The sequence below is a fragment of the Dipteris shenzhenensis genome, chromosome 5 (genome assembly GCF_047967505.1).
Source record: "Dipteris shenzhenensis isolate YYH24624 ecotype China chromosome 5, Dip_SZ_1.0, whole genome shotgun sequence".
In the NCBI taxonomy this organism is placed as follows: Eukaryota; Viridiplantae; Streptophyta; class Polypodiopsida; order Gleicheniales; family Dipteridaceae; genus Dipteris; species Dipteris shenzhenensis.
In genome coordinates this window covers 17,966,789-18,110,967 of record NC_141600.1, presented here as the reverse complement: position 1 = coordinate 18,110,967, position 144,179 = coordinate 17,966,789, and the positions used below count along the sequence as shown (strand labels likewise).

Genomic DNA, 144,179 nt, shown 5'->3' with positions numbered 1-144,179 from the left:
TCAATCCTGTGGTAGAAGTTTGGGTTGTATGTGGAGGATGTTAGCTTTATTGATCGGGTGTTGGCATTGGCTAGTGAGGATTGGCCTACCAAGCACAAAGATGAGCTAGTGGACTCTTAGGAATGGTACTAATGAGACCAAGGTTACTGTATGTGTGTGTGCAACTTAGTATATTGTCTTTGTACCTATGTTAAATGCCAAGCAAGGTTTGAGAAGATGTCCTTGGTGGAAGGAGCAATCTAAAGTTTTATGGAGGGGCTACTAATTTGGGAAGCTACATTCTTTCCTTGGGAAGGTTCTACTTTGTTGTCTCTTTATCAAGGGTCAACTAGCTTGATGGAGGATGGTGGATAGTAATTGGACACTAAGGTTTCTAAACATGAATTTATGCACCTCTTTTAGGCATGTCCAATGGTAATTCTTTAGGTTTGATACATGTTGTTAGCTTTAGAAGGTGCTAAAGACAAGTTATGCTGGGGTCAATCAAGGGGTTCTCATGGCTTGGCCATGTATTAGAGTTTGTGGACTCCATGTCATATGATTTTAGCCATTAGCCAAACACCATTATAGCAATTGTGCAAGATCAATGGAGGGATAAAGTAGCTCAATTCTAAGGCAACTTTGGTAAGGAAATGAGGGTAATTTTGTGCACACTAAGTCTTTCCCTTTAGGAATCGCTTATCTTTACTACCTCAAGCATGTCTAGTAGTAGTTGGGTCACAACATCATTGAGCACTTTGCATGTCTAGTAGTTGGGTCACAACATCATAGTGATAGGATAACTACCCCTATTAATAAAGTTTTTGGGGGTGTTGCCCCTCTTTCTTTCCCTTTAAAAAAAAAAACCTTACCTTACTACGTTATTAGCACTATTGTCCAAGTAGTGGCATTGCAATCTAATGGACCATTTGGAGTGGACGAGTTCACAAGTTTGTAATTTCGAATCTTTTGCCACATGTTAAATGCTTATTGGATGATTTCTTTTCTATTTCATTTGGAATATTTTTTTGGTTGATTCCCTTGAAAACATAAGTGTAGCCTACTAGGCATTGATATCCCCTTTTCATTCGAGGTAGTGGTATTGCACAATGAGTGAATGGCCCAATCAATTTTGGGCATGTTTAACCATTTACAAAATATGGACTCTAGTTGAGTGCTAATCCCAATGGTTCACAATTATTACTTTCAAAATCAGGCCTTTTCATTGCTTTTTCCATGCTTTCATTGCTCTTTCATTGTCTAATCCAAGGAGTTCCATATTTATTTCTTCCCTTTCCACTTGCTAGTCTCCAAGTCAATCTCTATTTGCTTTATCATGTTAATCGATTGATGGCAAATTACTACCAAGTTGGCTTGGAGCACCATTAGAGAAAATTGCCCCCATGTTCGCTTGTAGCAACATTAGATAAAACTAGCCTCTCCGTTTTTAGTAAGGATGTGTAAAACTCTTTCATGATCTACCTTGCGATCACTTCTCAAGTGCCTAAAAAAGGATTACTATGTTCAAAAAGCACACATCTCTATCTATTTAGCTTCTATGACCTAAAACAAGGCTCTAGCTTTTGTTTCAATGGCTACCATATGAACTTTTCTTGATCCTTTTCCAAGTAATGCGACTCGCACTACTTCCATAAATTTACTTGGCTACCAAGATATTGCCTTTTGTTGTTGTTTTGCAAGACTGTGTCATGGCTAGTCTGGCACAATTTCATCATAGTATTCTTATAATTGAACTTTTTATCAACTTTAAGAATGTAAGAAAACAATACAACGTCTGTGCTCAACAAATAACAGGATCTTGTATGCAAGAGAGAAAAGTAGATAGTATGGAGAATCAAAAATTCGATTACTGTAAAACTGATACAACAGATGGCACTGCCTCCCAGCCGTGCGCTCCTGTGAGAGAAGCTTCGATGGCATGCTGGAACCAGTAGAGGATGGGGGCTGGATGCTAAGGAATCAGGGTTGCTGTAGCCAGTGATAAAATGGCCTTCACGGGCTTGCTCTTATATAACCACCACTCGTAGTCAGTTAAACCTAATTGGGTGACCGACCCAGTCCACCCAAAACGACCGACTGGGGGTCGATCCCGAAATAGGCCACCGACCACATGATAGAACCGTGGCGCAATATAGAGCAACTAACCTACGGCATCCATTCGGCCCAGAACCATCCAAGATCATCTGGGGCTCTAAACGGGCCCCGCAACCCGAGAGTGGGCTGCCTCAGGAAATGCTTTGTCTACCCTCACTGTGATCAGTCATGGGATGCCTTCCCGCACTTGCATGTAGCCTAGTTGGCAGTGTGCTAACTCTATTTGAAGCCGTTCAGCCATCAGGCCACACTTGGCCCCTGTCTGGTGTCCAAACCAGGACCTACCAGATAATCGAGCTACTCAAATGCCTTCTCCTCATATGGGGGGCTTACAAGTAGAGTTAGCCGGTTCTCGCGTAGTTACACGAGAGTGGAGCATTGATATCTAACAAAGAATAGCTCATTTTCAGTTACACTCAATGATTGAGTATTTATGTCTCTAAATGAACATTGGTTTTTTATTTTATAGGCTATTCTTTGCCACTTTTGCAAAGATGCAAGTGTTCACCTATAGTGTCTAGCGAGGGCATTAAGCTTGACTTATGATTAGATGATGTGTAGTCTTTTCTTTGCCATTTTTGCAAATGTGCAAATGTTCACCATGTAGTGTCTGGTGAGGACATTAATCTTGACTCATAATTAGATGATTGGTCCAACAAAGCATTTGTTATAGAGCTTACAAACAATTGGGTTATAAATGTAACAAGTATTGTCGGTTCAATGCATCGGCTAATGTTTGTGTCTTTTTTATTTTGTTAAATTTGAAATCATGACTAGGAAATGAAGTAGTTTACTACTCTCTTTACCCATTTCTCAAGGTCATCTATAGAATGTCAATACTCTAAAGATATGCAAATTTTGTCATAATATCACAAGTTTGTGATAGAACCTTTAGCTATCTTGTGATTCATTCCCATGTGTATAGTCAAACTACTTTGGGTATACACTAGAGTGAAACTCAAAGATTGTGTTATTATTTAAAATTCCAAGTCCATTACAAGTCCTCTCTTTAGACTTGACCATGATCCACTTTTGCTACTTTTCTAGAAGGGAATCAAAAAGAGTTGACAAATAGAACATCCCAATTTACCACATTAAAATTGTTGTCTCCTAGTGTAAGGTCAACATAGCCATATACGTTCACCTTGCAACGAAAAGGATCATGTTCAATGCCACATTGCAAACCATTACCACAATCTAGTTTTCCTTGATTTAATCAATTACGTGATCATTTAACCTATTGAAGACAAACGGGAGATTGCCAAGGATCTCTTGAACCAAGCCATTAATTTTTCATCCTCACCTTGTACTCTTTTGAGCCCCTTCTAGCCCAACCTACCCACAGACATTTATAAACTTAACACTTAACATTCAAGGATAAGATGTTAAGTATAGTAGACAAGATCATCATGAGACATGCAATGGTGATAAACAGTTGTTTGACAAAGAAAAACAAGATATGGCACAATAAGAGGGGGTAAATGAGCTTGTAAGAGGCAATGCCAAGGTGACATGCAATTGGTGGTAATCGTAAAGTGAAAATGGGACAACTTGGGAGAGCATCTTCGTGATGCATTCATGCTTGGAGCCACTCATGAAGTTTTAGGATCCAAAACATAGGGTGATAATGCCCCTAAAACATAGGGATGCAGTGTGTCCCTAACCTTTAAAATCAGAACGGGAATGTTTCTAGTTCTATTATCCTAGCTTGAAGTTCTAGGGATTTAAAGAAATAGGATGTTTTTTTAGGTGTGCGTGTCCCAAGTTTTGGGAATCAAAATTATTCGAGCTATGTCATGTTGGCTTGAAGTTGGAGGCATCTCTAAAATAAGGTGCTAGAGGTCCTAGAAAATAGGGATGTGGTAAATCCCTATTTATATCCTCTAAATTTAAGATATGCAATTGACTAAGTTATCTTGAGAAGCGCAAAGCAAGGCACAAGCTACCTTGGAAAAAAAAAAAGACATGACACATCTGTATCTTTAGTGAAAAGTGGCAACCTTATTTCACCCATGCACTTGGTATTGATCATATTTTGAGTTATGTATTAATATGTATATCAAGGATAATGACACTAAGAAAAAAAAGGAAAGTTATGCCCCTATATTTTATGGCCTTTACTTGTAAACACTTACTATTGCATGCGGTGGGATTTCTTAGATAAAATATTACTTCTTTTATTTGATCTATATGAATATAAGTAGTAATTTTTTCTCATTAGCATATGTGATGTGTGTATATGCTCTTTCCTTTTGGGTTACCAAAGTGATCTTTGTCCTTGAAGACTCAAACTTTATTTGAGTCTTCAAAAAATGGTCAAGGACTAGCTTGAGGCTACAATATGCCTTTTGGATCCAATAGGAACAGGCTACAGTCAGGTAAAGCTTACTTTTTAAGCATAAGGTCAAATCAAAAGAGGAATCACCCTATGCAATATGCATCATTATGATAGAATCCATAGTCAAGGGAGAGTCAAGGAAGGAGAAAATGGTGGAGAAAAAGATTTCATCACATTGGAGGAACCGTTCATTCAACAATGCACACATCTAGAAGCCGACCCTTTGAGCATAATGAATTTATTCTCAAATTTCCAAATAGGTTATTGTTTCTAGAATTGTTCTCTAGCACAAATTTTCTTTAGAGAAAAGATTGAGAGCCTAGTCTCAACTTATTTCTTAGTATTTACAAATTTTCATATTTTTTAGCTTTGATGTAGGCTCTTCATCTAATACTTTGCATCAAAGAGAACACAAAGGATTTGTAACAGCATCCTTAAATCCTTTTGAGCAGAAGAGGTGGATCATCTCGAAGGGTGGGTTGTTTCTCCTACAAGGGCAAACCCTAGTGGGATGAGCATCATCATACATGCCAGGTCATAATGGGAAGAGTCTCAAGGTCCAGTCAACTTCCTACTTAAGGGAAAATATAAATGATTAAAGAAACAGGTGGAGGAAGTCTTGGGTCATCTTTTGCGAACAAGCACTGTGTAATCCTTCCTTGATTGCATCATGAAGAAATTCAACTCCTGAAGAGACAAAGGCTATAAGAAATATTTTGCAAATAAAGAGGCCTCGTTGAAAGATCTTCTTTAGCATATGTGAGGTTACATTGCCAATAAGTGCATGTTTGCCCTTACAATCAAGCAAAGAGTGGAGTTTTGGAGCTCAATTTATGACTCATGAATGAGAAGTTTAGAGTAGTGCTTGTGAAGGATGCACAATGGGGCCACTTAGTGGAAATAGTTTGGAAATTTTTTTAACATCAAGGTGATTGGAGGATGGTATTTTGGATAGGATTTGAATTGGGTTTGGAGGACTTGGGTTCCTCTTTAATAGGTGATACCTATGTGTATTTTATGGAGCACATAAAAGCCTTTCCATTTCTAAGTTTGATAGTCAATATGATACATTGATGTGTTGCTCTTTTCTTGTGTGGTATCCTCCTCCTTATCCTCTCCTTCTTTGTCTATTGATCACTTGTCTCTTAGTTTCTAATAGATAGAGAACTACATGTGCTCCATGGCAACGATTGCTTGCAATCCTTCATAGAATGCATAAACAATGATAAGAGAAGAAAGACTTGTGAGATTGCATGTTCTAGATTGCAACTATATACCATCAGTTGTAACATCTCTAATTGGGAGTTGTTAATCATAGACATCAACACAACACACACATGGTGGTTGATTGTTACATGATTTGTTGGTAGATATGCTGAGGATGTTAGGCCAACTCTATTTGATCATAGTCCTCGATAAATTTTTTGGATGTTGTTGAGCTTAGATTCTATCCAACAAAGTGTGAACCAATAAATAAGAGTAAAACTCTATTTGCTAATATGCTACATTCCACAAATTTCTTAGAGATTAATGTGTTGAATTTCATCCAACAATATGTGAACCAATAACCCAAATTAAAAATTGAGAAACCATGAAGAGTTTTTTATGGCCTTTCTATCATGTTGCAAAGTTTGTGCATTTTGGCAATGCACATTGAAATATGTTGAGACATAATGGAAATGCTATTTTTGTGTCTTAAAACCTTCTTAAACAGAAAGATAAGATAATCTTTATCAAATGTTTGTCTAGCTACCCAATCTTTGAAATCTAGCTTCGATAATTTTTTTTTTGTTCGATCTTTCTTCTCTTACACTTGTGAAAATGTTTAAAAACCTTGTGTGCCAATCTTTGTACCATGCCCTATAATAAGTCTATTCATCATGAAGATAAGTCTTCCAAAAGGGGAAACCATACACGTAAGGATATACTCTTGTGCCTGAGTACTAAGGGACCAAGCTTGGTGACAAAGTAGTGAAATGTCCTTTTGTGGGTCACAGTTCAGAAGTAAAATTTGAAACCCTAACATTAAAAAATCAATTGGATTTTATTAATGATTCATTAAAAACTCTAGTTGAATCAATCAAATTATGGACCTGTAACTCATGTTGGAAATTTCCCAACTCCTCCATGTCAAATTATAGAATCTACCTCTCAAAACCTCAATTATCTTGAAAGACTTGAAACCACCAATTTAGGAAAAAGAGAGAAATAAGGATGTTATAAATACATTCTTATAAAAATGGTGAGATTTAGATAGAGCTACAAATAAAAATCAAGTCATGAAAGCCAGTCTTTCCCTGGCCAATAAACCATATAACTAGTGCATGAGCCTTGAAGAGACTCATAAGATCCACCGGAAGTATTGGTCTGAGTTTGAAACAAGTATTTCTAAGCGTAAAAATGATCTTAAAAGGCATGGGAAGCTTGGGATAGTTGTAGTATGGGTAAAAATTCTCTAGTCCAATATATATCTTATTGTAGAGAAACAATCCTCAAATTAAAAGGCATTGATGAGTTTCAAAATTTAAGAGGTTTCATAAGGGGCTAAGAAAAAAATTATAAGGTAGAGGTGAGAAGAAATTATCCCAAAATTTGTAGGGCTATGGTTAGGGTCCTTACTAGAGTGAATAAGGGAGGTTGGTAGGACAATCACCAGCTACTATTTTGCATGGTTATGCATGGAGGCTTTTGGAAGCTAGAAATGTTGGCTTGTTCATGTGGGTGGTTGGTGATTTACGTCCCACAACTTGTAATGGGCTTTATCCTGTCTCATTGATAAACCTCATCACTGTGATTTTGTGCACGATTACATCAACTACTACTCGCCTCTACCTAGTCATATTCATGGCTCAGCTTTCTTTTGTTAATTACTATGACTTTTGTGCATGATTACATCAACTACTACTTGCTTATGTCTGATTAAATTCATGGCTTGGTATTGTGGTATGTAGAGCACTTAGTCTTAAACAATGTAACTCTAACAAGCCTTGTAGCCTTAAACAATGGAATGAGCCTTGTAGTGTTAAACAATGTAACTCTAACAAGCCTTGTAGGAATGAGGAGAGCAGTTAGTCTTAAACAATGTAACTCTAACAAGCCTTGTAGGAATGAGGAGAATTCACTCTGATTTTGTGAATTTGTTTCATGCAATATAGTCCAGTTTCCTTATGGATTCTTTCTACGTTTATGCTCCTAGTTCTCTTGATGATCTTCTATTGTTCCATGTGACTAGCATACAAATTTATCGCAACATATGGTATCAAACCTACTCTAATGGATCTATCCGAGCACAAAGGTGCAAATAAGCTTATCAAATTCATTGGTTGAATTTCCCTTCTTGGCAACTGGCTACCCATGTACCTAATGAAGAAGGGCCTATGCTTACTAACACGAAAAAGAAGCCATCGAACAAAGACTCCAAGGACTCACCAAATAAGCACTTCGGTGGAAGGCAAAAAACAAAAATGCCCTCAAGATCATAGGTAGCGCTCCTGGTGGAAAGTTTAGTCATTACCTCAATTCGACCAAGTCTACTTTAAAGAATTGGGTGACCATCGAAATGCTATTATGATCTTGTTTAAAGAACTCTAAGGCAATCTTGAAGTACTCATTTTTTGGTTTAAAATGGCAGCAAATGTCACATTATGAGAACATCGAAATCAGCTCCAAGCATTAAGCAATTATCTGACATTGATGTGAGAGTGGATAAAGATGACATGAAGGCTATGCTGTTTTCAAGTCTCTTGCCTACATGTGGAGAGATTGCAAAGATTTTGCATGTAAACAGCAAAGCTATCTTCAATGAAATGATTGCTACACTTCTAGATGAAGAACATCGTTAGCCTACCTTGAACTTGTCTACGTCAGCAAAATTTTGACAAGCAAAAAAAAATTTCTCAAGAAGATAACCCAAATCTTCTTAGTGTGGTTACTATGGCAAGGTAGGCCCCAAAGAAGAATATTGTTACGAGAAACATGAAGACATAGAGAGGGTGTTTGCAAGAACAGAAGGGTGCAAACACTATTTCTAATGAACATGCAGGATTATGCATGGCTGGGCCAAGCATGGATCATGACTACCCATTCTAAGGGAAGATTTGTGTTTAGTAGTTTAGGTTTGATTTTCACCAATAAAATAATGCTCTGGGTTAGCTCTCAAGTTATGGCTTGTGGTTAAGCTACATCCTTCTTTGTGTGGATTCCTTCTTTTGTCTTTGTGAAGCTAATCATTTCGAGGCTTATGCTTGTTTTGTGACAGACTATTCCAACTTTGAAAGGTGTAACTCTTTACTGAGAGCTCACCATTTTTGGGTACCCAAAGGCAAAAAATGACCCACAAGTTAAGAGGGGGAATCCACGATATGTATAGGATCGTAAGTTGTACTCATTGTACATGCTTCCACTAGGTAGTCACTGTGCTTACATACGCACATACTACTCTGATTTCTTTTCAATTTTCTTTTCAATTTTGGATGCTATCATATGCACCAAATGAAATCCACAAATAGATCTTGTACATGCACCCTCTACTTACCCAGTGCAATTTAAGAGGGGGTGTTAAAGATAGTGTAAATCGCACTATCCACATAGGGCATAAGGCCAAACCCTAACCCTAACCCTAACCCTAAGGGGCTCACATGTATATCTTCGTGTTCATTGTCAATACACTTAGTGTACAGGTAGCTATATCTCCCTCTCTCACTTAGTGTGCACTCCTCTCTCTCTCCCTCTCTCATTTTCGCTTTGAGGAGTCCATGCACTCGCTCGTCCTCAATTTGAGGGGGGTGTTGAAGAGAGCAAAGTTTGTAAGGGCTATGGTTAGGGTCCTTAGTAAGGTCAATAAGGGAGGTTGATACAACAATCAACATGTTGCTATTTCGCATCATTATGCATGGAGTTGGAGATATCAGGATCACTTGGGTGGTTGGTGATTTTCATTCCACAATTTGTGGCAAAACCTATCGAACTTTCTCCTACTGATTATCATAATTTTGTGTGTGATTACATCAACTGCTATCGCCTCTCCCTAGTTATATTTATGGCTCAATCTCTTGGTATGTAGAGACTTGTAATGTAACTCCAACAAACCTTGTAGGAAGAGGAGAGATCACTCTGTTTTTTTTGTATTTCTTTCATGCAATATAGTCCACTTTCCTGTCATCTCTTTCTATGCTTTTTCTCCTAGTACTCTTAACAATTTTCTATCATATCATGTGACTAGCATACAAATTTACTGAAACAAAACATTTGTTCCTAGATTCAATAAAGTTTCCGATCTAAAAAGAAAGGAGCAATTCAAAGAGGAGGTTTCCCTAGCATTGCCCAATAAAATGCTTCGAATTTTCTTCAACAAATTAAACTAGTTTTGTGACTAGCATACGAATTTACTCCAGCAAAACAAACTAGTTTTGTTCCTAGATTCAATGAATTTCGCAATTTAAAAAGAAAGCAAAAATTCAAGAAGAGGATTTTCCAATTATTGCCCAAGAAAATGCTATCCACTTTTGAAGAAACAAGATAATGAAAAAGCTAAGCAAGAAAATTTTCTTTGAATATCCACAGAAAGATAATTCTACTTGGAATTGCCCAAAGAATCAAAGATGGAGGCTAAAGCCCTAAGTAAATCTCGACAAAGACAAGCACATGCACATGTGGTGCGCGTGCTATCACTTAAAGACATTGCAAAGTACACCAAAGTAAAGGTTTACATGTTGCATATGATCGACAATGTGATAGTCTACTTTTGGCCTTCATGATTTGACGAGGATGCATGGATAAATCAAGGGACCAAAGTTCAAAATAATTGACAATGATTGTGACACACTAAACTACCCATTAGTTAAGAAATCGAAGTCAATGCCCACAAGTATGGAGTCTCTTGCAAAGGGTACTGATAAAAGCATTTGGGACACAACCATATATGGTGAAGAGATAGACATTCAAGACTATCAAGATGCTTTGGATTTCCAATTATATATCTCGATAGAACAAGTGTTATCCCAAGTTGAGAATGGTTTCATAGTCTTGGGCATAGCTTGCAATGGAGTTATTTAAATAATTCAATCATACTTGAAAAGCATGGTAGCAAGAATGCAAGGTATATATTTGTGATTTTAGTTTTCTTCATAATTTTGTTGAAAAGCATATAGCTTCTTTCAATGTATTAATGGTAACTTAAAGATGGTTTCCATATGACTTGCATAATGCTTTATCCCTTGAGAGAGTAGATAATACTATACTTCTTTGATTTACCCGTACTTATAAACCCCTTCTAGACTTAGTCGAATGGAATAACCTAGGATAAAGCTAGCGACACACATCTTAGAATATATCAATTTGACCAAGTCACTCACGTTGCTCTTCACCAATTTCACTTGTAAAGAAAAAGGAAGATGCTATGCATTTACACATATATTATCAAGCTTTAAATAAAATCCAAATAAAAAATGAATATCCTATGCTTAGCTCTTTAATGGGGCTTGAAATTGATTTGAAATCTAGATATCACCAAGTACGAATAACTTTCTAAAATCAACTCTTGCTCTATGGAGTATTGGGTTGTAGCCAAAGAAGTAAAAACCAAGTCTCTATAGATCTAGTTGATGGGCAAAATGGTTATATCCTTGATGGTCACCTAGCTGAGTGCTACGTAATAAACTCACGTCCTAATGACCTTTATTCACCTTTATTAACTTCTCCATCTTCCAAAAATCAGATATCTCAATCTCCATATTCTTTTCAAGCCGGAGGAATCGTAAAGGAGAGCTATTTTTGTGAAAAAACTTCCAGGTTGGAGGTGTGGGAGAGAGCTCTGGGTGGGAGGAGGTGTGAGAGCTTGGGTGGGAGGTTTCAATCAGTCGCCTCATTCTCCCCGGACTCCCCCTCTCCCTCCCTTCCATCCCTCCAGCTCACTCTTTCTTGTCTCCCCCTCATATACTACGTTAGGGTGGTGCGAAGCTTCTAGATATCACATGGCATGAAGTTTCTGGATTCCCTTCGGCCCTTGCATTAATTTTCTCCTCAGCCCGGGTACTAATACGAAAATCCTCTCATAGTGCACCTATTGTCCTTCAACAACTTCAAGAATCCTTTGTAGACGGGGGGCGGGGGGGGCGAGTAGGGGCTTCCTTGCACACCCGTGATGCTTTTGCTTGTGCGCATGGCCATCAAAAGCCACACTACCTTGAGCTCCGTGTATGACTAGGCGAAGCCATCAATAAACTCTCAATAAACTTATTTGTAAGCCTTGGCCTCCTTGCTGCCAGTTGCCTTTTCACGTCACTTGGCTTGGGTTTCTCATCAGTGCTAAGTCTAAGGTACCAAACACTGGCCCCTCACACCTTCGAGTGATCCTCTTACTCCTATGCTTCAAGAACTACGCTTCAAGAACATGTGATAAAAAATGTCACTTGGCTTGGGTTTCTCATCAGTGCTAAGTCTAACGTACCAAACACTGGCCCCTCACACCTTGGAGTGATCCTCTTACTCCTATGCTTCAAGAACGTGTAATAAAAATCAACATTCGTTCCATTGTCGAACTCACTACCGAAACCCGACCAAAAGCCCCACAATATTGCATCAAAATAATACAGTATCAGCTACTGTGGTACAGAACCCAAAAGCCTCAAAATATTGCCCCCCAAAATAACACAGTTTCGGCTGCTAGTACAAAACCCTAACAGCCTCAAAATATTGCATCAGTAATGTCCTTGTGCAAGGCAAAGATTAGATACTTCTCCACAACCACAAGGGGAGGGCAGAACATTATATAAGCAAATCTTCACACGTGTAAAGCATACAGGTGTCTTCAATATAAACACATCTGCAGAAAATTGGTTAGATTTCACCCATTGATTAAATTGCTAAAAGAAGTCCTCTGCATTGAGGCATGCACCCATGTAAAGATCTGTGCTTTATATTTGAAACTTGAAAAGACGTCACAGCAACACTCTCCCACATCTCCCATGAATATGCATCATTCTCAGTGAGCACACTCTTGCTCCTAATGTTTAGCAGCTTGGAAATAGCAAACGAGATGAAGCACATTACCTAGATATGTACAACAGCCTTTTGAGGTTCCCACTCTATATAGATGTTCAAAATGCTTCCAATTCAAGTAATGAAACAGAATTCGATGTCCATCCAATACATCACCAAAACACCCCCAATCCAGCATGCACCACAAAGTACGAGCAGTTACATGGAGCACCTAGTACAAACTGGAGATGTGTACATGCTTCTGTTCTATACGTTGTCCAACAGAGTACCAGTCTTACGTAAACTATTTCAAATGTCTGAATCCGCAGAGATGCTTTGACAATAAAAAGAGGGGTCATCTGTCTAAAAAGTATATCAAATCACTGCATACCCGAAGAAATCACATGCAAAACCTTGGCAGAAAGTAACACCAGCACCTCAATAACATCAATACAAGATTTATAACTTGAGAGTACATGGATGGAGATGAACTCCGAAACAACTATTCCACTTTGAAATTGGAGCCAAAAACTATTAGCTTTGACTCCATTGGCACTTACTCTGTATGCTTCTGTAGTTATGCAACCAGGTTGCTTGCAGAGGAAAGCTGATACAAAAAGGTTATTCCCTGAAGCTACGCTCTACAACAGAGAGACCTTTCTTGAGCTTTGATTAGCAATCGATGAAACTGCTTCCCATGTATGTTCCAAGGATAAACCACCCAACCAAGAGAGCGTTAAAGACTGCCCATCCCACCAGGAAAGGCCAGCCGGCAACAAATAAGCCTAGACAAAAGACTATGACCAGGGGAGTAGATGACCTAGCTACAGCCCATTTGCTAACCCATTGGCCCTTTAACATTATCAATATAACAACTCTAATAACATTCCACCTGATGAAGCCTTGGTAAGCAATCCTGTTGAGAAAACTAGCAACAAATGAATGGCAGTTACAGGTAAACAGGTTATAAGACTTATGTTGAAACTGCTGCATAGAACTATGGAGTCCATCATCCCAGGAAAGTGCTGTGCCAAGCTGAGCATGCCCAAACCCAGATTTGCAGGTATGGCTTGACAAATGCGGAGGAAAACAGCACTGCAAAAAAACAAATTAAGTGGAATATTAAGTTGCTGTAATTGCATTTTGATAAATAATAACGGCTTTTCTTTTTCTTTTTTAGACTCAAAACGCTAAAATATTGCAAAAGATAAGGACATTATAAGACCATGTCACTCATTCAACTGCCCCGCGCTTTGCATGTTTTTAATTCCTTCCCTTTTCATGATTTCCTTGAATTTGAAACCACCTCTCCCCAATATTTAGATGAAAGAGGAATGGGTTACCAAAAATTGTTATCTACCTGCTCTCCATCAAGATGCACGTATCTTGCAGTAGAGCCAAATGCAAAATTGTCGACATTCACAAAATAAGGACCTGCAAAATCCAAAATGGTACCATCCTCACGGCAGACACCCACGTGACCAAAAAATGGAGCCAGCCAAGATACTATGGGCAAGGGAGTCCAGACAATACACTGGGGAAAACGAGCAGTGGAGGGATCTACTAGTGATGGTATCATCGATGAGGTTTCAGGTGAATGACTCGAGGCCTCTTCGTCATCATGAGACAACTCCATTATTTTATCTGATACTCAAGCGCTGCAAAATCCAGCCTTCCAAAATCCTTCGATCGATTGCTTGGCAAATCTGCAATCAATGACAACACATTTTTAAAAAAATCCAAAACATGGAAACTTTGCAGCATATAACAAAAACCCACATCTCAGACCAAAAGACCTGCCAGTAGATTTCCCAATCAACATTTACAATGGGTCAGTCATGGGCTGTTTCAACGGTTGGAGAGTACAGCTATGTCTATCTGGGGTCTGGACACCCTTGATAGATGATGGTCGGGTATCAGTGGGAGAACATGGGATTCAATCTCTCAAGGATTCATTTTCCAGATTGATTCTAGAACCGTAAATCATGCTTCAACATGTGCACACAATTAAGTCTAAACACACACCGGTCTGGAAAAACATGCAGCCAAGCAGACAGCCAGAATGGTGTACATATGATGCTCCAAACAAAAATGTAGCATTGCTGCTCCTAGCACTGCTGCAGATCTCATCCTGCCGCCTGACCAATTGTGGGGCTTCAGTGGCTACTGGGAAGCCTGCAAGTTGATGCATCTATAGTAGCTCAATGGCCCTTTCATAGAGGTGGATGAGAACCAGCCTGCCCGACTCAGTACGTGAACTGGCCAACCATCAGGCCCTGGCTACCTCACATCAGGTCACATTCAGACCCAACCAAGGCCCATCTGGTGTGCCTCTATAAGGCCACACCTGGCCATCCAATCTAGCCCCTTTGCCAGCTCTTGCACTGCCCTCCAATGGGCTCACTTGCTGACAAAGAATCATCTGATGATCTAAGTGCACTTTTCTGTGCTACATTACTTGTCGATGCCAAAAGGGTGACAATGTGTGTCTAGATGCCTATAGGATGAGTCCCCACTGACAGACGCAGCTGCCCCACATGTACGATCGAGATGCGAGAAAAAATGACATCAAATGATAAACAAGTACAAATATGTCCTATCACATGCACCTAGAACCTCTTGCTGGGACCGCCCCATCCCATCTGTCATCTTGTCAGGAACTGTACCAGCCCACAGGGACCTGCTGTACCAGTTGACCAAGCTTTTGCAGTCAAATGTTCCTGCTACTGCCGATCATGGCAATGGATGCAACTGTCAGTCCCCTACCTTGGAACTGATCAATCCAGGCTCCATCTGCAGCCCTACACAAGGGCCGGGTCTGCCAACAGCCTTCCATGAGCATGTGGCAACGTTCTCCTCTCTCTCAAATCTGCCCCCGTCTCAGCTTTCTCATCTGCCCATGTGGCTTCCCACAGAGCCCAACCATTCTGTTGGTATACCTCCCCCATGTCCTCCACATTTTGAAGCGCATAGGAGGGGAGGTGACCCAATAATCCCAACAACTCCTCTCACCGACCCAACGTGTGCCAACACCCGATTGTCAATGCAGGTGCTCCAACTCCAACAGAGAAGCTCTCAGGAACAAGTCAGAGCCCACAGCTCCAATTCCTCCTCCACTCCACCAAGGTAAGCCCACAGGTACAATCCATGTAGCACAAACATCCAAGGTATTACCGTCCTTGATCATGAGCACGCCGGCATACGCACACCCAACTATCCCCCTCAGAATCCGAGAGCATATACCTTAGACTAGAATATATCCAATCGTACAAATTCAGATTTCTGTTGTTCTAAAATCTAAATTTCTACAAGAATCCAAGAACAGCCTCCCTACCAAGCACCATATTCTCGAGGCCTGTTTCAACCTATCACATCTTTGGCGCCATCCACAACCAATGAATGCGCCTAAGTCCAATGAGATCCTTGTGGCTGATCCACATAGATCCCCATAGCCTCTACAACAAGACTTCCCCCCCTGTTGCCAGAAAAAATCTCATCCTTGATTTCCTCAGCACCTAAGAAACACAAGGGAAACACTTTGCTCAAAACAAAGTCTGGACTCTGAATGCATGCACAAAGAATACACATACATTCGATCTGCTTATTTGACTGCTTGCTTTGAAAACAAGCTGAGTACCTCCAGTAGGCATCAATAGTATCCACACTAACTTTAAACTGCCAACTTCAGTGCCCTGACTCCTCTGGCCATGATCCCGGAAGTCTCTCCAAAGACATCTCCTTCGTGCAAGTGGTGTAAGCCTTCTTCTCAAAATACAATCTGAGCAACCAATGATGTCCTCAAGACTTTTTATCCCTCAGGTTCATTAGACCATCTCTCAATGCCAGACATTAGAACAATTCCACCTAAATTTGCATACATCATCTCAACACACTTGAACTCATCACGAAGACTTTTTGTCCCTCAGGTTCATCAGACCATCTCTCAATGTCAGACGTTAGAACGATTCCACCTAGACCCCTCTAATCCACCTATCTGAGAAGCCTAATCTCTACACCCTGCCCTCCAAGAAGGACCACTCTACCCGATCATGGGCCTTCTCAAAATCCAGCGGCAGGATTGCAAGGGACTACGCCTCCTCGTTGGCCCAATCCAACGCCTCCCAAAAGGTGAAGATGTTGTCGAGGATGCTACAATAAAACATGTCTGCGTGTCGTGCATGATGTCGACTAGATGGGATCGTAGCCGCAAACTCAAGACCTTGGCTAAGATCTTGTATGCGGTGTCTAGCAGAGTGATCGGTCTCCACTGTCGAATGGCCGAGCGGTCCCCTCCCTTCGAGATCAAACAAATCTCATGAGGGTCCGAAACCACCCTGCCGCTTTTGTCTCTCAGTCTCTACAATTGGGCACCTGCCGAACTAGGCCCCGTGGCATGAAAGAACTGGCAGCTCATCCTATCCCCCTGCTGTACCCAGCCAGTACGAGCGGAATGGTAAGAATACTCAGCCTCCTCAACTCCGTGTCCTGAAGCTCCAGACGTGCACACTCATATCTGTCAGCAAGCCACCGGGACTCCGTGTCCTGCTCCCTGAGATGCTCAATGGAGACTAAGTCACGCCTCAGAGCTCTCTCTCTCTCCTGAAGGAAAAAATAACAGCGAAGAGCTTGGGTGCGGAGCTCCTCACTGCTCCTCTGAATCGCCTCAGCTATCCAAGATGCCCAGCCATCCTCCAGAGTGTCCTTTGGCTACTGCCAAACCTTCGATATGACCTGCTACACCTCCTCCTTCTACATCAACGCCTCTGGGATGCAAACCCCCCTCTGTGGGAGCCCTCAACGGGGTTGCTCCAAATGAAGCACAATCGGCGAGTGGTCTAAGAGGGTAGTCCCTGCAAGAATGCCCGTGGAACCACCTCTATGCATGGCCAAATCTCCAATGTAGAACCTATCCAACCTCTCAAGCAATCCATCATGCTGACGCTGGCCAAAGGAGAAACTAATACTGCCAGGGGTCCTGGAGAACTCAGTCTCCCTCCAGGGGTCCCTACCGCAGACCGAAAAGATAAACTGCTCCCAAGTACTCTTCTCCGTCGCGAGCATCTCGAAGAAAGAAGCACCCCCTTGTTTGTCTCTCCGAACTCCAGATTGTTGTAGTTCCCCCCCAACAATCCACGAGTCTACATCCGAGAGACAATCGGTCAAGCGCCTCCAGAAGGCCGGGCACTGCTGTCTACAAGCTGGGGCATACACGTTCACGATCCCAATCCTGGAATCTCCCATCCGTGATCCCATCCAGACTGCTCTACTTGTAATGAGCTCCCCCTGGTCATACACCTCTGATGCAACCACTTGAGACTGAAATGCAAACCCCTCGACTCCTTCCCACTGCAGGAGACCAAATCTCCGGGCCTCTCCCAAAAAGGAGTTAGTGTCTACGTCTAATGTTCGAGGCAAAAAACATATGCTCCTGTACCAAAAGGAAATCCGCTGCCCTGCCAACCACTGCTCTCTGTAACTCCTAGTGAAGTAACAAGTGCTGGGATTGCTGACATGCCCGATCGTGGAGTCCATGCACATTCCAACTCACCATGATCCAACTCATAGGGAGGCAAAGGGTGGAAAACAAGGCTCTTCTGTGCGAAGGAGCCTGACTTTGTCGATGGTTTGGAGGTAGAGTAGTCCAAATCCACTTGGCACCGAACTAGTGGCATAACTGGCTCGATGCCTACCTTGATGGCCCACTGCATCAAGAAGGAGACCTTGACTCCAAGCCTATCCGTGCACTATTGTAGTGTCCAGTCTGATGCCTGCTTAAGCTGAACCTCATGACCTAGGCGAAGCACACAAATAGCTGCTCCCAAGTCTCGTCTATCTGCAAAAAAACCCAACTGAAAAGTGGCGCTCTTCCCATGGGAGACCCACAATTTCCTCCCTTGCGGGCCTAGCCACTCCTCCATCATGCTGAACATCTGCTGCCCCATCATCAGATCAAACAACGTGGGGGTCCACTGCTCCTCCCCACTAGTTGAGAAGTGAAATCCCCAAAAGGGACAAGTGCGAGAGCCATACACTCCTATGGAACCCCCCTTTTTGAGGCTGTAAAATCAAGATTGACACCTCCAAAGCAAGCGGGTATCTGTCCCGAATCTCTAGGTAGTTCCACGGTCCTAGCCTCCAAAACATAGTAGGCAAGGAGTTTCGAAATGCCAAGTTTCGAAACGGGTTTCAAGGTTTCGAAAACATTTCGAGGCAAGCCCGAAACATCTCTTTCAATCTCTTTTTCTCTCTTTTTCTTTTATGCTTAAGCTTTCTCTATTTTTATTTTATGCTTAAGCTTTCTCCCCCTCCTCCCCCTCTTTCGATCATAAGCATATGTATTTGCCTATGCCTATGCCTATGTTTGTTTTTTGTTTTTTGTTTTCCTATTTGTGTCTACATTAGACCTGGGATCACGTCGCACGTCCGACGAGTATAGACAGCCTCGTAGGAGGAGACATCACGATCTCTATGCTCCAGAGGACTTTGATTCCTCTCAGGTGACACCTAAGGGGCCTACCCCTATGACTACCCCTGGCCCAACTCCTCTCGGACGTAGAACTGCGACTACTCCTAGATCAGAGAATTAACAGCACATCATTGTAGATTCAAACATCAATGGTCGTATTTCAAATTTGAAAAAGATACATGGAATCATGAATCATGATTTGCTGCCCCTGGATGGTCTAAAGTAAAATGTACGGGCTGAAGGTCGATTTCAGTATACGATGTGGAAGGGAGAGTGTGAGAGAGCACACACACACACACAAGCAGAACAAGCAACAAGAAGTGTGGGGATAAAAGGTATGTATGTACCTCCCCTAGCACACAATGAAGCTTTTATATGAAAGGATAAGGTTACAACACTAAGTACGGTGTACTTAGTGTACTTAACAGTGGAAGGGAGAGTGTGAGAGAGCACACACACACACACAAGCAGAACAAGCAACAAGAAGTGTGGGGATAAAAGGTATGTATGTACCTCCCCTAGCACACAATGAAGCTTTTATATGAAAGGATAAGGTTACAACACTAAGTACGGTGTACTTAGTGTACTTAACAAATAAAGTACTAAGTGTACTTAACTGTACTTGGGTGGCCATAGAGCCTTTACCCCAACAACCTCCCACTTAAAGGCAATATGCCCTCAAGTAAAAATAAATGAGGCTCAACCTATACCCATCAACTGTCGGCAATGTGCAAACCGCTCTGCAGGCAAGCCTTTTGTCAACAGATTTGCTGGATTATCATCTGTGTGAATCTTGACAAGCTGAATCAGCTTATCATCTATCACTTCCCTGATGAAGTGATACTTCACATCAATGTGCTTTGTCTTTGCATGAAAGACAGGATTGTGTGCCAACTGAATAGCACTCTGACTGTCACAATGCAACAATGGAATATCACCTGTAATGCCCAAATCTCCCACTAGCCGAGATAACCATAAGGCCTCTTTGCATGCCTCTGTGGCTGCAATATATTCAGCTTCCGTAGTAGACAAGGCTATGCACTGTTGCATCCTTGACATCCATGACACTGCACCTCCAGTGAATGTATAAACATAACCGGTAGTAGATTTCCGGTTATCGGGATGACCAGCAAAATCTGAATCCACATAACCATGCACCTTTGCATCTCTCTTACCAAAGCATATGCACAACTCCTGTGTGCCCTTCAGGTATCTCATGATACCTTTCACTGCATTCCAATGCTTCTTGCCTGGATTTGCCATATATCTGCTAACCACTCCCACTGCAAACGCAATATCAGGTCTGGTAGCAACCATGGCATACATGACACTGCCACAAGCTGAAGCATACGGAATCTTGGACATTTCAGCTTTATCAGCATCTGAGTGTGGGCTGTCCATTGCACTGAGTTTCACATACGGAGGCAATGGAGAACTAAGGGTCTTCCCCCCCTCCATATGAAACCTGTGCAATACTTTGCCAATATATTCGGTCTGAGACAAATACAACAAACGCTGTCCCCTGTCTCTCCGTATCCGCATTCCCAGTATGTGATTTGCATCACCAAGGTCCTTCATATCAAAGGCCTCATGCAATCCTTTTTTAAGGTCATCAAGCTCCTTACGAGCTTTACTAGCAATAAGCATGTCATCTTCATATAAAATGAGAATGATTAAGCTGCCATTTGCAGCCCTTTTGGTATATAAGCAGTGATCGTCATCACTTCTCCTGAAACCTTGGGACTTCATGAAAGTATCAAATTTCTTATACCATTCCCTTGGTGCCTGTTTCAGCCCGTAAAGGCTCTTTTTAAGCTTGCATACAAGTGACTCCTTGCCCTTGACTGCAAATCCTTCTGGCTGTTGCATGTAGATCTCCTCATGAAGATCACCGTGAAGAAAGGCTGTTTTCACATCCATTTGGCATAATTCCAAATTCTCACATGCAACCAAAGCAAGTACAATCCTGAGTGTGGTCATCTTAACCACTGGAGAAAAGATCTCATCAAAATCAACACCATACTCCTGCTTAAAGCCCTTGGCAACCAACCTGGCTTTATACCTTGGCTTAGCTCCAAGTGTGACTTTCAATCTATACACCCACTTGCATGGCAGTACCTTCATGCCTTTAGGCAACTGCACCAATTCCCAAGTACCATTTTTATGGAGACTGTCCATTTCAGACTTCATGGCTAGTTCCCATAGCCTTTTATCATGCATTTGCACTGCTTCCTTGTAACAGGAGGGTTCTCCACAATCTGTAAGCATAATAAAATCTGCTCCTGGTACAAATCTGTCTGGCGGTTTCATTTGTCTAGTGGACCTTCTGACCCATTGGTCTTGCTGTCCAACTTGCTGCTCATCTAGAACAGGTTGCTGTTCTAGGAGATCAGGCTGCAGAATTAGGCGTGGAAGGTCTTCCAAAGGTGGCATGTCCCGTAGTACATCTTCCGCCACTGCGGGCTGTCCATTTGGACCTGCTGCAGCATCATGTTGTGGCTGATTTGCAGCCTGCCTGAACTGTACAGGATGTCCCGAGTCATAAGTGTCAACCTCTGAAGCATCAGAAGGCTTATCTGCTGCCTTAAACATACATGACTCATCAAATAAGACATCATTACTGCGTATTAGCTTCTTATTCACAGGATCCCATAGGCGGTAACCCATCTCACCACTGTCACCATATCCAAGAAAAATGCATTTAAGAGACTTAGGATCAAGCTTGCTGCGATTTTCTCTGCGTATGTGCACGTACGCAGTGCAGCCAAAGACCCTCAAGTGCTTGTAGGAAGGAGGTTTTCCTGTCCAAAGCTCCTCTGGCACTCTGCCATCTAGTCTTTTATTTGGTGACCTATTGATGAGGTGTACTGCTGTTTTTACAGCTTCAGCCCAAAATCCATGAGGTAAAGCAGCATGTGACATCATAGAGCGAGACTTTTCCTGTATGGTTCTATTCATACGCTCTGCAGTGCCATTTTGCACTGGATTGTAGGGGGCAGTGAGTTCTCTTTTAATACCTCTAGCATCACAAAATGCATTGAATGCATTAGACATATACTCCCCACCATTATCTGACCGCAAAGCCTTTAGTTTTCTACCTGTTTGGTTCTCAACCATAGCAAGCCATTTCTGAAACACTGGAAAGACATCACTCTTCAATCGAAGAGGATACAACCACACCTTCCTTGTGGAATCATCTATAAATGTGACAAAGTACCGTGCACCTCCAAGTGAAAGACTAGGCATCTCACACACATCTGTATGCACAAGCTCAAGTTGAGCATCTTTATGTCCTAATCTCCTTTTATGAGGACACTGTAACTGTCTACCATATATGCAGTGCTCACAAAACTTTAAATCAGAAAATTTAAGAGACGGTAAGTAGCCAAGGCGAGCCAATTGCTCCATTCCACTTATGCTCATATGTCCCATCCGGCTATGCCACATAGAAATATTCGGCAGCTCGGTGGCATGAATATCAGCATGATTACATACTTTAGCATGAAGAGTATACATTGTGTCAACCTTAGAGCCTCTGGCAACAACCAGGGCACCTTTGGTAACCTTCCAGAAACCATGACCAAAGCTGGTCACGAAACCTTCATCATCCAACATGCCAGTAGAAATCAGATTTTTCTTGACTTCGGGTACATGCCTAACATTTTGAAGCATAAGCTGAGTACCATCAGCAAATACAAGCCTGACATCTCCAATACCAACAATACTGCATGCATGATTATCCCCTAGAAAAACGACTCCATTACTGCCTGCCGCATATCTTACAAACAATTCTTTGTAAGGTGTAACATGGAATGAGGCACCTGAGTCAATGATCCAAGAGTGCATGTCTGCAAGATTTCCTGCATGGAGAGAATGAGCATCCAAAGTAGAGAGAAATAGAACCTCTCCCTCACTGTCATAACCGTGTGTAGAATGAAGCTCTTCAATCTTCACACTGCTCTTACCATTGCTTATTGGTACAATTGCTTTTGCATCTGACGCATCAGTATTTTTGGCTTTGTCTCTCTTATCATTTTTCAGTTTAAAGCACTGCTTTTTAGTATGTCCCTTTTTACCACAGTAGTAGCACTCAACATCTTTGTTGGAGCGGGACTTGCTCCTCCCTTTTCCCCTTTCCTGAGATTTGCCTCTTTGCTGACTTCTCCCCCTTGCATTTAAGGCATTGTTAGGCTTTACTGCATCTTGAGCTTTCAGCTTCTGCTCTTCTTGCAAAATCAGCCCTGTGATATCTGAAAAACTTATGAAAGTGTTTGCATTTGTTACAGCTGTGGTGAATGTATCCCAACTTTCAGGAAGAGAAATCAAGAGTGCCATACCCTTGGTTTCCTCATCCACCACATATTTTTGATTTGCAAGTTGAGTGACAATTGAATTAAACTCATTGAGATGTGCATCCATGGAGGTCCCTTCTTTCATCTTCAGATTGAAGAACTTGCGCAGCCAATATATCTTTGTAGCTACACTCTGCTGCTCATATGTGTCCTGTAGCTTTTTCCACACACCCCAGGCTGTTTTCTCACCATCCACATTCCAAACAACACTCTCATGGAGTGACAATTCAATTATGGACTTTGCTGACAGATCAGCTAGTGCCCAAGCATCATCAGATGTGCCAGTGGGCTTCACACCTTTGTGTATAATAGGAGCATGAAACTGCCTGAGAATTAGAACATTCAGGCTCTATGTTGTTGGGGTAAAGGCTCTATGGCCACCCAAGTACAGTTAAGTACACTTAGTACTTTATTTGTTAAGTACACTAAGTACACCGTACTTAGTGTTGTAACCTTATCCTTTCATATAAAAGCATCATCAGATGTGCCAGTGGGCTTCACACCTTTGTGTATAATAGGAGCATGAAACTGCCTGAGAATTAGAACATTCAGGACCATCTTTTTCCACATTGGGTAGTTAGCAGCACCCTGTAACTTTTTAATATTGAGAAGAGAAGATTCCGAGGATGAAGCCATTATAATCAGCAAGAAATATAACCCACACTTAGGTGCCTGACTTCCTGCAAACCAAGTACACACTTGCACTTGAACTGTGCTCAAAGATCCAATTCCTGCAGCGGAACAAACAGGAACTGCGCTTGCACTGTATCTCCCACTTAAACAGAGATTTATCACTGTTTACTGCTTGCTGCAGTTTCTGAACAGCAACTCTGTTTGCATCATTTAATGCACCATTGTACAAACAGTAAGATTCTGAATTTACAGAAGCATCTGCCCTGCATACACAGTGAAAAACAGCAGTGTACTTTGTACTCTGTACCTCTGTACCGTGACTGAATTCATTCAAAGCTGTTGACACAGGACAGTCCCCGACTGTACCAGAAAGTACAGAGTCAGTATTTGACTGTTTGACTGTTCAAAAAAGTCAATTTCAAGCTTCCAGACACTTCTAAAACTGTATACAACAGTTTAGAACAGAAATTGGGCAAAAGCCCCTTGACTAGAAGCCAATTTTGAAGATTTTAGTGCATACACAGCTTTCCCAAAGCTCCACTGATCACATAAAGCATCCAGGTGTTTCCCCCAACACTGATATGCATAACAATGTCAAAAGCCCCAATTCATATGCATCTGCCACTGTCCCATAAGTCATAAAATGCATCAAATCCTTGCACAAATCAACTCCAATGAGGAGGATATATGCAAATAAGTGCATGTAGAAGCCAATGCTTGGCTGTGGCTGCAAAAGCCCTTTGATTCCACAGTTCAGAAATGAGAATTTCTCTCACATTGGAGGGGGTAGATCTGCAGATCTACCTCACTGACAACACAAGGAACCAGAAAAGGACAACCTGTCCCCGAGCTCTCCAGCTCTCCAGCGATAACGTGAACCTGTGGCCACGTATGGCTCTAACGTCGGAGGTTGCTGGTGAGTCGATGGCGTCACTGTCTGGTGCCGTTGATTGCTGGCATCGGTGGCCTGCTGGCCCTGGCTGGCGTTGCGATATGAAAGGGCTGCTAGCGCAGCGCTAGCAGCTGAGATGCCGTTGGCTGGTGGCTGACGGCGTCGGAACTGAGCCTAGCGTTGGCTGGGCCTGACGATGGCTGATCGACAAGGCTGAAAGGAGGCAAGTTTTGCTGGATGTCGATGCTGCCTAGCAATGGCTGGCGGTGCCCCTTGGCTGTTGGTAAGTCCCACTTTTGGGCACACCCACGTTTGGGCTCTGATACCAGTTGTGGAAGGGAGAGTGTGAGAGAGCACACACACACACACAAGCAGAACAAGCAACAAGAAGTGTGGGGATAAAAGGTATGTATGTACCTCCCCTAGCACACAATGAAGCTTTTATATGAAAGGATAAGGTTACAACACTAAGTACGGTGTACTTAGTGTACTTAACAAATAAAGTACTAAGTGTACTTAACTGTACTTGGGTGGCCATAGAGCCTTTACCCCAACATACGAGCGGCAATTTGAGACATATGGGTGGAAAAAATGCAACCAACACCAGATTTCCAAAAATTAGAACAAATTGGGATTTTTTGACCATTGTGGGTTTTTTGGGGGTCCCAAAACGCGAGTTCCAGAACTGAAACGTTTCGTACGTTTCGGAAACACGTTTCGGGCCTACTATGCTCCAAAACTCTCTGGGCAGAGGATGACCAGGGCGGGGCTTAGGACCTGGAAGCTGAGAAAAGGGCCCCGATGACCCTGACTGTGAGGAGATAGAGCCAATCGCGTCGAAGAGTGCTCAAGCACCCCCTTGCCCATAGGCCGAGACAAGAAAGGGCGGGAGGCAGGTGGGAGGGGAGAAGGCTGCTGTAAGGGGGTGGGAGGGGCGAGAAGGAGAGTCAGGGGGGGTGGGAGGTAAGAGTAACAGCACCTGGGGGGAGGGGGGGAGGGGCGGGATAGGGGGTGGCGGGGGGGCGACCTCGGGAGGAGGGGACAAGGGGAGGGACCTCTGGAGCCGACTCTGCTCAAGCTCCAGACTCCCCTGAACAAGAACCTGGGTACTCTGCTCTGCTTTCACCTGTAGGTCTGAGGGGAGATAAAAAAAGGTCTCCTCCTCCTCCATCTGTGTCCGGTACGGGGACTCCGCTAGCACCTTCCCCTTCCCCTTCCCTGTGTCCTGGGAAGAAGAAGCCTGCGCCTTCTTGCGCACTTTAAGTCTCACTCTCCTTCTTGTTCGGGTAAAGGCACTGGCCACCCTATGTAAATAGTACTTTATGTTGTACTTTAATGTAGGACACTTAAGTACACTAAGTACACATTTGTACTTAGATGTACTTAAGGGTTACTACCTTATCCATAATATATATGCGTGTACTTGGGGAGGTACCTCTTACTCATTGTGATTATCCCCACTATTGTGTGTGTGCAGTGAGTCTCTCTACTCCCTACTCTATCTCCCTCACACTCTATCAACTGGTATCAGAGCCAACGGGCTCTCTCCCTCCACTTCCACTCCCTCCTCTCCCTATCCTACCCCTTCCGTACGGACCGATCCGTACGGCCGTACGGACGGATCGCGAAGGGCGGCTGCAAGCGCGGGTTGTACGTACGAATCGCGAAGAGGCAGGCAACGAGCGTGAACGGCTGCTGCAACGGCGACTGCAAGCGCGCAGGGCGCGGCAGCCAGGGCGCAGGGCGCGGCTGCACGTCGCTGGCGATAGCTGCAAGGCGTGGCTGCAAGGCGCAACGTCGCAGGCCAGGGCTGAAAGATTGTTGCAGGAGAGGTCAAGCTGCTCTAACTGGAGGGAGGTCACGAAGTCGCTAGGAATGCTCCCTTGGAACATATCGACGAGACTGGTGTAGCGGTCGAAAACATCAGGAAGTTCCCCGTGAAACCGATTTGCAGTTAGACGCAGATATTGCAATGCTGTAAGGTTGGATATAACCTTGAGAACACTGTCAAGCGTGCCGGCGAGTTCGTTGACACCGAGATCGAGCGTTTGCAAAGACGTGCAGTTTGCCAGAGTCGTCGGTACACCACCCGTCAATATATTTCTCGCAACAGAAAGCTTTTCCAACCCACGAGCTTATTTCTGTCGAGCTCAAGCTCTCTTAAAGCGGACCAGTTTCTCAAGCTCACTGGGATATTGCCTGTCAAGGTATTTCTCGAGAAGGAAACATCCTTCACTCTACTGAGCATGCTGAGCTCAGGTGGGATGCCTCCTGAGAGCTGCAAGGCGCAGGCCAGGGCTGAAAGGTCGCAGGCGGCATACGCGTAGCTACGCGAATCGAGAGCGGGTCAGCGAGCTGCAAGGACGATAGTCGTCGGCCAGGCCGTCGCCTCCTTCAGCCATACGCCTTCCACCTTCTCTCGTCCTTGTTTTGTGTATTCCAACATTTGGCCAGTGAAGGGTGACACTGTGTATGCATTGTCACTTGCAATGTGTATGCTTGATACTTGGACAGAAACACATGCTTTTGTCAGGAATGTGACCCACACATGCAGTTGATGCCATTTACTGTGTCAATGCACGGAATGTGCTGCAAATTCAAGGGGCTTTTGATGCTATTATGCTTGTGACAAATGCTTTATCTTGTTGCTGAAAGTCCAATCACATTTGGTACAGATTTGGTCGATTTTGACCAAGCTTGACTTTAGTCAAATTTGGGGCTTTTGTAGCCTGACCGGCAATTTGTCAAGTGGGAGCACTCTACATGCATCAGGCTATCTTGTGGAGCACTATTATGCTTTGAAAGTGCAAATTTGACTTACACTGTTTGATCAAAGGTCAATCTCTCAAATTGGAGGTCACATTCCTGATTTTCTTCATGCATTCAAAGGGCTTTTGAGCCACCTTACTTCCAAACTGCAAATTCAGTTGGGGGGGAAGTATCTGAAGCATATGGAGGTCTAAAATCAAAGATTTTCATCAAAAATCAGAGATTTACAGTTACTGTTTTTTGACAGTCCGGGACTGTCAAACAGCAGGTTTGACCATATTTGACTATCAGAAAAGTCAAAAAGTACTGCTTTTTTTTTATTATATCGGTTCTGGATTTTTCTGGAGCGATTTGACGAAGCTGTACCGCACTTTCGCCAGCGAAAAAAGACAGGAACAGCTTGCTGTACTGTTTCTGCAGCAAGTGGGAGAAAAATATTCAGTTGGTTTTGGTTTTGTGCCACTGCAACAGTACCAAGTTCACTTTTGATCGTACTTCCGCTGCGGGGGAATTTTCTTGGAGTGACTAGTGCTTAATTGCACGACTACAGGGAGTCAAACTCTATTTTCTTTACCATGAGTTCCGGCAGCGATGTGTCGTCCTTGTTTCAGATAAAGAAGCTCGAAGGAGCTAAAAATTACGACATATGGAGGACACAATGCTACAATGTGCTGATGCAGAAGGACCAGTACAAGCCTATAAAGGAGAAGGGTGTTAAGCCCTCCAACGTTACTGATGAGCAGTGGGAGAAGATGGACGGCTTGGCCAGGTCGACCATTATGCTTACAGTTGTTGATTCACTGGTTGTAGGCATCAGGGATGAACCTACTGCGTGGGAGATGTGGCAACGTCTTGAGGATACTTATGCCAAGAAAAGTGCCACGGGAAAAGCTTACTGGCTAAAAAAGCTTGTTGGTCTTCAAATGAAGGAGGGGACAGCAATGTCCACTCATATTATTGAGTTTAACAGCATATTCAGCCAGGTGATCAACCAGGGGTTGAAGCTCGATGATGAGCTGAAAGCTACACTCATCCTATGTTCTCTACCTGAGTCATGGGACACATTCAGGACTTCTACCAGCAACTCAAAAGCCATTCTGTTATTTGCAGATGTGGAGAGTGCTCTTCTACAGGAAGAGATGAACAGAAAGAACAATGCTATTGGGAAGTCAAATGCTTTGAATGCACGCAGCAGGTCCAAAACACGTGGAAAAGACAAAGAAAGAGAGAGGAGCAAGTCCCGCTCTAAGAGTGATCTTGTATGCAACTATTGTGGCAAGAAGGGACATATTGAGAAAAAGTGTTTTCAAAAGAAGAATGACCAGAGAGCCAAAGAAGGCAAGGCTCAAGGCAAGTCTAAGGGCAAAGAAAAAGAGGAGCTGAATGTTACTTATGTTAGTGACAGTGACAGTGGACATGAGATATGTTTCACCTCTTCACTGGAGGCTCATACACTTCATGCTGGTGATGGATCAGATATGTTTTCCTGGATTATAGATTCAGGTGCTTCCTTTCATGTGACATCCTACAGAAATCTGTTTGTTAGATATGCAGGAGGGCAAAAGGGAGTGGTCTTTCTTGGTGATAACCATGCATGTTCTATCATTGGCATAGGTGATGTCAGGCTTGTGCTTGAAAATGGCCAGCAGTTAATGCTCAAAGGGGTCAGGCATGTTCCTGAGGTGAAGAAAAACTTGATTTCCACAGGGTTGTTGGATGACGATGGTTATCATACCACCTTTGGCAGTCAGAAATGGAAAATCAGCAAAGGGGCAATGGCTATTGCCAGGGGTCCTAAGGTTGATACTTTGTACTCACTTCATGCTGGACATTGTCCGCATTCTGATGTAAATGCCACCGAGCTGCCAAAGATTTCATTGTGGCATAGCCGGCTTGGCCATATGAGTATTAAGGGAATGGAGCAATTGGCTCATTTTGGTTACTTGCCGAGTCTAAAATATTCAGATTTACAGAAATGTGAATTTTGTCTCTACGGTCGTCAAGTACAAATACCTCATAAGAGAAGGTCAGATCAGAAATTACAGCTCTTGGAGCTAGTACATACAGATGTGTGTGAGATGCCTACACTCTCTTTAGGAGGTTCAAAGTACATCCTGTCATTCATAGATGACGCCACACGCAAAGTGTGGGTTTACACTCTCAGAAAGAAGAGTGATACGTTCAAGGCTTTCACTAAGTTTGTTGCACTGGTCGAAAATGAGACAGGCAAAAAACTGAAAGCCTTACGATCTGACAATGGTGGAGAGTATTTGTCCAAAGAATTTCAAGAATTCTGTGAGGCAAAGGGTATTCAAAGGGTGTTGTCTGCACCATATGATCCTCCACAGAACGGTACAGCTGAAAAAATGTTCAGGACCATTCAAGAGAAAGTCAGATCCATGTTGTCACATGCTGCATTGCCCCACACATTTTGGGCTGAAGCTGTAAAGACAGCTGTGCACCTTATTAACAGGTCACCAAACAAGAGACTATGTGGTGGTGTGCCTGAACAGGCATGGACGGGCAAGCCTCCGTCTTACAAACACCTACGGGTCTTTGGTTGTGTCGCGTATGTGCATGTACGCAGGGAGGACAGAACTAAACTGGATCCAAAGTCTCTTAAATGCATATTCCTAGGTTACGGTGACAAAGGTGAGATGGGCTACAGGATTTGGGATCCCAAGAACAGAAAACTTATACGCAGCAATGATGTCGTCTTTGATGAAACCATCATGTTCAAGGAACCTGTTGTACAGCAGGGACCTTTAAAAGTAACTATTGATGATAACAGGCATCATGGGCAACACGAACAGGCTGTAAATCAGCCACAACAGCAGCATAACCAGCCATTAAATGATGCTGCAGCAGGTCCTAATGGACAGCCAGGTATAACAGAAGACATCCCAATGGATGAAGCACAGTTAGGTGATCTTCCTGACATGCAAATGCAGCCAGGAGACATGGAACAGCCACCTTATCAGGGTGATGAACAGGCTGGACAGCCAGCTCAAGACGATGGTCATTGGGTTAGAAGGTCATCTAGACCAACGCGGCAGCCAGAAAGATTTGTTCCAGGCATTGATTATTTGATGCTCACTGATTGTGGAGAGCCTTCATGCTACAGAGAGGCTAGGCAGAGGGCAGACAAGGTTCAATGGGATCTTGCTATGAAGGCTGAAATGGACAGCCTTCACAAGAATGGCACTTGGGAATTGGTATCCTTGCCTACTGGTAAGAAGGTACTGCCATGCAAATGGGTTTATCGACTTAAGGTCACACCTGGTGAAAAGCCAAGGCATAAAGCCAGACTGGTTGCCAAGGGGTTCAAGCAGGAATATGGTGTTGACTTTGACGAGATATTCTCTCCTGTTGTTAAGATGACAACACTCAGAACTGTATTAGCATTGGTTGCACATGCAGATATGGACTTGGTCCAAATGGATGTCAAGACAGCATTTCTTCATGGTGATTTACATGAGGAAATTTTTATGCAGCAGCCAGAGGGTTTTACAGTGAAGGGCAAAGAGAAGCTTGTATGCAAACTAAAGAAAAGTCTTTATGGTCTAAAGCAGGCACCCAGGGAATGGTATCATAAGTTTGATACATTCATGCGAACCCAGGGTTACAGGAGAAGTGACATTGATCACTGCTTGTATACCAAGAAAGCTTCAGATGGCAGTTTACTTATCCTCATTTTGTATGTGGATGACATGTTAATTGCTGGAAAATCTCATAATGAGATGAATGCCTTGAAAAAGAGATTGCATCAGACCTTTGATATGAAAGATCTTGGTGATGCCAACCATATATTGGGTATGCGGATACTTCGGGATCGGGAAAAGCGGTTGCTATACTTGTCTCAAAAGGAATATATTGGCAAGGTCTTGCAGAGATTTCACATGGAGGGGGGGAAGAGTATTGGTACTCCATTGCCTCCTTATGTGAAAATCAGTGCTTTGGACAGCCCTCAGACAGATGCTGAAAAAGCTGAGATGTCAAAGATTCCGTATGCATCAGCATGTGGCAGTCTCATGTATGCTATGGTTGCAACCAGGCCCGATATTGCGTTTGCAGTGGGAGTGGTTAGCAGATACATGGCTAAACCTGGCAAAAAGCATTGGAATGCAGTAAAAGGTGTCATGAGATACCTGAAGGGTACACAGGACTTGTGTATATGTTTCGGCAATCAAGATGCAAAAGTGCAAGGTTATACAGACTCTGATTATGCCGGTCACCCTGATACCCGGAAGTCTACTACGGGATACGTTTTCACTTTCACTGGAGGTGCAGTGTCGTGGGTATCTAGAATGCAGCAATGCGTTGCATTGTCTACCACAGAAGCAGAATACATTGCAGCCACTGAGGCATGCAAGGAGGCTATATGGCTATCTCGGTTAGTGGCAGATTTGGGTTATCCATTGGAGATTCCATTGTTGCATTGTGACAGTCAGAGTGCCATACAGTTGGCACGTAATCCTGTCTTTCATGCAAAGACGAAGCACATAGATGTGAAATTTCACTTTATCAGGGAGGTGCTTGAAAACAAGCAAATTAAGCTTGTTAAGGTGCATACAGATGACAATCCGGCAGATCTGTTAACCAAAGGGTTAGCTGCAGAGAGGTTTGCACACTGCAGATCTCTTATGGGTATTGGTTGAGGCCAATATTCTTTCTCTCCTTGAGGGCACACTGCCTTTAAGTGGGAGGTTGTTGGGGTAAAGGCACTGGCCACCCTATGTAAATAGTACTTTATGTTGTACTTTAGTGTAGGACACTTAAGTACACTAAGTACACATTTGTACTTAGATGTACTTAAGGGTTACTACCTTATCCATAATATATATGTGTGTACTTGGGGAGGTACCTCTTACTCATTGTGATTATCCCCACTATTGTGTGTGCAGTGAGTCTCTCTACTCCCTACTCTATCTCCCTCACACTCTATCACTTCTTTTGTTTTTTCGAGCTGATTTGGAGGGCTTCTTTTTCTCCACCTTGGTCCAACCCAAGGTGTCTGAGTCTACTGCTGCCTTGCATACTGCTGCTGGGGCCTGGCTTGAGTCTGCTGCTGCCTTGCCTACTGCTGGGGCCTGGCCGACGAATAGCGCTGAGCCTCCCTATGCTCATGTCTCTGGTGAGGGGCCCTGTCCACCAACTAGTCCCGTGCCAGGTGACCCATCTGTCTGCACCGAAGACATTGCCCGAGCAAGCCAGAGATCTCCACACGCTGTCTTAACTCGCCTCCATCTAAGGGTCTCCAAGAGGATCTCCTCTAGAAGGGACTCTGGATGCTCTGTAATAACCCGGAGGTAGGGGACCCAGTCATCTGTCACTACTAAAGCCGATGTTTGTGGCGGAGATGCTAGAACTATGCCAAAACAATTCCCTATGGAAGGAAGAATAGATTTGTACTCCTTCGGAAGCCCCGAGAAGCGAAGCGTCACTGGGAATCGTGGCACGTGATGAGTCGAATCAATGTCCTCGACTGTGAAGCCATGGTACCAAGGAAGGAGGTAGACAACATGAGGGCCTAGTAGGATAGGGCTTTGATCGACAAGGGGGGCCGTGGTGTCAGGGGAGTTTAGTTGCACGAGGAAGACTCCTCTCCCATAGATCGTGACCTCCTGGATGTGGTCAACCACTAGGGCTAAGCTCGGCCTGAAGCCAATCCCTAACCTGTTTCCTTGACGGAGTGAGCCCAACAATGCGACCCACCAAGGCCTTGTCCTGCAAAGCCTCTACTTCACACTTGACCTGCTGCTTGTCTTTCGGAGAGAGCATAATCTTAACCACAATGGAGGTCGAAGGTGCTGCCATGTGAGCCCTTCTTGCCGGACCAAGAGTCGCTGTCAAGGTCAGTTCTCCCGAGAAACAAAGACGAAGAGCTCGTTGCTTGAAAAGGAAGAAAGGCTCGGATCATGAAGGTGCTGTCTGAATCTCTCCAGAACTCAATTCCAAGACAATAGTGCATAAGTCCAAGTGCATAAGTCCAAGATATTTTATGTCAAACTCTGCAGATAAGTCTTGTTTTAGCTTTTTGATGAAGCTATCCTTACTTTCTGTCACAATCAGATCATCTACGTACAAAAGTGCAATAGTAATGTCTTCCCCTTGAACTTTGTAGTAGAAAGTATGATCTGCATTGGATTTTATGTATCCCAGATCAGCAAAATACTTATCGATTCTGCTGTACCAACTTCTGGGTGCTTGCTTTAAGCCATAGAGTCTTTTCTTAAGATGGCAACCTTATTCTTCTTTCCTGGTTTAACATAACCTACTGGTTGTTGCATGTAGACTTCCTCATCTAGATAAGCATTCATGTACCGTAATTGGAGTTTTCTAGCTTAGTAGATGCCTCCAAATTGAGTTTGCTAGTCATAGACATGGTGCAAGGAATGTACTCAAAGTGTCATGAAAATCACTATCTGAATCAACTGCAAAACACTAACTGTAGCAAGTAAAATCGGAACTGTCGGTGAAGGTAGAACTGCAATATATATAATCCGATCTGAATTACAAGGCTTGTGGCAAATGATGCTGGGAATAGCCAAGAGACTTTACAAGGCTGAAATGATGTGCACAATGCTATGAAATAGCCAAGTAGGTTTTATAATGATGGCATGTGTGTGCTGGAGCTGTGAAGCAGAAGCTGCACCAAGGTCTCCGTTGGGCTCCAAACAAAGGGCTTCCCTAGAAAAGAGCTATTGGAGAGGCCACACAAACAGCTAAGACTAAGCTGCCAGGCCAAGGAGCAGCTCAACGAAACCCATCACCTCTGCTTGGAACTCAAAACTGAAAAGGTGCCCTACAGATGCGTATTGAAGGGGAGCGAGCAGCTCAGACACCAGCGTGAGAGCCTAAGTGCTCACTTGTGACCACTACAAGAAGGAGCAATGTGGCCTTCTTGAACAAATCTAGTGACTTGAACAATGGATGCAACATATTTGCTAGTTCATGGATAGGCCTTTGCATCCATGCCCATCTAATCTCAACAAAGTCCCTCTTGCAAACGACATTTCACAATGTCAAAATTGTGTAAGATTCAAGAACTCTCAATTACAAACTAGAGGTACAAAATTGTAATGTGTTTACAGTTAGAATAAAGTTTAAACTATAAACATATTACAATTTAGTACCTCTAGTTCATAACACAAGGCAAAGTCATGAAAGGCTTACCTTAGACATGTGAGAGCTTCACATGCTTCTAGGGAGGCTCACAACTACTACAAAAAGTGAGTAGCAAGACTAATGCCAAGAAGAGAGAATGAAAGGCTTTCGAAATGGCATGCATATCAATGGAAAATGCATGATCCAAGAATATCCTCTAGGCCACCATGTTCTTTGCCGAGGAGAGTCATTTCAATCAACCACATCTGTGACACAACTATCTATCAGAGAGCTGCATGTATGGCAAGAAGACGTTGTGCATGTAGCTGAAGCGTGTCTTCAACGACCGACTGATATGAAGAGCACTATGCTCTCTAAAAATAGCCAATGCCATTGACTTCTTCTTAAAGGCGGCAATGATACTAGCATCCCACATGACAATAGTAATCCATAAAATCTTGTCAATGTCCTCCATGAAAATGTATAAGCAACGTGAAGCACAAGGTGTCCACATAATCGATGGAAACTCCTACTCAACAAGCTCTCCTGTCCTCACACAGATGCGCCTTATAGGTGATAACCGGACCACATTCTCAAGACCCACCTCAATAATAACCTCACGGATGTGCTTAACGATAACCTCTACTGTAACACTAACACTACACCTACATGTGTCTACAACCCTCAAGAAGTATGTGCCAAGGCATGAGGAGACTTACATATTGATAATGCCTCTTTTCCAAACATCACTCCAACCAGTAGAGAGATTGCTACAACCAGTTTTTTTCCTCCTTGATGGAATCAAGACCTCTGTTGATCCCATCTATCTTATCGTCAATCATAATGGTGTGCATCGCCTTGTAGGGACCCCTGGGCCCTGTCCAAATATGGAGTTTGTAAAACATTGAAAGCAAAATTGGATCCGTCCTTCAGACGTAAAAGACGATTTCCATAAGCCATTCTCAACTCCAAGCTCCAGGTGTTGGAATACTGAAAGGAAAGAGTAGAGTGGACACAAAATCAGAATACTTGCTTGTGGAATGAAGAAGAGTGAGGTCCTTAAGTAGGCACCTCATACAAGCTCACTGACATCACTGATGACTTCAGAGCTCCACAATCATCTCCTCAATCTGCTCCTAGATTCTCTCAATCATCCTATGTGGCTTTCCACCACCTAACTGTGCTTGTGGGCACCTAACTGTGCCTCTAGCACTCACACATAGAAACATAAGGTGTGCCTGAGGCATACACCTTGAGATATCCCAACAAACCCCCCCTCAAGGGAATGCCTCAGGCTATGTCAAGGATACATCTAGTCTCATAGTTTCTCATGCCATCTCGTGGTGGTCAAGGATAAATCTATGGCTAGGTTCTCATGCTAGCAAGGGTTCCCATGGGTGTAAGGTAAACAAAAGGGATACAAAAAGACCTTCCAATGGTTATCTCCCCTGCATGTACATGCACACAATGTCTGCAGGAGGTACCATGGAACAAAACATACACATGGCCTACATCATAAGGTGACCAGAGGTGTTTACAAAACACACAAAACACAATAGTTTATTTTCATTCATTTTGGAGGACTATCCAGGCTGAGTACCTTGACATAAAAAGAGAGATCTGGAGCATACATAGAGATGTGTTTAAAATGCATAATCTTCAAAGGATGCCTCATCTTGTGGAGGCTCATTAACTGTAAGTAGATTTGCATTTTCTATCTTTGCTTTAGCTCTACAAAACTTCTCATGATGGTTGTTCTTGCCACAGTGCTTGCATGGATTAACTTTGAAGCAGTCCTTTGAAAGGTAATTTGTCTTTCCACAGTGATTGCAAGGAGTATACTTGCCCTTCTTGACTTTTACAGCATAAGCAGTGTCATTGCCTTTCCTTAGCTCCATATGCCTTTCTTCTTCTTGGAGAGCAGAGATAATGCCTTCAAGGTTAGGATTGGGAAGATTCTTCAAAGTGCTAACAATGTGATCAAAACTTTCAGGCATACTATTAAGTAACACTGCCATAGCATCATCAGGGGTGATAGGAGAGTTGATAGAAGCTAATTGAGTCATAAGACTCCGCATATAGTTGACATGAGCAGCTAAAGTAGTATCACTTGCCATCTTTAATTCAAAGAAAGAGATTTTAAGTGATAGTTTAGAGATGTGAGAGCTTGCACCAAAAATCATGTCTAGCTTCTGCCAAGCTTCCGAAGGAGACTCCAAGTCAGAAATATGGTGTATATAATCATCACCCAAAGCAAGAGCAATGATACCATATGCCTTTTCTTCTCTTGCTGGATCCCTTGCTGGTCGTGTCGGTGTTGAGGATTCTCCAGCATTGGAGGCTGTAGAAGAAGCGGTAGGAGTGGGTTTGACAAGTCCCCATAAGTTCTCCCGCATCAATGCAAATTTCACCTTCATTTGCCATGTATGGAAGCCCTTTCCATTGAACTTCTCAAGATTAAATATGGTAGCCATGAGAGGGTCTAACCCAGATATTGGGCAGTGTCTATCTCTCTTACAAGGCAAAAATAACTGAAAGACTTCCAAAATATGAGCACTTAATGTAGCAAATAGTAGTGACTAGATTTCAAACAATGATGCTTCTTCTTACATGCTTCATAGAAGTGGATGAAATAAACACTTTCCAATCAAAACCAGGTCTAGCAAGTCAAAACAAAACTGAAGCAACACTTGTAGTGAAGTTATTGAAAACTTCAAAAGACCAAAAATGCTAGAGTAGCATTTTATATAGGATCATTTTCAAAAGCTTTTCAAAACTGTCAAAACTAGAGAGCTGAACTTGGAGGGCTTGTAGCTCACTCTTCAAAGCAAGGAAAAGAGGGCTTTCTGAAGCAAAAGAAAGCTCATATACCAGAGAGGGTCCAGCACAGAGGTTGGATGAAATGGTGCGCACTTTTGCCCGGGAAAGTTGCTACAGGCTGAAACTGAGTTTTGACGATTTCTCCCTCGTTACTGAACCAAATGACCTGAAAAATGGCTCAAAATCTTCGTCTTGAGGTCGCCCATCTACTCCTAAGAGGGCTCAGGCAATGGCGGAGCAGGCAGGGAGTATTGAGCAACAGAAGAAATTCGCTGTTTGGAGAATGGCAGCCACCACAGACGTTTTTTCTTCAATTGCTTGCAGGTGGAAGTTCGCCCATACTAGAGGAGTTTCCAGCTCAGAGGGTTTGGGCAATGGTCGTTTGTAGGTGGAGAACCAAGCTCTCAAAGATTTTGGGAAGAAAGAGGAAAATGGAGAAGAAGAAGATGAAGAAGAAGAAGATGATGTGGCAGAAATGGGCTCAAGGGGGATCAAAGGGCTCTGATACCATGTTGGAATACTGAAAGGAAAGAGTAGAGTGGACACAAAATCAGAATACTTGCTTGTGGAATGAAGAAGAGTGAGGTCCTTAAGTAGGCACCTCATACAAGCTCACTGACATCACTGATGACTTCAAAGCTCCACAATCATCTCCTCAATCTGCTCCTAGATTCTCTCAATCATCCTATGTGGCTTTCCACCACCTAACTGTGCTTGTGGGCACCTAACTGTGCCTCTAGCACTCACACATAGAAACATAAGGTGTGCCTGAGGCATACACCTTGAGATATCTCAACACCAGGTACGTGTTAATCTTCCGCAGGCCTCTAATACCATATTAGAAGATAGAAACGAAGGTTGCATGCTGTAGCCCACACTCCCGCACAGCAGAAGAATGTAGACCGAGAAGCATATAGTGCTAAAACCAAATCTGGCTTCTTTCCATCATACACACAAATCTAAATACACACATAGGTGACATACTTTGAACAATGCTTTGCATAATAGAGAAATAAGACATGTAATGTAGATTGCTCCAAAGATGCAAAAAACCTGATAAAAAGGTGTGTTTAGCATGCCACGATCTAGCAGATAGGGTACTGCATAGATGTGGACCCCTGGCAGGTCACAACTGTCTTCTGCCTGCTCCTGCACCTTCAAAACGTCTGTCAGCCTGTGTTCTCCCAAGTGTGAGGCACAAGTGAGCTTGATTCCTGGCCTCCTGGAGAGTGGCCGACCAGTCTGTCAGCCAAACTTAGACTGGGCCGACCCATTCTGTCCTCTGATCGGCCGACCTGTTCATGGGCCTATTTACTGTCCTGCTAAGGCACCTGGGACCTGTCCCAGCCCATCTGCAGTCTTCTCAGGCCCTGTACCAGCCCATGTGAACCCTACTGTACCAGTCAACCAAGCTTCTACAGTCAACTCTTCCTGCTACCCCAACCATGCCACATGGATGTGACAGTCAGTCCATACTGGCTGATCCTTCCGACTGCCGACACCAGTCCTACCTTTGAACTGCCCAACTACTTTGGGTCTGCCAAAAGCCTTCCATGAGCCTTCAGATGTTGCTGCATGCATACTCCTCTCTCTCAGATCTGCCCCCATGGCAGCTTTCTCATCTGCCGATGTGGCTTTCCTCAGATCCCAACTATGCCCTGCTGGTCTACATCGCCCATGCCCTCCTCATTTGGGGGCTAACAGGTGGGGAGGTAACCCTAATAATCCCATCACAAGTATTGTCACTAACAGATTAGTCCTCTCCATCTGCATAGATTACGAGTAATCAGCTCCTCAGCTTAACTTTCATCGAGCTCCAAATACCCCACATCTCAACTTGTCTAAAATGCATTCTGAGCTTGAGTACCTTCACCCTGGAAACACCAGGAGAATAGACATGCAACTCCTGTATCAGCCTCGAAGCTCCACCTTAAGCCTATAAGTCACATACCACTGCAAACCTATGGCTTTCCTGTATTAGACAACCGTCTGGCCGACACTTGACAACCGTATCTTCACGCATATGCCAGGTCTACTTTCCACCTCTGATAACCTCAACTCCAGGCTATAATTACCAACCCAGGCCACCTTTAACTGCTACTACCAGTTGGGCCACATCTAAGTGAGTCACAAGGTAATATTTGTACAAATCATGATGATGGATGGATGCCTTGCCCGCAGTAGACAAATTCTTGGCCACAATTGGCCCCCGTAACCCCATGAGCATGCATACCAGGCTCACTTTCCACCTCTGAGCTCCAGGCCATACTTTAAAATATAAGGCCTATTTAGCACACTCGGCAAGTCCCTTGCAATTATGTTGACACATTTCTCAGCCAAGGACACCAGGATGTAGGTAGAATATGCATACTAGGCCCTTTGCATATGCAACCAATTTAAGGTGAATTCCATAGCCATGAAGGGAGATATGTTCTTCCCTCCTCCAAGCATGTATGCTTTTGTAATATAATCTCTGGTTGGGTTTACACTGTTTGCTCTGGCTTATGCAAAGATTGTAGAACCAAGGGCCCTGGCTGGATTTTTGGCTAACTACTTAATAGAGAAGAATCTTTTTGGCAGAAAGAATTCCTACATAAGCAAGAATACTTTCACAGAATTGTACAGGATTCTTTTTTTTGTGTACCACAAGCAGTAGATTAGATGCAGCACTTTTTTGTATTAAGCTAACTGCCTTAAATTTAAATTCCCCGATCGTATTTGATGCTGAAGACCGTTTTGAATCCTGCCTTGATTTGAGCTTCTCGGACTTAACATTCTTCATGCATTTGGAAGCATAACCACTCCAATGAAAATCAAAATTGAGGATTATATGTTCTTAATTTTCACTTTCCTGTAACTGCACTGTGTCCTGAGCCTCACAGAGCACTCCCTACGATGTTTCAACTCAAAATATACACTTTTACTGAACTGTACATGATTTGGTTTTTTGTACCCCACAAGCAGTAGATTAGATGCAGCACTTTTTGTATATAAAGCTACTGCATCAACAACTGCCTTAACTCGAATTCCCTGTCGTACTTGATGCTGAAGACCATTTTGAATCACGCCTTGATTTGAGCTTCTCGGACTTAACATTCTTCATGCCTTTAAAAGCACTAAGCACTTCAATGAATAGCCCCCTAACCTCAAAAGCTTCTATTTTTTCATCCGGTCAAGATTTAGTAAATCACAACGTGTTGAAAGGAATAACTCTAAAGTCGTCAAAGATTTCATGAAGGTCACCCGCAAAGGAAGGAGCACTTACAGACGACTTACAAAGCAGTAGAAGCTTATACCAAGACAAAAAGCATGCTTCAATATCAAATTTTGGGGAGAGCCTAACTGTCACGGTTCAGGCACAAAATAAAAACAGGAGAGCTGTACTTGCATAGTGCAAAAAGTTGCAAACAAATGAACGGGTCCCACAGCAAGCGTCAAGGCACGGGTATCTGTTTCACGGATCCTGCAAAACGAGAAGTGGCCAGACGAAGACCAGAAATGACTCTGTTTCCAGATGACAAGAAAACGCTGTTAAAGCGCCTAGGAACACGCTGGGAACGAGATCAAGCGAAAGGACTGGCACCGTGCAAATACTTTTTCGAAGCTGCTGTTAGGACTCCGGGGCCAAAGCGGTAAAAAGTATCTAAGATTCGAAATTCTGAATCTCTTCATTTTATAGAAGATCTGGATCAAGTAAAAAATCGCAGCATTTGTCAAGCAAACTTTGTTGAAGAAACGATCCATAGGAATGGCGTAGTTTTGAGGAAAGGTTTCTTACGATCTCGCAGTCCTATACGGTCCGGCGATCCAAGACGCACGACTGCCCACCAAAACAGCTGCAGCTAGAGTTGGGTCCGTGGCAAGCGGATGGAAGTGCTTGATCTTGCAATTGGGCAAAGAGTGAAACAGCTAAGTGCTGCAGCGCTGAGGTTCGGAAATGTGGGAAGGTGTCGCCCAACAACAGGGAAAGAGGACTGCATCCAGAGGCAGGGAGGCAGCCGGGGCATCATCACCACAGGGAAGGACCCAACAAGGGACAGTTGGAATTGGGATGAGAGGAGATGGCAAGAACTGGTAGGGTCCTTGGAGAGCGGAGGGATCATGATGGGAGGAGGGCAGGGGGGGTGAACATGGGAGAAAGGAGAGATTGTGGGAATTGTTTAAGGTGGGTCGACCGAGTCAAGGGGGTGCTTCAAGGAGGAAAGGAACGAGGTGCATGAACGGGGAGAGGGATGATGGTAGAAGAGGGTGCTGGATGATGAGCTCCGGTTGCTGCTGGCATCGATAATTGTGCATAGATGGTGCGTTGATGGTGGTGTTTTGGTCCGTGTGTGACAGACAGAGTGTGAGAGAGATTCTTTCTCAGATATTGAAAGGCTCTCTGAGCATGTCCCAAATCCCTCAACGCCAAGAAATGTTCCCGATGCCATCGATGAATGCATTTGTTACTCCGATCCGTTCCGACTCTTCTGAATTTTTCATTCCAAAAACCTGGCTCTCCGGAAAAGAGAGAGAGAGAACAGAGAGCCATTCTCGCTCAAAACCAAGAGTTGTTCCCGATGCCATCGATGAATGAATGAATGAATTCTTCCTCCGAAACCACTGAGAGTTATGACTCTAATCTTCGACATCGAATTGCTCTCATCCTTTGGCTTTCCGAGAGAGAGAGAGAGAGAGAGAGAGAGAGGCCTTGTTCCCAATGCCATAGATGAATGAATTCCTCCAAAAACCAGTCTGAAATCTGAATTGCTTTTATCCAAAAACCTGAACACAGAGAGTTGTTCCATCGATGAATGAATGAATTCCTCCTTTTCCCCGTTCCGAAGAGATGATGATCCAAAAATCCGCTTTTGAACCAATGAATTCTTCAGACGGCCACACGGTTCTATGCATTTCTTCACCCAAAAACTGGCTTTTCCCGAAGACAGCCAAAAGCCCAGCAACAGACGTGACTGTATCTTCTTCCAAACACCGCTTTTCCCAAACAGAAAAAGAAGAGTGACGGGACTTTGCATCTTTTTCAAAAGCCGGCTCTTTTGCACAGAAAGAGAGCTTGAATCCTGATCCCAAGAGAGAGAAAGGTCTAGCCAAATGCATGACAAAACCCACTGGGTTTAAGCCCACCCCAAGATAGAGAAAACTAGTCATGTTGCCTATCGGATGCTATTGGAGTTACGGTCACATGGTTGCCGGAAGTTGGCTGAACCTTATCGGATTCACGGCACATGATCCGATATGACACCGGCAAGTAAGCACATGTTTGCCGGATCCCACCGGGATATCTTATCGGATTTACGTGCACATGTCCGGGTAGAACCTTATGCAATGCAAGCTCTTAGTGTTCCCTTCACACACACCTAGAACTCTTTAGCCATAGGAGAAAAATAATGTTTCAATTGATACAAAACCATAAACCATAATCTACATGAAAGGAAACAAAACCTTATAGTATATAGTACAAACACACTTACAATTTGAATAGCTCCACTTATACAACAAATCTAATGACCTTTGGGGAATTGAACCTTAACACAAGGATGTCTACCATGAGGGCCTTGCCTACCTAAGCTACAAAACAAGCAAACAAGCAGATATGCTAACCACATGCAAAACACTCCTTAGGTAGGCCACACACACAACAAAGGACCACACACATGACCATGCAAATTTCTTTTTAAAAAAGTAAGAAAACATACCACAAGTGAATGCAACAAAAAAAATGCACAAGTAGACAACATAGGCAATTGACATGTAAAGCAGACAACTACTAACCTCGATCAATCGAAGGCATCATCACAACTCCAACCTATATGAAGATGATAAATACATTTTCAAATCAATTAACTTTAGTAATCATCAGTCATACTACCACCCCTGAAGCCCTAGAGATGAAACCTCTAAATAGAGCTCCTCGCATTCGAGTTCCTACATCCATACACATTCCACGTACCTCTCATGCACCCTCCCTATCATTTGGATGTGGACCTTCACAATTCATTGGATCAACCTCCCCACGCTTGGTTACAAAGTTATGTAACACACAACAAGCTACTGCGATGCGAGGTGCTAAACAAATGTGGGCGTTAACCTCCCTAAGAATACGGCACCTATTTTTCAACATGCCGAATGCATTCTCTATGACAACTCTACCCTTGCTAACATGTCAATCAAACAATATCTTCTCCTCATGGTACAACCCACCTCTCGTCCTAAAAGCCTTTAGCACAAATGCTTCTGCCTTGTAGGCTGAATCTGCTTCGATGTAAGGTTGAATAATTTCACCCTATATTTGGAGCATTGGCTCTTGCAGCACCTCTTTTCTAAAGCCAACTTATTGTAACAAAGTGGAGATAGGCTGTGAACACAAGTGAGCAAGAGTGCACACACAAGAAAGCTCCAATAGAAATGTTGAAATGAAACAATACAAGTACTTGGTATATATAGTACCCAAGTACTACTGGTCAATCATAGGGTTGACTTTATGCCTACAACACCATATCTTTGTAATCTCTTACGAATTCCCCCTCAAAGATATGGCTGAAAGTACCCTGGAAACATCTCAGGTGTACCCTGCAGTACCTAAAGTACCATGGTTGCACAAATTCATCCAGATGGATATGCAACCTATGGGAGTACATGAAAACAATGTCATCATGAATCACTTCACAACCCCCCTTGACATTGTGAGAATGTCTCTGATCCCCAAGCCATGTCGATGTTGTAAGAAAAGATCTATTGACAGGGCTTTGGTGAAGATATCCACCACATTGTCCTCAAATGGACAATAGATGAGATCAGTGAAGCCATCAGAAATACAATCCCGTACATAATGATAATGATTTTCAATGTGTTTCATGCGAGCATGAAAGACAGGATCGTTGGCTATGGCAATGCAACTCTGGCTGTCACAGAAGATAGAGTTTGCTTCACCATCCTGTGTATGATGCAAGTCATGCAAAAGCTTCCTTAACCACATTAACTCCGTAGTGGCTGAATTTGCAGCTTTGTACTCTGCTTCACTGGAGAAAAGAGAGACTCGCTCTTGCTTCTTACTGATCCATGACATATAGGCTGAACCCAATGAGAAGCAATAGCCAGTAGTGGACCATCTGTTGTCAATGTTCCCTGACCAATCTGAGTCGGTGAAACCACTTAGCTTTAGATCACAAACTGAAGCATAGTGCAAGCCAAGAGAGAGAGTGCCATGGACATATCTGAGAACCCTCTTTGCTGCATTCCAATGTGTGATTGTGGGACAATGCATGAGCTGGCTCAAAAGCCCTGTGGCGTAGGCAATATCAGGCCATGTGGAGCATAGATACATCAAATTGCCAACCAACTGCCTGTACAAAGTGCCATCAAACTTTTCAGCAGTATCATTCTTACTCAGCTTGAGTCCCTTTTCCAATGGAGTAGCCATAGGCTTACAGTTCTCCATTTTAAACTTCTGCAACAACCCCTTCGAATACTTTGTCTGTGACATAGAAATCCCATCATGGGTCTGCCAAAATTCAATGCCAAGACAATAGTGCAATAGGCTCAAATCTATCACGTCAAAGTTGTGACATAAAGCGGACTGCATTGCTGTAATTTGCTGCAAATCACTGCCAATGAGTATGATGTCATCCACATATAGTACCAACATGACCAATTCTGATTTTTGCTGCAGAACATACAGATTTGGCTCTATATGAGTGTTGACGAAGCCTTAGGACAACAAAAACTAATGTATCTTCTGATACCATGCACGAGGTGCTTGCTTCAGCCCATATAGAGCCTTCCTGAGCTTGCATACCTTGTGCTCTTGTCCCTTCACCTCAAAACCTTGGGGCTGATGTACATAGACCTCCTCTTTAAGATCTCCATTGAGGAACGCAGTCTTGACATCCATCTAGTACACTGACCAACCATAAAACGTAGCAAGAGAGATGACAGAATGAATGGTGGTCATCTTGGCCACTGGAGCAAATGTCTCCTCATAATCTATCCCCTCCTCTTGTGCATATCCCTTGGCAACCAAATGGGCTTTGTATTTCTCAATTGTGCCATCTGAATGGTATTTCACCTTATAAATCCATTTCGTGCCAACCACATTTTTCCCAATGGGCGCATCAACCAAGTCCCATGTGGCATTCTTCTCAATGGATTTAATCTTAGCTTCCATACCTTTCTTCCATGTTGGATTATGATGAGCATCCTTGAAGCTCTGAGGCTCATTTGCAGCTTCCATCACTGAGGTCATCAAAGCAAAATTGACCTTTTTCTGATTTTTTTCAGTGCTGGCCCTGGTTTTCCCCAAAGTAGGCTGATCCTTAGCATCTTGAATGGTCAACCTTGCCCAACGTGGAATAGATTTCTCTGCTGTACCACTCGGAGCTCCATCAACATCTTTAGTGGTCTCACAACATTGATAATGCCTCCAAACATGAGGCTATGTATTCCCATTAATTGGCTGCAAATCTGAAACATTTGAGGGAGAGCCATCCTCAACATGTGGCAAGCCATCTGAACTATGAGAAGTATAAGGGGAAGCATCAGGAGACTCCGCCTCATCATCCTCAAACTGGATGATGTCCAAAGGGGTGTCATCGTATGGTGGCAAGCCTGCACTAGCGGGCTGCATGCACTCATTCTCAACAAAGAGAACATCTTTGTTGATTAATACCTTCCTGGTAGCGGGATTATAAAGCCTAAATCCCTTGCTTTTAGTGCTATACCCCACAAAAATGCATTCGTCACTTCATTGACCATTGTTCTCAGGGCAGCCCCACTCTCATTCGATGAGTTAGTTGGGCTTTTGTTGCAGGAAGAGGAGAGATGCTCAAATTTTGCCAAAGCCTCTCGTCAAGGTGAGCAAGTGCTTGCCATGGGTGGAAAGGGCAAATTTCAGAAAAAGTTTGAGCCAAAACACAACCATACAACTCAGCCCAAGGAGGGGAATGCAAGCAGTTTAAGCAAAAATCAGAAAAAGGGCAAATGCAATTATTGCAAAAAGCTAGGGCATTACATCGCAGAGTATCAAAAAAGGATTGCCAATGAAAAGAAGAGGCAAAGGGACAGCTCTAGCAGTAATTTTGTTGCCCCCACTGAAACTCGTGCTTCAGATGCAGATGGTGAAGCTCATCTTGCCCAAGGTGATAGAGATTTTGTGTTTGCTACATTTAATGAGAAGACAGGTTTGGACATGTCCATCACAGGGCATTGTCCTACTTGTACAACAATAATATGACTCAGGGAATGCCAAAATTATAGCAACCAGCAAATGAAGTGTGTGAGGGGTGTGCACTTGGCAAATTGGATCGCTTGCCATTCAGTAAACAAGGCAAGAATTGGATCAAGGCAACTAGAGTGTTGTAGATAGTGCACAGTGATGTATGTGGCCTATTCCCACGCATAGAGGAGCAAGGTACTTTATGACCTTTATAGATGACTTCTCCAGGTTCACAGGCTTTTTCTCATGAAGGAAAAATCTAAGGTGTTCTATTGGTTTCAAGAGTTCAAAGCTATGGCTGAGAACCAAACCAATTCTAGAATTGGAACACTCAACTCAGATAGAGGGGGAGAGTACATGTCACATGCATTCGAAGGATTTTTGAAGCAGCATGGGATTAAACATCACTTGACATGCCCTTACACACCACAATCGAATCCACTCCCTAAGAGGAAGAATCGTACTCTCATGGAAATGACGAGATGCATGCGAAAATTCAAGAGAGTCTCAAAGGCTTTTTGGGGAGAAGCAGTTGTGATAGCCACTTATATTCAGAACATATGCCCTACCAAAGCTTTGGTTAATGTGACTCCATTTGAGGCTTTGTATGGTTTTAAGCTAAGTTAGTGATTTCAGAATTTTTGGCTCAGTGGCATATGCTTTGGTTCCAGATGCACATCGGACAAAGCTTGATGACAAGCTGGAGACACATGGAGCTGTTGGAACACACCCGAGAGAGACTGGAGCTAAAAAAGGTCAAGATCTGAGTAGAAACGCCCAAAAACAATCAAAAACTGCTCGAATCGCCATCTAACAAGTCGTACAGGCTCAAAATCAAGTTTCGACAAGTCGTATGGACTCGCAGCACTGTCGCGCAATTGTACGAATAGATCCGTACGAACTATATGGACAAAAAAATAGAATTTTTTTCCCCCGCCTGAAATGGTGTGGGACAAGCTTGTTTGTATGCGGGCAGCTCTGAAATTTCAAAAAATGTCAAAATCGGACCTCAAAAGGTCAAAAAACAATCGTTGGACTGTTGCTACCTCAAGCAAAAGCTAGAGAGCTAAATGTGAGAACCAGAAATGCACACTGGAGCACCAAGCTTGCGGGAGTTTAGAAGCAAGCACGGGAATGGGCTTTAGAGATGGAAGCGCTATGATACCAAATGTAGGAACAATGTGAAGACAGGTTGTGAACACAAGTGAGCAAGAGTGCACACACAAGAAAGCTCGAATAGAAATGTTCAAATGAAACAACACAAGTACTTGGTATATATAGTATCCAAGTCCTACTAGTCAACCATAGGGTTGACTTTATGCCTACAACACCATATCTTTGTAATCTCTTACATTTATCATACACAGTTGATTGTTTGAAATGTGTTGAATCATGTACACCACTAGGAGCATTGCATACAACACTCCAAAATATTTTCCTTGAGTCGACTATGCCTTATAGCAGTACACTTGGAAAACCATGCCTATTTACGTAGTGTGAAGGTGTGTCATATTCATCGGGAAGCTGATGTATTTGAATGTGTGATCCATCTATTGCACCACACATGTTGGGCAAAGATGTTATAGCTTCAAACTCAAATATAATTCTACGTAGGCAAATACCTGATGGAATGGTAATGCCATGCTTCACCAACATTCATTTGGAACATAGAATGTTCACTGTGGCTTCCATATATTTTCTTATTGTGCTGCATCCTAAGGCAAATATTTCAGCAATCATGCTTGTAGAGTGTCCATGCGCAACGTGCGCTCTATTTGAGACTTTAACAAATGAAAACTATCATATCCCATGCGATAAAATGTTTGGTATCTATGCTAGTTTTCTAACATTTCTTCATGCTACAAGCCTAAATGTAATCATTGACACAATGTTACTTGCCTCGGAAACACCCACCACACCCCACAGTTAGGTGAATCTAGTGCACCCATGAGAAGGAAAACATCCATATTAAAGAAATAAAGTATTCTAAAGTATTGCGGTCTTCACCTTTGCTGATCTTGCTCGTCCCATACTAGTTGAACAAACTCAACATGAACACAACTGCCTCGTCGTCCATCGTATATGAGAAACAATTGCATTATAAACAGTCTCTGAACCATCTCTCTCTCCACTAGCTCCCTCATCCCTCAATCATGCATACCACATAGTACATTTAAAAGACATTGTACATGTTTACTTATTATTAAAGTGATTACTTGCATATTACTGCAAGGGAGGTTTACACATCAATTCCGTAATATGCAATTGAACTATTGCCATAATTTCCATTCTTTTTGTCTCCTCTTCTTGTTTGATTTTGGAGAGCCTTTCTTCGAGGTCATTCCTTCTTCCGTCTAGTTGTTCCATATAGTAGAACACATTGACTTAAAACCCTCTTCCATTGCACGGGAGGATGCAAGTTTAGGATTTTCTTTTTTCACTTGCTTTTTGGCTCCTTCAATTTTTGGCCCTTCAAACCATTGTCTTCTTTGTCCTTGTCCTTCCCCTTGTCTTGAGACGTGCTCTCCATGACCACGTCATCGTCTAGTATGTCCTCAGGTAAAGGATTTTGTCCTATATCAGTGTTAACTACAAATGGAACTCCAGCCTCCTTAGGTGTGCTACCTAAGATAGCGTCTAAAGCCTCATAGAAAGTTTATGGCATTGAACCGATTTCATCTACAAGTTTCTTCTCCTTTTTGTATTGTTTTTTGAGTGTGTCTACTTTATTTCTAGCCTAATCAATATTGTAATTTCCTTGAATTTCACGATTGAGAGAAAATGTGAGATTCTCCCAATCTTTTTCCTTAAGACCCCCCCTCTTAACATGCTCATATACCTCCCCATAGCATGTAAGACACTCATACTATTGTCATCCCAATCCACTCTACCACGTTTTTCTGCTTGGGTTGTGCAAGAAGAATTTGGTGTTTCTACACAATCCCTCTTTTTCATGGAGCTATCTTGGAAGCAATTGGGGTTTCTACACGAGCTCTCTTTTTGGTGGAGCGATCAATGATGGAGTAGAAGAAAGAAGTGGAAGAAAGCAACAATGCAGTGGCTGATGGAGTGAAAGAAAGCAAGGAGCAAAGACGAGGAGCCTCCGACCAGCCTCCATTTATAAAGAGGTGGAGGCCTCCTCGTATTGCAGGTTGGGAGTCCGAGAGAAGCCTTTTGATTGGTTATTTGTTGGAAGACTTGCCTTACCTACCTTTGTAGTTGGATATGCACCATCAGGGAACGGTTGAGCTTCTGACTTGAGCCACCTTGCAACGTCCGCATTTAACCATCGGAAGGGCTCATAGTTAGAGGAAAATCAAGGCATGTGCCCAGGGTGAGCAAAAAGCCGAGCAACAACACAATCAGAGACGTGAGTGTATCTTCTTCCAAACACTAGCAAAAGAAGACAGACAATACTTTGCATCTTTTCCAAAAGCCGGCTCTTTTGCATAGAAAGAGAGCTTGACTCTTGATCCTTGTGAGAGCCATGAATCCATGTAAGAGCCATGAATCTTACCTCCTTTTCCCTAAGAGAGAGAAAGGTCCAACCAAATGCAAAGATAGATGTTGATCAATAATGCTAGATGTGAACCAAAACGAGTTATGTGCTCTAATGATGTGAACTAGAGGTATTATTTCACTACCGTGAGGATGTTTTTCATGCATCTAGAGAGTGTGATGCAATGAGTCCCAAAAATGCTACAATTAAAAGAAGAGATATGCAAAACTTGTAAAGTTCATATTTCTCATTCCAATTCTTCAAATGCTTACTTTAATAAGTAATGATCAGCCCCATACATAATGAAGGGCATGGCAACAAGATCACAACATGATTTAGACAGTCTCTTTTGAAGATCTACAATCATAGCAAGTAATTGACAATAAACTTCAAAAATGTGCTTAGGGGCATATCCAATATGCATTATTCTTTTTAATTGTCTCATTCTTTTATGACGTATCTTTATTAGGACATGTTAGTATGTTGGAATGCAACTATCGTTTTTCCAAATGTGAGTAAATCTTGTTTTGTAAATAATATTTCATGATCATCATAGCAAGTTAATTCAAAATATATGGCCTTGTATTGTATAAATTAAATTCATGTTATTCCCAATATTTCCCTGACACAATGATGCCTTATCAATGTGGGGGTTAAAGGCCACTGTGCCTTAACACCAGTTATGTACAATACTCAAAACACATATATATATGGATGACATAGAAGATTAGGGTGTTCGGCACCCACCAAAACTTGTGTAGCTCTCTCTCTCTCTCCTGTTCCGCTTCCGTTGTTGAGATCTCTCAACTAGTATGAAAGCATGGGTATTCTAGAGCTAAGTCCGGGTGTGTGCCTAAAGCCTGAAGTCTGCTGTTGCAGCTCTGTGGGAGGAAGGAGAGCTTCATTGGGTAACTTTATCTGCATCCTAGTGTGCAGAAACCTTTGGAAAGTTCTCCGAGTGGTTTTTGCAAGCCTGCAGGTGGTTTTGGAGCAAAAAAGACGTTTTTAAATTATTCCACTATTCCTTTTGACGAACTGAGAGTCTAAAATAATCTGTAGAGGCAACCATTTTCTGCTTTTGGTGTCCATTGCACTTCGGGAGTTCGAAAACCCCTTCATTCTTTAATTTGGGATCATTTTGTTGGATTTCTGAGTTACCGTCTCTACTTCAACGTTTTTCTGCCAGTGTGTTGGAACTCAAGTTTAAAGCAATAGCAACCATTCACAGATCTGTCAATTTTGATGGACTCAGGAGGTCCTTAAACTTATGTGTTGCTCATCATTTGCACTCCAGTGGTGTTTACAAACAAGTCTATTTGCAAAAATGTTTTTTGGTCCGTGTGTTGGACCCGGTGATTGGAACCATGGTTTTCTAAACCGTATATTCCATTGCAATCCAGAGGCCCAAAAACCCCTATTTGTCAACTCTTGCGCGATTCCATGGAGATTTGGAGAAGCTCCGTCTCTCTGAGATGCTCTTTGTCAAAAATCCATTCAAAGGTTCAAACCTTTTATTTTTTGATTATAGGTCAATTGCAAGGATTGACTTCCCATTTCCCATTCATCGGTTGGGATTTTGGAGTTCCAATAGAAAAGAGATATTTGCAAATTTTCTTGCTGAGTCTGATTATGCAAGCAGTGACGCCCATGTTTTGAGTCATCTTAGGTCCTATTTCCAGTAGTAGTCATTTCTGTGGGGCCGTGATTTTTGGGATATACCTTATCCATATCATTTTGCTTGCAGTAGTCTGAGCCGTGTGTACTCATGATTTGTGGTTTGTATTGGATTGCAATGGATGCTTTACATGCCATTTGGATGTATTGCAATCCTTGTTGGATGCACTGATAGGCCCAGATTGACTTATGGGATTCTTTATTTTGATGGACGTTTAGCAGGCAGATACTATTTCATAGTGAGGGACAGCTTGGACACATTGTAGTTGATGCATTCATGGTGCTATGCTCTCTTCGATGAGACATTATTTATGCATATTCCTAGGATTGGATTTTGGATTCTAGTGCTTCATTCCATGTTACTTCCCATAGGGAATGGTTCTCCACTTATGACAGTGGAAAGACAGGTTGTGTGCATTTTGGAGATAACTATGCATTTGAAATAGTGGGAGTAGGTGACATAAAGTTTTCTTTTGCAAATGGGTTTGCATTTGTTTTGAAAAATGTGAAACATGTGCCTAAGTTGACCAAGAGTCTTATGTAGGTTAGGTAGATGATGCTGGTTTTTAGACCACCTTTGGCTTTTAGAGTTTGAAAATTCAGAAGGGCTCTATGGTTTTGGCAAAGGGTGCCAAGTGTGGCACATTGTATCCCTTACATGTATCAGGGGTGTTTGATCATGTTGTTTGCAATAACCAAGCAACCAAGTACTTCTTTGTGGCATTGCCGGTTGGGGCACATGAGCCAAAATGGAATGAAACTCTTATATCGTTTGGGTTAGGTACCGCATTTGAGTTTTTTTTACTTTGAATTTTGTCAGCGTTGTTTCTATGGGAAGCAGACTAGATCAACCCATAAAAGAAGGGAAAAGAAAGAGCTTGAAAAGCTTGATTTGGTGCATTTGGATGTATGTGGTCCCATGCCAACACAGTCATTAGGCGGGGCTGAATACTATGTGACATTCATTGATGATGCAACTAGGAAAGTGTGGGCTTACGCTATAGCTCAAAAGAGCGATGTGTTCCATGTATTTTAGAAATGGCTAGCTTTGGTTGAAAATCAGTCAAGTAGAATGCTTAAATGCCTGCGGAGTGACAATGGTGGAGAATATCTCTCTCATGACGTTCAGCAAATGAACCACACCATTTAGGAAAGGTTGCAATGTATGCTTTCCAATGCAAGTCTATCTAGTGTTTTTTGGGTTGAGGCAATAAAGACTACAGTGCATGTGATCAATAGGTCACCTAGTAAGAGTTTGGATGGTAGTATTCCTAAAGAGGCATGGAATGGCAAGAAGCCCTCTTACTGTCATTTGCGTATATTTGGGTGTGAGGCATATGCACGCGTGCCAAAAGAGCTTTGGAAGAAGCTAGATCACAAGTCTACGAAATGCATCTTTCTGGGTTATGGTGAAAGTGGAGAGATGGGCTATCGTCTTTGGGATCCAGAAGCAAAGAAAATCATATGAAGCCATGATGTGGTCTTCAATGAGAAGAAGATGCATAAGACACCCATGAGGGATGTGGAAATGAGGAGAATCACTTTCCATGATGTGAATCCACCCGCATATGTTGATAGACAAAAAGCTGTCCATGCACTGAAATGTGTAGGAAATGGTGCCACCAAGTACTCCCATAGGTACACAATCAAGGACAAATGATGGATCATCTATTGGTGGAAATGATGAGCCAAATGTGGCTGATATTTATGCAGGTAGTATAACAAGCTAAAATGCCCTTGAGAAGATCATCTAGAGTGTCTAGACTGCCTCAGAAATTTGTTCCAGGGGTAGACTATGTGATGCTTACTTATGGCGGGGAGCCTTCTTGCTATGGGGAGGCTATGATGTGCGAGGACCAGTGCAAGTAGCAAAGGTTGTGGTCATCATGAAACTAAGTGTTGGGCATATTTGATACGAGTTTACCGACTTTGGAACATCATCAGAAAGGTCCTTAAGGACATTGCTCAAAAGAAGGATGCCAAACTACACCCCCCTTAAAGAAATAGCATGGCGACTACAAGAACTGGAAGAAGTTGAAGGTGATGTGCAAGCTCTCCAACTGTTGACATTTGTCATGGCATTCTTGTTTGCCTTGATGAGAACAACCTCATGCAATGCCATGTCTCTAACCCTCGCATGTAAGATGGATGCAATATCATGCCTCGACCAATAAGGGTTGATCCTTTTAAGATTGTCTATGAGCTATTCTATGCTAAAGATTCTTCCTGTATAGCGTTTCACAATACACCAGTCACACCCTACCCTGCCTATGTGTGCTTTGTGGATGTATCTTCACTTGATTTTCACTTCAAGCTACCTCTTTCCATCATTTGCCAATAGATAAGCCTCATTTCGCCTCTCTCTTTTCCCTTTTCCAAGCATGGCTAACATTCCTGTGTTCTGTGGTCAAGAAAATCCAAATGAGTATCTTGTGGCCTTCAAGTGCTGTTGTGTTTCTCTCAACTTTCTTACTGAAGATAGATGGTTGTTGGTTCTTCCCACATTTCTAGATGGTTTGGCTCAAACTTGTGAACCATGCCAATTCTTTGGTAGGAAGGATTTGCATCCTAGGCAACATCATCCAGTGATGTCCATCCATCCGTTTTAGAAGTGGGGAATAGATTTTGTTCGAGCGGCCGTGCTCTTGGACTGTTTAATTGCCACGCAGGACAACGTCAAATTTTGAGCTGGAATGACTCAGCATGTGCTGGGCTACCTTGTAGCAGGAGCAAGTGATGAATTCCGCTTTAAGCTTAAATGGGAGAATCCAGAGACCATGGTGCGAGCACAAGAGATTGCTCAAAATTTTGATAAAGTTTAATCTAACCCCACTTCAAAGAAGATGGTTGTCCCTCTACAACCCCCTCAATTCTTGCAACAATAACCTGGGGGGTCCAACTCAGGGGCATACCCCCACCCCCCATCAGGGATGTATCCATGGCCTCCACCTGAAATGTATGGTCCTCCCTTAGATGCTTAAACTCAACAAGGTGTATATCCTCACCCTTCGCCTGGAAGATTTCCCTAGCCTCACCCATGAGCCCCCCTCCTTCCTACTCCCCCGGCCCCTCCTGCTAAAGAACCCAGAGTCAATGACCAAGCCAAGGCCCTAAACGATCTTCGGCTTAAGACGGTGGGCATCAAAAATCAAGCTAATCGCCCTCCAAGAGAATGTGCCAATGTTGTTTGTGCTACGAGTGCCACCAGAAGGGTCATTATCGCATGTCCCAATATTCCAAGGGTGAATCTTCTAAGTGGATCACGCACCGAGGATTCTGACGTAGAGGTCCTTGACATCGGGAAGAGAAGTCGTACCACCTCGGACCCCTCTCCAAACCGCGAACCAGGCCACCCTAGGAAGAAGGTGTCCTTCTCAGAGCCCTCAGATGCTGAGATGGTAGACCCACCAATAGAGAAGACTAAAATATTTCACAGGAGTAGGTGGTTGCCCTCAGATTTTCCTATTGGCTCAGGGCACAAGAAGACTATTCGGTCGTTCAAGACCTTGCTCATCAGTCTTTGAGCATCATGCTTCCTCAACTAATAGCATTAAGCCCTAAGGTGAGACGTGAGCTACAACAAGGGCTCTCAACAAGGAGGAGCAAGAAAAATGGAAAGGTATGAGAGATTTCTTCTATCTCTGAAGAAGTTGATCGACACCCTCATACAGTAGATGTATCATAGATAATTGCCGTATCAAAAGTGTGTGTGTTGATGGGGGAGCTGCATGTAATATCATGGTGCCCCGTATCATGAAGAAGTTGAATTTGAAATGCACAACACGTTCCTCCACTCAAATCAAGGTAGTAGATGGTAGACGACTCGCCACCCTGGGAGTCATTGAGGATTTGCCCATCACTATCAATGGGTTGACCACCACTGTCAATTTCTATGTAGTGGACATTGAAGATACATGCAGGAATTACCTAGCCATACTCGCGAGACCGTGGTTGAGAAAGAGTGATGCAGTCAGCTATTGGAAGATAGGACACATGTCTTTTGGTGCTTCAAAGGAGAAGATCCTAGTGCAACTAGGTGCCACTGAACCAGAAGAAGAAGAGAAGCAAGACAGTGATACTCTCTCATCCTTGGTGTCTGAATCAATGGAAGATTCAGACGGGGGGGAGGAGTTCGCAGAGGAAGAAGTTTACATGATGGGGGTGTCTCCGATCCCGCCACCCACGGAAAAGGTAACAGCTAGTCCTCAACAGCTTGAATCTATGCTTTCCCCAGACCTCACTTCGAGTGAGAAAGATGAGTTTCTAGAAATGTTCAAAGGTTTCCCTGGCCTCTTCGCCAACTACCTAACACCACCTTCACCATGTGACTGCCATAGAACACAAGATAGAGCTGAAGCCTGATACTAAGGCAGTGGCTCAAAAGTATTGGAGGTTAGGGCCCCTATAGACCGACGCTTTGCACTTAGAGTTGTGGAAGCTTGTACAAGCTGGGTTCATTATTCCGGTCCACAATACAGAATGGGTTTCACCAGTGGTAGTCACCCCAAAGAAAAACAAGAAGTGGTGGGTCTACATCGATTATAAGAAACTCAATGCAGCCACCAAGAGGGACCATCATCCTCTGCCATTTCAAGACCTCATTCTTGAGAAGGTAAGTGGTCATGAGATGTATACTTTCTGTGATGGTTACTCCGAGTTTTATCAAATTAGAATTGCTGAGGAGGATGTGCTTAAAACCACATTTGCCACACCCTGGGGGACGTTTGCATTCAAAGTAATGCCATTTGGCCTCACCAATGCTCCTGCTACGTTTCAAAGATTTATGCAGATGGTGTTTGCTCCTTATTTGGGGGTTTTCTTGGAGGTGTTTTTAGATGATTTTTGTATATTCTCGGCATGGAAGGAGCATGTCATGAAGGTTAGCTTGGCCTTCCAAAGGGTCAATGATGCAAATGGCAGCCTCAACCCTGATAAATGCACCATTGGAGCCACTCAAGGGAGGTTATTGGGACATATTGTCTCATCCGAGGGCATCAAGCTTGGCCGAGAAGGTAGAAGCTATCCTCAAGCTCTCCCCGCCAACAACCAAATGTCAGATACACTCATTTGTCAATCTAGCAGGATACTATCGCCGCTTCATTGATCAATATGTTTCTTTGACGCGACCCATGACTACGCTATTAAAAGATGGGGTTGATTTCTCTTGGGATGAGGATTGTGATCATGGGTTTGTACAAATCAAGAGTGCTCTGGCTTCAGAACCCATTCTATGCAATCCTAATTGGTCAAAGACTTTCTATATCAATCCTGGGTTTGGTGAGCACACTCTAGCGGGTATTCTTCTCCAGCAAGGGGAGGATCGGTTCATGTATCTTGTCCGATTTGCTTCTCGACTATTTCTCGAAAGTGAATGACGCTACTCTGAGGCTGACAAGCATGCCTTGTCTTTGGTGTTCTGCATTGAGAAATTCAAGCATTATGTGGTTGGAAAGTCCTTCATTATAATCTCTAGCAATGGTCTTGCAAAATAGGTTCTTCAATCACCAAATCCCATGGGCCGGTTGGCCAAATGGTTGGTAGTTCTACAAGAATATGATTTTTCTTTCAAAACTATAAAGGGGGGTTGTTCCAATTTGAAGAATGCTTTGATTGATTTAGAGGAGTGCCTCAATGTAACCCTTGTAGCGGCCATAAAAGTTGGGGATCCATGGTATGGTGGTATCTACAGGTTTCTGACCGCTTTCTCCTCTCCTCTGGAAAGTACTAGCTATGAGAGAAAGAAGATTCGAAGAGACAGTAGGCGCTACACTCTCTTTGATGGGGTGTTGTACCATCAAGGCATGGATGGTATACTAAGACGAGCCATTGATGCAGATGAAGTACCTAAGGTATTGAAGCATTATCATGATGGATTTTGTGGAGGCCAATATGTCGGTGACTATATAGCTAAGAAGATTTTACATGATGGGTAGTATTGGCCGACCTTGTTCAAGGATGTCATTATATATTGAAAAACTTGTGAACCATGCCAATTCTTTGGTAGGAAGGATTTACATCCTGGGCAACATCATCCAGTGATGTCCATCCATCCATTTTAGAAGTGGGGAATAGATTTTGTTGGACCCCTGCCCATGACTGCCCGCAAAAAGAAGTATCTTTTGGTAGCCACTCAGTATGTCACTAAGTGGGCTGAAGCTATCGCCCTCCCCGCTGCAAATGGTAAGGCAATTTCAAATTTCATATTTGAACATATCTGCACAAGGTTTGGGACACCCATGGAAATAGTATCTGACCATGGGAGTCCATTCTTAAATGAAGTAGTGGAGTTGCTCATGGATCGCATGGGTATTGATCATCGCACTTCTAGCATCTATTATCCAACATCCATGGGACAAACAGAGCGGACCAATGGCCGCCTTTGTAAATCCATGGGGAAAATGGCCATAGGGAATAGAAGCCAGTGGGATCAGAAGGTCACTGAAGCCGTGTGGGCTTACAACATCACCCATAAAACGTCTACAGAGATAGAAATTCTGGTTAGCACAAGAACATAGGATGATAGATAATGAACATGTAGAGGCCAGGTTGGTACAACTTGAGAAGTTAGATGAAACTCGACGCCTTGCACTACATCAAACAAAGATCCAAAAGAATCGACAAAAGGCCCACTTGGAGGCTAAGATTCGCAAGGGATGGGAAAGACACTTTGCTGAGGGGGATGTTGTGCTATGCTTTGATAATAGATTGGACCACCAAATGGATAAAAAGTTCCTTCCACTGTGGACTGGTCCATACAAAGTCATAAAGGAATGTAGCAATGCGTCTATACAAGTTCAAGAGTTGCATGAGCCATATGGCAAAAAGGTGATCAACAAGCGTTATCTCAAGCCCTTCTTTGTGCGTAATGGTCCCAGGCATGGAAATGTTGTGCATCCCTGCCTAGGGGGGGGAACTATTATGGATAAATTTGACCAAGGTAAAAGGCATAAATATGTGTGGGTGCTTGTATGTGTGGCAATAGTATAATAAAATATGGTGTGCATAGGGCCAAGGGTTGAGGTGGCAAGGCATGACCATGTGCCACTCTTCCATGTAAGAGGACCCATAAGGTGTGTTGTACATAATCCATTGTAGTAATATTATAAAATGTTAAGGTGGCATGGTTCCTCCATGTGCCACCCCTCCACCTAGGCAGTCCCATGCCTGCATGTAGTGAGACATGGCCCAAGGACCATGGGAGAAGTAATATAAAATAGGTGGAGATGGATATTATATTGGATTATTCCCTCCATGTAGGATAGGCCCATGTGGGGGGGGGGTGTAGATAGTCCAAGAATGCAAGTTAAATAATAGGGAAAGTAGGATGAGGTGGCAAGACTCCTTGTGCCAACCCTCCACTTGTCCTCCTAGATGTTTGAACGTATTATAAAATTGGGAAGAGACCAAGGGAGTATCTTATACTTGGGATATGAGATTTGATTTATGTGGAAAAATGAGGCCAATGGTTGTCTCACACAATTGAGAGTGCGTACCCACTTAGCCCACATGGGAGATTCCTCCACACACACCATGCATGTGGGAGGATGCATTTATTGGGAGAGACCCCCTCTCTTGGCTATAAAAGGAGGGGGCTATTACTTGATGGGAGACGCTCATTCTTTTGTGAAGCCACCTAGATAGTACTTTGATTTTCCCCCATCCTTCCTTTCAAATAAAGCGTGACTCTCTTCCCTTGATGTCTCCATCTCTACATTCCACCTCCCATCATGTAAATGCTCCTCTTCCCCCTCGCCCTTCCCCCTTGTGCCACAGTCCCCCTCTTCATTCCCACCCCTCTTAATCCCTTTTTCCCACCCATGTTAACGCTTCTCCCCTTACGTTCCCTTTTCCTCTATGGCCCTGAGCGTCGCCATGCCTAGCGTCAAGCCTCATGTCTTGATTTCTTTTCTAGTTAATAACACCGACAAGCTCTTGGTTTGACGCAGAGGAAAGACATTCCCATTAAAGGGATGTGATGGAATTTAATGCTCAGTCCTTCTTCGATTCCCCAAAATCATCATTTTGAGGGCAGGCTTACTTCATGATGTTGATCTTGAGGGAAGATGTTGAGAGACCACGCTCTCCCCCTTTGCGCTCCCCCTTTGCCTTCCACATCTCCCCCTCTGCTCTCCCTCTACCTTTGTGCCCCCTCAACTTTGCCCCTTCCCCCTCTGCTCTCCCTCCATGCTACCCCCCCTCCCTCTACACCTCATCCCTCCTCTCTCCCTCCTATCTCCCCTCTGCCCCACTCCCCTAATCTCTCCATCTCCCTCTCCCCCCCCCCCCCCCCCTCTCTCTCTCTCTCTCTCTCTCTCTCTCTTTCTCTCTCTCTCTCCTCTCCTCTCCTCTCCTCTCCTCTCTCTCCTTCCTCCCTTGTTTCCCCCTCCTCTCTTCCTCACCTTGCCAAAATTTCTCACTCTCTCCCCTTATATATATTCACACACACACACACACATGTATATATTATGAATTAATTTCTTATGTGCCCCCTGTGAAATCTTCCCTTTACACTCTCTTTTTAACCACCCCACACACCAAGCACATTAATCCTCCTATACCTCCACTAATCCCTTCTCAGCCCATGCACTGATTTGCTCCTTACTCGACTTGTGACTTAAACATTTTTTTAATTATCTAAGAATCCATATGGTTGTCTATATTCCTAGGTAAAGCGATGACAAGCCGAGGAGAACAAGCATTATCTGTATACTCAAACGTAACTATAATATTCTAACACCTAGTTTGTTTGGATACTGGCAGGTAAGTGGACCCTGACCTTAGAACCTGGATTGCTTGAGGATTCGACATCTTTTTTAATATTGTGTTTGTCAAACTCAATATTATTAAAAATTTCTTAATTTTGGTGGAAATTTTTGCAAACTCTAGTTATGTTTCCCTTTTTTTTTTCTTTTTATCCAATTGATGAAATTAATTGTATGGCTCAATTATTGATGGGACTTTTAATCTAAACACACACTTTGATTTCCCAACTAGCCTTTGGTTGGGAGCTAGTGCCATACAGTTAATTCACATCCATTGGATAATTCTTTAGCATGCATAATCCCTAATCATTTTGTGATCCACCTTATTTTTTACTAACTTTTATATATATTTTGCAGAAGTGGTTTACGCATTTATTATTGGCATCATTTTTTCATTTGACACTTATCATAAAAATCCACTTCTATTCACTTATTACTACTCAGTAGGTGGGGAGTCAATTCCACATGGTGGACTTGCTCCCCACCATGTGGTCTTATCCTCTGGGTTGGGCGTGGGCCCCACACATACAATAATTTTGATTAGTAATGTATCTCACACACACACACAGACTTATTTCTTTTTGCGCACGTGCACACACACACACACATGCATACTTCCACAACTATGAATTATTATTTTATGTAACACCTGTAAAATCTTCCCTTTATACTCTCTTTTTAGCCACCCCACACACCAAGCACACTAATCCTCATTAATCCCTTCTCAACCCATGCACTTATTCGCTCCTTGCTTCATTTGTGACTTAAACTTTTTTTAAATTATCTCTCAGAATCCATATGATTGTCTATATTCCTAGGTAAAGCGATAACAAGTTGGGGAAAATAGGCATTACTTGTCTACCCAAACATAACTATGATGTTCTAACACCTAGATTGTTTGGATGGTGCCAGGTAAGTGGACCCTAACCCTAGAAGTTGGACTACTTGAGGATTCGATATCTTTTTTCAATATTGTGTTTACCAAACTCATGATTATCAAAATTTCTTACTTTTGGTGGAAATTTTTGCAAACTTGACTTGTTGCATTTTTCAACTTAGATGTCTCAAACATTTTTTCCTTATATGTTTCCCTTTTTTTTAAATTTTTATCCAATTGATGGAATTAATTGTATGGCTCAATTATTGATGGGAATTTTTAATCTAAACACACACACACACACACACACACACACACACACACACACACACACACACACACACACATCTACATATACATATACATATACATATACACGTACATATATATATGTAAGTATATGTATGTATGTATATGTATATATAAGATCATTAAATTTACATGTATATAGATTTTAATTATTACGATATTAAATCATTATATTTATAAATCAATAAATTAAACATTTACTTATAAAGAGAGAAGTAGGAGAGAGAGAGAGAGAGAGAAGCATTCAAGGGAGAAGAAGGTGATAGAAATATGAGATTAGTTATAGCAGACTTTTCTCTTACAAATGTTACTTTTGTACAAGTGAACTCAACAAGGATTCTTCTCTTTTGTGCCCATCTGCAAGCCATCATATGAAACTTGTCGCTAGTCTAGCCCATAACTCACTCTCAACAATCCAAAAGGTACTATTTGTTCTTTGTTTGTAGTTAGGAGCTTCCTTAATCTTTCCTAATCATTCCTATTCTAGCATCAAGGGTCTATCTAGCCTAGGATTCCTGCTATCTTAGACCTCTCCAGGTTAAAGTTACGGTTTCCTGACTGGCTTGTTTCATAGGCTTCCTAGCTCCTTTGCTTCACTTGATGGCAAGTACTCACTACCTTCACGTTGCTCTCTAATTTGTAACAACCAATTGGCTAGGCACATCCAATATTCCTTTTTTTGCAAAATTTTAATGTAAGAGCCACTATCTATTTAATAGTGGTATTCGGTCCCATAGATCTTGAAGGTTCTCAAGCAGACTTTGACACAATCATATCATATGATCTCTCTCTCTCTCTCTCTCTCTTTATCTCTCTCTCTCTCTCTCTCACTTTCCTTCAAAATTATACAAGGTGCAACAAATTGAATTAAAGTGTAACTAGATGACCTGGCATTGTCAGGCCTATGCTTTAGGATCTCTCGCATATCCAAGGGTAGCATGCTATGGCTCCAACCTCATCCAACTCCTCCTCTGGTCAGGATAATGACAAGTTTTTTTTGGATCATCAAATTGCATCCTAAAAAATGTTTAAATTATATCAGTATAGTGATAATTATCGTGTTATATTTCAAATCCAAAGGGAACATTAAAAGAAAAAGTAGACTCACTTCCACTCGAAGGAGATGTTAGACATGTAAACACCCATTAATTGTGGCATTCGTTTATGAAAACATTTCCAAAGGCATTACTAGTAACAATGCATCCAACTGCAATATCAATCGTACTATGTACAATATCCCCCATTATTGCCGTGAAGATAGGATTTGAGGAAGGATGCAAGGTAGGGGTAGGACCTGGATGTGAGGAGGGGTTAGCATTGAATCTTGTACAATGTGAGGATATGTGACACTCTTTGACATTGCCTTGGTAGAGTCCATTGGTGATGAGTTGGGACTAGACATATATCAAGAACTACAAAGTCTGTATGATGTCTCACAATCAATTTTTGAGTAGAAAGACTTATTGCCATTTCCAAAGATAGGTGCCTCCATGGAATCTAGAGACTCATTATATTCCCTAATTATCACCGAGAGCTCTAGAAGTTCCATGGAGCATTGGTATGAGAAGAAGTATATAGTGAATAAATCTAGTTGATCTAGGAAAAGAAGCTAGAGTATTGAAGGTTGCCTCAACATTAGCTAGAGGCAATCCTGTGTGGGGTAGCAAAGGTTTGAAGATTAACAATAAATCCAAATTACAATTTGGATCCATGATAATCCTCAAAGGCAAAGACAAATTAAGGCTGGGAGGGCAAGAGGGAAAAATGAAAAGACTAGGAGGGCAAGCAAGGAAAAGGCTGGGAGGGCAAGAGGGCTAGAAAGGAAAAGAAAGGGCAAGAGCTCTAGGGGAAAGTATCAAAGGGCAAGAGTGAAGAGGGAAGAGGGAAGAGGCTGAAAATGAAGGGCGAGAGGGCCTGGATACATATATTATATATCATTCAAAAAGAGGAGGGCGGGCCACAAGCAATGCATATTATGCATTGCTTGCAACCCACCCTCCTCTTTTTGAATGATATATGCAACCCGGCAATGCATCACTTGACATTTTTTTCAAGTGTTTTGAGTCGCTATGGGCATTTTGTTGCAACTCAGCTCCCTAAGACACTCACAGAAACTTTATTTTAAGTGTATGAAGTGTGCATTGTTTTACAATGACCCTTTAAAATTAAAAAAAAACCCATCGTTAGCTAGTGTCATTTTGAGCCCAACTTGTAGTAGAGCTTAGCTTTTCAGAGTAGCCTCTTATTTTTTATGTCGAGTCTCTTTAGATAGGGGCAGTGCTCCTAAAACCCCATGCCCCCTTGATTTTTGGGTGGATTGTTTTTATTGTTGCAAATGCATGCCTTTGCTTTTGTTAGCACATTTCGTGCCTGATTTTGAGTCTAGCCTCACAATGCTCCCAACAACCCATGCCCCCTTCTTTTACATCAGGTAAAGCAAAACTCCTAATGACATTGGCCCTTCCTTATAGGCCATCAGAGTGTTTACTCCACTCTTGTGTTCTTGTGCGCTCTCACTCTTAGGCTATCTCAACACTATCAATGTGTAATGGCATCTCCCATATTTTATTCTCTTTTTCTTCCATCCTTACATCCTTCTACTTTCTCTATCTCTCTCCCTTCTCTAAATCCATTGAACTTTCAAAAATCAATGAATATTCAGAGCTCCCCATTCTTTGGCACCACCATGATTGGAAATATCCAATCACTCTGATCAATTGCATAGATGAAGCCTGCTGTTACCACATTGGTTGACACCTTTTGATGTTGTATTCTTAGCATCTGCAACTCCAAGGCATCGCTGTCATGCCTACTTACAGCTCTCAACACATATGCAGCATGGGACACATATTGGAAAGTGAGGGGCGGTGGCAGGGGTGGTGGTGGTTGGAGATTTGATTACCAATGTGAGCAACAACTAAAGTGCATAATCAGCTCAAAAGCCAAAGGTTCATTGGAGTCCCAAATATATTAGGAGCGCAGAGAGTTTTTTTCTTTAAAAAAAGTTTTGGAGGTTTAATAACTAATATCATTAAGTGCACCATTGGTCCCAAAAGCAGGAACCGTTGGTTGATTGGGCTTTCCAAATTAATTAGGAACAATAGGGGAGGATTAAGGAAAAAAAGTTTTGGACAATGAGGGAGCCCTTAATTAGGGGTTAGTTTTTTGTGGTAACGAAAGTATGCATTAAAGGTAAAGTAAACTATACAAGAAAAAGGAGAAGGCAGCCTCAAAAAGAGAGGCAAACACCTCTAGTTCAAGCTTCTACCTATCACTCTAAAGCTCTCATTGTCTTTCCCAAAAAATTGTACAACAACCTAGCTGCAGCCAGCATTCTCCTAAGATGGGGTCTATGATAGACTAAGTCGTTTCTCTGCTTCCAAATATGTTGAATCACGAACCCTCTAACTAGCTGCCAAAAATCATATAACGGGTCAGGCAGTCCACCCCTGTCTCCTAAGAGGGCCATTTTCCAGCTAACTTTGAGATGGATTTGAGCTCTGGCCATGTCTGCTTCCAAACCTCTCTCTTAATTAGGGGTTAGTTGGACAAATATTGTGAAAACAACTCGAGGGAATCAAATTAGAGACATTGTCCATTATAAATTAAAGGGAATTAGAGCAGAGACATTTGTCCATTACACCACTAGATAATGTGCATGAGAGTACAATAAATAGGGAGGGGTCCATTAGCAGGGAGAGGGGATTTATGAAGGGGGAAGTAGAGCCATTTAATATCTCCCACGTCATATATTGAATAATGGCAAGCTTTTAAAACCTTAATCCATAATCTTAATGTTTTTTAGAAAAAGCTTAATCATAATCTAATTCATTAAATGTCACTAACTACCCTACATTGCAACTGACCCAAAATCCTAACCATATTCAAGTTTAACTATAGCCCATGTTGAGCTTGCGTCCAAAAAACCAACCAATATTCCATGCTCTTTTAGTGAGGCCCATAATATTTTATTTCTACACTCCTCCAGCATTCATTAAAAGACACTATCCACATGCATGTGTGCCTTATGATATAATTGGTCTATAAAGCTACATCATGGGTAGATGGAAGTGTACGTAGAGTTGAATTGAGAATGGAGTACGGTTTGGAGGTGATGACACATGAGACTGAAAAGATCATGCACAGGTCCATCTCTTTCTAGCAAAAGTCTATTGCAATGTGACTTTTTGGAGGAAAAAGAAGGATCTGGGCATGGCTTTTCTTTTTTTGCCTGAAAAAAAATATTTTTTTCAAAATAAATAAAATAAAAGGAAAAAAGGAAAAATAGCTTCGGAAGCTGAAAACCACATGCTATCCTTGAGAGAGCTCCGAAAGCCGGATGAAATCGGTGGTGGCTGAAATCGCCTCTTGGAGAATCCTACAAAAATCCCGGGGAGGCTTAGAGTGAAGGAATGCGGCCCATAAAGGACATGGTCGTTTGGAGAATTCAAAAATTCGAAACGAGGATATAATGACATGGAGGCTGACGTGGACGATAGTTGGGGACAGGAAATGGACACGTCAAGAAGCAGATGGGAAGGGTGGAGGCTGACGTGGACGGGAGACACGTAAGATGGCACAAATCGACGTGGAAGATGACGTGGACAAGCAACACACAAATCCAGCTGGTTATAGGCATTGTCGTCATCATCAACAGATAGAATCACAGCATCGCTTGCAGAATTCCAAATCTCTGTTCTTCCATCACAGGTCTGTTTCCTTGCTCCCCTCCTTCGCTTTTTCGATCAATTGATTCGTTTCTTGCCCACAATTCGTCCCAGCCTTAGAACCCAATTTACTTGCTACATTTCAAAAGCATCCTTTGCTTTTTGCCTCGCTTTCCTTGGACTTCATCCTGTCCGCAATCGCCTCTCAGCTCCATTGCCCGCCCCACAGTGCTTTCGTCCTTCTTCGTTTCAGTTGGCTCAGGAAATCCCGACTGTTTCTCAGAGAATTTAACTCGATTGGCATAAGTTTAAGTGTCGCCTGAAAGTCCTACGTTTCTGGGCTCGTGCGCGTTCTAGAGTGCGCAAACTAAGAACTTGTTGGCGCTTGACACCTCCACGAAAGAGAGCCATCTCTTTGAGCCGCGTTACGCCTGTAGAAGGTGTTCCTCTCAATGTTCATTGTTGTGAATTGGTTGAGACTTGCATTGTCGATGAGTACTTTAGCTCACCGGCCATCATACATTCCTTCAATTCGATATTTACCTGCCAAATGTGTTTCAGTTTTAAATTTTTGCAAATATGGCTCGCCTTTGAGCAGTAGCGATCTTTTCAAAATATAGAATGTGCGCTCGTTGCACTATCCCTTAATAAGAAGATTCAGTAATATAACTCGATTTTCTAATCTGAATGCTTTTGTTCATCTGGATAACAAAGGGATTCTATAAATTTCAAAAATTGGGGGTAGCTTGTTTGCAGCCTGTTATACATCAAATCTGGCTCTTGTTGCTACATTTGAGCAGGTCCGTACAACCCATTTGCGAGGCAAGATGCTGAGACAACGTAAAGGAAAGAAGAGGGAGATCATGCGAATTGAGCGGGAATCTGTGATAATGACCATGAAACCGAGATTGGTGATGGGATTGGCAGACATTCTTCGTCCGTCTCTACTCTTATGCATTTTGCAGAAAACAAATGATCTGTTGTAGAATGCATGTTTTATTACCCGCCTTACCTTTATGTTTGCTGGTATGGAAGTATGTCATTGTCGAGGCACTCTGGATTGTATGGTATCTGTGTTGGGAGGCTTGAATCTGATGTAATTCTGCAGCCTTTGTCCCGCAGATAAATGCTTGCAAGACAGTTTACGTGCCAAATTCCTGTTGAGACTCAGTTCTTGTTTTTTCATTGGCAGAGCTTGACGCAGATAGAGAAGATTTTTTAATGCTTTGCAAGCGTATTGATGCCACAATTCGTGCCTGGTATCATGTACAATTTGAAGAGCTTATGGTGAGACGTGGATTATATGCCATAACTTTCCTGTTGCTTACGGTTTTGAGAGACTTTCACAATTACGAAAAGTTTCTACATGCAAATCTGAATCTCTTTTCAGAGGGACATTGGATAGGCACATAAGCTTGGGATCTTAACTTCTCATGCTTTTTGCAGCAATTGTATTCTCTTTTCGAACCTGTACATGGTGCCAAGAAGTTGGAACAGCAAGGTCTGACTCCGGCTCAAGTGGATAACCTGGAGCAGCAGTTTCTTCGCCATTTATTTCAGGTCAGTCCAGCTCAGTGAGACAGCTCTGCCATGCTGTTTATTCTGTGTAAGCATTATGTCACATACTATGCATTTAGCAAGAAATCAACATATCATATGGCAATGCAGGGCATCAGACTCCTATGGCCAAGATTCACAATCTAGATACCGATGGATGAATTCCCATGGGCGAGAAGCCCTCATGCCAATATGTAGCATATGTAGCAGTTGTAGCTTGAATGAAGAGATTTGGACTACTTTTTGATTAGCCTTCTCCTTTAGTGCTAGCCTTCGTCATGGCTGAGGTTGCCCTTCACCTCCGGAGTGCCGACAGAAACTCAGTACGAAGACTTTGTATAAATGGATGCTCAAGTATGTGTGGGTGTGTGGATTTGTATGTGTGAGAGCATATTTTTATACTATGGTTTGCATGCACTGTTGGGCGCTGATGACGTTAGTGGGGATGTCATAGTAGCTAGTCCCTGCTATGCGTGATGGAGTTTATGGTTTTCAATCTTATGAGTGACTATCGTGAGATTGAAACTGCACTATGTTGTGTTTTTAGAGGATGAGTTTGGGAATGTTCCTTCTACCATATTAGCGGACATGCAAATTTCATCTTGTGAAGTTTTCGTCCAAGTTGCGGCCTACTGGTATTGCGATAATTCTTTCTATCTTAAATGGTGCGTTGCCCTATCAGCTAGATTTAGATGCTCGTTTGGGAGAGACTAAAATGAAATCTTTTAGACTTCACAAGTAGTTGTAGCTTGAATGAAGAGATTTGGACTACTTTTTGGTTAGCCTTCTTCTTTGGTGCTAGCCTTCGTCATGGCTGAGTTTGCCCTTCACCTCCGGAGTGTCAACAGAAATTCAATACGAAGACTTTGTATAAATGGATGCTCAAGTGTGTGTGGGTGTGTGGATTTGTATGTGTGAGAGCATATTTTTATACTATGGTCTGTACTCATTGTTGGGGGCTGATGATATCAGTGGGGATATCATAGTAGCTAGTCCCCGCTATGCGTGATGGAGTTTATGGTTTTCAATCTTATGAGTGACTATCGTGAGATTGAAACTGCACTATGTTGTGTTTTTAGAGGATGAGTTTGGAAATGTTCTTGGATTCATCTAGGTATATGCTTTTGCCGTAGTAGCGGACATGCAAATTTCACCTCGTGAAGTTTTTGTCCAGTTGTGGCCTATTGGTATTGCGATAATTCTTTCTATCTTAATTGGTGCGTTGCCCTATCAGCTAAATTTAGATGCTCATTTGGGAGAGACTAAAATGAAATTGTTTAGACTTCACAAGTAGTTGTAGCTTGAATGAAGAGATTTGGACTACTTTTTGATTAGCCTTCTCCTTTAGTGCTAGCCTTCGTCATGGCTGAGTTTCCCCTTCACCTCCGGAGTGCCGACAGAAACTCAATACAAAGACTTTGTATAAATGGATGCTCAAGTATGTGTGGGTGTGTGGATTTGTATGTGTGAGAGCATATTTTTATACTATGGTCTACGCCCAGTGTTGGGCGTTGATGACGTCAGTGGAGATGTCATAGTAGCTAGTCATTGCTTTGTGTGATGGAGTTTATGGTTTTCAATCTTATGAGTGACTATCGTGTGATTGAAACTGCACTATGTTGTGTTTTTAGAGGATGAGTTTGGGAATGTTCCTGGATTCATCTAGGTATATGTAGCATATGTAGCTCAAATATTATGAATGTTTTTTACCCCTTTAGCTCTCTAATCCAAATGGTATTTTTTAACCTTAGCCCTAGGGACTTCCACCCTAGGCTAATATCCTTTCCTCTAGGCTAGCCTCTAACAACCCAAGATAAGCCAAAGCCCTCCCTCAAGGTATTGACGTCCTCGTAAATGGAGGGGGAAAAACCTCTCTATGAACTGACAATTTTCTCTCTAAACACGGATCTTCTCAACCAATTCTTGCAGTGTCCCATAGCATCATAAGTAACTCAAGCCTCTAGTTGATCAGAACACTCTCTCATGCCACCTTACTTAGATTTCCATGCGAAATGAATGCTAGGTCTTCTAGTTAAACTTTTAGTTCTTATACAACATAGAAGAGAAGTAGATGAATTCTAGAAACAAGAGTGAATTCTAATTCATAACTCAAACATTGTCAAAGAGCAAAATCAAAGTTAATATCATGAGTATATGATAGGATACTTTTCCAAATCTCAAATAATCTATAGGCATCAATATACACATCCTTATATCACAGTTCTTGAAGACCCATCCAAAGATCTCTATCAGATCCCATCCTACTCTAGCTTGAGTGCTTCTGATAGCCTTTCTTCAGTTATGCAAGAGTCTATGCATAACCCACAAGAATTGACGTTAGCATATCATTCCTTGTCTTCTCACAGTCCAGGAATATAAAAAATTTGGACTAAAGGTCCTTTCTAATAGCTGAACATGGTTAGTATAATCATAGGCTTCACCATTGGGATGTAGCTTTCCTTCCTTAGTGATTATCTTGAGATGTATGCCCAGTAAGTACTATGACTCTCATCCAAATTGTTTCGTGCCTCTTTTTATCTTGTCCAAGATAACCCTATGACAATTATCTTGGAAAGATTTCTCCCCTTCCCTAAGGAAGTCATAGAGGATATATTAAAATGTTTTTTGACTTGATCAACACTTAACGACATAATATTGGACATACAGTTTTCATTCTATATTTCAATCAAACAGTAGGCTTTTAGATATCAAGATGATTTGCACTCGTGCTAGCATTCAATATAATAAAAGATCTTCAATTTCTAACTCCATCTGGATCAAACAAATCCTTACTGATTGGACATCATCTTACCATTCTCAAAAGACACGCACGTTTATGAAACACAAATTCTTACTGAATTGGACATCATCTTATTATTCTCAAAAGTCATATACTCAATATCATTGGACCTCCCAACCTAGATGTCTTGCCATAAATGACCAAGGTATACATTGATGCTACCATATTGCTTCTTGATCTAATTTGAAATGGTAACAAATTAATTTTGACTATTTCACCTGATACATTTAGTTTTTATGCATTAGCTTCGCTTTGAGTTTCTTTCATCATGAGATCTCAAAGTCAAATCTAATTTAGCCCATTTAATCTTATGACCTTTCATCTCTTCTTTATTTTAAATTTGCTTAAGGATTTCATATTCTCGGTTCAGACAAATACCAAAGTCCATGTTATAGTATTCCTAACATTCATCTATTTCATCCATGTTGAAAATTTGGCATCCAACCAAACTCATGCAATAGTCCTATGAGAAGCCTACCTAGAAATCATACGCTTGCATACCTTCGCTGATTTCAATAATTCAGCCTGTTTATGATCCAACTAGGGATCACTCCTCTACCTTAGCAATCGCACTAGTCTCTCTATCTTTGTGTTCTTAGATTGCAACACATCAAATTTCCATGCTTCCAATGTTTCTTATTCTTCTCAAAGCATGAAGAACAACCAAGAAAAAACACAACCACTCACAACTAGAAAGTTCCATCCATTCCACTTCTATTCATGCAGCAAAGGCTTGCTCTAAGACCATTGAAACGACTCGCTCCTTGAGTCAGCTATCTGATCATCTTCGTCAAATCAGAGACTAGGAACCAAACTACATGTATCACCATTTGAAGCTCACCACCCAACCATTGACCTCTTCTAGACCCCCGAGCATTTAGAGGTCATGGGTAAGTTATGTGGCGTGACACTAGCCTAGTAGATTACCACAAACATTTCCTTCACAAGGGAGGCATTAGAGTAGCTTGCCTACCATTCCTATGGACAAGATCCACAATCGAGATACATCAATGAATGCTCATGATTCAAGTCCTCATGTCCATATACAGCCTAGCCCATGGCAAAATATATAAATAATGCTTTTAATTCCTTTAGGCCTCTAATCTAGATGGTATTAGCCCTAGGGCCTTCCACCATAGACTAGTAGCCTCGCCCTCTAGGCTCTCCTCTAACCCTTTAGGCTACCCTCTAGCAACCCATGGTTAGCTAGGGATGTAAGAACCCCCGTGCCTCCCCTTCAGGCCAATGCTCCAGCCTCCCTTGTGTGTGTAGCACTGTGCCAGCCCCCTAAAGCTAGTCACTGCTGTACCTTTGAGCCTCCCACTTAAGGACCTAGGGTGTAAACAAAGGATGAACGCAGGATGCACTAGTGGGGAAGTTTTGGTAGGGCCACATAACCTTTCAAATTTGGCATATAGGCAGCAACAAAGTTGCCTAAGGTTTATATGTAAACTGACCTAGTGGCAAATTTGACAAGGGCTTGGATCTAAGCTGACTTGGGTCAGCAACTGGACGGCCATCTACCAAGAGTGGTGGTAGTTGTTGATTTGCCTAGGGCTTGGATCTAAGTCGACTTGCGTTGGCTCTTGGACGGCCATCTACTAGGGCTGGTTGGCTAGTTATTAGTGGTAGGGGGTCAAAGAATTGATGCTTCCAAGCACATGTCCATAATTAAGGAGTGGTTCATGATTTTGAAGCTTACATACTTGGATTCATTTGGTGATAGAAGAAAGTGCCTAGTCAAATAGATTGGAAATGTTCCATTCTCTACCATGGGTGCAAAAGGCAAGAATGATGGATGCACTAATGGAAAGCACCCTAGGTGTGTATCCTTGCATGGGGGACAACCAATGCAAGGATGTATTTTCGAAGGAGGTGACCTTCTAGGTCACAACCTTGCTAGAGGTGGTCCACTCTAGCATGTATGGGAAGATGACCACCAGGTCAATCTGACGTTTATAATATCTTTTTACCTTCATTAATGTTTTGAGCTGTATAATTGGGCACAAAGAAGTCATGTGCCTTTGACAAGTTAAAATAATGGAAGGCTAAGGTTGAGAATGAGATGGCCCTTTGATAGAGAAGGGGGGAGATTTTACTCCAGAGGTGCTTCAAGATTGCAAATTGCAATTTTAAGAATTTGAAGATGCACATTGTCATACTGGCTTCAGCTTTCTAGATGTTGAGAAACCTGCAATTTGCATAATCGAGATTCCAACGACAATCAAATCAAAATGAATCCTAGTTCCCCAATGATGAAGAGCTTGTACAGAATCCATATGTATCAAATATGATTGAAGTATGTTTGCTGTGAGTTTGTGACTATTTAATTCTCAACGAATTGGAGTTTGCAATTTGGTTTTAGGCTTGCAACTGTTAGAGGTATATTGTCACTGTACTTAGAGGGTTATGATAACGGTTTCAAAAAGCTTAATTGGTGCCAAATCATTAATAAGGCATCTAATGTCCCATTAATATTGAGATTATTTCTGGGAATGTGTCCCAAGCTTTCTTGATTCTTTGTTTAAGATATTATTAATTAATAAAACTTTTTAAATCATCCATTTGGCAATGACAAACAATCTCAAAACCATCTCTAAATGTCAATCAAGGTTTACAAAGCAATGAAGCCAAATTTTTAGAGAACATCCAGGCAAGGTTCATGTCCTTCATAAGGCTAATTACTTCATGCCGTCCATATTAGTATAAGAACTTAATTAATTTTTTGATTGAAAACATTCCGGGGTGGATTATCAAATAATCCATGGATAAAGTGCTTAGAACTATTCCTTATACTCAACAGAGTTGTTATGCTATGAGGTAAGGCAACCATACTTCTTTTCTCACATTGTATGCTTCCCCACATTGGCCATGCCATGCATACACAAAATGCATCTGCTACCCAAGTCCTAATGTATGCATGCAAGGTTTAGGATGATCTGACTCCTTAAAGCCCAATTTTTAAGTAACCTATGTTTTTTTTTGGGTGGACTTAAAGAATGTACTGTCACAAAATATTTTGTGATTTTTTTGGATCAAGTTGCAAATGGCTTGTTTTCCCAATTATGGTACTACCAAGTACTGGTAGCTGGTGGGTAGTTTGATGTACTTGACCAGTATTTGACCCAACGCTAGTTTCACGGTGGAGTTACTATGCAAGCAAGGGTGACTTGGTTGGGATACCGAACAGCCTATTGTAGGATACTGTTTCTTGCTGGGTTTAGGAGCCTTCTCATGGCTTTGTGAGATGCAACCGATGATACTTCTCTCTTTGATAGAGTCAAAGTACGAAGAGGCAAGCATAGTCTTGCATAGTACAGATGGATGGTGGACGACATTAGACACCCTTCATGAGGACATGATGGGGGTCCTTTGTGGCCAGCAGGTTGCATTACGGGTGCTATGAATTCGGTTTCTCATTCTCAGCTGAACAACATTGAGTTCTTTTCCCCCAAAGAAAAAAACTTTCTGTCAATGCTTGAAAAAAACTAACCATACAAATCAGCAATTTGAGTGGCGCTGATTATGGAGGAAAACAAAAGGAGAAATGCTGGCTGCCAGCCATTCTGTTTTGAGAGAACCCAGCTCACTTTGTAGGGATCCTTTGAAATAGGGGCCAGCAATCAAGGCAAACCATACATCCAGCGAATGCCTCACTTTGTACATACACATAGAAGACACTTGCAGGCCAAGCCTTGCAAAAAGACGCCCCTTGTCGGCAGTCATTCGAGATCTTGACGTTTTGCGCTCCATATGACGTGCAGGTTGAAGATAATATCTTGCCAAATGGCAACGAGGGTGGCTATTGTGGGAACCTGGTTGCCTTCTGTCACCGAGGGTGAATATCATTGGAACCAATTGGCCTCCCATCACCAAGCTGCGACGAGCAACCGATATATTTCAAGAAGTGATGTCCCCCCTGAAACCGGCCTCTAATCACTCAGAGGGCAGTGGAACTAAACCTTTAATCACTTCAGCACTTATTTACAGCTCACAAAGCATATATCACAACCATTAACCATTGCATGATCACCATTTGGCATTTACCCATTTGTTCACAAACAAAACCACTGAAAAAGGGATGGAGGCTAGAATGCCCCTGCTCAACAGACATAGACAAGTGCACCCGATTGGCCCCAAACACCGTGGCGCCCCTTTCGGTATTTCTTTATATTTCACAGTGAAATGATTACAAGTTGCATCTGGGAGACCTTCCCTGCAACTGAGCACGCAGCCCCAATTCACTAAGCCTTCGCAAGGCTTTTAAGCATATAACACCATCACATAAGTGCACTTAACCCGTAGGCTCAACCCAAAGGCATTCTCTTTTCCGAGTGCAATTCCATTGGCTGTCCAGATGCAATCACACTGCACCCCAGCTGCACTCTCTTTGAGTGGTTTCCAGATGGCATTCACAAAGCTTTGAGAAGTTTTTGGAGAAGTTTTATCGCCGGAAAGTCCTCCAAAACTGAGAAAAACCAGTCAACCAGCGCGTCGGACCACTCGAAATTCAACAGATTGCTGTAGCTTTGCAAGAGGAGAGGCCCAGGAGGCGGTAGAAGCAAAAAGGTCTAGAAAAAGCCACTTTTGCAAATTCGTCCAGCAAAAGAAGTGCTCAGCTCTGCCCGTTCTACCAAACGCACGGAGGGAAAAGCATATCACTACGAAGGGGAGGCAGAGGGGAAGCCATCGGGCCAAACGGAAGTCGAGGAATCCAAACGGGTGAGGAGTTATGAAGAAAAACGGAATTCAGCTGGAGGAGGCTGAAAAACCAGTCCAAAATCTCAACAAAGGGAGAAGATGAGAGAGAAAACCACACATGTGAAGTTTAGAAGGCCCAGGAAGGTCCAGGAATGGCAAAGGAGCATGTAGAAGGCACTAGAGCCACCTGGAACTCTAGGGGGGCCACTGAAGGTACATGGCCCTTTAGGGGGCCCATTAAAAATGCCACATCATCATTTCCCAACAACCACTCTTTTAATTCCTTGGAATGCCTTTGGGCCTAGGGATTAATTACGCTTATGTGCTAGGCACCATGCCGCGTTTAATTACACATTATTAAGCCCATGCTTGGACTTTTAAAACCAAAGTTGTCACGGTCTTGTAGTACATTAAAGTACCTAGAATTTCACGCCCCCGTGACATACCCCTCTCTTGAAACAGCAAACCACAGTTTGCTGCCCCAAAACACAGGAGCGAGCATGAAATATAGCATAAAAGAGTATACAAGAAAGTCGCAGCTATAGTATACAGAGACAGTGAAAATATGGCTAGGAGAGGCATGCATCCATCCATATATACTGCTCAAAATCTATGTGATCCTCGGCGATCAATAGTCAAGATGCATCAATATCATGAAGTCTCACAGCAGAAATACTGTCAGCTCAGTATCTCGGATGAAACATACAGTGTCATCAAGCGACCTCATGAAATCACAGTGAGCCCGTCTGTACTGAGGGAGTGGAGGTGCTACCCCCCTCTCGAACATCAGGTAATGCTCCAGACGCTCGCTCTGCTGAACTACCTGTAGGAGCCCGGACCGCAGTCGGCTCTAATTGGAAAGCATCAAGGTAAAGCTGCAATATCCCAGGTGAATTTGCCAGTTCACCTTCCTCCATCCATTTCGCATCAAGTGATGGGTAATTTTGAAATTTTACCAAGTAGCGACGGATAACTTTACCCTTGAGCTTTCTATCTCTGTGTGCCAGAATCTGCTCTGGGACCAGAAGTTCATCCTGTTCTTCCACTTCGGGCTGCACCTCATCAGGTACATCCTCGGGAATATCTCCATGATATTGCTTTAATAAGCTCACATGAAAGGCATTATGTATCTTCCAATGCGGAGGCAACTTCAGCCTGTAAGCTACCTCGTTTATCTTTTCAGAAACCTGGAAAGGACCATAGTAACGCATGTTCAGCTTTGTGTACAACCTTTCCTTGCCTTTCTTATTTTTCAGCCTTGCCTTCTGAAAACGCAGCAAAACCCAATCACCTTCTGTGAATACCAATTCCCTGCGGTGCTTATCTACTGCTGCTCTTTTCTGCTTGTCTTGACTTCTTTGCAAGGCATATTTGATCTTCTCGTAAGCCTCTTCAAGGCTTTCCACAAAACGATCAGCTTCGAAGATTTTCTCTTTTGTATGCAAAATGGGAGGTATCTTCCTGGCACCTTCCACTATTTCAAAAGGTGCTTTACCTGTGGATGTGTGCACCGTATTATTGTAAGCATATTCCAGCAAAGGCAAATAATGCTCCCATTTGCTTTTGTGGTCTGAGACATAGCATTTAAACATATCCAAGATGGTAGAGTTTTCCTGCTCCGATTGTCCATCAGACTGAGGGTGAAAAGATGATGAAAAATTCAGCGTAGTGCCCATATTTTCAAACAGTCCTCTCCAAAAGAGGCTGGTCATCCTCGGATCTCTATCACTGATTATGGGTTCAGGCATCCCATGATACTTGAAGACATGCTGCAAAAACAATTTGGCCATTTGATCTGCTGTAATTTTCTTTCTTACTGGCACAAAGTGGGCTTGTTTGCTAAACCTGCCAATTATTGTCCACAATCCATCATGTCCAGTAGGAGTACGTGGAAGATCAAACACAATCCATAGCTATGCTTTGCCATGGTCTATCCGGAATTGGCAAAGGGTGTAACAACCCAGGTGCCTTCTGCCTGTCAAACTTTACTTTCTGACAAACCATGCATGTTCTCACATATTCTTCCACATCTTTCCTCAAAGATGGCCAATAAAAGTATTGCTCCACTGCTGTAATTGTTGCTGTAATTCCCCTATGTCCTGCATATGGAGGAGCATGACTTTCCATTATGACTTTCTGTCGCATCTGATCAGTGACACAGAGTCGTCCATGCATCAAAATGAAACCCTCTTTCAACATATAGTGATCATGCCTTTGACCATCAGAAAGCTGTTCATAAATAGTTGAAAAATCAGCATCATTAACATACCGATCTTTCATCACATCCAACACATTGTTATAAGCAATGCTCACTGCTGAAACACTGGGTTTCTTGGAGACTGCTTCAGGCTGTGGTTTCCTGGAAAGTGCATCAGCCACGACATTTTTGTTACCCGGCACATGTACAATTTGAAAATGAAACATTGAGAGGAAGTTAGCCCATCTCATGTGCTTTTCAGATAATTTTCTCTGCGTGAGAAAATATCTAAGCGACTGATGATCAGTTTGCACATAAAAATCAGCTCCAAGAAGGTAATGTTTCCATGTGGTCAAAGCATGTATCACTGCTAACATTTCCTTCTCGTATGTCTGCAAGTACAATTCAGCATCTTTGAGAACTCTACTCTCATATGAAACCACTCTGCCATCCTGCATCAAAGTGCCTCCTATGCTGTTTCCACATGCATCACAAGTTACAGCAAAGGGTTTTGCAAGATCTGGCAAAATAATAACGGGTTCAGAACACAATTTTTGCTTCAGCTCTTCAAAAGCTGCATTTTCCTTTGGTCCCCACCGAAACGGTACAGCTTTCTTTTGTAAAGCATGCAAGGGAGAAGCAATTTCTGCAAAGTACTTTATAAACCTCCGATAGTATGAACACAACCCAAGAAAGCTTCTGACTTCATGTAGATTTTTCAAAATTGGCCAACCCCTTATGGCCTCAACTTTTGCAGGATCCATCTTGACTCCATCCTTTGACACTATATGACCGAGAAAATGAATCTCATGCATAAAGAACTCACTTTTCTTGGTGTTTATTAATAGCTTGTGTCTTTTCAACTCTTGAAACACAATAGTGAGGTGTTTCCTGTGCTCCTGCTCATTTTTAGAGAACACAATGATGTCATCGAAGAAAGTGCCCACAAACTTTCTGTGTGCTCTAAAAATTCTGTCCATCATTCTATTGAAAGTGGCAGGTGCATTAGTCAAACCAAAAGGCATCACAAGGAACTCATATAAGCCAAATGAAGTGCGGAAGGCAGTCTTGTAGACATCTTCAGGCCGTATCCTTATCTGATGGTATCCACTTTTAAGGTCAATACGACTGAACATTGAGGAACCTTCCAACCGATCCAATATATCATCAATGCGTGGAATTGGAAAACGGTTCTTAATTGTGACTTTATTCAAAGCCCTATAATCAATACACATTCTCCAACTGCCATCCTTCTTTTGCACAAGCAACACAGGGGAACAGTAAGGAGAATTACTTGGCTGTATTAATTCCTTTTCCAAGAGTTCCTTCACTTGTGACATTATCTCTTCCTGTTGTGCCTTACTGACACGATAGGGAGGTATATTAGGCGGTGAGCTTCCTGGAATTATATCAATTTGATGATCCTCGGGCCTCTTGGGAGGTAATTCTTGAGGAAGTGCATCTGAGAAACAATCTTGAAAATCTGAAATAAAAGCAGCCCTTTCTCTATCTAAAGCAGAAAGAGTAGAGCCTTCTTGAACTGGTTGGCTGTCCTCTTTGACAAAAATCAAGTACGCTGAAATATGACGCTTTATTACATTGGAAATACAAGAAGCTGAAACTATAGGGATGGACTCCCCTTTCAACTTTACATCAAGTACATGATTTTTGCCTCTATGAGTTAAAGAAATCTTCTTGTTTCTCATCTGCACATCAGCCCCCACCCTGTACATCCAAGGCATCCCAAGCAAAGCATCACACTCTGGCAAAGGCATAATGTAGAAGTCCTCTGCATCCTGATATCCCTGGATATGCATCCTCAACTTGCCAATGATAGGAGTGACAGGTGTGTTGAGTTCAGGGTTGGCCATATCACACATGCCGGATGGCCCCATTTCCCCAGGCTCGATGCCAAGCCTTCCTGCCATATCAGGAGTTATGAAATTTGCCTTTGCTCCAGAATCAAAGAAAAACAAACAATTCTGATTTATGATTTTTCCCCATGCTCTGCACATCTCAGTCTTTTTCATTTCCTCTTCATCATGTGCATGTGGCAAACTCCCAATCACATCTGGAAGAAGTCCTGCAGAAGGTTTAGGCTTTTTGCCCTTCCGATCAGCCTGTTTATCACCATTCTTATCATCATTTGACCTGTCTCTTTTCTTGAATGGGCAATCATAAGAGCGGTGTCCCTCTCCTTTGCATATAAAACATTTGTTTTGCTCCATGAGTGACTTTTTCTCTTCATCAGATAACTTGGTACGGGGCTGTTTATTAGGCTGTCCACGCCTTTGACCAGCTTTGAATTGGGCTTTTCCTCCCTTTTGAAACGGTCGTTTGCCATAATTTTTATTTTCAAATTTGATGTCCTTATCCTGGTGTTTGGCAGCCCGTTTGTTGTCTTCTTTCTTGCTGTCCATAAAGCCCAAATTCTTCTCCTGCATCCATGCATATGCTGTCCTTGCATTCTCAATTAATTGAGTCATAGAACCCACCTTGGTTTTGATGCAATAATCACGTAGCTCACTAGGCAATCCACAACAGTACCTCTCTATTTGCTCTTTCAAAGAAACATGCCTGTAAGAGCTCAATGGCAGCAAAACATCCCAAAACCTCTTGGTGTAATCATCAAGATTCTTGCAAAGTTTGTATGACAAGTCATGCCAGTGTGAAAGTACTTCAACTTCAAAAGTTGGATTAAGCCAAGTAGAAGAGAACACTTGCTTAAATTCCAGCCAAGTAGTAGGTGCATCTCCATGAAGCATAAGGTTGGTGTACCACTTAAGTGCATTGCCTTTCAAAAATGTGGCAACCTTCCTCATCTTGGATGCTTCTGTAAACAAACCCCCAAGAAATGCAGCATCAAACTGTTGAAGGAATGTGAGGGCTTTGTACCTGTCCTGTACTCCATTATATGTATCAAACTTGACATGAGAACCACCATCCTTAAATTCTTTATATACATTTGATATTGGCTGTCCCAAAGATGGCTGTATATTTGCAGCATTCCCTTCACTAGGGAGAGCCATACTTGGCTGAACATTAGGCATGGGAGAATATGCTGTGGCTTGCATGCCTGGCTGCATTCCCACATTGTCATACATGGCTTGCTTTCTATGCCCAATTGGCGGTGAAATCAACATAGCATCAAAGATAGAATCTGTACCAAAATATTCAGGTTGCTGCCTCAAATATGGCTGAGGTGGTTGAGCCACATTTATGGACTGCACATTATTATTTTGAGGAGTAGAAATACCCAAACCAAGGCCTTGTGCTGGCTGCTCATACTGTTGCACTGGCTGTACTTTTTGTACCTCTTTCTTAAGTGCTCTTTTGGGCGATTCCTCTCTCTTGGAAGTCACTTTCTGAGTCATTTTAGATGGCTGTCCCTCATGGGAAACTGATGCATGAGTGTGCGGTCCGCCATGAGAAGCTGATGCATGTGTGTACTCACTCTTTCCCTGCTTGTGCTTTCTTGATTTCTTCTTCTTCTTGGCATTTGTTTGCACAATCTGAGCCAAATTTTGAGCCAGCTGAGTCAAAGCAGTCACTGCACTTGCAAGCTGTGCATTCAACATAGTAGCATCATCTGACTCACTGCTAGAACTAGTATCACCGTTGAGCTCAGTTGTAGCTTCATGTGTGGCCTGCTCAAAAGGCATTTGTTGTGCTCCCTGCAGCTGTACACTAGCTGGATCATTAAGGCTTTCCTGCCTTCTCCTTTGAGGAGTTGTGGAGCTCTCTTGCTCATGGGTACTCACCATGTTTATGGTTGTAATATTCAGCTGTCAAAAAGTGCAGCAAAGATATCCTTCCACCAAACTACCGAGGCCCACCTCTTGAGAAAGAGTGTGTGTATCCCGGCAATGGAACCAATGAAACCGGCCTCTAATCACTCAGAGGGCAGTGGAACTAAACCTTTAATCACTTCAGCACTTATTTACAGCTCACAAAGCATATATCACAACCATTAACCATTGCATGATCACCATTTGGCATTTACCCATTTGTTCACAAACAAAACCACTGAAAAAGGGATGGAGGCTAGAATGCCCCTGCTCAACAGACATAGACAAGTGCACCCGATTGGCCCTAAACACCGTGGCGCCCCTTTCGGTATTTCTTTATATTTCACAGTGAAATGATTACAAGTTGCATCTGGGAGACCTTCCTTGCAATTGAGCACGCAGCCCCAATTCACTAAGCCTTCGCAAGGCTTTTAAGCATATAACACCATCACATAAGTGCACTTAACCCGTAGGCTCAACCCAAAGGCATTCTCTTTTCCGAGTGCAATTCCATTGGCTGTCCAGATGCAATCACACTGCACCCCAGCTGCACTCTCTTTGAGTGGTTTCCAGATGGCATTCACAAAGCTTTTCAAAGCTCCAAAATAAAATCAGCAAAGTACCCAACCAAAGAATGACTCATGTAGCTCTGCCTGGGCACCTGCGAGCCAAGAAAGAGGCGGCACACGAGGCCAACCAATAGCTTATGGCAAAAAGAAATTGCAGTAGCAAAATCACAACTCACCAAGCCCTGAAAACTCGAACCAAGTCCTCAATCGCCAAGAGGACATAGTAGCCAATGCCCAATTGCATTCTCAGCCAAAGAGGAGTGCAAAGGCACGAAGAAAGAGCATTTACAAGAGTCGACCAGCAAGAATTCCACTGAAAAATGCAAAAAGAAGCACTTCTGTCGCGAAGAAGTGGGAGTTCTTGGGCTCAAAAGAAGCGTGCTTCAGAGAGGAATGCATTGAGAAGGTTTTGGAGAAGTTTTATCACCGGAAAGTCCTCCAAAACTGAGAAAAACCAGTCAACTAGCGCGTCGGACCACTCGAAATTCAACAGAAAGCTGTAGCTTTGCAAGAGGAGAGGCCCAGGAGGCGGTAGAAGCAAAAAGGTCCAGAAAAAGCCACTTTTGCAAATTCGTCCAGCAAAAGAAGTGCTCAGCTCTGCCCGTTCTACCAAACGCACGGAGGGAAAAGCATATCACTACGAAGGGGAGGCAGAGGGGAAGCCATTGGGCCAAACGGAAGTCGAGGAATCCAAACGGGTGAGGAGTTATGAAGAAAAACGGAATTCAGCTGGAGGAGGCTGAAAAACCAGTCCAAAATCTCAACAAAGGGAGAAGATGAGAGAGAAAACCACACATGTGAAGTTTAGAAGGCCCAGGAAGGTCCAGGAATGGCAAAGGAGCATGTAGAAGGCACTAGAGCCACCTGGAACTCTAGGGGGGACACTGAAGGTACATGGCCCTTTAGGGGGCCCATTAAAAATGCCACATCATCATTTCCCAACAACCACTCTTTTAATTCCTTGGAATGCCTTTGGGCCTAGGGATTAATTACGCTTATGTGCTAGGCACCATGCCGCGTTTAATTACACATTATTAAGCCCACGCTTGGACTTTTAAAACAAAAGTTGTCACGGTCTTGTAGTACATTAAAGTACCTAGAATTTCACGCCCCCGTGACATCCCCCCCCCCCCCGTTTGTAGTCTCTGTTTCTCCCATCCCTCTCCCCACCTCGCCAACTTCTCAATGAGCGCCTTTGCATAGGTCCCAAGTCTAGAGTGTGCCTACTTCGTCTCAGTACCAACCTAGCTCCTTGCAAGCTCAAGGCGTGACTTGCTCTAGGGGCCGGAATAGGAGTCTTCCCCATTCTCTTAGACTTTGGGGCTGATTCCCGAAGCCTCGACAAGGACAACCCCTCCCATGGGATTTCTAGCGGTTGGGGCCTTGAAACTTTATTGATGTTGTAGATGAGTATTCCATTGCCCTAGAGGCCCTCTCCATTGACATAGTTACACCATCTTACACGATCTAGGGATAGAGGATCTTCCAGATCGAGGTGCAGGATGTGACTTCCCCTTCTTGACAATGTCCTTTTTCTTCACCAGAGGACAATATTTGGGAGACACTGGAGACATGAATCGACACCAAAATAGAGACCAAGTAGCTTGTGAGGTGAGAAAATAATAGAAGACAACTTACCCGAGTAAAGAAGATAATGCCAAACCAAAAGAATGAGGCCATGTCGAGCTTACTCTACATGGGATACGTTGCAGGGCGGCAAGAGAAGGATGTACTTTAACATTCAAAGATTCACAAGGTGGGGGGTGAAAAAATTCAAAATTGCATGGGGATAGCAACATTTTTAGCCGTGTCCCTACAGTTACAAAATGATCCCCATTACCTTGTTCTAATGACTCCCTCTTACCAGAGGTGTATTCAACTAGCTCTTCTGAGCCTGAGAGTGGCATAGACTCCTCATCTGGTTGGGGGGTGTCAAAAGAGGGTCCACTAGGAGATCGAAGAAGACCGACCCTTTGGTGCCTGGAATTGGCCTGTAGGGCCTCCCTTTGCCTACTTTTCTTGGGCCGAGTGAGCCTGTGATGCTCTCATGCTCGCTTGGTGTCAACATCGTGCATTGTGTCTATGATTCTTCATAGCCCTTTACCTAGTTTCTTTGGTCCATGCGAGTCCAAGTCCCCTCGGAAGGCTCAACCCATGAGGTCTGCGTCTCATGCTGCTGCCTACGTGCAAGGGGTTTGTTTGCACAGCCCTCTTATTGCTAGCTTGAGTGAGGGTGGCTTGACTTGTTATGCGCCGGACAAGCTCTCGATAGGTGCCCCATCTATCTACACAGAACACATTGTCTTGGGAGTCCTAAAGCCTCAACTTTCTGTCAAAATGCACCCCCATCCAAGATCTTAAGATTTGTCTCCTTGGACAGGGACTTCGGGTACTCCACAATCACCTTGAGTCAAGGGAACCCGTCGTCATGTGCAATGGAAGGCCGGGCAAGCGAATCGTCACACTGGAAAACGTGGTACATGGTGTGTCAAATCACGGTTTCACAAAATGGAGCACTCTAGATGTGGACCTAGGAAGATCGGGCTCTGCCCCACAAGGATGTTGAGGGAACTCAGTTGGAGAAGGAAAACCCCTCTCCTATAAATGGTGACCTTCCAAATGTGGTCACTCTTTAAGGCCAAACTCGCTTGTATCTATTCTCGAACTTGGCTTCATCTGGGCATGAGGCCGACAATGCAGCCCACTAATGCTCTGTCCCAAAGGGGCTAAACGACAATATTGTTTGTCCGCCTAGGAGAGAGAAGTCCGAACGGCTTGGGGAGTCGAGGGAGCTGCCATGAGAGCCCCTCTGGTCAGACTTGAAAAGATGTCAATAGCAAGATTCCACTCCTCGGAAAAGTGAACAGTAAACATGCTCCTGTTGTGCAAAAAGAAAGGGAAGCGATAGAGGAAAAGAAAGAGGGAAAGGCAGAGAAAGCTCAGGGCCAGCCAAGGCTGGGGGTGAGGGGGGGGAAAAACCCTCTCTGCCAGCAGCAGGAAGCCACCAGCGAAGGCGGCGCAGAAGTCCCAACAGAATTGCTCAAGGAGCAGTTCAAGCACCCAAAAAGGGGGGGATGGGGGGGGACCCCCATGGAGACTGCACTGGCAGCGGCAGCAACGTTAGGGCCTAAAACAGTCGTGCCTAAGCTGCGGACAGGCATGGGATCAAGCCATGCTGGAAAACAGGGGGCAGCTGCTACGCGCACTATGCCCGTATAGGAAGGATAGCAGACAAGGAGTGCAAAGGGCCGGGGGGGGAGCATGAGGGTATTAACCCTAAATGTTTTGCCTCATACTTCTCTCCAATGGTAATGGATCCTTTCTTCTCAACCCGACTAACTAGACGGCACTTCAAGTACCACACTATGTGCTTCATAAAAAGCAACTCTTTCTTTTCTCTTTCAATTTTGCAGAAGTACCAAAATTTGTGGGAACATTCTTTGATGATATCATTGTGAAACCAGCCTTCGGGAAACTCCAAAGGGCGGTGAGCAATTAATAGCCATCAAATACCATAATTCCAGCCACTTAGAGAATTATTACAGCCAACCAGAAAATAATAATAGCCAAACAAATAATCATAGAATACAGGGGGTGCCAAGGGATGGGGTCGGGCTGAGGCTGGGAGGGAGGGGAGTAGGAGGAGGCTGCAGGGAGATTTGAACACCACCAACGGCTTCTGCAGTGGAGAAAATGAGAACATTGAGGTTCAATTCCATGTCATTAGAGGGAGGATCCTAGATGAGCTAGTCACGTTAGTCTATTTGCTTGGACTGCAGAGCCAACTGCAGAGAACACCTTCAAAGTGCTCAAAATGGCTCTTGTGAGAGTAGATGGAGCACCTCATACAATGCCTGGGCATGGGCTTAGAACACCTCATATAACACATGGGCATGGACTTAGTGCCCTGCCTTTGAGCCTTCATATGAGGACAACGGGCTGTAGATATGGTATAGACAAAGGACAAATAGAAGGCACACACTTTTGTACATGTGCTATGCGCACATGCCCCCACATGGGCTGTGCAAACATTGGCAGTTTTGACAGGCTGGAATTGTGTGAGATTCAACATGTGCTTATAGATAAAGCAACAATAAACTCAAGGTTTGTTAGAGTCGTGTTATAGAAGAAGTGCTTTTTCAATGATTTATTTAGCTAACACTTAGAATCTTAAATAGCCATGAAATGAAAATTGAAGACAACTTTGACTTCTACAAAATTTTAGAGCTCAACATGAAAATAGAGATTGAGACATAGAAACACGACACAGCATAGGGTGGACTCCAATACATATGCTGGTTATCTCACAACCAGTAGGGCTTGGTATCTTTCTTGCCAATCCACAAATCCCCATTGTTCCATACGAATCCATAGGGTTTGTACACCCTACAATAGTTATTTGGTGTTTCTAAAAGAGACTTGTGTCTGATCCCAAGTTTTTAATGTGCTGTTGATGAATGTATGGTCGATCTCTCTCTTATAGAACTCAATGGCTGCTTTGGTTCCATCTATCTTGTCTAAAACGGTCCACAAGTTCTTAAATGGTCTTTTTTGGAGAGCTGAGACATATGACCCCAGTGATCCACCACTCCATTTGGATCGCAGTTTATGCTTGGGTACAAATGAGAATGTTAAGTGTCTTGGACTATTGAGTCGTTTTCTTTCTCGATTCCTTGCTCCTAGCATGAGAAATTCATACTGATCAAATTTATATTACAACTCTATTTGCAGCTGGCAGACTTTGAAGTTCAGTAACTTGCATGCAAAGTAAGTCTGGTGAGGGTCTATGCCATGTCTAGGACTTTTCTCCTAATTTCGTAATCTCCTTTACCTATAATTCCCTTCTTTTGATGGTCTTTCAAAGAGACGCTACAGATTCTTGGGTGTTACTGTCTCATGTTGTGCTTCTCTTGGATGGATTGGTATGCATGGCATATTAAGAGTGCTTATGCTCATCCTTCATGCTAGATGTTGCATGTTCTCATTTTCCTTGAGAGTCTTCTCGTGAGTATTCTATATACTCTAGATCAACACTTGGTTAATCTCCCTCTTATAAAGTGCCATCGTCTTCTTTGGTTCTTGCCATGTCTGTGTAAAGTTTTGTGTGTGACAGGCTCTTAATGGTGACCTTTATGTTTGGGAGATTTGGCATCTATCCCCCAATGAGCCATCCACTGCACTTGGATGGTGGCATGTGAGGCACCAAGTCATAGGCATTAACCCTTGGAGGTCGAATATGAATCACGATTTTGTCAATATCAAAATCTGTGCCTCAGAGACTCAATCTCAATCTGAATTCAATTGATTCTTCACTCTAGATCTGTCCAAAATTGCCTCAAAGTCTATGTGTCAATCATTCTTGCAAAAGCTGTGGAGAGGAACCTGTTCTTCCAAAATCCATCTTTTTTTGCATCTGCAAATCTACTTTTTCCTCAATCTGGAACTCGATTTTCAGAAATAAACCCATAATCTCGATTTAGAAAGGTTCTCTTAAAAAAAGGTTAAAATAAAATAGAATGGGCGCAAACTTGTCCGCGGCTTCCACAGATGAGTTTGCACCCATTCTATTTTATTTTAACCGTTTTTTAAGAGAAATAAAATAGAATGAAAACATTATAATTTAAGATTTGAAAATAAACCATCTTTGGACCCTTGTATCTCCCAAAATGGTGTGGAATTTGGATTAATCAACAAGATGATTTTTTAACCATTTGTCAATTCTCTATAATTCATGTCTTCATCTCAATCTGCCAAAACCTGCTGTTCTGGACCTCAAACCTGCATGTCAGAATTCGACACGGAAATGTAAGCACAAAAACCAGTCCATAGTGCTTTTCCATGATCTTTTGACATTATTTCACCATCTAAACAATTGAACCATGTAAAAAATTGCAGTGTATCAAAACTGTAGCCTGCTAAAATGTCCACAACTTTATATGATCTCAGATAGACTTTCTGCAAAATGAAATGTCTTCCTATACATATTTGCCTTTCAAAAAGAGAGAATATAAATAGTCCAATGACAAGATACCCAATAAATATGATAACAACAAAATATGGAAAATAAAGTGAACTAAGGCCTTGCATGGCTTATGGTTTGGGTACAAATGAGAACAAAATAGCTTGGCTTATGAGTAGTTCACTTTTTTTCTTTTGAGTCTAGTTTTCAGTTGTCTTCCAACTCCCCACCTTCTCTCTCTCTCTCTCTCTCTCTCTCTTCTCTTCCCCTCCCACACCCCCCCCCCCTGGCGGCCTCAACCCCTTCTTTCCCAAATCCCCTCCTGCCCCCCACTCCCTCCCTCCGTGTGTGTGTGTTTGGGGGGGGGGGGTTTTGGGTGTGTATGGGTGGTGTGGGTGGAGAGAGGGCTGTTATTCATTTTGTGATTTGACATCAGATTATGGAGAAAAGCAATTACAAAATTTTGACTGATGAAGAGGTGGAGATAGCAAATTCAGGCCAGTACCTTTTGAACCTTCCAATTGCAGTGGATAGCTCAAAGGTGATGTTCAATGAATGCTTGAATTTTCTTTCAATCTAGAGAATATGGAATGTCTATTTGACATTCAATATTGATGCCCTATCTAACGTTTTGTGTCCTTTTGTGAAATCACAATTGGAATCAGTTGGACAGTAAGCTCTTTACACGATATTTTGCTGAAAATCCAAAGGATGGTGTCCCTAAGTTTGCAAGCCAGGTGGGTTCGTATGTCTTTTTTTGCACGTGAAGGAAAGGTTTCGCTATCTATACTATAAACTGCCCTAAGTATATAACAGTTCCTAAAACATGAAGATACTATTCATGTCAAATTACGTTAAGTGAACTTACGTTTTTTGTATATAGTATGGCCTAATGGATTTATATTTCATATTATTTTAAATTTATTTATGAGTTAAAACTCATGATTTGTGTTTAAAATTTTATTAAAGATTGGATGAATTGTACCTGTGTAAAGCATGGAAATTGACATTGACATTCAAAATCTTTCTTTTGTGTGTAGTATGTCATTTTTCGGCAAGGGATTGGAATTGATCAAACTACAGGCTACTTTTTTACAGAGAAAGTAAATTCATTGATTTCACGACTTTGGGATAGAATGCTTAATAAGCTAAGGTTTGTATTTCAAGTTTCATCATATTTTCTTGTTTCATTTGAATGCAATCCTTTTCTAACTATAGATCGCAATATTTCCTTGTGAGTAGATTGGGAAGGGTAATCTCATTCAAACAAGTGGACCATAGAAGTGTTGGTATAGACAACACAAGTGCCAATAGACTTGTTAACAACATACCAAATGGAAGCGGTGAGGTTGGGCAAGATATGTATATTGAGCGGATACGTATACAAAACTTGGATCTCAGGTGACGTAACTTGACATTTGCTATTTTCTGTTTGTTAATGGATTCCCTTTTCCCTATGCATCCCACTATTGGTCTTGCTAGGTTTATTCTACGTCAATGCCATGTTGATTAAAAGACCATTGTTGGAAGATCTAGTAGCTAAATAATTGTTATTAAAAAACAATGGCTCCATTGATTTAAGCCCTCAAGTCCAACAAGACACCTTGTATTACAGCTCATGCATCATTGTCTCCATTATGAACGTTAAGAATGCCATTTCACTTTGGAACACTTTAAACAATGGTATTCACAAGCTCAAATTAGTTGTTAAGACTCGGGAAAACAATTGAAAAGATATCTTACTCTTGAATTCTCACTTCATGGCATAATTTATTATCTTAAATTTAACTTAACATATCCACTGCTAAAGAAACCACATGATGAAGGGAATTAGAAACACAAAAGAGGGTAAGGGTGAGAGACACAACCTTAAGGGTCCAATGGGGGACCTTCACCCCCAAGCGAGTCTTATTCGGTTGCCCAATAACAACCCCCTGACCAACATTTCTTGTGTTGAGAAGGAGGACACGGTTCATGATAATGGTAGAGGGCTATTTCAATGATTGGATGCGAGAATGAGTGAGAAGTCAAAGCTAAAATGTGTGGGATTTACGTATGAAATTCAGGACTGGTCTGAGTTGTATAGAAGTCGCTAGAGTTAGGGTTTCCTTGACGTACACATCTTTAAAGAACCGCATCGCATGTGGGGATTTCTCCGATTCCTCTCACTTAGGGACAAAACTTTCATATCATATTCGCATAGTAGCTTAGGTTATGGTTAGAAAGATGCCACTATTTTAAGTAGTTACCAAGTGCATCTTTACAATGTGTGAAGTGTGGCTCCCATCGTGTTATCATTTGCTCACAATTGAGGCTTGTGTTAAACATAAAAACCTTGACATCAATGTATATACTGATTTATAAAATCTTGAAAGTGTATGTTCTCAAGAGGGTCCTAATGGACCTCCAATCAAGGTGATTTTTTTATTTTGAAATCCATTGGGGGATACTCTGCGTTGAGGATCTTGGTTCATGGCAATATTGGGCAATGCTTCTTATCTGAAGGCCTTCTAACTTGCCATATTATTATTACCTTGCTTTGGGTGGGCAATTGATCATATGATGAATTTCAGTTAGAACCAGGTAGTATTATTTACAGAGGTTCATAGTTCGTAAGATGCATTCATGCCTCCTTCAGTGGCATCATGTAGGTTTAGAAATCAGTAAAAGAACAACCAAATTAACCTTGAAATTTCTACCAACTAGCTGAAAACTGAAGTACATTTGTAGAACTCGCCAAAGAGTTTAGCAAGTGGCTTCAGTTTCTCCAAAAGAGGTCACATTTGAAAGAAATGCCTCCATGCTCCATGAAACCTAATGAAAGCCAAGTCGACTCCCAATGGGTTAAGCCTTGAAGGGAGTATCACCTCTATTCCTTATGTAAATACAATCTTGATAAGGGATGTTGGACCTGAAGAGAGGTGTTAGAAAAAATGGAAACAAATAAATTGTAAGACATTTGATACAAGGGGGAGCTCTTAGTCTAGTCGCAGCATTTTAGGGTTACGAATACGGCTCACCATAATTTTTTGACCCATGTCATCTGAGGACTCATAATTCCCATCCTTCTTGACTCGGGGATGGTTGGACATGCATGTCTAATCTATAATACACGTATGACATTTAAGAAAGAACATGTATTATACAAGTCTTTAAAAAAAAAAAAACGTTTTTTGAAATTTTGGTTTTTTGCTTTGTTTTGGGAATCCATAGATTCCAGTTTATGGTCTATATCATATGGTTTAACGATTTAATATTCACTTTTGTGCTTTGCTATTGGACACTAAGTAGTTTACTCTTGGCCCATTACCTTACTCAGTCCTTTGCTTTCTTCTTGATTTCCATTTGAGTTCTGTCTAGGGTCTAGACTATACTTAGACGTTGACATTGTAAGTAGTCATTGGGAGTTGCCCTCTTGACACTAATCAAGATGTGTTTAATCTTGGTTTTTAAAATTTGAAGTTTTGAACCTTCAATGTTTGTAGGTTGTGGGCTCTAGCTAATATCTGTTGTCAAATTTCAATCTAAAACCAAACCTTGGTGTTTCAAGTGTTTGAATCAATTCATCATTTACATATTTGTAGATTGTATGTAGGTGTGTTGTAATTTATTATGAACTATGTATATGCTTATTTTTGTATTTAAAAAAGGACTTTAGTAGGAAATCATTCAATACATCATGCAGTAAACTTTTAACTGCAACAATGCTTTTATGTTCTTTCAACACATAAAGATTTGGATTCAGATTTACTTTCAAAGTGCCAATGTTAGACAAGACACCATCAATCTTTTGTGAAACATGCCAATGCTAGACGTGAAACCAACAATTTTGGTATACCATGCAGCATGCTTCAACCACGGGATGTGCTTCAACTGTCGTATGTGCTTCAATTGTACAATGACTCGATAAACTCGCCTTTGTTGTCCTTCTCTTGAGCAAAAATTCAGCTGGCTGCTTCATGTATACCTCCTCTTCAAGGTCATGGTTGAAAAAAGAAGAATTCAATTTCATCTAATGAAGCCTCGAGCCACATTGTACCCATGGTTAGTCTTTTTGTTTCATGTCATCTCTAAACATCCCCAACACCCCTTCTCCCCCAAATCCCTGTGTGTGCATGTGTGTCGGGAAATGTTCTAAAGATATTGATACATTTTTTCTATAAATGTATCAATACTTTTGATATCTGGATAACAACACTCACCCATGATGCGTCCTTCCGACCTCCATCTAGGCAAGGGTGATGGGGGAAAGGCTCTCTCTCTCTCTCTTTCTCTCTCTCTCTCTCTCTCTCTCTCTAGCAATAAACCATCTGTAACTGATGTCTATATCAAAGAATACATTTCTCCAAGGGTTCAAAAGATAGAATTATGTGGAATTCCTTAGTGCAACTAGTAAAAGGCATTGACCTCATGCAAGAGATATGTACAAATGTGTGACCACACACACGTGCATGCCAACACTCACACATCCACCTATCTATTCATAATCAGACACCTCGGCAACAATAAATAGACTTCATTTTGAATTGGAAGTTTGTCAAACAGCTCATGTGCTAGCCACACTTGGTGCCGCACATAGAATTTACTCATGGTAAACATATATTACCAAACTGTTCTCACTATATTAATGTCAGTAATAATAAAGCAACAACATGTTAGACATCAAGACAGGCTGCAACACATAGACATGTTACAATAACCAAACAAAAGCACTCATCTTTAGAAGTTTCAATACGCATGCCGCTTGGGCACACATAACCTTAGTCTTCTTGGTATTATCTATTCTGGTTGTGGTCACGTTTAAAAATGTGCTATCCATCCGGAGGGTTGATAGAAAGGAGGGCGCCCACATTCCTTGGGGGCATGAAGATGTGCAAGATGACATGAACCCAATGATGACATCGATTATGATGATGTGTTGGTCTGCCAATTGTTAGGAAATGGAGTCAAGTTGAGTCAGTTTTGGTTTGTTCTAGTGAGTCATAGTGTGAGTTTTAGTCTAGTGTGTCCCATGGATGCCACGTGTCACATTGGGAGTTATCCCATATGCATTGGTACTCATATGTGTGTGTGTGCTCTATATAAGAGATGTACTTGTCACTCGTTACATCAATCAAGTATCAAGCCTACAAGCTCTTTGATCTACATGTGAGTACTTTCATTTTGTTCATTGCTCTTGCTATTTCATTTCCATTTCATTATGTCTCTCTTTGAGTATTATTATCTCTCTCCTTAGCCTACCCTCTCTCTCTCTCCCTTTCCACAACATGCACCTTCATGTGGTATCAAAGCCTCCTTTCCTACCTTTCCCTTCTCCATGCTCAATCTAGAGGATGAGGGAAGCCCGCAAATGGAAGCCATCGTCTCCTCCATGTTTGAACTCCCTTCCACTCCTTTCTCCCCATCGTGTTCTCTTCTCCTACCTTAGCCTCACCTTCGAGAGCTATGGAGCTTGGTTTGTTGCCCACGTGAAAAGGAGCAACTCGGTCACCATTCTTGTAAGAATTTGTGGGCGTCTTCATAGAGGAAAAAGACAGCTCGTTTTTGGCTCAAAACAGCCCATTTTTTGCTCAAAAACAGTGAATGTCACATCGCAATGGACTCTAAGGGATGTGCGAGAACACCTATTGGTCATGGAAGACGGCATGTCATATTCCTTCTACTTTACCTTAAATGGTGGTAAGATCAGCCGCTGTGCGGAGAAGTGCATGCATAGTGCCAATTTCATTCCTCCTACAACTTTGAAGATTGCTAACAATGTGTTTGACTAGTGCAACATTTATTTTTTTGTCAAATCCTAGTTATTGCTTCAAAAGATGATGGACGATTAAATTGAAATGTTATTTCTTTTGATGTTTTCTCCTTTCAATTCATGGTAAATGTTTTTCAAAAAATTTGGCGAATTAATGATTAGTTTTAATTTTTAGGGTTTTGATATATATAAAGGGGTAAGAGCCCTTTTTACACGACCTCATTCGGAGCCTGTTTTTGAAGAAACGACCTACTTGAAGAGAGCTGTTGCTACATCGACCATTGGCATTATTATGTGTGCCATTGCTGCTCATTGCCTCTTCTCCTCCACATGAGCTGAGCTATCCTCATTTTGCCCACAAATTTCTGCTCCATCTCCCGCATGATGACATCTCTATCCTCAGCCTTTTCAGCTTGCAGTTTCAATTCTCAGTTTCATCTCTTTTCCCGCTCCTAAAGTGCTGAAGACTGAAGTTGCCATTTGCCGAGGTACACAATGAGTTCTCTCTCTTCAAACTCATTGCTCGTGGAGAAGTTCAAGGGGGAAGGATTCCCTACTTGGCAAACTAAGGTTCAGTTGCTCCTCATGAAAGAAAATGTATGGGATGCTATTGAGGATGATACTTCCACAACGTATCTCAACAACTCAAGACATGGAAGCAACACAACTCAAAAGCTATTGCTATCATCGGACTTGCCTCGATGATACTTTGATTCATCACATCAACTTCAAATTAACGGCCAAGGCGATGTGGGCGTGTCTCAAGAAACAAAATCACAAACTCCAAGGTTTTCTTAAAGTTGCAATTTTATAATTTGAAAATGGAGGTTGAAAATGGAGGATAGTGATACCTTGAGTGCACATTTAGTAAAAATGCAATCTCTTGTGCAACCAGCCTAAAGTGTCCCCCAGACGATGAGGACAAAATGGTTGTCCTCATGAAGAGTATGAAAGCAGTCACTCGCTTTGAGCATACTCTTGAAATACTCAGGCTTGCCACGACTACCTTTGATGATATGGTGACTCTTCTTCTTGAAAAAGATCGCCGGAACAAAGATTCTTCAATATCTTCTTTAGATACTACAGAGGCTCTTGCCTCCACTAGTAGATGGAAACCCAGGCCTATACCAACCCATGGAAAATCAAAGCCATTCAAGCCTTTTAAGTGCACTTTTCCTAACAAGCTCGGTTATACGGAGGACAGATGCTACTAGAAGCTTGCCAAACAACAAACTAAGGACCATGCCAGTTGGGTTGTAGCCGCCACAAGTGACGATGAAGATGACGACCCTCCTACACAAGTTCATGCTCTTACTGCTGAAATCCGACATCTCTCTTTCCCTCCAGAGGACGATGGAGATGATGGTCCATATATTGTCTAAGCATGTTCTATTTTCAAAATAGAACATATATATATATATATATATATATGTTCTATTTTGGGTACTCTGCCCTGGGTTGTTTCAAAAAATGAATGGAATAAATTATGTGTGTTGAGTCAATAAGGTTCTCTGCCTTGGATAGTCCTCCTAAAATGATGTATTGCTTTTATATTTATGGTGTTTGGCTCCATGTCCCTAATAAATATATATATATATGTTCTATTTTGGGTACTCTGCCCTGGGTTGTTTCAAAAAATGAATGGAATAAATTATGTGTGTTGAGTCAATAAGGTTCTCTGCCTTGGATAGTCCTCCTAAAATGATGTATTGCTTTTATATTTATGGTGTTTGGCTCCATGTTCCTAATTAGTCCCTGGAGCGAAGAGGGGGATGCACTGTGGAAGCGATGTATTGGATTTAATAGGTCTATTTATCAGGCGTGGCATGTGAGTTCCAGGATGTTGGTGCATTGATCTCCTAGACCTCTGAGTTGGTCATGCATCCATGCATGATGAGCCTCTGAGCCATGCTAGGTGAGCCTCTGAGTCTATACCATGCTCACTAGCCTCTAAGCCATGCTCACTTGCCTTTGAGTTAGCATGGGAGCCATGTCTAGTTCTAGACCGTCATTGTCATGTTATGTTCTTGGTTCCATTCCAGTAGTCACTCACCTTTCCTCCATGGGATGTGTTAGGAAATCGAGTCAAGTTGAGTCAATTTTGGTTCGTTCTAGTGAGTCCTAGACTCTAGTTTTAGTCTAGTGTGTCCTATGGATGCCACGTGTCACATTGGGAGTTATCCCATATACATGGTACTCATATGTAAGTGTGTCCTCTATATAAGAGTTGTACTTGTCACTTGTCACATCAATCAATTATCAAGTCTACAAGCTATTTGGTCTACATGTGAGTACTTTCATTTTGTTCATTGCTCTTGCTATTTCATTTCGATTTCATTTTGTCTCTCTCTCTCCCTAGCCTACCCTCTCTCTCTCCCTCTCCACCATGCACCTTCACCAATGAGAGTGATAATTAAGATGAGTTGGCCGAAAAGAAACCAGAGCTTGGCAGCATCGACAAACATCTCTCAACTCTTTGTCTTTGGAGAAACTACGGAGCTCGGTGTGTGAAAGCCTTGCACTGCCTGTGGCGATGATGTATTAGAAGACGGTGTATGAGTAATGACCGCAACTCTTTGAGCTTGAGATAAAGGCATAGCATGCTTGTTGTTTCTGCCGAACCACTTGCCACTCTCAAATAAGAACCGAGTGCATATGATGATGCACCAACCTGAGATGGTTGTAGTGCCATGGCTGCACCAACTTGAGATGGGTGTAGTGCCATGGCTGCCCCAAAATCATGTCCACGTTTAACAAAGGTGCTACCTTAAGAGAATCTGAACTTTAAAATGCTTAAACTCGATGTGGTAGCATCCTCTAACTACTCCCATAAGCAATTTGCGCAGGTGCCACCGACTCGGTTAATTCGGCTCTTTGACTTTGCGTTGGCCTTCTTCATCGGTGAAGCCTTTGGGAAAAATCATGTGGCTCTTCTACTTTGGGCCTTCATTCTGTTGCCACTCGTAATAGGTTGATTGTTGCGACCACTCGCTCTGATGTCAACTATCTCCTCCTTCTCTACTTCATTATGTCCACCTTAGCTGCACCTCCTACCCGTCATTTTTCTTATATATAGCCAGAGCTAGATGTCAAATGAAGAGGAGGCCACTCTGATATATAGCCATAGCTGGGACGCTGAATCCTGCAAATCCATAAGCCAAATCTTACCCATTTCGTACTTCAAAACTTAATCAACAGGAATAGTGGTGGCATATATATTCTAATTTCTAACCACAATCTATATAACGATGGTTTGAAGCAAATGCAAATTCTTGACAGTATTTTAAAATGCAAATCCTTGACTAGCATTTAAAAATTGTGACACCCTTCTTATTGTGCGACACCCTTCTTAAGCCTTCAAGAGAATTGATGGCAAAATTAAAACCATTTATAAAGATTCGTTTTAAAAAAATTCACTTTTTAAAGAAATGCATTAAAAAAATTGGCTTTCATGAGAAGGGTAAATTTTTTTTTTGGAAAAAATAGTATTTTTCAAATTAATGTGTATCTAAGAGAGCACGTAAAAGATTTTGATGAGCTTTTGCACTTCTAGAATGTTTTATTCTCTTCTCATCCTAGCTAGGAGACATGTGACTTGGCCCCATTTGCTGCATTGTCGGAATCTAGCCATATTCAAGGGGCTGTGTCATAAAGTCAGAATCAACTTTCTTTCTTTTGGTAACAAAGAAGTCAGTGGAAAATGTGAGATGAATGATGCATGTTGTTTGCTTTTTTCTTGCAGCATCAAAAATCTCATGAGCAAAACTACTGTCCAGGAGCCTACTTTTGAGCGGATGATTCTTGTGTATAGGTACAATTGTGTACATGTCCAAGGCATTTGCTAGATCATATGTAATTCTTCCGAAATATTTTTGGACTATTAACACTTTATTTGTGCATATGTATCTAAAAGGCGTGCACCTCCGTCAAAGTCTTCATCACAGTTTGAAGATCGAGCCATCTATATGAGGCATTTCACACATATTCCAATGGCTGATATGGAGATTGTCTTGGTGGGTCGAAGTTTTGGGATCTTCTTAAATTCTCTCTTTGTTTCCGATTTCTCTTTAAGATACATTTGCAAGTACCGGAAGGGTCTTTTAAACATCAGTACAAACATAATTTTTTTCATTGTTTTATTTGGAATTTTGGTGGGTCATGCTGTTTTAATTCTTTTGAAAGTGCATCCTCTGCTTGATCTCGTGCATGCACTCATGCAAACATGCAGCCAAACCTTTTTGGGTATCTTCTTGATGCAGAAAATACCCACAAAAAGATTTGACTGCAAGTATTGTGCTGAATTATTTTGAATTCTGGCTGTTATTGCATGTAATGAATCATGATGTTTGTGACACTTGTTTGAAATAAAACTAGACATATTTGAATGTGAAAACAGGTCTAGCCAAAAGATGGTATTGCAATGTTGCACATTGGTCAAACCCGTGCTATTGCAATTCTCACGTATACAAGGAAGGCCTTGCTTTGGACTTGGAAGCATGGTGGTTGTTGAACTTCAACTCAAAGATATACAAGATAGCAGGGTGTTCAAAATGTGGAATTTGCAAGCTGAGTGATCGCAAGATTAGTTAAAGACTTTGAAAGGAAATAATTATCCATTCTTACAAAAGAAAAGAAAGGAACTCATAACGCTGCAGATGAATTGTGAATATAGGATCACAAAATGAATTCTCTACGGCTAGATTCAGTAATTGTCATCACATGGGAATGGCCTGCTGTTATCCTCACTGCCAAAAGGGCTGGTGATGATGCATATGAGGTTTTTCCTGAGGCAAAAAAATGTAATGACATCTGGTTATTTTTTGTCGAGAGAACATTGACAGGACTCTCCTCTAAGACAGCTGGTTGAGCTGAGTTGTAGACAAGTACTATGACTATTGATGTTCCCTTATAGCTCAGATGGTTTCTTGTCCTCGGTTTCCAGGTTTTTGCCCATGAATTTTGATAAGATGGTACTACTAGGATTCTTCATGTTGTTATGCTGCGTAAGAATGCCATATGCCTTACGATTTGCAAGGCAGATTGATGGAAAAATCATTCGGTCTGCAGATGTTTTCAAACATAAAGCAAACCAGTGTGCATGTATTATTCTCTGTTTTCGGCAACCTAATGGAATGACTTGATAGTGATAAGATGATCACTAATAGGATTCTTCGTGTTGTTATTCTGCTTGAGAATGCCTGATGCCTTTCGATTTGCATGTTCTCTTTTGCAGATTGATTCAAAAATTGTTTAGTGTGCAGATGTTTTCAAAACATAAGACTAACCAGTATGCATGTGGTATCCTCCGTTTTGGTAACCTAATGGAAGGACTTGATACACCTTGGGATGGTACTTCATCTACCTGAAGTCAAAAATCAAGAACATATATTGCTATTTTCTGGAAAGAAATGGGACAAAAGCTAAGGAAGGAGGGGGAGATGAGCATATTGAAATAGATGGCAGGGTGGTGTTGTTAGAAATGAAATCCTTACAGAGGGTATCCGGCATTGGAAGACTGATAGAGCGTCCCGCGGAAGTGTTTCACTACAAACTTCTTTACATGTGTGTGCTTCACAACCATAGATGTGTGTGCAAGCCAGTAAATAGACAGTGCATCCAAGGCAAATATAGAATCCACAATGATATAATTCCATAAAAAACCGGACACAATACACGAGAGATGCAGAGTCCCACTAAACTGTGGTCCTCCGATCTTACCAAAGCTCTCCTACTATCTGCCTAGCCCTACTAAATCCCTGAGCCCACATGCTCCTCTGAGCTTATGTAGACTCTCTGTCCAGTGATCCTTCCACCTTACTGCCCGGGTAGTCAGCCAAGGTGGGCAACTTCTCTTGAGCTAAGTCTGCAGAATTCTGATTTTAAGTGCATTATTCCACGTGGCCTTAGTCTCTTTGTTGACATTCGTATCCACCTCTACAGTAATCTCTGTCTTATTTACTGCACTGCATTCATCATATCACAGTGTGGGTCCCATCTTGATGGCTGCCCTTTCAATACCCCTGGGAATGCCGCCTTGATATATGCAAAGCTCTCAAAAAATGAGTCTTCCATGTACCAGCCACCATCGGGTAGCCCCCCGATCCTGATTTTAAGTGCATTATCCTGGTGGCCTCATGTTCCTTAATCTCTTTGTTTACTGAGCTTCTGCATTTATCACCTCTACAGTAACCTCTGTCTTTATCTACTGCACTTCTGCATTTATCAGATCCCGCGTGGCCTCATGTTCCTTAATCTCTTTGTGACCTTTGTATCCACCTCTACAGTAGCCTCTGTCTTTATTTACTGCACTTCTGCATTTATCATATCCTCTGTCTTTATTTACTGCACCTCTGCGAAGTGCAAAGCAGCAGCTGAAATCAGCCAAGGACTCCCAAAACCACCCTGCAATCAATTCGCTGCCAATAGAGGGGATGTTGGGCAAATCACAGCAGGAAGTAGACCACTTGGATCGATTCGCAGCAGAATTTGGGCCTCTTGGAGCAATTCACAGCAAGGTTTGGGCTCCCTGGATCAGTTTGCAGTATACCTGGAGCACTTGGGAGGGCTGAAAATTATAATCGCAATAGGTAGGTTTGCCCTCTGATGGATGGAACACAAATCGCAGGCTCTTGTGCGTGTAAAGGGGCAAGGATTCGGGTGCTGGAATAAATCACACAGCAATCTAGGAGGTGTGGGGGAGCAGTAGAAGAAATTCGCAGCAATAAAAGAAGACTGGGAGACAATGCACAGCACTAGGGGCCAGAAAGAAGGGCTGGCCCCCCCGGAAGGTCATTTGAGCTTTCCTGCTTTTGCCCACCTTGGGGCAACTTTTTAGCCTTTCTAGAACCCTGTGGGGCCCTCATTAGTTTAGCCTGGTGCTTTTTGTCTTGTGGGACCTACTTTTTGGCACTTGCTCCATCATTTGCGAGCCTTTTTGCACTCTTCCAAGTCCTACACAAACACCAACACTTTAGGCCATTAAAGGCTAGCGAAATGCATACATTCCTAGTTCTTGGACTAATCCTAGTCCCTTGTGGGCATCCCCACAGTTCTCTTTTACCAATGCAAAGCAGAGTAAAAACAATAAAAGCAAAGTAGGCTTGAAGCCAAGACCTCCCAACGAGAGGCAAGGGTTCAACCCACTTGGGCTACAAATCTGAGTGACTACATTCTTGAGTGGGACTCTCTCTAGAAGTTTTGGAACAACATAGCTTCTGTTGTGACGATGATTACTTCAATCCTTAAAGGGACATTTTCTTACAGAGATTGAGCGATAAATTTTCAATGCAAAGCTGCAAAATCAATGCTTAAGCTATGAAATGTACATTTTTCACTTTGATAGAGAGGAGCTTTTAAGCTTTCTTTCATTGTGATTCAATATGAATGGTCTGATTCCATTACCATGTTTGCCGGTGTGGTAGATCATAGGACATTTGACATCATGAATCCCCACCCGGTTGTGAAGCTAATCCAAGCTCTCCCTTGAGCTCGAAGTGATGGCTTGACAAAGGATAGATCCAAGTAGTAGTAAGCTTCGACATTCTATACTACCAAGGTATGTCTTGAGGATGCACTCATTTTTGTATATAGCCTTAGTCCCTTGCTGTATTTAAATGGCGGCCAAAGGAAACACTATTTGATGTCTATCCTTATGTAGAAGCTAACCTAGCTTGCATGAGATGCATGTGGAACATGGCATGGCTAGGCTGACAGATCTTCTTGGGGTCTTGCTCATGGTTTGAGCTCAAGTTGTGGACCCTTTCTATGACCCTAGGCTCAAGTTGAGCTATTTAGCTATTTTTCATGTGGGTATTGAGTTCTCAGCTATACTGTTATGTGTCGCATTGCTGTCTCTCTTATTACATGAGAACCTAGGCTAGGTATTTTTTCAGGTTGCCTTTGCCGTTTGATGTAAATCCCCTTTTCTTTTAGATGTATTTAATCATCCCATCCTTGTGACAAGACTCATCCTTACTCATGTTTCTGAGAAAGCGCCGAATCTTGAGTCCATTGTGGACTATCTTAATATGGTCTACGTCTCTCATTAGATATTGATGCCAACATTTTTCATGTCATAATAGCTGATTCTTGCTATCAAGGATGGAGCTAAGTGTTTGTGCCTAAATGTGGCTATCATACGTGTGGACTTGCTGACTTATCCATTCATAATCTCTGCGCGCACAAAACAAAACAAAAAAAGTGAAGAAAGGAAACTGCCTGCATTTTCCTGACTTCTTAACAATGCTTATAAATGGATTGAGACACATCTTGACTGACTAATTCTCTGTTTTGACCAAAGATAATCAAAGGATTCTGAAAGGGGTTGGCCAAATTTTGAGTGATGCTTACAAATTTTATTTCTTTGTAGAGGTTTTTCTTCTTTAATCTTTTATTTGACATCACGTACTGTTTCGACAGCCAGAGAAAAAGAATCCTGGCTTGACTCCAATGGACTGGACAAAACTCCTTGTTTCATCAGTTCTTGGATTGGTGAGATGTTCTTTCCAGTTATCAAGACCTGAAAGTTTCAGAAAGCCAAATACAGTCGCACCAGATTGTAGTGAAGCTCTTGTTTAGTTTATGTTTTTATGATCTGGACAGGTTACATTGATGACCTCTATGGAGATGCCAAAAGCTGATTTTTGGGTGGTGTTTGCCATTTTAAGTGGCTTTGTCGGATACTGTGTCAAGATCTTCTTAACGTAAGTTTTATTTCCATTGACTGCGTTTAGTTTTATTTGGACTGTGAAAAGATCGCATTACGAATCATATTTGAAATAGTCTCTTAGGAAATATACAAGAAGGTAGATGATGTAATTTATGTGCAGAAGGTGCATGGAGTATTAACTTCAATTGTAAGCAGTTGTGGTTAGAAACCATAGTTAGAATAGCTTCTGCTTTCCTTCACATGTACCCCGTACTAATGGGAGATCTTATAAATCTGTCATTCTTGATTTTTTTTCAAATCTATGCAGTTTTCAACAAAACCTGATTGAGTATCAAAACCTCATAACGAGATCAATGTACGAGAAACAACTTGACAGTGGCAAGGGAACACTTCTCCACATGTGTCATGGTGTGATACAGCAAGAGGTTTGTCCCTCCATTTTGTGATTCTGGACTTGGGCTTTGTATTTCAGGGTTTGTGCATCTATGCCTTTTCTACATTCATTTGGAAGAGCTAGAGGGAGTTTCACCTCAAGATACAGCTTCTACTTTTGTAATATGTATCTGTACGTTCTGCTTATCAAGTATGTATCAGTGCGTTTTCCTAATGAAGTTGAGAAACCATTTTTATTGTGAATGGAAAAACTCTATCAATTAGATTTTCACAGTGGGTGTGTCTAGTCTGGCTATTGAAGCATTGCTCAGAGACGAATTCTAGTTGGAGGTAATGTATTTTAGTACTGTTGTTAGCCATTGACTTTATTTGCTTCCGCAATTACTTATTTCTGCGTATTTGATTTTTGCCAAAGAAAAGAGAAAGAAGATGTTTAGTCATCTCTTTCTGGCTTGGATAAAAAGCGGACAGATTTCTTGTTTGAGTCTCAGGTTTGTTTTTCTGAATCTTTACCAGGGGAAGTTCCACCTGAGAGACCTGAAGACCATGCCATAGATATTATGCCGGGTAGTAGCCCACCGAATATGCCACTGTACAAGGTCAATGCTGCCCAACGGGAAGAAATATTGGACCAACTGAATGAATTGCTGCCGAAGGGGCTGCCTAGGCGACACATTTACTATGAGGGATGGAGGGGTCACCAACTTAAAAAAATTATGAGAGCCCTGCAAAAAAGACCATGACATCAATACTCAGTATCAAACAAGGTCTAAAAAAACACTTCTATACCTTGACTTGACTAAACACATACGTGTGCCGCTTTCCCTCTTCCATTTGCATGTGCACCTTGACCAAGTCAGCTCCAATGACTCAACGATACACAACCACCTCAACAACAAGTAGGAAAACACACAGTCAAGAAACACACTACATTGACCTACCAGCCTCGCTAGTAGGAGGACATAAGGTGCTTTTATGCTCACTTACCCTCTCCTCTCTCCATGCATGTCGTCTCCCTTCTCCATACCCTCCTCGGCATCTCCCCCCCTTGTCCTTTCTTCACCATTAGAGCCACTTTCAAAGTCCAAAGTCGTCCTTGACTTTGAAGTGCCCCCATCATGCCTGGCCTTTGTGCATCTCTCCTTCTTTGTGGTGGAGCCAAAATCCTTTGTCTTCTTCCCCCGCGAATGCTTCCAGGCCTAGTTTTCCCCGTACTGTTTGACGGTTCTTTTGGTGTAGAAAAAAGATGGATCTTGGAGAATGTGCATTTTTTCTAACATGCGCTTAACAAGATCACAGTTAAGAACATGTTCCTTATTCCTAGAATGGATGACATCCTGGACACACTTGAGGGATCTTCCATTTTCAGCCGCATTGATTTGAAGAGCGGATATCACAGATCCGTGTAAGACTAGAAGATGTGCTCAAGGCCGCTTTCAAGACTACATTTGGGTTATATGAGTATCTTGTGATGCCATTTGGGTTGACCAATGCTCCTGCCACTTTCAATTGTATGATGGACATGAATTTTCGAGAACACAGGTCTTTTGTGGGAACATTCTTCAACTTGTATACTTCTTCTACAATATCTCCCAAGCAGCATGGCCTGGTTTTGACCATTTCCTAGTCCCATTCATCATCCTTTTCCAAAATCAGCTTGCCTCCTTATATCAGGTGCGGAATGAGGCTATAGTTGCCTATCTCCGTAAGCAGTTGAAGGATTTGAAGATGCCTATCTTACTAGTGTGAAGGATTTGAAAGAGCGGTTGGCAAGTATTGATGAGGTAGTTCTCGATTCTCAGCTTGTATCCATGACACGTGATGGATTGCCTGATTCCTACCAGGGCTTTGCTACTACTTTGTGGTTGGTTGCCATGGGCAATGCCAACCATTACTCATTTGACCAGCTGGTTACTCTTTTATTACAGGAGGAACAAAGCCGTGTTAATGGAAATGCTTCTATGGCTAGTGATCAAGCCTTTGGTGCACAGCATAAAAACATGGGCAAAGGGAAAGTTCCAGCTGGTAAGCCCCCTCATACACATGCTGGTCATTCCCATGATGCATCGACTTTTGGGAAGAAGAAGAAGAAATAACACTTGGGTGTTGTGTGACTTGCCTTTTGGCAAGAATGCCATTGGACTAAGTGGGTATACAAGGCATTGATTTTGAGGAAACTTTTGCCCCCACTTCTAGGATCACTACTATCAAGATTGTTATTGCCTTTGCTGCCCACTTTCATTGGGAGGTACATCAACTTGATATTAAGACAGCTTTTCTTCATGGGCACTTGCAAAAGGAAGTCTATGTTACCTAACCTCCTGGCTTTGAGGTTGTAGGTTCTAAAAGGAAGGTATGCTGGCTAAAGAAAGCTCTCTATGGATTGAAACAGGCACCCCGGGCTTGGTATTCTAGGATACATGCTCATTTGCTAAGTCGGGGATTTCATAACATCCCTATAGAGGCTACCCTTTACATCCGTAGTGGGGGGCAGATTTTCTGATTTTAGTACTCTATGTGGATGACATGCTTATGACTGGGACACATGCTAAGCAAATTGGAGCTTTTAAGCTTGACTTGCCTTATTATCTGGGGAATCAATTTGCTAGCAGTGAGGGGGGTATTTTAATGTCACATTCCAAGTATATTGGACAGCTTTTGCAGCGTTTTCAGTTTGAGGATTTCAAGACAGTATCTGCACCATTAGATCCTGGTTTTCACTTCTCATCTGAGGGTGGTAGTGTGGCATGTGATGTCACTCTTTATCAGCAAGCAATTGGTTGTTTGATTTATTTATGCCATACCAGAACCGATCTTCAGTATGTTGTCTCACAGTTGAGGAGATATATGCACAGCCCTTCTACACACCATTGGCAGCCCATGAAGCGTGTCTTCAGGTACCTCAAAGGCACTTAGCATTTCGGCCTTCTCTATGAGGCCAAGTCTTCACTTGTCATGCATGGATTCACTGATAGTGATTGGACTGGTTGTTCCGACACCCGTGTCTCACATAGTGGCAATTGTTTCATGGTTGGTACTTCATGTGTCTCTTGGTTCGGCGAGAAGCAGACTGTTGCTACTCCTAGCTGTGAGGCTGAGTACAAAGCACGTTTACGGCTACAGTGGAGTGTGTTTGGCTCCGGAAGTTACTTGCAGATCTTCATGTATGTCAGACTGCTCCTGCCGTCATCTTCACTAATAGTCAGAGTGCTTTGGCTGCTGCACAGAATCTAGTTTTCCATGCCCGCACAAAGCATATTGAGGTTCATTATCACTATGTTAGAGAGAGAATATGAGTCAGGGGATATTCAGTTGTCTTATTTTCCCACTGAAAACAACTCGGCAGATCTTTTTACAAAGGCTCTTCCTCGACCTAAGTTTGAAGCTTTCCGGCAAGCTTTGAACTTAATACCTTTTGTGACTTGATATGTTATACTCGGTGCAGTCATAGGTTGCTATATCCCTACAGGATGAACATGTGCCACCATGACATTAGTCCTTCAGGTATTGTGAGACATGTCTAGATACTTCAGCCCATACCATGAAGAAGGGTTTGTAGGCCATTCTATGGGCTATCCATAGGCGCCACTCATTCCTTAGTATGCTTGTAGGCCTAGTTAGGGGCAGTTAGGACACTTGGTACAATTAGCACATGTTCTAGTTAGTACAATTAGTACCACTAAGACACCCTGTCTTAGGGTTTCATCATATAGGGTGTGCTTTGTACTCATTTCTCTATTGTAGCAATTCATTACCAACTCGTTTTTGTCTTCATTGCTTCATCTCTTGTGCTTCCATTGCTTGCCCTAGTCTACAGTGATAAGCTGACAACTCATGATAGCTGAGCTTTCCTACACTATACAAGACGCTTGTTTACAATCCTATTTGACAAGTACAAGGCTAGGCATGCAATCGGTAGTCCATGAGATGAGTCAATTTACATACTAGCCAAGGGCTAGGCAAAGTTGTGATAATTCTTTCTATCTTAAATGGTGCGTTGCCCTATCAGCTAGATTTAGATTTAGATGCTTGTTGGGGAGAGACTAAAATGAAAATGTTTAGACTTCACAAGTAGTTGTAGCTTGAATGAAGAGATTTTGGACTACCTTTTGATTAGCCTTCTCCTTTAGTGCTAGCCTTCATCATGGCTGAGTCTGCCCTTCACCTCCGGAGTGCCGACAGAAACTCAGTACGAAGACTTTGTATAAATGGATGCTCAAGTATGTGTGGATGTGTGGATTTGTATGTGTGAGAGCATTTTTTTATACTATCGTCTACACCCACTGTTGGGCGCTGATGACGTCAGTGGGGATGTCATAGTAGCTAGTCCCTGCTATGCATGATGGAGTTTATGGTTTTCAACCTTGTGAGTGACTATCATGAGATTGAAACTGCACTATGTTGTGTTTTTAGAGGATGAGTTTGGGAATGTTCCTGGATTTATCTAGGTATAAGGGCTAGGCAAATTTTACAGACACTCAACCATGCAAGTCAATATTTCGGAGACCAAAGTAATGGTAATTGGAACACGAAATAAACAGATGGACTCCTCATCGGAGGGACACCTTTGGACATGATGACCTCATACAAATACCTAGGGTTGGAATTTGAAGACAACTACAAGTGGAATGCAATGCGTGGAAGGGAGAATGATGGGAGTTTTGAAAGCTCTATACAGAGTCCAATATAAGTGTTGGAAGGCACACCTATGGTATTGGGAAATGAGAAGTTCCTGCACACCATGCTTGTGCAAAATAGTGGTCCTCTATGGGTGCCTAGCGTGGGCACCTAGGCTCTCCAAAGCTTATTGGAGAAGAATAGAAACATTACATAAACACTTTCTCATAGGAGAGTTAGGGGTCAAGATATGGGCAGCCTATCCCATCCTACTGGCCAACACTAGTCTAATACCTCTCGAAGGGGAAGCATCGTGCCATTACATGGTCTACCTCAATGAGCTCGAGCAGATGGATCCAGGTAGGATCTCACTTAAAGCAATGGAGGCTACAAAGACCACTAGATGGCACAGGGAGAGTGTCATGTGCATGCTAGGGACAGGCAGGCAAATGACAGGCTAGAATGCTATCCCTGGGAACAAGGGTCAGCAGTATAGTTTTTTTACATTTCTTGGCGCTTGGGTGCTTTTCTTGGCTTTTCTTGACGAGCACTTTGCCCTGAGCTATAAAGGAAGTACCAAGGCCATAGTTGCACACACCGGCCAAGGAGGGACTAGAGCTAGGAGCTACTAGCGTGGCTGTTCACTAGGCGGTATGGGACTCCAGGGGTGAGGTTTGGCTTGTAGGGCTGGCCGTTTCCACGAGGCTCTCTAGCCTGGGCTCAGTGGGGCTGATTGAGTTTGGATCAGCATGGTTGGGCCTGCACATGATTCTAGTGTGTAGACCATGGTTCCGATAGGGTTAAATTGTGTGAGGGCGTGACTGGAAGGGGGAAGTGGATGGAGTTATGGGGCATACAGGCTGCTGATATCAGAGAAGGTATAGGGGAAAATCAGAAATTTGGTCACACAGAAAACACTACAAAAATTATGGCAAGACCGGGGGCGAAAATGTAGTTCTACAAACAAGAAATTACAATGGACAAATAAGAAATGCAAAAATAGCTTTGGGAGGATATACCAATGTTCAAAAGGCATTTAATATGCAAAATAAGGATCAGCTCCCATGACCTAGAGGTGGAAAGGGGCAGGTAGGCAAGACCCAGGATCCCAACAGACGCAAGAATCTGCAAAATTTGACCCATAAGTGAGATAGAAGACCAGCAGCACGTGCTCCTATAGTGTTGAGCCTATGCACATTTCAGGGAAAAAAATAGCAGCAGCACTGACAATCTAAAATCCCTCTTGGAACAACCAACCAAACAACTGGGGGGCTACCTAAAGGAAGTTTTGGGACACCCGCAACAAAGTCCTCGGTCTAGCACACCAGCTAGTTAAGCAAATAGTCACAACATAGTAACTTTTGTAAAGATTGCTTTTCAACGTTCGGATGTAAAAGGATCACTGTTAGTCAATAGAGGTTTCCAGTTCATAGATCTTGAAGGGTCTCACGTGGACTTTAATCCAATCATATCATCATCTCTCTGTCTCTCTCTCTCTCTCTCTCTCTCTGCTCACATGTCTCAACAAAATATGTTTCGTGCTAATCGAAAAAATAGACAGCCTAGAGGCCACAAATGTGGCCTTATTGGCTGAAAAATCCCATGTTGACAAGACCCTTGCTGAGTTTAAAAAACAGGGAGGGAAAATACAAGAAGAATGTAGGAAAGAAAAGACCAAGAAAGAGGACTGGGAACAAGAAAAAACAGAATGGATTAATGAGAAGGTAAAGCTCCAAGACAAGATGCATTCACTGGGTGTTGAACTACAGCAAATGAAGGATATGCAAATGCCGTCAGAGGAGAGTTGTAAAGCCATGGAAATACTCAGAACAGAGAATGCAGCTCTCAAAAAAGAGATGGTGGCCATGCAGGCCACGATGATTGGGAAACATGCTGAGATCACACAACAACTCAATAAAGGGAAAGAAGAAATGCTTAAATGGACAGCAGTGGTTAAAAAAGGATCAGTTGCACCCAAGAAGGAGTTTATCTCTGAGACTCTAGAGGAAGAGAAAAGGAGATCCAGCAAGGTCTTGAATGTGCTTGTAAGGGGCTTGACGGTGGGAGATACCCCAATGGCAGATGCCCAAGTTTTGTTTACTAAAATGGGGGTTAATCTCAAATGAGAGACAGCCTGGAGAGTAGGTAAAGCTGAAACACCAATGAGACCCTTAGTACTGAAATTTCGGAATGCCATGGATGGGTCCACCATTATGAGCATGAGAGCAGCATTGAAGGGACCAGGATATATTTCGATGATGATCTAACCCTCCTACAGCAAGAGCACAGAAAGGAGGGAGTGGTACGGGTAATGGCAGCAAGGGAGGCAGGAAAATGGGCTGTATATAGAGATGGTAAAGTCATTATCCACGAGAGACCAGCCAGGGAAGAGAAGGAAGATGGGGAGTTATGATGGTGTCAGACCAATGGGATGAATGCACATAATGAACTCAAGATGGCAGTGTGGAACTGTAATGGCACACTCTGGTCTGACCCAGGAGGATTCTCGGAGACATACACTGGGAGAGACATGATCTTTTACACCGAGACACATGAGAGTCCAGAGAGAGGACTGCCCACTGTGGTAGGATATACATGGGAGTCAGCCCACCGGAAGGAAATGAGGGGAGACAGTGGAGTGCGTGGTTCCGGAGGAGTGGCCATCCTCTTTAGATCACATTTGAGACCCCTCATTTCAGTGCTTCGGAGAGAGGAACACGCGTGACATATGTGGGTCCGTGTCTAGATACCTGATGCCCGACCAATCTACATGGCAGTGCTACTTTCCCCCAGATACATCACATTATGCACACGCAGTCACTACTACGAAGGGACACAGCCCATATGAGACGATACATGATGATCTCATTGAGTTCTCCAGACTAGGAGACAACCTCCTTCTTGGTGACTTCAATAGGTGACAGGTAAGTGGGCCTACTTGACTTTACATCAAACTCTCTCATAGTACCAGAACTAGACACTGCAGAGCTTGGGACAGTGAGACACTCAGCGGATGCATCACACGTGACCGGATACGGCCGGCATCTACTTGACCTGGGGGCTATCCATGACCTAATCATATATAATGGCCTACAGAGATGGCCATTATCTAGTGGGTTCACTTGTTTCCCGCATGGCGGAGGTACTAGTACAATGGATTACATACTCGGTCCCCTATCCTTCACCTCACGGATACACGACTTTGTTGTGCCCCCTCCCCTGCTAGGTACTGACCACTCGTACCTATCCTTTAGTATCTCCACCACTACGCTAGTCACATGGAGAGCCCCCCCACACTCCCACTTGTGTACAGGTCCACTTTGACTGGACCCTTGACCCCGTTTACGTGAGTCATTTGGCACAGGAGCTCCCAGGTTTACTACTTGGGGACGAGGTAGACCTCACCCATGCATTAGACACCCTTGTCACAATGGTCACGAACGCAGCTATCAGATCTTTTCCTACGACTCGGCGTGGGCGCGTTTCAGTAGGAAAGATGCCTCAGAACCCCTGGTATGATGATGAGTGCAGAGAGATGAGAGCTCACCTCACACGTGAGCAAGCCCTTGGCCACTTGACACCACCTGAGGCACAGAGGATCTCACGATGGCTGACATGCCGCAAGCGGCGGGCTTTCCTTACCCATAGGATGGACGAAGGAGGGGATCCTACTATTGGATGGGGGCTCCTATTGGAGAGGAAGCCGCCTATCCCCATCACAGATCCGGGTGTTTGGCACACATACGCATGCTCTCTTCTATGATGTTCCGATGCAGGCACCACTTGATATGTCCGCTATGCCTAGACCTGCCACTTGTTCACTACACAAAATGTGCGGGCGGCACTCCGTCGGCTAAATAATCGGAGAGCACATGATCATGAGGGGCTTCGGACGGAGCATTTCGCACACGGGCATGAGGTTTTGGCCCCGATCCTAACGCAGATGTTCAACCACGCCATATGCCACGGCTTTCCACCCTCCTGGAGCACTATCACCATTGTCCCAATGCACAAGGCAGGTGATCCCATGGACACTAGGAATTACCGCACTCTCATGATTGGCCACACTCTGGCCAAGATCTATGGATCTGTACTAGAGAGAGAGATCAGTAGTCACACAGAGGCACATGGGTAGCGTGCCCTAGGACAGGCAGGATTTCAGAGACAACATTCCACCCTAGACCACATCTTCACACTGAGGGCTATCATTGAGGAGGCAAGGTCGAGGCATTAGAAAGTCTATGCTTGCTTCATAGACTTTCAGAAGGCTTTCGATACTGTCCCACGATCCCGCATGGGAGACTCTAGGAGATGGAGATCCCAAAGGTTTTGATTTGGGGGGTGATGAGCCTATATGAGTCCGTTAGAGGACAAGTTCGCACTCTAGGAGGCCTATCAAGCTGGGTGGAGAGCATGATTGGGGTGAAATAGGGATGCCCCCTCTCTCCGACTCTCTTCGGCCTCTACATTGATGAGATCACATCCTTCGTAGACCGCCTGGGAGGTGACGGGTCGCTCCTGGCTGATTTGTTGGTACTGATACTACTATATGCGAATGACATAGTCCTCTTGTCATCCTCAGCAGAGGGTTTATAGAGACATTTGGAGGCCCTTGAGGAGTTGTGCACAAAGAGAGATTTGACAGCTAACCTTGGGAAAACCAAGGTTATGATTTTTAACACCTCATACCCTGTGCTCCATCGACATAGCTTCACTTACCGAGGTCAGCCAGTAGAGATTATGCAGTCCTACACATACTTGGGTGCAGTTTTCACGATGATCCATACAGCCCGAGCACGCCTCAGACGAGGATATGGTGCTCTGGCCCGGCTAGAGCGACAGTGTTTCCAGGTGCACTTCCAGGACCCATCGACGAAGTGCTGGCTTTTCGACACCCTACTGAGACCAATTGCCATGTATGCAGCACCACTCTGGGGGTGTGATATTTCAGCAGCAGAGTGGAAGAGATTTGAGCAGCTACAGATAATCATGGGATCCAGGATGATTCGTAGTAAGCCCTCAGTCCCCCATCAGATAGTACAGGCAGAGTTTGCTATGACCCCTCTGACCACCACATCATAGGACACTGAGGTGGACTGAGCACAGAGGCAGGACACCGACTTCTATGCATTTGAGTCAACTCCAGCGCACTCGAGAGTAGAGGAGGAGGAGCTAGCTGACATGAGAGATAGATGGGTCAGTAGAGGGAGTCGACATGACACCACTACTGGACGAGGGTCACGGGGGTCTCACATGTGACAAGAGACCAGAGCACACACGATTGAGGTTCGACCTAATCTTAGCTCTTCTCAGAGGCGACCAATAGAGACGTGGCATTACACTTGACATAGCCCATCGGATCCAGAGATTGAGGAGATCACGCCCCCACCACAACGCCAGACAGCTCGACAGATGCAGATACGTGAGTTCTTTGTGTCACACCAAAGAGCTATCATGGAGCCTAGATACGATCATGTTCTTGGAGCATTAGCCGTGAGCACTTGACATGCCCCACTCATGTTACACACTATTTGGCTTTTTTGGCCTGACTTGATATGATGTACTACATTAGTATTTCAGTTTATGTGCTTTCTAGTACTCAGCGAGGGCCTTAGTGAGCCCTTCTCTCTAGCCCACTATGGCTTGTATGAGTTTACTTTGTTTCGGCACTTTTGTCCCATAGGCCCGCGATGCCTCCCACGGACGTTAATACATCTTTCTTTCTTTCTTTCTTTCTTTTTCTATGTCTCTCTCTCTCTCTCTGTGGTACGCAGACGTACTAGCTAGTCTTTTTGTTGTATTCTGTCTCATAGACCTGTGAGGCATCCTTAAGACGTTGATCTCTCTCTCTCTCTCTCTCTCTCTGTCTCTCTCTCTCTCTCTCTGGTACACAGATGTACTAGCTACTCTTTTTGGTTGTATTTTGTCTCATAAGCTTGTGAGGAATCCTAAAGGCGTCCCTCTCTCTCTCTCTCTCTCTCTCTCTCTCTCTCTCTTTCTCCGCCCAACCTCTCAGCCCACCCCGGCCTAGAAACAACGCCATAATTGCGCTGGAACCTTCTGCTGGATCACACCATCCCAAGGTACATTTCTGTATCATTTGCGCCTTTGTTGCTGCTCCAACCGAACCGCACCACCAAAGTCTCTATCTACGCCAAAAAAACCACGCCAATCTAGTGCTATGAACTTTGCACCACTAGGTCTCTGTGCTCTAAATGTGCCATCACTTGTTGGGCTCCATTCAGGTGTTCAAATAGACTGGTCATATAGATTCGAATTTCTGGATGCTCTAGTCCCACTAGCCCAAGCTAATGGCCTTGTCTCATGGGATACAAAGATCACGAAGACCACGCCTCCCCGCCAGAGCAAGCGATGACTCGACAGATACAGATACGAGATATTTTCACATCTCACCGGAGAGCCACCATGGCACCTGCGTATGTGTTTTGAGTGCTAGTTCAGAGTTTTGAGTTTTTGAGCTTCTTAGCATAGCAGCTATTTGCCTCAGCACACAATGGCTTGTATGAGTTACTATTGGATTGTACTTTGTCTCATAGACCTTGCCTATGCAAGCTCTTGCTGTTCCATGCCCTTCACAAGTCTCCCATCCTCTCCTACCCAAACATAGAGCTCTGTCTAAGGCACAACAAGTTATATATAGAGTTTTTGTAATGGAAGGATTGCGAGTGTCTCATGTCCGATGCTTGGAAACACCGTCCAACTGGTGCAAAAAGGCAAGGCAGCACACGGGAGGGTAGTCAAGAGGGAAAAATAAAAGCTAATGGTGGAAAAATGTAAGAGATACTCCTAACCCATGCTAGAGAAAAAGTGTGTAGACATAGTCAATGGTATCATCATACATGTCATCATAGGCATATAAATCCATCACTGGCAACCTCATCCCCCATGGGAGATGCAGTTTGATCCAATCCAATACAATACAAGACAGTGCATAGGGGAACGTCAGGGTACATCCGATGGTGAACTAGGCAGTGTGGGCAAGAAACCCGTGATAAATTGTTGTATGCTATCTGGACGAGTAGTCCGTCGTGTCCTCCTAGCAGCTACTCAACTTCTGAGGAGCGCCACAGTAACCCCTGTCGGCTGTACCCAGGTCTGAAGATAGAGGGAATGTTAGTGAGTGTGATCTGTCCGTTTGTCCTTTGTTGAGTGTGTCGCATCTTGATCTCGGAGTCTTTGTCCCTCTTGGCCTGAATAATGAAACCCTCCTCTGAGATGTGCAGGCAGTGGTCCCAATAGAAACTGATCTTCACAGGAAGCTCTGTCTGTGCGTGCAAGAGCCATAAGCTCGCACGCGGTATAGATAATTGATGGTCTGGAACGCCGCGTCTAACTGCAATGGGGATGCCTCGAACTCAGCCTGAATGATCTAATGAGGAACAGATGGCTTGCTGCAGATCATCCGTGATAACAAGAGAACCTGTAATCTCTCCACTCGGGTCCATTCTATGTCAGAGAGGTCTGGTCCCCAGCAAGTGCTGCGGTACATACTTGCAGGACAGACCAAGGAGTCAAAGAGGAGAACCTTGGTCCGTGGGTCCTAGAAGTGCGAATGGAAACACAGTCTATCCAGTCGGGCAAGTGAGGCATATCCTCTACTCAGGCAAGCCTGCATAGCCGGTCCCATCGTGAAGATAGGTCCATAGAACAGAACCCCCAAGTAAGTGTACAATGAGACAATCTCCACTGGTGCACTGTCAAACGTAAACTGCTCTCTATGTGCAACCGCTTTGGAGGTATTGAAGATCATAACCTTGGTTTACGGATTATAGTGTCATGGCTTGAGAGAATGTGTCAAAATTTGTCGGGCATGTGCGAGTATGTTGCGCATTTGGAAAGGGGGGTGTTGTCTACAACCTTCTGGTCACAAAGTAGACATCAACCTGCCTTGGATGTGTGGAAAAAATAAGCATGTTAAAAAATAGCACTAGTTGTTCTGTTACCTGATGTGTTGGCACTTGCAAAATGCACTGTACATCCACCAAAACGAGTCAAAATACGTAAATATAATGCATTGGAATTCGTATTGGAATGAAATTTAATTCCTAACGTGGTCTAATCTTGTACCAAACCCTGCAAATGGGCTAGGAGACTGGTTAAGATTCGTTGATTGTGCTTTGCTGATGTGGCCAAGGGATGTGATCAAATCATGGCGATCAGATAAAAAGGCTCCAAACTTGATAAAAGTTATACCATTGGGTTGACTCTTGAACCCACAACATACATTTGGACAAGAGTCAAGTCTACAAAGGGCTTTAAGCAGGACAAAATTCCTAAGAACCGATCCGGCTGTTTGGTGGAAACAGAGCATAACTGGTGTTTCTCAAGCTTTTTGCATGCTTTTGGTTCCTGGAGTGATCTGTTCAGATGGGAAAAACTATTACAACCCTAAGAATTCACTTTTGTTGCAAAAATGGGCACAATACACAAAAATGAAATGCATATCTGCTTGAAGCTCTCTAAAATTGACGCTTGTCTCGTGACCATACGTACAATGTCTCACTATGCAACAAAAACGAGCCGGCAATTTGATACCGATTGAAAGGAAATGAGCACAGGTTGGAATTAAATTTTTTGGAAAACTTGTATTCCACAAGGAGCGATTCCAGCTCTATGAAATGGAAGTACAAGTGTTTTATAGACTAAGCGTCAAAACTAGTGACATGGCATCGAAATCCTAAAAATAAAAAAATAATTCAATTGAACTATGTGGCTTATGTGACACCTACGATATCCTTTTATTCAATACACACATGTATTAATGCTCCTCCTTTATGCATAGGCGTCTATTGACAGGCTACAAATTTGCGTGGGCAAAGATGTTAACAAGTACTCAAAAGGACATTTCAAGATTGTCCAAGTTTTCAAAACACATTTTTTTGGGAAACGTTCAAAAATGGAGTTTCCAAGCTAGAGGTGTTTCGTGCAGCTTTGTTGTGGAAAAGCAACATGTCTCTGATTTTTCAGTCGCATAGATCCCATTGAATCTGTGGAGTACATATGTGCCTTTTTCTAAGAAAAAAGGGTCCTTCTTTGACCAATTGAGTACTTTCTATTTTGCTTTGAGTTGATGTCTACATTATTGTATTTGTAGCCAAGCAGGATCTCATCTTTAGTTTTTTTCTCTCTTAAATAGATCGGGCTTGGTTGTTAGCAGTTTTTTTGATACGCCCACTAACTAATCTCTCTTTCATTCTGTTGATTCACGGACAAAATTCACAGGCGTAGGCATCCCGAATATCCTCCCAGCCTCCTTGTGGATTGCATGTACACAAAAATACGTAACTTTATTTCCTTCATGCCTATCCACAAGCCCTCAGTTCCCTAGATGGTTCCCTCTGCCACATGTCATCATTCTAGACCTTTAGCTTGGTACACCATTTACCCCTCTCTTGGGGCACAATTAAAACATTTTCCCCTTGGAATTTTTACACATTTAGGTGCACCTAGGCCTGAGCACTCAGAACCACCTAGTCGATGCCAATATACCCTCACCTAGGACCTTGGCAGTTACTTCCCTTGACCATTTAATTTACGCACATAAAATATTACAGAAGTCGGTCATCTAAGAGAAAATGCCCACCGATCTTTCCGAGGTCATGCTATCTCGGCTAGAGCATAACATTCCTTCCCTCTTCAAGCATCAGCGTCCTCGATGATGAAATTTGGGAACACTCTCCGTAACTGGTATACGGATTTCCAGGTAGCTTCTGATAGAGGTAGACCATGCCATGCAACCAACACCGTGGGTATCTTCCGATTGCGCACTTGCATTGTTCCTTAGTCCAGGATTCTTGTTGGTTTGTGTCTTGCATTATCCTCTATCTCCTGAAACAAAACAACATCTTCGATTAGTGAGTTACCTGTATGCAAAAATTTCTTTAAACGAGAAACATGAAACACTGGGTGCACCTTACACCCCAGTGGTAATTCTAATTTATAGGCTACCTTGCCTATTCGTTTTAGAATTAACCATGGCCCACAATATCGAGGTGATAACTTAGCACACTCTCCTGCAGTCTCAGACTTAGAGTGCAAAGGAACTCTGAGAAAACTTTTTCTCCTTCCTTAAATTCTCTAGCGGATCGGTTCTCATCCGCATACGCCTTAGCTCTATCCATAGCTTGGCGGATGTTAGCTCTCGCAAGTGCTAGCATCTCCCGCATCTGAACCACAAAGTTCACGGCACTAGGCACTTTCTGAGGTATTCCAACTATAGTTGGATTCACTGGTCTATAACCATAGTTCAGCTCAAACGGATTGAACCCTGTAGAGGAATGTTTTCTATCATTGTAGGCAAACTCCAACAATGGCAATCACTTGTCCCATGTATGTTGCCTTAATGACACATATGCTCTAAGCATATCCTCTAAATTTTGGTTGATTCTTTCTGTCTGACCATCCGTTTCTGGATGATCCCCACTACTCATTCTCAACTCAGTCCTTAGTGTCTCAAATACCGCAGTCCAAAAATGACCGGTAAATTTGACATCTCTGTCTGACACTATGGATTTGGGTAATCCATGCAGACAAAATAAATGTCTAATAAACAAATCCGCTACTTGCGGGGCACTAACAAATTCTCTAGTTGGAATGAAGTGAGCCATCTTGGTAAGACCATCAACCACCACAAGGATAGAATCATATCCACCTTGTGTCGTAGGCAGCCCTACAATAAAGTCCATGGAAATGCTCTCCCACTTACTTAGTGGTATCTCCAAGGGCTATAAAAGTCCGGGAGGCTTCACCCGCTCTGCCTTACTTACTTGACACAAAAAACAACGTGCCACATATTCATGAATATGCTTTTTCATCTTTGGCCAAAAGAAATCTCGCTTCACGAGATCATATGTCTTCTCGACTTTTGGATGTCCCGCACATGGGCTATCATGGCATTGTCGAATGACTCTCTGCTTGAGATAATTCTAATTAGGTACTACTAACTTGCCATTTCTTTTCAGCATACCATCCCTTATGGCATATCTTGCATAAGTTTGGCCTTTTCTGGATGCCAGGTCATCCTTTTCCCCGGGTTTTAACACATGAGCCTTAGGCCATAGGCTCTGGACGAACTCGTCCATCTTTTGAGTTTCTCTAATGTTGGCCATTAGAGCACTCTCTAACACCGTGAAACTCATGTTATGCATAATGCGTGACAACGCATCAGCAACTTTATTTTCTTTTCCGTGATTTTCAGCAAGATAGATCTTAAGTGTGGCTATCATCAGATCCGGATTAGAGTCGAGGATGTGCATAAAACCGCTTTCAGAAGCAAGTTTGGTCATTATGAGTTTTTGGTAATGCCCTTCGGACTTACCAATGCTCCAGCAACATTCGTCATGCTTATGAACGATTTACTACGTCCGTATATCGGAAACCGATGCAAGTGGCATTGCGGTAGGAGCAGTTCTCCTTCAAGAGGGAAGGCCAGTAGCCTTTGAAAGCAAGAAGCTTTCTCCCTCTCAAAGGAATTGGCCAACATATGAATTGGAGTTGTATGCTATTATCATGCTTTGAAAACATGGAGGCATTATTTGTATGGTTCAGAGTTTTATGTGGATGTGGATCATGATACTCTGAAACATTTCTGTAAACAGCCTGACTTGAGGGGCCGCCAAGCTAGGTAGGCAGAGCTCATGCAGGAGTTTAATTTAACGATTCGGTACCGAAGAGGAAAAGATAATAAGGTTGCTGATGCGTTGTCTCGCATTATGCACAACCTGAGTTTCACGGTATTAGAGAGTGCTCTAATGACCGAAATTAGAGAAACTCAAAAGGTGGACGAGTTCGTCCAAAGCTTATGGCCTAAGGCTCATGTGTTAAAACCCGGGGAAAATGAAAAGGATGACCTGGCATCCAGAAAAGGCCAAACATATGCAAGATATACCATAAGGGATGGTATGCTAGTTAGAAATGGCAAGGTTGTAGTACCTGGTCAGAATGATCTCAGGCAGAGAGTCATTCGACAGTGCCATGATAGCCTGTGTGGGGGACATCCAGGAGTCGAGAAGACATATGATCTCGTGAAGTGAGATTTCTTTTGGCCAAAGATGAAAAAGCATATTCATGAATATGTGACACGGTGTTTCTCGTGTCAAGTAAGTAAGGCCGAGCGGGTGAAGCCACCCGGACTTTTACAGCCCTTGGAAGTACCACTGAGTAAGTGGGAAAGCATTTCCATGGACTTTATTGTAGGGCTACCTACGACACAAGGAGAGTATGATTCTATCCTTATGGTGGTTGATCGTCTAACCAAGATGACTCACTTCATTCCGACTAGGGAGTCTGTTAGTGCCCCGCAAGTGGCGGATTTGTTTATTAGACATATATTTCGTCTGCATGGATTGCCGAGATGCATAGTATCAGACATAGATGTTAGATTTACCGGTCATTTTTGGACAGCGGTATTTGAGACACTAAGGACTGAGTTGGGAATGAGTAGTGGGGATCATCCTGAGACGAATGGTCAGACGGAGAGAGTCAATCAGACTTTAGAGGATATGCTGAGGGCATATGTGTCATTGAGGCAACATACATGGGACAAGTGGTTGCCATTGTTGGAGTTTGCCTACAATGATAGGAAACATTCCTCTACCGGGTTCAGTTCGTTTGAGCTGAACTATGATTATAGACCAGCAAATCCAACTATAGTTGGAATACCTCAGAAAGTGCCTAGTGCCGCGAACTTTGTAGTTTAGATGCGGGAGATGCTAGCACTTGCGAGAGCTAATATTCGCCAGGCTATGGATAGAGCCAAGGTATATGCGGATGAAAACCAGTCTATAAGAGTATTTAAGGAAGGAGAAAAAGTTTTTCTCAGAGTTCCTTCGCACTCGAAGTCGTCGACTTCAGGAGAGTGTGCTAAGTTATCACCTCGATACTGTGGGCCGTGGTTAATTCTAAAGAGAATAGGCAAGGTAGCCTATAAATTAGAATTGCCACAGGGGTGTAAGGTGCACCCGGTTTTTCATGTTTCGCGCTTAAAGAAATTTTTACATACAGGTGACTCACTAATCGAAGGTGTGGTTTTGTTTCAGGAGATAGAGGATAATGCGAGGCGCAAACCAACAAGAATCCTGGACCGAGGAACAATGCAAATACGAAATCGGAAGATACCCACGGTGTTGGTTGCATGGCATGGTCAGCCTCTATCTGAAGCTACCTGGGAATCCGTATACCAGTTGCGGAGAGTGTTCCCAGATTTTATCATCGAGGACGCTGATGTCTGAAGAGGGAAGGAATGTTACGCTCTAGCCGAGGTAGCATGACCTCGGAAGAATCAGTTGACATTTTCCTTAAAGGATCTATGTTTGTAATTATTTGTTTGCGCTTCATGTAAATGATCGGGAGGGAATGAATGTCAAGGTCCTAGGTGAGGGTTGATAGCACCAGACTAGGTGGATCTAAGGCTAAGGGCCTAATGCGAGGAATGTGCCTAGGGGCAAAGGATTTTAATGCATCCCAAGAGAGGGGTGAAATGTTGCATTGGGAAGGCCCTGTGATGATGACATGTGGCATCTAGATCCATCTAGGGAGATGGGGCTTGTTGAAGCTAGTGAGAGAGGAGAAGGCACGGGGCATGTATGTTTAGTTTGAATTTTCTCTGTTAGCTCGTAAGCTTCAGCAAGGTTGGCTGGGAGGAAAAGAATGGTGCTGCTCCCGTGATCTGCAGTAGGAATAGTAGTTTGTGTGTGATATGTTGTGTATACTGCGCTCTAGATTCACCAGGATTTACCCTGGAATCCTGTCCCTCAGTCTCCATTCTTTCAAAAAGGAAAATAGTTTATTAAAAAAAAAAAAAAAAACTTCTTTCTGTACGTCAAAAACCCCAAAAGTATATCACACTTCAAATTCTCCTTTGCTGTACAGGAATAAATAAACTGCAACAGAAAATTTGTATAGAAGGGAAAAGAACTGCTCCCTGGAATATCCCGGAGTCCGGAATTCCTTTCTTCTGCCGAGCCTTTGCAAGCCTCGAAAATCTGCGCCACCAACCAAGGCACTCACCCAGCTATTCACTTCTCTCTTTCAAAATCAGCCTGCTCTCTGCGGGCTATTTTTGTGACCACATCCCAGATGTGCAACCTCCCACGCATCTTTGGCGCTGCTCATCAACCTATCATAGCTGCACTGCTCCTATTTGCTGCCTTGAGGAGCTGCTAGATGGCCAGTCGATCGAACTAGTACCCGACTACTTCGTTGGGCTAATCAGCCACGCATCGACATCGAGCCCCCACATTACCATCGCTGCCCGTGCGTTGCCCATCGCCACGCCTCATTTACCAAATGAATAACCACCTCTAATCCTTGCCTGATGCCAACGGATGAGACAGCCAAATCGCATGACCATTTAAAAGCACACATCGTAATCCCCTCATCCAACCTGAGCCATGCTGATTTCACAGGTGTTTCACCCAACAGCGCTTATCGCGTCGAAGGGCCTGCCCCTAACTTCAGTCTCACGCGCCACCGTTCCCTGGCTCTAAGCTAACCATAAACCAACGAGTTCACGTAGACAGCTCGTCCCTTCTACGCAACTCGTCCATCCACGCTCCCAGATGTTCTGTGCTCTGATACCAAATGATACGCCCACTAACTAATCTCTCTTTCATTCTGTCGATTCACGGACAAAATTCACAGGCGTAGGCATCCCGAATATCCTCCCAGCCTCCTTGTGGATTGCATGTACACAAAAATACGTAACTTTATTTCCTTCATGCCTATCCACAAGCCCTCAGTTCCCTAGATGGTTCCCTCTGCCACATGTCATCATTCTAGACCTTTAGCTTGGTACACCATTTACCCCTCTCTTGGGGCACAATTAAAACATTTGCCCCTTGGCATTTTTACATATTTAGCTACACCTAGGCCTGAGCACTCAGAACCACCTAGTCGATGCCAATACACCCTCACCTAGGACCTTGGCAGTTACTTCCCTTGACCATTTAATTTACGCACATAAAATATTACAGAAGTCGGTCATCTAAGAGAAAATGCCGATCGATCTTCCCGAGGTCATGCTATCTCGGCTAGAGCATAACATTTTTACGCTTTATATATGCTGCTACTGTCATGGTCTTGTGTTGAACCAATCAAGTCTTGCATTGTTAAGGCTTCACCTTTTTTGATATGTTCCATGCTCGTGCTGTTTTTAATGGTGGAAAACTAGATGTGATATGAAACAGGCACCTCCCCTTACACGATGAAGATGCATAATGAAAGAGACCCATACATCAAGCTGCAAATGGATCTATGAAAGTAGATGTTATATGAAGCACACATCCCCCCTTACGTGATGAAGATCTAGATTGTATCAGGTCTTTCAAGTTTCATATAGATAATATGCTGCATGTCTCTCTTTTCTGGGACCACAATACCACCTGGAGATGGCTTGAAGAGAAGACTACTCTGTGATCTCTCTCTGCTGGTTTTTTTGTCAGTTTTCGAGATAGAAGACACTCAATAGGAAAAAGATACCAGTAGTACTAGTTTCATAATGTAGGCTTTATTATGCATTTGCAATTTGAAGATGTAGATTCTGACAGACTTATGCATCAACCTTCATATAGACTAATATACTGAGTTTCTATCTCCTTTCTGAAGGCGAGCACAAGCTTAACCATGACAAATGATAGCAACAGGGAGAGCTAGAGGCTGTATCATGTTTTGTAGCTAGATTGCATTTGCACGTAGCACATAGTAGTATTGATAGAATGGACAAATGGAAGTGTGACCAATAGAAGTCGTCATTGTTGCACCATGTAGACAATATGGTGGGTTCCTTTGTAGTTGAGTCTAGCCCCCCGGTCATGGCTGTGGTTGGATAGCATGAACATGGTAACATGTGTTTGATTAAGTTTCTGTGATGGTGCTGGACTCTGTTATCACTGATTCTGGTCTTTTACCTTCACAATCGATCATGCATAGCACGAATGAATACTAAGTGGATACATTGATGTGTGTCATACCTACTAATGATGCTATGCATGGTGGTGTTTTGGAGGCTTGTTAGTGATTGCTGAATTCCAATATGCATAGAACAAGTTTATGATGTTTAGTTATATACCTTTCATTCTTGTCGATATGTTTTTGTTCAATTAGGTAGCTTCTAGAAAAATTAAATGTGCTTAATAAATTGTCTTTTTTGCAGGTCAAGGAAGTCATACTCGCTTACTATGTGCTGATGACTCAAGGAAAAGCTACTCGAGAGGTTTGTTGTTTAAGTTCTGTACTCAGGTATTTTCAGCATTAATAGTGCTATAACTAAATGTATAAATGGACAGGATCTTGATAGACGATGTGAGCAGATCATGGTCGAGGAATTTCAGGAAAGGTGTGACTTCGAAGTTGAGGATGCAGTCAAGAAGTTGGAACGGCTGGGGCTTGTGACTAAGGTAGTATTCATACACAACTGAAGTTATAATCTAAATCTTTTGTGTAGCATCAAACGTACCCATTAGTTGCTTTTACAATCATGGAGTGGAATGTGTTTTGTGGTATGAATTCACTTTACTACTTTTGTCCTCCTCTCAGGACTCCTTGGGACGGTATTCTCATGTACCTTTGAAGCGGGCAAATGAAATAATAGGTCTGACTACAGAAGAGAAAGTCGCGAAGGCTATCGTGTAATACGTTCGAGCAGAAATTCATTCGTGTGTGCAATATGATGCCATATATTGTCAGTCTTACCAAGCTTGTGTTGCAAAGCAATGTTAATTGCTAATGCAATGATACGCAAGATTATGTTGTCTTTATACTTCTCATGAGGATTTGCTCCAGCTGCGAGCCTTGTAATTGCCTACAATGGGGATGGCCTTTCCATCCAATTGTCAGAAAGCCGTGATGAGTTAGAGGGAAGAGTTTGTAATTAATCACCATCGAAGGAAATATGTAAAATTCGTGACAATGATGCTTATCTTCATGGAAAGGTTTTTGAGTATTTACCCAAATTTTCTTTTAATTTAATCAATTTCAAGATCAGTAACAAACAACAAGGATGCAAGCAACCACTATGCCAGCAAGGTGTGATGGCAAGATGTTTGGTTGCAGGCAAGGTTGTAACATGATTTGTTGAAACGTTGTGATGGGAGACCACCTAGATTGAACTTGAAGCAATTAGGAATAGAGGGATGCAATCAACTACCATACTATCAAGCATGATGGCATATGATAGCCTCATTTTACAAAGTTTGATTGTGTAGTCTCATACAATTGTAAGAGGGATGTTGAAGGGCATATATATATATATATATATATAGAGAGAGAGAGAGAGAGAGAGAGAGAGAGAGAGAGAGGTATTCTTAGCTGCATCCACAAATTTAATAATGCTGGAAAATTCCATTGATTTTTAGTTGGAGCAAAGTCATTGTGTGAGAGCTTCTTTGATTTTTGTTTGTCCATCTTCTTAAATGCTACTATTCTTTGTGGATTCCAAAAACAGAAGAAAAGGTCCATGCATTGATTGTGATATTTGGCACTTCTAATATGTTTTAGTTAAGTCTCTGACATCAGCGACTGTTAAAATGGGCTAGAAATTGGCATTCATAGCATTCAAAATAGTGTTTTTAAAGGAAGAAGAGAAAGTGAACCATAAAGTATGGTCAACATACATAATAAGCCTTAGGATAAAATCCAAGGAAAAACCTCATCAAAGTAGTGCGAAAAAGGAACGAGGTTGCTTACATGAAACCTTAATGCTTTTTAAAATTTAGGTCTCCCTTAGGTAATTAACAATCCCATGTAATAGCTAACAAACCTAATCTAATCTAATCTATATAAAAACATAAGGAGAAACTCATATAACTTTCTTGACCTATAACTATCCTACATCTAATAGGTAACTAGCAAACCTAATTTAGGAAATAAACCTTGAGAGAAATGGACATGTGATTTTCCTAGCCTACATGTAAAGGGGAAAAAGGTAATGAAATGTAGTTTTCATGTATAGCATATGTCTAAATCTTGGTTGGCTATGCTTCTATTTTAATAATCATTACAAAATCATGCATTAGAGGTGGCAAAAAATGCAATTCTTTTGATTGGGATCTCTTAGATGCTAGGTGTTACTTTGGACGAACATTTGAATTGTACGCGTGCAATCCTATGTCAGCTGGTTGATTTAAGAGTTTGGATGGAGGATGATGATTCTAAGATGAAATTTTGTGTGAATGCTGACATGACCTTGGAAGAGATGATAGCAATACTATTAAAAGGTGAACACTAAAAGGATTTGGACAGTGATGAAGATAGAGCATATGCAAGTAAGGTGTCTAAAAAGAAGGTACAAAGGAACCTCGATTGGAAGCAGATGCAGTGTGGTTACTATGAGAAGCTAGGGCACATTGTGGAATATTGTTTCCAAAAACGTGATGACACAGCTCAAAAAGGAAAGGAAAGAATTCAGAATCACTCCAATTTGTAGAGGAATTCACAGACTTATGCATTTTCGGCTCGAGTTCAATGGATGATGATTGTGTTTTGTGAAGACCATGGTATTTGCATCATAATCGCTCAGCATGAGCCTTATCAATCTCTATGTTAGTCAGCATTCAGTGTTTCTTTTATGTGGGCAACATTTCCATCTTTGGCAATCAACAGTTGAGTTTTGACTGTTTTTTGGTGACTCCCTTCTCTTTGTTTTGTGAAGGATGTAACCCTCAAGGCAATTTTTTATTCGTCTTTTGTTGGAAGGACTTTGTTTTGTATCTCTTAGTTTACCATCTCCTAGAATTCCCTGGTTGGTGGCCTTGATTTCCTAGAGATTCCTTGGACCTGTGTCGTTGATTGTGTTTGGTCCCTTACTATGTGGCTCGGTGTCAAGGTCATTCAGTTTGTGTTCTCAGATGGTATTCTTTGTTGTACAAGAAATAATGGTATTCCCATTAATTAACCAAAACTAAAATCATTAGGTGGCCTTTGAATTCACATTGTCACCACTCAATTTTCTGACATATATACAAAGGCTCATAAAAGGAGTTATAGCTTGGACGAGAAACCTTATTTTGTAGTAGGAGATTTAAGAGAAATAAAAAGTAAAAGCCCAATTATAACTTCTCTTGTAAATATAGACATATGATTGTCAAAAGGATTTCTAGCATTACTTTGAATACCTACACATGATTGTCAAAGGAGCTTTAGGATTTCTAGAATTACTTGGAATATGCATACATGATTGTCAAGAAGCTTTAGGATGGTTGAGAACCTTCTTGTCGTAACAGGGCAAGGCGATTAAGTTAATCAGCCCCACCTTTTACAAATATTCACAAGATGTCCTGCTTCTCGGATTGTAATGTAGAATGTTCAAAGGAGAAAATTTTAAATTTATATCTTTGTAAAGAAGTTGGAGATGAACTAATAGGAGGTTCTTCAGATTTTGGTTGCTAGTCTTAGCTCATCCAAAAAAGACAAATTTTAGAATTTTATGACATACATATAGGGAATCATAGACTAATGCAGGGAATTGTGGATTGGTGGAGGGAATTGTAGGGTAGTGGAGAGAATTGTAGACTAATGGAGAGAATTGTAGACTAGCGGAGAAACCTCATGTTGCAATAGCAGTTATGAAAGAAAGAGAATAAGATATAAATCCTTGGGGACACACTTCTAAGGAACCGTATGTATCACACGTGTGTTCAAGGGGTATCATAAAAACCCCTAAACAAAAATTCCCTTCCCAATAAAAAGACCCCTCTTTACTTATGAACTAACAGATTTTCTCCCTCTTATGAACTAACGGATTTTCTCCCTCGAAGTTGAAGTAAAAAACCCCTCCTATTATTGTAATCTTGTTATTGTAATCTTATTATTGTAATCCCATTACATTTTTTCAAAAAGTTGAATTAAAATATCGCTCCCTTTGAATGCACGTGTTATGCTAAAATTTTGTGACATGAATCCCCCAAGGACAACTCTTGCACATGAAAATCCAAATTATGAAATTCTTTGTAAAGCTTCAATGTTTATCCCACTTTTTGAGTTGCAATATAAATCCTCCATTTTCATGTCAACTTTTGTATTCGCCCTTCATGTTCTTATAATAATTCATGCTTTGTTGATGTCTCATAATTGCTTCACGTGCCAAGAAATTAGCAACTAAATTTTGAGCTCGAGGGATATGCTGACTTTTTACCTCTTTAAATTGTTTGCGAAGTTCCAATGCTTGTTGATGTCGGGGAACCAAGCCTTTGCTCCGCACATTCCACCTTCCACTAACTTGTTCACACACGACTTGAGAATCTCCTCATACCTCAAGTTGCTTGATGTGATGTTCTTGTGCCTTTTCCAAGAATGAGTGCTGAGTACTCAGCTTGGTTGCAAGTACTTGCAGGTGCAAACTTGCTATAACAATACACCTCACCCCCTGGTGAAGTGAGATTCACACCCACACCAGCAGCCTTGGTCGAAGGTTTGTATGCTCCGTCAAATTGAAGGATCCAAGATGTCATTACACCAAAACTAAAATCCAGACATCCCAGGTTTCTCGGTAGTCCAAGATAGGTAGAAGGAGAGGGTGGGGAGAATTCAATACTTGAGCAAGACGTTCACCACCAAACAAACTTACTATCCTTTGTTGATAGTTTATCTTTCGACCAAAAAGAATTACAACATGAAGCTCAAAGTGTGGCGCAAAGGGTTGATTAGGTACAAAGGGATTCCTTGGTTGAAGCCTCACCAACCATAGCCGAGCCCTAAAAACCTTTATAGTGAGGTCGAGAAAAAATCATTCAAGACGAGCTTATCCACAGGAATTAACAAGCAGTGCACCAAATCTCACCCCAAGCTTATGGGGATCATCCCACCCTTGGAAGAATGTCACCCTTTTGATTACCTCCGATGCAGCAAGTAGCTTGATCACCACACAATGAGTAGAATTGGAATCAAAGCCCTCCCAGTGTATCACTAGTTCTTCACCTTGAACCATCCACAATGTATCATCCCACTCGTCATCTCCTCGAGCAATGCATTGTACAATCAGTTGTTGAAGATTGACATGAAGATCAAGAAAGAGATCTCGCCAATTGGTAGCTGTAATGAGCGGGACCAAGCACCAAATCCTTGTACTCGTTGAGAAGTGACATAAATATCCACCCTCCTCGTGTGGTGTGCGTACTTGAAAAAGTTCAATCTAGTATGAGATATGAAGAGCACATGAAGTGAAGTACTTTTGCTTTTTACAGGCAAGAGGAAACTCCCCACGGTTAGAGAGTTACAATTCATGAGATTTCAATATATAAGCAATATCATTACATTTTGATCACTTGCTATTTGCTGGCCCATTGGTAAGTCTTCCTTTTGTGAATAGGGAGGTCTTGGGTTCAATTCCCACTCCTTAATAAAAGGAGAAGAGAGGAGAAGAGAAAGAGAGGGAGAAGAAGAAGAGTATAGGTGGACGCGAGGTTTGTTACTGATTTTTTTTGAAAACACGCAGAGACCGCCAAGACGCATGACGCGCACAGGAATCTAGAAGATGCACCCGTGACCAGAAGACACACAAGAACCTAGACAACACGTGAATGCGCCCACACCAAAAGATGCACCGGAACCCAAAAGACAGGAACTGCGAGTAGAAGACACGTAGACTAGAGGCACAGAAATAGAGAAGTTCTGCAACTGCAGGGATGGAGAACCGCGAGCAGATGTCACAGATTGGAAGCGCAAAAATAGAGAAATGTGCACAGAAGATACCGCAAAACTGCACACAGTCGTAGGACTAACAGCTGTCGATAGACGAATTGTATGCCACTAGCCATGGAGACTTCGTATCCTAGCAACCACACCAATCCTATTAACTAGAAAAGAAATCAAGACATGAGGCTTGACGCTAGGCATGGCGACGCTCGAGGGCCATAGAGGAAAAGGGAACGTAAGGGGAGGAGCGTTAACATGGGTGGGGAAAAGGGATTAAGAGGGGTGGGAATGAAGAGGGGGACTATGGCATAAGGGGGAAGGGTGAGGGGGAAGAGGAGCATGTACATGATGGGAGGTGGAATGTAGAGATGGAGACATCAAGGGAAGAGAGTTATGCTTTATTTGAAAGGAAGGATGGGGGAAAATCAAAGTACTAGCTAGGAGGCTTTACAAAAGAATGAGCGTCTCCCATCAAGGAATAGCGCCCTCTAGTGACCATATGTCCATTCATCCAATGAGAGAGGTCTCTCCAAAGGATGGGATTCCCTCTTAGCAGGGTTGCAATAGGCATGTTCAACACTGTGGATGGGAATGCGGCTAGGCTAGCCACATCTCGAGGTTGGTAATTGGCTCTCAGCCTATTAATTGTGGCTCTTTGAAGCCATAGAAGGAAATATGGTCCTCTTTTGTAGCTTGATGCCATGTGGGGTCCTCCTCAAACATTTTGTGCCTTAAGAGGGAATGCCCCATTGATGAGCTACCTATTCCTTCCTCATCTACCTTTTCCAAGATGGGAGAGGCTTTGAGGGCTTTATTAGGGCCTTGGTAATTTGGATGAATTGTATCCATGCCATTTTTGGTCTTGAGTTGCTGCTCAAATCTTTATTGACAGTCTCGTACGAGTTATTGTGCCTTAGCAAGGCGTTGTTTTTTGATATCAGGGTCGGGGTATTCATCTGGACCCTTAGGGGTTGGTTCTGCTTGTAAGTTGGCACCCCTCTTGCATTTTCTCTCCCCTTAGGCAATAAGTTGGTTGGGTTTTAAACCACTAGGGTGTGCCTTGAAGATGAGAAAGTGGACACGGTCATTATGTCCTCATCAAATTCGCTTTGAATAAAATCTATTTGATACACATCATTCCTTACTTAAAGATCTGGCTTGGGTCCTAGTTATAACATATAAGGACACCAAATAAGCTTAATCTCTCTTGATACTTAGCAAATTAATCATGGTCTTAGGATCCATGGCCATTCTAGGGGTCCTTTGCATAAGACAATCCTTGTAGAGATGGTCCACCCTGCAGTAGAGCCAGAGCACAACGGAGCACCGTATTAGTGGTGGCTATTATGGGAAAGGCCAATCATCCTTGTAAGATCAGTCCCTTAGGAAGTGTCCTTGACATTTAAAGGAAGCCACCAGTTGATTGGGTGGCATCTTATAGGGACACTCACTAGCATAGTGGGGACCTTAACATGTAAGAAACCTCATAAGTGGTCTGTGTGTCAAGGTATTCATCTCTTGGGCTCTTTGTGTGGTGGGAGCCATTTGGTACACTAGGATATACTATTCGTCTTGCATAATGTAATGGCTTACATAGTTGGACTGATAGGGGGACTCCCGTATTGCAAGGAGTCACTTGCCAAAGTAGCGCGATCTAGTTCCTCCCACTCACTAGGTAGTTCCTTAATGATCACCTGGTTCATAGGGGTAATCCGAGGTGGTGGGGGTTGAGGGACTAAGATGGGTGGAGGCAATGGGGGTTTTTGAGCCCTATATTGCCCTTGATTGTAGGAGGGGCACCTTGAATGTTCAATTGTCTTTGATTGAACGGATTTGGTGGTGTGGGCAAGGTCAAGGGCAACCTTTGTTGGTATATTGGTTGGGGATAACCTTAGGGTAGGGACATTGAGATGTCTCACGGTTTCCCATCGAAGACACTGGGCATAGTAGAGTGTTGGACTAGCCCTAAGGCAAGGGCACTAGATGGTTGCCCATACAGATATCACACCACATGTTATCTTGTCTAGGAACTAGGTGAGGATTGCTTGGGGCTTCCCTTACCCATCCTACATTAAGTTGTTGGCTCACCTAATTCAAAAGGTCGTGACCACCTCATCTATATTTATGCCATTGGTGAGTGGAATTGCCTCCTTGGCTTCACCCGCACTAATGATTTTAATTGTGTGGGACACATCGGATGAAGCCACTTATGTATTTTCCACTTGGGGACTTTCTCTCATGTTATCTAAAAGCACAGTCTTGCTGCATAACTCAAATGATGTGGGCTTCATGGTAAAAAGGTGGTCATGAAGCATTGAATTTGGTAGTCCGATGAGGAAGCATGACAGTAACCATGCATCACTAGTCCTCTCATGAGGTTCGCCAGCAAGAGTTTAAGTGTTTGATTCTTGCAATATAATCCCGTAAGGACTTGTTGTCTTTCTGCTTTACCTCATATAGTTGGTTAGTAGGGCTCCACTTGGGACTGCTATGGGCAAGCCTTGCTATGAATGACGTTTTGAGCATATCCCAGCTAATTTTCTCTTCAAGGTTTAGAGCCCTATAGCACTAGCCACTTCCTAGTGTTTGTACTAGGACCCTCATAGCCTTGTCAGTGAGCACCACTTGCTGCATAGGAGGAGTTGCCGATGGGGCAAGCACGGTACCTTAATTAGGTAGCAGTAGAAGGGGATTATAAAAATTTGTTAGTCATACAAATGTAGCATTGATGGCCCAATCGGCCATGGTACTAGCATTTGTGGTGGGCTTGCCTTTATTGGCTGTTGCAATGGTGATGGCCTAGGCGTGGGCACACTCACATTGGGTATTGACCTATAGGGTGCAACCAAGGGGTAGGGGGTACCTTTTGGGACACCTACCCAAGTTGGGTATAGATGGGGATGAGGAGCCATTGTTTGTGGTTGTGTACTTCCCCCAAAGTCCATTCCCTTGCTCTACACAATTTGACAACTAATAGCTAGGTATCTTTAGCTCGAAGGTTCCAATGAAGGATGGTCTCCCTCATAGAACTGAACATGCAACTTTGTAGGGTTCACCATTGAGGTGGAAATTGGAATACTATGTGTGCTTTGATGCAGAAGTTGTTGGAGGGCTCTAGTTTGCCTTGCAAATGGGTTTACTGTATCAAGGTCAGACTAGCCAAACCTTCCCATAATGTTAGAGAGTGATTCCCTAAGCTGTGAGGCTATGGTTGATAATGTGGAGGAATGGGGTATGACTAAGTTGGAGTTAGGGGCCATAGCGGCCCCAGGATTTAAGTTTTCACCGGTTTTTGTGTCGAAACTTATTGCATCCTCTGAGCTCAAGGTGTTAGTGTGTGTGCGATCATGCACCAAGTATGAACTTAAAGTCAAGATCCCACAGGGAATTAACACTAAGGTGGCTACTGGTCTAGGTATGATATTATTGGAAGCACTATGCTCTGGCTAAGCACTTTACTAAACCTCAAGTGCATGTGTTGGGGATGCATCAATTTTACGAGCAAAAACCTATGAGTAGGTTTATCTGAGCGTGTTTTTCAAGAGATTTTAAAAAATTTATTTCTATAGGAAACATGGTTTTTCCACTTTTATTTTCACTAGAACTAAATCTCTTTATCATAAAAACATACAAAATTGTCACTCATTCAATTTTACATAACATAAATTTTCTTCTTCGTAGACATCATTTGTACCCCTATTATTACCTTTAAAAATTATTGAAAAATAATTCCTTTAAGAAAAATCCCTCATAATCACTCTCAATGTAATAATATTATACATACATAATTACTTATTAAACACATTTATATCAATATGACAAGAGCTTTCTAGTATTTTAATAGCATAGATAACAAGATGTTTATGGATATGTTTCTAAAGAAGTTTAAATTATATAAACAAGTATTAACTTGCGCTTATATATCACTCTCAAAAAATATATATAATATTTAATACTATATATGCAATATTTTACAAAATATAACACCATGGAAGTGCTCAAAAGGGGTTTTTCGATCAATTTGAGTGGCTGAATGACTATATTTGGACATTGGATGTGAAAGTTATGCCACTTTTAAAAGTGTTGTCCATGGTAGTTTCGCCAGCGAAACTACCTTGGAAGACCTACTTCAAAGGGCTTTGCTAGCGAAACTACCTTGATGGCTTAATGCAATGAGGTTTATTTGGATAAACCCTTTAATAGGCTACGTTGAGAGAGGGTTTTCAATGTCACCCCCTATTACGTAAAAGTTGTAAGAAGGATCATAACGGAATTTTCATAGAGAAGTCTACTCTACATGTGGGTTTCTTAAAAAGCCATCCCATTATGTTACTCACCATTCCCAAAGATTCATGTAAAGATTTGTGTATAAAATAGGCATTACTATAATACTTTGCATATTTCTAAGTGAAACTAGATTTTGTTCCGATCTATTTTTGCCATATTTTTACATAGTTGGAAGCTTTTATTTTCCTTCGCTCGGACGCTCGAAAGATTTCACTCGAAAACTGCTCATCCCCCATGTGTTGGTCACCCTAACAGGCTGATATCATCAGTTTCAATCACTTTGCAATTCTATCCTTAAAACAACAAGTCAATGCGTTAGCCCTAAATCACTGACTTGTAGGTCGCTCTGTTAAACTTGGTTGTATTGCATTAAAGATAAAGCAGAGGGACCCTTAAAGCAGTGACCCCATAAAGAAGTGACTTGTTTATAGCAGTGGGTTGGAAGCCACAGCATTGTCCTTAAAGAAGTACCCTAATTGTAGCAGTGACAGTCAATACAACGAGATTGTTATAGTAGTGGGTTATCTTAATGCAACGGGTTAGATAAAGCAACAACATGATTATAGAAACAACTTATTGGTCACTATTTTAACCCCAAAGCTACAAGTTGACTTTGGATCTGACACTTGTCAATTCATTAATGACATGTAGTAGAGGGTGGGTGAAGTGTCCATGAGATAGGTGAGTGTTAGCATTCAATGTAGTAGGTCACTATGTTATTAATGCGGTGTCTTCCAAACTCGCTGCGTTAAGCTTAACACAGCGACACACAGACACACTCTATCGCTAACTGACTTTTGATTATTCCCTCAAATTTTCTAGTTTCTATGGAGGGATTTGAGGTTGTAGGGCATGCTACACTACCTATTCTAGCTACACAGCAAAAAAAAAAACAAACAACAATTTCAAAGTGCAACCTCCTACACCCTTCAAACCACTCCAAAGTTTTCTTGTGACATCATTTCTTAGTATTTTTTATGAGATTTGACTACATACACACCTTAGAAATCATCTCTACTACCTATTCCTATGATTCAACACCAATAGGGCTGCACAACATTGTGAAAAATGGTATTAATTAATTAGTCTTGAGTGGTGGGGGGAGGGGGAGTGGTACGTGATGGCAAAATATTTAGGGATAAAGGGGGAAGGACCCTTGCATGCATCATGGAGAGGTGCACAAATATCAATTTTCATTGTGCTATCTGCACCCTTACATAGATCCCAAAAGGGTTTCAACTCATAAACAGAAACGTAAAGGATAATCGGGTATTTTAAAAACATAAGCTAAAGAAACTAGATAATCTACAACACTAATAGATACTTGGATAGACATGCAATGGAGAATGGTATGTGCCTGAGGAAGAATAAAAAGAGAACACCGATCTTGGATTACCATCATCATTCAAGAATTTAACTACAATTACAAAGACTTAATGGGATTTGATTTTCTAATGGAAGACCTACTCAAAGAACAACATGCTAAATCTACAAAGGAACAAGGTCCAAAAAGACTACTTCACAAAATAAAGGTGCACCAACTAAGTGCTAAATGACCAATACTTCGAGTAGCTACATTTGCTTAACATATAATAATGGTTGCACGATGATAAAATGCATAGGCTAATAGTAGAAGGGCTATTATCTTTTAACAACTTGCAATCGAGAGACACCAACCTTGACCTCTCATCGACTTTCACTAGCACACATGGCATTAAACACAAGTTGGAATGACAGTTCCTTGTGTTCGATGAGATATCCCTAGTAGGTGGCATTTGCATAATGAGAGTGTGTGCAATCAAGCACAATTATAATGCATACTTTGTAGGAAATAATGGGGAAAAAACATAATCAATATTTGTTCATGCTTGGAAATGGAAGATAATACCGTGATGATCTCTCGAACATGTCATCTGTGCCAAGTGGCTCATTGCACATGTCATCTGTGCCAAGTGGCTAACGTGCCATCTCATTGCTCCAAGTGGCATCTTGCCACATCACAAGCTCCATATTGTTAAGGCAACCTTTCTTGGTTCACCTTCCTAACGATATTGCAGCATTGTAATCCTTTGAGAAGCAGATAAGGAAAAAATGGCTTTCTTTACACCTTTTGGTTTATACTAGTTTAATGTGATACCATTTGGTCATAATAATGCTCCAGGCACTTTTCAAAGGTCCATGAATTTTGTATTGCATGATTCAATCATTGAAAAAAAGGTTCTAGTTTACCTAGACGATGTTTGAATTCATTGCAAGACTTGGGAAGAACACAAAGAGATTCCATTGCACATTTTTATGACTTTTGCAAAAATACAATTTGAAGCTAAATTCATCTAAGTGTAAATTGGCACAATCATCTATAAAGTACTTGGGATTCATAATCTCAGAAGCAGGAATACGGCTAGATCCAATGAAAGTCAAAGCTCTACGTAACTACTTTTGCCAACTAATACAAAAGCAATTCAAAGATTCCTAGGTTTGGCCAGATTTAGTTCATGATTCATGCTCCAATCGTCTATAGTTGCATTACCCTTGCGCAAATCATGGTGCTGAAAAATACAAAATTCTTTTGTTCAAAAGATTGCCAGGTTGGTTTGATTCAATTCAAAACACTCACTGAGGACGCATTCTTGCACCACCCAGATTTGATGAGGCCTTTCATTTTTCAAAGAGATGCTTCAAATCAAGGGTTGGGAGTAGTGCTATTGCAAATGGATGATGATAAAGACAATTTGCAACCAATTGTTATTTAAGCTGATTGTTATCAGGCCCTGAATCACGATACTCGGCCACCACAGAGCTCAAAATTACATGCTTATCTTCATGGGTCCAAATTCCAACTACAAATAGTCACTTGGCCTTATGAGTTTGATGAAAAAGAAGCAAATTCATGGGCATCTAATCCGATGCATATTGTCCTTACAAAAGTATGATTTTGAGGTTTCCTACAGGCCTAGAAAATCGAATCAAGTTGCAGATGCACTTTCCTTTTGTTCCTCAGTTTCAGCTATACAAGTGAGCACACATCACTTACCGCAATAGTAAGGAGAACATCTTTGTCGATGCCATGGTAGAGGACAACTCAATCATTACAAGAGCAAGATCCAAAAAGTGCAAAAATCAAGTAGTCTATCCAATTGCTTGGGCCTCCTCTCTTATTCACAATGGTCAATGGCCTCTTGTGCTATCACAAGCCTCCATTCCAACCATACATCTTTCTCCCTTCAACTGTACGTCACAATTACATGCATGCCTTTCACGATGGGCCATTCGGAGGACATCTTGGACTAGGCATCTTGCAGGTAACCGGCCCATTGTTTGGCTTCTTTGTGTTTCACTATTTGCACCTCGATTAAACCAACTTTAGGAGGAAATTTTGGTGGTCTCTCATATAGCCAATTTGTATGTGCAGGATCGATGTAGATTGACAACATCAGTTTTATTGTTCTATTCAACTGCTTAGTTAGCGTGTTACAATCAGGATGGTTTGGCCTTGTAAATTGTTGTTTGATTCCCAACTTATCACACACAATCTTGATTTGAAATTGTTGCCTTAATCAAACAAGAGATGCTTGGGGTAGCCGTGTGGTAAAATTAAATAATGAATTAGGAGCTTTGCTTCTTCCAAAGTTGTTATGGTCTTCAATGGTGGTTGTCCAATAGCCCATCTCATTAAGTAATCTGTGAGAATGATTACATATTTATTATCTACAGCCAGTGAGGGGAAAGGTCCCATGATGTCATAGGCAACCAACTCGAATGGTTGAGACATTGAGATTGACTGTAGGTTTTGTCCGTTAGTTTTCTTGTTGGGGTCTTGAAAATCTGACATGTCCAGTAGTATTGGAGATATATGTGTATATTGTTGCACATCTTAGGCTAGTAGGACTTTGGTTGAAGTTCATGCCTTGCTTTTTTAGGCAAAATTTAGCACAACACTTGATAAAATCTCAAAGCAAACAACATCTACTTTGCAACAAACGACATCGCCTAGTGAAGTTCTCAGAAGGAGACCTAGTGATGGTTCACTACCCCACTAGGAAGAAGGGATTGGCACATAAATTTTTAGCTCAATGGGTCAGCCCATACTAGATACTTCATCCAGTGGGCAGAATGACATACTCTCTTCAAATATTTTACATTGTTGAGAATACAACTTTCTTATCAAAATATCCATGTAATACAGACATTATTAGATGCTTGATGCACTTATTCCTTCAAAAACATACGCATCGTTATTGCACCTACTCAAAGGATCCATTGAGCGAAATGATAACTCTAGAAATTGCCCATGGAACATTCTAAAAAGTATTGATGTTGATTGGAACAACAAAATTGCTAGCGCGAGACACATTGCACACATGGTGGCAAATGCTTCTACTCCAAGAGCATTGCTATATAAATGTTTAGCTAAACTTGCAGAACAATTGAATTCTTTGTTTGAGATGTTATGTCCAACTGCAACCCATGTCTACAAATGCTTCCACATGATCCTTCCTCAGGCTACATAATATCATACAATTCTTCTCGATGAAACAACAATTCCTATGCAAATCTCTCCTTTGCATAAAAAATCAAGTAAACGAACATAGGGAAAAATAAGATGAGCTATAGCTTGCATCCCTTCTCCAAGAAAATCCAAAGTCTAGTGCAAAGGACCTTGCACACATATTCACACAAACACACAATAATGGGCACTATCCTATCCAATCAATTATACATAAGGTCTACATAATAAAAGATGCAACTCTTACAAAGAAAGAAAAATCAAAGGAGGTGGTTGGAATTGGTCAAGTAGATCACTCTTTACATCATTGTTCAATGGGTTCAAAAGAAAGTATGAGACAAGATCAAGTATCAAATATCCCTAGAAAAACAAAGAGAGTAGCTAACATTGCTTGCACCAAATATGCTAAAGCAATACAAGATTCACTAAAATACGCTTACGTATGCTACAACACCCTAACCTTTCACTCAAAGTTGAAGACAATTAAACGTAATATGAATAATTTTCTACTAGAATAGGGTATTACTGAATACAAAATTCCCTTGAAACAAAGATGTTTGTGTAGCATTTGCTTGCAAAAAACTAAAATCGGTATTGTGCCCACATTCTACCACAAAAACATGCTACTGCCAAAGAAAACAATCTTTACAAGCCTGCTACATGATATCGAAGCACATCTTGTGTCAATATGAATTCCTTTCACCCAAATTTGAGAACTTAGCTTCGAGAGATAGTACGGTCTGAAAGGAAGTGTGGTGAATGTTTTTGTGGATGTTGACAGAGTACAATGTGTTCTACCAATATTCCTCATAGATGGAGCAACTATTGTCATGGCCATCAAAAGAAAAGTCGAATACACACACAATTACATGAGTGGCTTAATGAGACCCACACCAATTATGCGTGCAGTGAAGGAACTTTTAGAAACCATGCTCTACAAGGAGAACCAAGTCCAATTACACTTCATTTGGATGAAGCATATTGAAGACTTGCAAAATGAGACAATTCAAGCAGACTCAACCACGTCCACTCCTATAGATGAAAACTATGACAATCTAGAAATTAACTTATTGGGGCATGGCATATACACAACCCAACACATTGGGGGTGATCCAAGCTAAGGCACTAAAGGAAGAGGTAACACAACTACTTGAGGTAGGATTCATCTTTCCTATTGATGATTCAGAATGGATATCTCCTGTAGTTGTCACACCAAAGAAAGGAAATAAGTGGCGGGTTTGTGTGGACTTTCATCCTTTGAATGCATGCACTAAGGGGAATCATTTTCCTTTGCCATTCCAAGGTGAAATACTAGACCAAGTAGTAGGGCATGAGATGTATTCTGTATGTGATGGGTATTTTGGGTACTTTCAAATTCGTATTCGGGAGGAAGATCAAAAGAAAACATCATTTGTCACACCTTGGGGAGTTTTTTCTTACAAAGTGATGCCTTTTGGGTTAACTAATGCACCAGCTACATTTCAAAGGTTCATGAATCAAGTGCTTAAGCCTTACTTGGGAAAGTTCATAAGGGCATTTTTGGATGATTTTTGCATTTATTCTCGGCGCATAGATCACATGGAGAAGTTAAAGATGGCCTTAGCTAGGATTGATGAAACAAAAGGGAGTCTAAATCCTAGCAAGTGTCATTTGGCTCAAACAAAAGTAGTCTTATTGGGGCATATTGTGTCTGAAGAAGGCCTGCAAATGGATCCTGACAAGGTTCAAGCAATCATAGCATTGCCAAGTCCTGAGAGTGTCACTGGTGTTTGCAGAATTCTAGGAAAAAGCAAGTATTATCAATGCTTTTGTGATGATTTCACAGAGATAGTGCATCCCATGAACTTGTTGACAAGAAAAGAAGTTTCTTTCCAATGGGGTGTGGAGCAACAAGAGTCTTTTCAGCAACTTAAGGAGGCCATGAGTAAGAGCCCAATATTGAACCCCCCTGATTGGTCTCAAGACTTTTATGTAAATCCAAGTATATCTTTGCATTCAGTTGGTGCTGTATTGCTACCAAAAGGAGAGGCAGGTAGCATGCAACCCATCTATTATGCCAGTCGACAGCTTACAGAGGTGGAAACAAGGTATGAAGAAATGGAGCAGCAAGCCCTCTCTTTGGTGAGTCAGAAAGTTTCACTCCTATTTATCCCCTTGGCCATTTGTCTTCCTTACCTCTGGGTTTGTATTAGCATATCTAGTTCGCAAGCCTAATCTTGGGGGGAGATTTGCAAAATGGTTGTCAGAGCTTCAAGAGTCCTCTTTCTCTTTTGTCATTGAAAATACCACTAGGTCCACTATGGCAGATTTGCTCACAGAACGGCAGGATCTAAGAGAAGAAAAGAAATATAAGGAGGACATTAATGATGAAAGGGAGACACCACCAACAGCTTTTGTCTTGTATTTTGATGGGGCTTTTAGTCCTTCATGCAAACAAGGAGCCGAGGCGATGGTCTTGATGAATTCTGAAGGTTAAGAAGTATGGGCAAGAGGACAAGAGCTTCTAGGTATCACAACTAATAATGCAGCTGAGTATAATGCTTTGATTTGGAGGGTTGTCTTTAAAGTCAAGTTAAAGAATTGGAAGTAAGAAGAGATTCTCAGCTTATTATAAAGCAAATGCAAGGGCATTACAAGACAAGAAGTCCTCATTTGAAGGAGCTTAATCAAAAGGCTATGGCACTATGCAGTCAATTTGATTTTTACAAGTTTGTTCATATAAACAGAAAAGAAAATCAAAGGGCAAATGAGTTAGCTACTCAAGCCATTGTAGTACAAGACTAAGGATGGTTTCTTTGGTAGACACTGGATAGCCAAAACTACAAGATGTTCATCAATATGTGGAAGAAGGCATGTTTCCTCGAGGGTTAACTCCACAACAAAAGCATAGATTGGTTACTTTTGGCCACGCCTCCATAAGGATGTATATGAATGTCACCAATGGAACCTATCAGCTTGAGGAGCTTGACGGCATGGTGATACCTGGATGCACAATGAGTATCGCCTTAAATTCTTTTATGCTCAACCACCTTGAGGGCCAACAGACCCTCTCTATCACTAGAGAGGATCTGCTTGGGGGGGGGGAAAGATGTGACGCCAAAAATTGATATTTTTTATTTGGCATTGGTATTGTTTTCTTCTATGTTTGATAAGAGTTTGAGTATCAAGTGATAGCCTAGCAGCTCTCACTTATTTCTATTTCTAAGATATTATATGGGATTGAGAGGATGAGTGGAATGGATCATTGTAAATACCATGTGTATGAATGATAAATACCTTAGTATGGGGTGAGAGTTATTTGTGTATGGGATATTATGGGGTTTTTAGAAAATAGGAAGAGTGAGTCATATAAAGAGGTGGGCTCATGTCCATGTGTTCCAATAATATAAGAGAGATCACATGCCAAGCGTGTGGAAGGCAAGTGGAGGAGTGTGGAGTCAAGAGAAATCCTTCTAGAATTCCTATGTGGAATAAGGAGGATGTGGACATATGGAAAAGAGAGGGTCCCTATGGGCTCCATGTGAAGACTCTTGACTTTCTCAATATTTTAAGAGTCTTGAGCATCTTTTGATGGGACACATGGCAAGAGTAGCCAAAAAGGACATGGATGGTGACAACGGGTGTATGTGATTGATGGGAAAAGGAATCTGCAGGCAGCAATTGTAAATGGGTGAAGGAGGGTGACAAAATCTCTATAAAAGGAGCCCTCCTCTACCTTGTTCGTCATCTCTTCCACCATTAGGCCTCATGTTGCTGTAGCTCTAGTCTCCTCAAGCCTCTTCCATGAGCCTTCTCTCCCTCTTGTAGATATTCTCTTATGTAGACTCTTGAGTCCATCTCTCTCTAGTTCATTCTCTTTCTATGAGTAGTCTTGGAGATTCTGCTCCCCTCTTGTATGTATGAAACCTCTTCTTCTCCCTTGTTTTTATAGTATTTTGAGTCGCATTGGAGTGGAGTCTCAATCTATTGCTAATGAAGGTCACTTCAGGTTCTCTTTCTTGAGTGTCTCTTCCCTTTTTCCATTGCTTTCTCTTCCAAAGTGCTCAGAAGTGTCGTCTATTTGGTTGCTCTTTGTGCATACATGGTTTATCTATTTCCCAAGCCATAAAGGGGGATCTTCCTTCCCTCCTAGGCGACCTCTATGAGACTGGGATCATTGATGAAGTCTAAGCATGGAGGTAGTATTCTCCCAAGTCGGCACCAGTAGAAGGAGTAGGTGTTTTTCACGATAGTTTGACTCCCTGTTAGTATTTTGCTCATAAGTTTTCGCTCGGTGGTCCGATTTTGATGAAATTATATCAACATGAAGATCTCTTCAAGTAGCATCATCTTATGTCTTTAGTTATTGTATTAGATGTCAAACCAAAAATCTATGACTCTTTGTGTGTGACTGTTTCTTTTTTAGATACTTTTTACCCCTGTCCAGTAAACTGCCCATATCTTTCCAACCGCTTCTCTGTTTCTTACGAAGCTTATGTCAGAGCGAAGCCCATTTCAAGACACATCTCAATATGTGTTTTAGTATTTGATATCATGTCTCTACTGAAAGTTATGGGTTGTTGTGTCTTATGATATTTTGGAGAGTGTTTTGAGGTAATTGTAAAGGTATCTATGAAGGAGGTGCAATGTTTCCCCAGAACCTACCCATTCAACTCAATCATCCCCTTCAAACTCCTCGATATATATCAGTTCATGTCATGTTGAGCTGCAAGATCTTCTTTCAACAACATATCACTCTTCTCTTTGGTGCAGACTGGCTTGTTGAGATTATGGCCTCTGCTGATCCTTTCCTTCTCCCTATGCTTGAGTACAACATCACTTGGGATGTTACGATCTTCATTCTCATCTAAGGGAGGAAAGTATGGTTTGGTTTCTTGGTATAAAAGCTTCTTTTAATGTCCCTTTCCTAGTGATAACTATCTCTATCACTCAGTTTGAAAGCAGTAGGAAGTGAAGAGGTGCGTGGAGTTTATTACCCCCAACTTCATGTCATAGATATCAACATACTTTTGCTAGCTCATGAAGATGCTGCCTAAGTCTCTCCAGAACTCAATACCAAGACAATAGTGCATAAGCCAAGATCTTTCAGCTCAAACTCTGTAGATAATTCTTGTTTTAGCTTGAGATGATCATCCACATACAGAGTGCAATAATAATGTCTTCCCCTTGAATCTTGTAGTAGAGATTATGATCTACATTGGACTTGATGTATCCCAAATTAGCAAAATACTTGTCAATTCTACTATACCAACTTCTAGGTGCTTGCTTTAAGCCATAGAGACTTTTCTTGAGATGGCAAACTTGATTGTCTTTTCTTGGTTCGACATACCCTGCTAGTTGCTGCATGTAGACTTCCTTGTCTAAGTATCATTGAGAAAAGCATTTAGTTGATACAGATTCCATCTATTGAGTGTGGCTAGTGATATAAAAAATCTTATAGAATCCATCTTCTGCTACTGTAGCTTAAGTCTCACCATAATCATAACCATATTGCTATGCAAAACCTTTTGCAACTGGGCTAGCTTTGTGTCTTTTAATGCTTCCATCTAAATTATACTTCACTTTATAAACCCATTTGTTTGCAATGACCTTCTCCTGGTGGAAGGTCACATAAATCCCAAGGGTTGTTTTGTACAAAGCATCCATCTCTTCTTCATTCATAGAAGTTTACCATTCTAGCTTATCAACTGTGTCCTCAAAGTACATTGTCTTTTCTGTAGCCATGATGGTAGTCTCATAAGAGTATAATTGGTGGTTTCAATTTGAATTGCTTTTACTTTGTTCAACCTTGCTGGTGGTTTGCTTTCTCAAGTAGACCGTCTAAGTTGTTGCTCTTCTGGTGGATTCTCTGGCAATTCTTGCTCTTCTTCATCAACCTTATTTGTAGCTAGCTGGTTAATCGGTGTGTCTATCTCCTATATATTTGATGTTTTCCTTTCAGATTATTCATAAACAATCTCTAGATATTATGACCTTTTGGTTGATGGGATCATACAACTTGTATGCTTTGCTCTCTTCACTGTAGCCAACCATGATGCATTTAGTTGACTTGACATCCATCTTTCTACGACAATTGTCATCTACATGCGCATATGCTATGCATCCAATATGCGAAGATGCCCAATGCATGGCTTATATCAAGTGAATGTCTCATAAGGTGTCGTACCCTAAATTGGTTCGATAGGAAGCCGATTAAGCAAGCTTTTTGTGATGATTGTCATGTACGTGGGCATACGCTATGCATCGAAATATGCGTAGATGCCCAATGCATGGCTTATATCCAATGAAT

The 144,179-nt window shown here is 42.3% G+C and overlaps 2 protein-coding genes across 5 annotated transcripts; one reads left to right on the top strand and one right to left on the bottom strand.

Annotated features, from left to right (window-relative positions):
- Positions 1 to 12,519: 12,519 nt before the first annotated feature.
- LOC147901701 (protein REVERSION-TO-ETHYLENE SENSITIVITY1-like) lies at positions 12,520 to 42,180 on the bottom strand. 3 transcript variants are annotated; one of them, XM_087374783.1, is made up of 4 exons: positions 41,227 to 42,180; positions 13,943 to 14,115; positions 13,770 to 13,843; positions 12,520 to 13,504 (listed from the first exon to the last, which is right to left on the bottom strand). In XM_087374783.1, the coding sequence occupies exons 2-4, from the start codon at positions 14,043 to 14,045 to the stop codon at positions 13,082 to 13,084; spliced, it is 600 nt and encodes a 199-aa protein (XP_087230909.1). In that variant the 5' UTR covers positions 14,046 to 14,115; positions 41,227 to 42,180; the 3' UTR covers positions 12,520 to 13,081. The 3 variants fall into 3 exon arrangements, with proteins under 3 accessions (XP_087230909.1, XP_087230907.1, XP_087230908.1); XM_087374781.1 differs by having other exon boundaries at positions 12,522 to 13,504; positions 13,770 to 14,115; positions 41,227 to 42,175; XM_087374782.1 differs by lacking the exon at positions 41,227 to 42,180 and adding an exon at positions 40,875 to 40,939 and having other exon boundaries at positions 12,522 to 13,504; positions 13,770 to 14,115.
- A 24,263-nt stretch (positions 42,181 to 66,443) lies between these two features.
- LOC147901700 (aminopeptidase (DUF3754)) lies at positions 66,444 to 124,688 on the top strand. Of its 2 annotated transcripts, none has more exons than XM_087374541.1 (16): positions 66,444 to 66,490; positions 67,248 to 67,383; positions 67,640 to 67,734; positions 67,894 to 68,007; positions 88,455 to 88,559; positions 88,684 to 88,755; positions 89,059 to 89,171; positions 89,261 to 89,419; positions 97,513 to 97,581; positions 97,684 to 97,783; positions 102,189 to 102,260; positions 102,372 to 102,472; positions 102,746 to 102,863; positions 123,620 to 123,679; positions 123,753 to 123,863; positions 124,003 to 124,688. In XM_087374541.1, the coding sequence occupies exons 2-16, from the start codon at positions 67,275 to 67,277 to the stop codon at positions 124,096 to 124,098; spliced, it is 1,494 nt and encodes a 497-aa protein (XP_087230667.1). In that variant the 5' UTR covers positions 66,444 to 66,490; positions 67,248 to 67,274; the 3' UTR covers positions 124,099 to 124,688. The 2 variants fall into 2 exon arrangements, with proteins under 2 accessions (XP_087230667.1, XP_087230668.1); XM_087374542.1 differs by lacking the exon at positions 66,444 to 66,490 and adding an exon at positions 66,514 to 66,887.
- The last annotated feature ends 19,491 nt before the right edge of the window (positions 124,689 to 144,179 follow it).

Excerpts from the sequence above, each read along its gene's own strand:
- LOC147901701 (XM_087374781.1), bottom strand. The coding sequence starts at position 14,045 with ATGGAGTTGTCTCATGATGACGAAGAGGCCTCGAGTCATTCACCTGAA. Across the intron at positions 13,505-13,769 it reads TGCATCTTGATGGAGAGCAG|TGCTGTTTTCCTCCGCATTT; the intron begins GTAGATAACAAT and ends GTTTTTTTGCAG.
- LOC147901700 (XM_087374541.1), top strand. The coding sequence starts at position 67,275 with ATGCTGAGACAACGTAAAGGAAAGAAGAGGGAGATCATGCGAATTGAG. Across the intron at positions 68,008-88,454 it reads TTCTTCGCCATTTATTTCAG|ATTATGGAGAAAAGCAATTA; the intron begins GTCAGTCCAGCT and ends ATTTGACATCAG. Across the intron at positions 123,864-124,002 it reads GGCTGGGGCTTGTGACTAAG|GACTCCTTGGGACGGTATTC; the intron begins GTAGTATTCATA and ends TCCTCCTCTCAG.